The sequence below is a fragment of the Ranitomeya variabilis genome, chromosome 3 (genome assembly GCF_051348905.1).
Source record: "Ranitomeya variabilis isolate aRanVar5 chromosome 3, aRanVar5.hap1, whole genome shotgun sequence".
NCBI classification, from domain to species: Eukaryota; Metazoa; Chordata; class Amphibia; order Anura; family Dendrobatidae; genus Ranitomeya; species Ranitomeya variabilis.
In genome coordinates this window covers 662,691,067-662,807,989 of record NC_135234.1, presented here as the reverse complement: position 1 = coordinate 662,807,989, position 116,923 = coordinate 662,691,067, and the positions used below count along the sequence as shown (strand labels likewise).

General features: G+C 45.1%; 1 protein-coding gene across 3 annotated transcripts; it reads left to right on the top strand.

Annotated features, from left to right (window-relative positions):
• Positions 1–48,243: 48,243 nt before the first annotated feature.
• On the top strand, positions 48,244–113,710 carry LARP4 (La ribonucleoprotein 4). 3 transcript variants are annotated; one of them, XM_077297864.1, is made up of 16 exons: positions 48,244–48,357; positions 59,912–60,056; positions 63,137–63,298; positions 70,376–70,460; positions 70,641–70,777; positions 70,976–71,079; positions 74,647–74,757; positions 79,643–79,696; positions 80,883–81,095; positions 82,516–82,616; positions 90,056–90,283; positions 98,307–98,355; positions 98,974–99,132; positions 99,982–100,112; positions 103,061–103,223; positions 112,781–113,455. In XM_077297864.1, exons 3-16 carry the CDS (start codon positions 63,181–63,183, stop codon positions 113,105–113,107), a joined length of 1,980 nt encoding a protein of 659 aa, XP_077153979.1. In that variant the 5' UTR covers positions 48,244–48,357; positions 59,912–60,056; positions 63,137–63,180; the 3' UTR covers positions 113,108–113,455. The 3 variants fall into 3 exon arrangements, with proteins under 3 accessions (XP_077153979.1, XP_077153978.1, XP_077153980.1); XM_077297863.1 differs by lacking the exon at positions 48,244–48,357 and adding an exon at positions 48,408–48,597 and having other exon boundaries at positions 112,781–113,710; XM_077297865.1 differs by lacking the exon at positions 48,244–48,357 and adding an exon at positions 48,430–48,694.
• The last annotated feature ends 3,213 nt before the right edge of the window (positions 113,711–116,923 follow it).

The window sequence follows — 116,923 nt, the reverse complement described above, 5'->3', positions numbered from 1 at the left end:
AAATCTGCAGGTAAAAGGCACTACGTTTTACCTGCGGATTTTGTGTGGCTTCCACCTGCGGTTTTACAACTGCGGATTCCTATAGAGGAGCAGGTGTAAACCGCTGCGGAATCCGCACAAAGAATTGACATGCTGCGGAATGTAAACCACAGCATTTCCGCAGCATGGGCACAGCGGTTTCTGTTTTCCATAGGTTTACATGGTACTGTAAACTCATGGAAAACTGCTGTGGACCCGCAGCTGCAGATCCGCTGCGGATCCGCAGCAAAATCTGCAACGTGTGCACATAGCCCAAATAGACTACATTTTTTGATACAGCTAAAAATTTGACTGCAGTGAAAAGGAACATGTTTTAGGATATTTTTGTCATCATATAAATGAATGCATCCCGTTCTAGACTCTTATTTAAATTTTTAGGAATCCCAAGACATATTCAAAAAGTACAGTGACCATTTAAATCCCTTGAAGCCCATTAAAAATATTTTTTCTGAAAAATCATGACTGCAAAAAAATTGTTTTAGACTAAACCAGCATGAGGTTCTCAGCCTCACTTGAGCCATGGAAACCAAATGCACGAAGCTTCACATAGCAGTCTTGTAACAGTCTTGCTACTATTGGTTCCAAAAGTCTTTTGGACATGGTAGTGAGGATTGCAACACGGGTAGCAACTTACGGTATATGCAGCAAGAATCTAATATATATATATATATATATGTGTATCATGTATCCAATGTGAATGATGTGTGCACAGCATTTATTATCATTATAGCACCATTTATTGCATGGCACGTTACATGTGAGGAGGGGTATACATAATAAAAACAAGTACAGTAATCTTAAACAACACAAGTCACAATGGTACAGGGGGAGAGAGGACCCTGCCCGTGAGGGCTCACCATCTACAAGTGCTGGGTGAGGATACAATAGGCGATGGCAGAGCTGGTCGTGCAGTAGATCGGTGGTTACTTCAGGTTGTAGGCTGGTCGGAAGAGGTAGGTCTTCAGGTTCTTTTTGAAGGTTTCCAAGGTAGGCGAGAGTCTGATGTTGTGGTAGAGAGTTCCAGAGTAGTGGGGATGCGCGGGAGAATTCTTGTATGTGATTGTGGGTACAGGAGATAAGAGGGGAGTAGAGAAGAAGATCTTGGGAGGATCGGAGGTTGCATGCAGTTAAGTACCAGAAGACGAGGTCAGAGATGTATGGAGGACACAGGTTGTGGATGACTTGTATGCCATGGTTAGGGTTTTGAACTGGAGTCTTTGGGTAATGGGGAACCAGTGCAGGGATTGACAGAGGGGCAAGGCCGGGAAATAGCGGGGGGACAGGTGGATTAGTCAGGCAGGAGAGTTTAGAATAGATTGGAGGAGTGTGAGAGTGTTAAAGGGGAGGCCACCGAGCAGGAGGTTGCAGTAGTCAAGACGGGAGATGATGAGGGCATGGACTAGGGTTTTTGCAGATTCTTGGTTGAGGAATGTACGGATCTGTGAAATTTTTTTGAGTTCAAGTCAGCAGCAAGTGGAAAGGGCTTGGATATGTGGTTTGAAGGAGATATCAGTGTCAAGGATTACCCCGAGACAGCGAGCTTGTGGGACAGGGGAGAGTGAGCAGCCATTTACCTTAATGGATAGGTCCGTTGGGGGGGTCGAGGGAGATGGGGGAAAGATGATGATCATATTAAGTTTTACAAATCTAGCAGAGAAGGATGAAATAGCAGACATTGTGGGATTCTGGTTAGTAGGGAGGTGATGTCTGGTCCAGAGAGGTAGATTTGTGCGTCATCAGCAAAGAGGTGATTCTGAAAGCCGTGAGATTCTATGAGCTGTCCCAGGCCAAAAGTGTAAATGTAGAAAAGCAGAGGCCCTAGGACTGAACCTTGCAGGACTCCAACAGATAGGCGGCTAGGTGAGGAGGTGGTGTGTGAGTGGGAGACGCTGATTGTCCAGTCAGTTAGGTATGACTAGATCCAGGATAGGGCCACGTCTGTGATGCCAAGGGATGAGAAGGTCCGCAGCAACAGGGAATGGTCCACTGTGTCAAAGGCAGAGGACAGGTCCAGGAGGAGGAGGACAGAGTAATGTCACTTGGCTTTGGCGGTTAATAGGTCATTGTTGAATTTAGTTAGGGCAGTTCCAGTGGAATGATGCGGCCGGAAGCCAGATTGTAAGCGGTCAAAGAGGGAACAAGAAGAGAGGTTGGAGGACAGTTCAAGATGAATGTGTTGTACCAGTAGTTTTGAGGCACAGGTAGAAATGATATGGGGCAATAGCTAGATAAAGAGGATTGGTCAAGAGAGGGCTTTTTGAGAATAGGTGTGAATGAGGCATGTTTAAAGCTTGAGGGGAATACACCAGTTGTGATAGGTTGAAGAGATGGGTTAGGGTTCGGATGAAGACTGGTGAAGTTTGGGATGAAGTGGGACGGGATCGGGTCAAGTGCACAGGTGGTGAGATGTGATCTTGAGAGTAGAGTGGAGAGTCGATCTTCTGTAATGGTGGAAAAGTTAGTTTTGGAGGAGAAGGGCTGAGCAGTTAGGAGGAAGGGCTCTGAGGGTTGTCGCCCAAAACTGTCTCTGATATCAATCTTCTGCTTGAAAAACGAGGCATGTATCCAATGTGAATGATGTATGTGCGGCATGTATCCAATGTAAATGATGTGGGCGCACCATGTATCTAATGTGAATCATGTGTATGCAGCATGTAGTCAATGCAAAAATAACATCTGTAGCATGTATCTAACATGTGAATGATGTCTATGTGACATGTCTACAATAGGTACAGATTGTGAAGTGTGATAGTAGAGCACTGAGTGATGTTAGGGTACTGTCACACAGTGGCACTTTTGTCGCTACGATGGTACGATCCGTGACGTTCCAGCGATATCCATACGATATCGCTGTGTCTGACACGCAGCAGCGATCAGGGACCCTGCTGAGAATCGTACGTCGTAGCAGATCGTTTGGAACTTTCTTTCGCCGCTGGATCTCCCGCTGTCATCGTTGGATCGGTGTGTGTGACACCGATCCAGCGATGTGTTCGCTTGTAACCAGGGTAAACATCGGGTTACTAAGCGCAGGGCCGCGCTTAGTAACCCGATGTTTACCCTGGTTACCATCATGAAAGTAAAAAAAAAAAAACAGTACATACTCACATTCCGGTGTCCGTCAGGTCCCTCGCAGTCTGCTTCCCGCTCTGACTGACTGCCGGCCGTAAAGTAAGAGCAGAGCACAGCGGTGACGTCACCGCTGTGCTGTGCTTTCACTTTACGGCGGCACTCAGTCAGTCCGGAAAGCAGACGGCAAGGGACCTGACGGACACCGGAATGTGAGTATGTACTGTTTTTTGTTTTTTTTACTTTTACGATGGTAACCAGGGTAAACATCGGGTTACTAAGCGCGGCCCTGCGCTTAGTAACCCGATGTTTACCCTGGTCACCCGGGGACTTCGGCATCATTGGTCGCTGGAGAGCTGTCTGTGTGACAGCTCCCCAGCGACCACACAACGACTTTCCAACGATCACGGCCAGGTCGTATCGCTGGTCGTGATCGTTGGAAAGTTGCAGAGTGTGACAGGTTGCTACTGCTCTCGTTGAGTGCGCCTTGATATTTCCCGGGACGGGTACGCCACTCGATGAGTAAGACAGGCTGATGGCCTCTGTGATCCATCTTGCCAGGGTGCCCTTAGATGCTTTCTTCCCCTTCCGGGGACCCTGAAAACATACAAAGAGAGAGGCATCCTCCCTACTCTCCCTAGTGGCTTCTATGTAATGCATCAGGCATCTCCTTACATCCAATGTATGTAATGACTCTTCCTCTGTTTTTAGGATTAGGACAGAAGGAGGGAAGAGATATTTCTTGTGTCCTATGAAAACGGGATGCCACTTTTGGGAGATATGCCGGGTCAGTTTTTAGGACAACCCTATCATCGAGGAATTGCGTGAAAGGGGGGTTAGCGGATAGGGCCTGGATGTCACTAACCCTACGTGCAGAGGTGAGAGCAACGAGCAAGGAAGTTTTAAGGGATAAGATTTAGATTGGAGCATCCGCTAAGGGTTCAAAGGGAGGTTTAGATAATGCTCTAAGGACTAAATTTAAATCCCACTGAGGGGTAATTTTCACAGGTAGAGGCCTTGATCTACCGGCTGCTTTGATGAATCTAGAAATCCATCGATTTCTTGCTAAATCACAGTTAAATAAAGCTCCCAAAGCCGCTACATGGACTTTCAAGGTGCTTGTGGCCAGCCCCATCTCTAACCCATTCTGCAGAAACTCAAGTATGGCAGTATGGCTTTAAGTGGGACGCCCTCCCCTATTTTGGCACCTGAAGATGAAAGGAATTTTTTCCATACTTTCCCATATTGTTTGGTTGTAACAGGTTTTCTACTTTGTAGCAGTGTAGATACCAGCCCCGGAGAAAACCCCCTGTTTTCTAGTAACTCCCTTTCAAATGCCAAGCTGTCAAGTGCAAACTTGCCACCTGAGGATGATGAACTGGGCCCTGGGAGAGGAGGTTTGGGAGATCCGGTAGTACCCATGGATCGGAGATGGACATCCTCATCATCCAGGAAAACCAAGGCCTCTTCGGCCAGAACGGGGCTATTAAGATTATGTGAGCCCCGTCCTCCCGAATCTTCCTCAGCACTGCCGGAATCGGAGCAATAGGGGGAAAGGCATAAGCTAGTTGATGGTGCCAGGGTATCAGGAACGCATCTAGAGAAACAGGGCTCCCTAATGGCGTCATTGAGCAAAAGGTGTCCACTTTTTTGTTTAGATGGTTTGCGAAAAAGTCTATGTTTGGTGTGCCCCATTTTACTGAGATCTGAGTGAACACTGATTGATTTAGTTCCCATTCTCCCTGTTTCAAGCGAGAGCGACTTAGGTAATCTGCAACCAGGCACAACATACCACCGATGTGGTTACACACGGTTTTTTTCCCATGTGCCTCCTGAAGAACCATATCATGGGGGGGAAACGCGTAGAGGCGAGATCTGGGCACAGATAAGTGCAACAGATTTTTTATGGTTATTTTTGATTTATGGTTATCATTGATGTTTTCACCATGTATATACTCTGAAATAACAAATGATATTAGTATATATATACATATGTGTTCCTAGTATATAGACAGGGTTGCATCCTTATGGTTATCATTGATGTTTTCACCATGTATATACTCTGAAATAACAAATGATATTAGTATATATATACATATGTGTTCCTAGTATATAGACAAGGTTGCATCCTTGCTTGCCGTATGTGATAAATTCAATAATAGAGCCGAATATGGTACGTTCTGACTCACTGTGCGTGTCCTGCCGACATCATGATTTAATGCGTATATCATAGTCCACCAGCATAGCCCCATAGGCACTTTTCCTCAGCGGATCTAATTACTTGTAGGGACCTGTTTAGGGTATCCTAGGGACAGCCGCCGAGGAGCGGGGGCGCCACTTTGCGGACAAGAGGGTGCCAACCTCCGCTGTAAGGCAGGTAAACGTTGGTAGGGACACATAAGGGTGCGATAGCCAGTGAAGGAGGCTTAGAACAGACGGCCAAGCGTGCCATTTGATTTACTATTAATGTTTGAGCCTTGAGAGGCAGTGATTGTATCTATCATTGTGTTAATTGGTGGAAATATCATATCTGGTATATATTTTTAATGTTTGGGCCCTAGGAGTGGGCAGGTGTGAGGTGTCCACGACGCAGTGTGTACTAGGGACCCATAGGGCATCGAGGGTCAGCCGTCGAGGAGCGGGGGCGCCATATTGCGTTCAAGAGGGTGCCAACCTCCGCAGTTAGGTAGGGGGCACCATAGGGACGTGTAGGTACAGACCTTTGTGAGGTACCCCACCCCTCTGCCCGTATACATATAGACCAGATAATCAACCCTGTCTTATATCAGAAGGGTGTTTTAGGCTACGTTCACACGATCAGGATTTCCATCCTTTTTTTTTCCTGCCCGTTTTTGGAAAACGGCAGCTAAATTCCGCAGTGAATTTGAGCTGCGTTTTCTGATCCTTTTTCTTCAGCGTTTTCCACTGCGGGTTTCCAATAGCAGTTTCCTATTGGAGCTGCTGGAAAACCGGTGCGGAATCCGCTGAAAGAATTGACATGCTACTTCTTTTTTCCGCTGGAAAATCCGCGCGGATTTTCCAGCGGAAAAACGGATCGTTAGCACAGCGGTTTTGGTTTTCCATTGGGTTACATTGTACTGTAACCAACATGGAAAACTGATCCGGATCCGCAGCTGAAAATCCGCTACGGATCCGGATCAAAATCCGGATCGTGTGAACGTAGCCTTAAGGGGGTTGTGTTGATATGTTTATCCTAAAAATGTTGAAATAAAGATATTGTTTAAAATTAGTTCTTGGTCGATTTTCTATTTAATACTAATTTGGGGTTATCATTGAATTGAATTCTATTCGACTTAGGTAATCTCCTCTTTAGTTGTCCACCCCCTTTATATGAAGGCCCGATAAGGATTGAAGGTTGGTTTCGGCTATGTGGAAGATTGATTTGGTTATCTCCATCAGACTCCGAGAACGGGTACCCCCCTGGTGATTTAGGTACGCTATCACCACTTTGTTGTCCGACATAAAGGTACCGTCACATTAAGCGACGCTGCAGCGATATCGACAACTATGCCGATCGCTGCAGCGTCGCTGTGTGGTCGCTGGAGAGCTGTCACACAGACAGCTCTCCAGCGACCAACGATGCCGAAGTCCCCGGGTAACCAGGGTAAACATCGGGTTACTAAGCGCAGGGCCGCGCTTAGTAACCCGATGTTTACCCTGGTTACCATTGTAAATGTAAAAAAAAATAGTACATACTCACCTTCTGATGTCCGTCAGGTCCCTGGCCGTCTGCTTCCCGCACTGACTGTGCACAGTCACTGCGGGAAGCAGACGGCCAGGGACCTGACGGACATCAGAAGGTGAGTATGTACTGTTTTTTTACATTTACAATGGTAACCAGGGTAAATATCGGGTTACTAAGCGCGGCCCTGCGCTTAGTAACCCGATATTTACCCTGGTTACCATTGTAAAACATTGCTGGCATCGTTGCTTTTGCTGTCAAACACGACGATACACGCCGATCTGACGACCAAATAAAGTTCTGGACTTTCAGCAACGACCAGCGATATCACAGCAGGATCCAGATCGCTGCTGCGTGTCAAACACAACGATATCGCTATCCGGGACGCTGCAACGTCACGGATCGCTATCGTTATCGTTGCAAAGTCGTTTAGTGTGAAGGTACCTTAACTCTGACATGGTGAGACCGAAGGGGACCCAGGAACTCTAATAGTGCAAACTTGACTGCCAGCAGTTCCTTCATATTGGAGGACACCTTTTTCAGATGTAGTGGCCAAGCCCCCTGAGCTAACAGGTCGTTCAGGTGTGCCCCCCACCCGCTGGGACTCGCATCTGTTGTTACTATCCATGAGACTGGAGTTACCCACGGGATTCCTTGAGAAAGATTGTCCTGCGATGTCCACCAACTTAGTGACTAAATTGTGTTTGGAGATAAATTGAGACGACTTTCTAAATTCCCTTTTAGAGAGACTTCTTCTGACAAGATTTGCCATTGAAGCTCCCTTGAGTGTAACTGAGCCCATTGGACTGCAGGGATGCAGGCCGTCATGGATCCCAAGAGGGACATTGCGTGGCGGAGGGTTATGGAGTGGGTGTCTCGCCCTTTGGATACTAGTCTTATGATGTTTTGAATTTTTTCCTCTGGAAGACGGCATTCTTGTTTTATAGAGTCCAGAGTAAGACCCATGTACTCCTGGATTTGGCATGGTAACAACCTGGATTTTTTTAAGTTCACTAACCAGCCCAGATTTTCTAGTGAATGTCTGATTGTCTTCAGCTGCTCCTCGCAGTGTTGCGGAGAGGAACCGATTATCAAAAAGTCGTCGAGGTATGGCACTATCAGAGTATCTTGTTCCCTCAGGTGAGCCATCACCTCTGCAACTAATTTTGTGAAGACCCGTGGGGCTATAGCCAGCCCGAAGGGAAGGGCTAAGAACTGAAAATGTTGTAACACCCCCCTGATGTAGACTGCTATTCTGAGGAATTTTTGGTGATCTTTGTGGATAGGGACGTGATAGTAGGCGTCCTTTAGATCCAGGACTACCATGAAACACAGTGGAAACAACATTTTTATTGAGGTTTTTATTGTTTCCATTTTGAATGACTGAATTTCCAGGAATTTGTTTAGACTCCTCAGATTTATAATCGTCCTGAAAGAACCATCTGGTTTCTTTCTCAGGAACAGAGGAGAGTAATATCCTTGCCCTTTTTCTTGTAGGGGAACTTCCATGAGAACCCCTTTGCTTACTAGTCCCATGACTTCTTTTTCCAATGCTAGCTGTTCTTCCTCCGAAGACCTTAGCGATGTCGTCATAAAGAAGGGGCGAGGGGATTTTTGGAATTTCAGCTTCAGTCCTGATTTTATTATATTCAAAACCCAAGGACTGCTGGTAATTTTCTCCCAGGCCGAGAGGAAGAGGGACAACCTTCTCCCCACCTGGGGCAAGCCTTCATTGGGCAGGTTTTTTGTTGTCGTTAGGGTTTCTATTGAATATGAACCCCTTGTTTTTGTTTCGCTTATCTTCCCACTTTTCTTGATTTTTTCCCGGTTTCCTTCGAAAGAACCTCTTGCTCCGAAAGGGCCTCTTGAACAAAGGGAAACCAAGGGAGGGAAAAGATTTCTTTTTATCACCAGCTTTCTCTAAGATATCATCTAGAGTGGGCCCGAATAGGAATTCTTCACAGGGGATGGTACACAATTTAGCCTTTGTCTGGAGATCTCCCGGCCAACATTTAAGCCAAAGGGCTCGCCTAGCGGCATTGGAAAAAAACGCCGCCCTAGCGGATAATTTGATTGAATCGGCTGAAGCGTCTGCTAAGAAGGCAGCAGCTCCACGCATAACTGGTAAAGTATTTAAAATTGAGTCGCGAGATGATTTATTTTTGAGCTGGCTTTCTAATTGGTCTAACCATATCATTAGGGAGCGGGATGTACATGCAGCTGCGACTGCCAGTTTAAGGCCTCCACCAGCTGCCTCCCACGACCCTTTGAGGAAGGCATCTGCCTTCTTGTCCATTGGGTCTTTTAAGACCCCCATGTCCTCGAATGGAAGGGCATATTTTTTGGATGCCTTAGCGATGGCAACATCTAACTTAGGCGCCTTATCCCAGAAGGAGCAAGATTGGTCATCAAATGGATATTTCCTTTTTGGCGTAAGTAGTGTCTTTCTTATAGGTTTCTTCCATTCTTTCTTAATTAAAGCCTGGATTTTTTCATTAAGGGGAAAGGCCCTTCTCTTTTTTTGGTCGAGCCCCCCGAACATCATGTCCTGAACTGATCTTTTGGGGTGAGGGTTTGTCAACCCCTTAGTGCTCCTGACAGCCTTAACCAAACTGTCCGTTTCTTCTAAAGGAAAGCAACTATGCCCTCCAGAGGAAGACGAGGATGATGATGAAGATGAGGAGGAGGAAGAAGTAGAGGTATCTGAATCCATATCTTCCCCTGAATCACCGGACTCAGGAGACGGAGATCTGTGCTTGGTCTTCCTCTGCTTTTTCCCCCCTTTAAGAGATTTAAAGGTCTCTTCTACCTGGACTTTGATCAGGTTTTTAAGGTCCGCTGCGAACCCGGGGAGGCCCTCTGACACTGTCTGTTGGATACAAATACTGCAAAGTCTCTTTTCCCACGAAGATGGAAGATCCTCTCTACACAGGGCACATATCTTATGTTTAGACTTGCCTGTGCTTTTCTTCCCCTATAGTAAGGAAACACAAAGATAGGCCCTCACTATCACTAACTTTCACGTAGATCACTTACCACCTTATGGACCCATAAATACCGGTTGGGGATGATCCATGTGTTATCGGTTTATCCCTAGAGCCGGAAGTTATACTGGACTCCTTGCTGTGCAGTGATCCAGAACGCCCTTTGCCGGTATCCTGGTGTCCCTTCTGGGGTCGTCGCTTCTGCTGCTGCTGTGGCGGCGGCGGCGGTGGAGATGCCCTAGACAGGGGAGATGCCTGTTCTGCGTCGCTCATGACTGGTGAGCGCTGGCCGGTCTCCATTGGAAGCGTCTGCCCCAGATGTGCCTTCAATAAATAGCGGTGGATGGCGCCATTTTTTTTTCTCTTGCGCATGCGCAGCTGCAGCGCGACATCGCGCACGAAATCCTGCGCCTGCGCAGTCTGCCGCACGCGCCGAAGCGAGACCCCGACGCGCGAGCGCGGCCTCACAGCCAGCCGCGTGTGCGAAATCCCACGCCTGCGCAGTCCGCCTAATGGTCCGTGCACGAGCGGTACCGCAGAGCCGCACGTGCGCAGAGACCCCGTGCTGCTTAAATTCCGAGGAATCTTGCGCGTGCGCAGACGGGATCAAGATGGCGCCGCGCAACACCGCATGTCTTTGCTGGATTCCCGGGGCTCCCGGGAACTACAGCCCACAGACTTACGCAGGAGGAGCAAGATGTTGGCTCCTATCCACAGAGGGACCCCCCTGGATACTGCTGCTGCCGGTGAGTCTTACCTAGAGAGGTGGCCATGATACAGCCACCTCTCTCCGCACACCCTAGAGTGTTGTGAAATTGGATTTTGGGCTCCCCCGGTGGCCACTGGTGGAATTGAACTGGTGTGCATCATCCTCTCTGTTCACCTGTTTCCATCAGGATGTGGGAGTCGCTATTTAGCCTTGCTCCTCTGTCACTTCCATGCCGGTCAACATTGTAATCAGAAGCCTTTCTGTGCATGTTCCTGCTGCTAGACAACTCCCAGCTAAGTTGGACTTTAGTCCTTGTTTGTTTTTGCATTTTGTTCCAGTTCACAGCTGTAGTTTCGTTACTGTGTCTGGAAAGCTCTTGTGATCTGAAATTGCCACTCTGATGTTATGAGTTAATACTAGAGTCTTAAAGTAATTTCAGGATGGTGTTTTGATAGGGTTTTCAGCTGACCATGAAAGTGTCCTTTCTGTCTTCCTGCTATCTAGTAAGCGGACCTCAATTTTGCTAAACCTATTTTCATACTACGTTTGTCATTTCATCTAAAATCACCGCCAATATTTGTGGGGGCCTCTGTCTGCCTTTCGGGGAAATTTCTCTAGAGGTGAGCCAGGACTATATTTTCCTCTGCCAGGATTAGTTAGTCCTCCGGCCGGCGCTGGGCGTCTAGGGATAAAACGCAGGCTACGCTACCCGGCTACTGTTAGTTGTGCGGCAGGTTTAGTTCATGGTCAGTTTAGTTTCCATCTTTCCAAGAGCTAGTTCTTATGTTTGCTGGGCTATGTTCTCTTGCCATTGAGAACCATAACAGTTTGACCGGCCACAAAGGGTTAAATTAATTGACAGAGAAAGGAGAGAAAAGAGAAGTCTGCTGAAGTTTTTCTTTTTTTTTTTTTTTCCTTCAGTTCTGAGTGTGCTTGTAATTGAATCCTTGCAAGTCTGCCTATATTGCAGCCTTTCTCTCTCTCTCCTTCTAATCCTGGAATGGCTCTGTGTTCACCTGTTTAAAATGGATATTCAGAGTTTAGCTGCAGGTTTGAATAATCTCACCACGAAAGTTCAAAATTTACAAGATTTTGTTGTTCATGTTCCTATATCTGAACCTAGAATTCCTTTGCCTGAATTTTTCTCGGGGAATAGATCTTGCTTTCAAAATTTCAAAAATAATTGCAAGTTGTTTTTGTCCCTGAAATCTCGCTCTGCTGGAGATCCTGCTCAGCAGGTCAGGATTGTGATTTCCTTGCTCCGGGGCGACCCTCAGGATTGGGCTTTTGCATTGGCTCCAGGGGATCCTGCGTTGCTCAATGTGGATGCGTTTTTTCTGGCCTTGGGGTTGCTTTATGAGGAACCTCAGTTAGAACTTCAGGCGGAAAAGGCCTTGATGTCCCTATCTCAGGGGCAAGACGAAGCTGAAATATACTGCCAGAAATTCCGTAAATGGGCTGTGCTTACTCAGTGGAATGAGTGCGCCCTGGCGGCGAATTTCAGAGAGGGTCTCTCTGATGCCATTAAGGATGTTATGGTGGGGTTCCCTGTGCCTGCGGGTCTGAATGAGTCTATGACAATGGCTATCCAGATCGATAGGCGTCTGCGGGAGCGCAAACCTGTGCACCATTTGGCGGTGTCTACTGAGAAGACGCCAGAGAATATGCAATGTGATAGAATTCTGTCCAGAAGTGAACGGCAGAATTTTAGACGAAAAAATGGGTTGTGCTTCTATTGCGGTGATTCAACTCATGTTATATCAGCATGCTCTAAGCGTACTAAGAAGCTTGATAAGTCTGTTTCAATTGGCACTTTACAGTCTAAGTTTATTCTATCTGTGACCCTGATTTGTTCTTTATCATCTATTACCGCGGATGCCTATGTCGACTCTGGCGCCGCTTTGAGTCTTATGGATTGGTCCTTTGCCAAACGCTGTGGGTATGATTTGGAGCCTCTTGAAACTCCTATACCCCTGAAGGGGATTGACTCCACCCCATTGGCTAGCAATAAACCACAATACTGGACACAAGTAACTATGCGGATTAATCCGGATCACCAGAAGATTATTCGCTTTCTTGTGCTGTATAACCTACATGATGTGTTGGTGCTTGGATTGCCATGGCTGCAATCTCATAACCCAGTCCTTGACTGGAAAGCTATGTCTGTGTTAAGCTGGGGATGTAAGGGGACGCATGGGGACGTACCTGTGGTTTCCATTTCATCATCTATTCCCTCTGAGATTCCTGAATTTTTGACTGAATATCGTGACGTTTTTGAAGAACCTAAGCTTGGTTCATTACCTCCGCACCGGGAGTGTGATTGTGCCATAGATTTGATTCCGGGTAGTAAATACCCTAAGGGTCGTTTATTTAATCTGTCGGTGCCTGAACATGCGGCTATGCGAGAATATATAAAGGAGTCCTTGGAAAAGGGACAGATTCGTCCTTCGTCATCTCCCTTAGGAGCCGGTTTTTTCTTTGTGGCTAAGAAAGATGGCTCTTTGAGGCCGTGCATTGATTATCGGCTTTTGAATAAAATCACGGTTAAATATCAATATCCGTTGCCACTGCTGACTGATTTGTTTGCTCGCATAAAGGGGGCCAAGTGGTTCTCTAAGATAGATCTCCGTGGGGCGTATAATTTGGTGCGAATTAAGCAGGGGGATGAGTGGAAAACCGCATTTAATACGCCCGAGGGCCACTTTGAGTATTTGGTGATGCCTTTTGGTCTTTCAAATGCCCCTTCAGTCTTTCAGTCCTTTATGCATGACATTTTCCGTGATTATTTGGATAAATTTATGATTGTGTATCTGGATGATATTTTGATTTTTTCGGATGACTGGGACTCTCATGTCCAGCAGGTCAGGAGGGTTTTTCAGGTTTTGCGGTCTAATTCCTTGTGTGTGAAGGGTTCTAAGTGCGTTTTTGGGGTTCAAAAGATTTCCTTTTTGGGATATATTTTTTCCCCCTCTTCCATCGAGATGGATCCTGTCAAGGTTCAGGCTATTTGTGATTGGACGCAACCCTCTTCTCTTAAGAGTCTTCAGAAATTTTTGGGCTTTGCTAACTTTTATCGTCGATTTATTGCTGGTTTTTCTGATGTTGTTAAACCATTGACTGATTTGACTAAGAAGGGTGCTGATGTTGCTGATTGGTCCCCTGCTGCTGTGGAGGCCTTTCGGGAGCTTAAGCGTCGCTTTTCTTCCGCCCCTGTGTTGCGTCAGCCTGATGTTGCTCTTCCTTTTCAGGTTGAGGTCGACGCTTCTGAAATCGGAGATGGGGCGGTTTTGTCGCAGAGAAGTTCCGATTGCTCCGTGATGAGACCTTGTGCTTTTTTCTCGCGTAAATTTTCGCCCGCCGAGCGGAATTATGATGTTGGGAATCGGGAGCTTTTGGCCATGAAGTGGGCTTTTGAGGAGTGGCGTCATTGGCTTGAGGGGGCTAGACATCAGGTGGTGGTATTGACTGACCACAAAAATCTAATTTATCTTGAGTCCGCCAGACGCCTGAATCCTAGACAGGCGCGCTGGTCGTTGTTTTTCTCTCGGTTTAATTTTGTGGTGTCCTACCTGCCGGGTTCTAAGAATGTTAAGGCGGATGCCCTTTCTAGGAGTTTTGAGCCTGACTCCCCTGGTAATTCTGAACCTACAGGTATCCTTAAGGATGGAGTGATATTGTCTGCCGTTTCTCCAGACCTGCGGCGGGCCTTGCAGGAGTTTCAGGCGGATAGACCTGATCGTTGCCCACCTGGTAGACTGTTTGTTCCTGATGATTGGACCAGTAAAGTCATTTCTGAGGTTCATTCTTCTGCGTTGGCAGGTCATCCTGGAATCTTTGGTACCAGGGATTTGGTGGCAAGGTCCTTCTGGTGGCCTTCCCTGTCTCGAGATGTGCGAGGCTTCGTGCAGTCTTGTGACGTTTGTGCTCGGGCCAAGCCTTGTTGTTCTCGGGCTAGTGGATTGTTGTTGCCCTTGCCTATCCCGAAGAGGCCCTGGACGCACATCTCGATGGATTTTATTTCGGATCTTCCTGTTTCTCAGAAGATGTCTGTCATCTGGGTGGTGTGTGATCGTTTCTCTAAGATGGTCCATTTGGTTCCCCTGCCTAAGTTGCCTTCTTCTTCCGAGTTGGTTCCTCTGTTTTTTCAAAATGTGGTCCGTTTGCATGGTATTCCGGAGAATATCGTTTCTGACAGAGGTACCCAATTCGTGTCTAGATTTTGGCGAGCATTCTGTGCTAGGATGGGCATAGATTTGTCTTTCTCGTCTGCTTTCCATCCTCAGACTAATGGCCAGACCGAGCGGACGAATCAGACCTTGGAGACATATTTGAGGTGTTTTGTGTCTGCAGATCAGGATGATTGGGTTGCTTTTTTGCCTTTAGCGGAGTTTGCCCTCAATAATCGGGCCAGCTCTGCCACCTTGGTGTCTCCCTTTTTCTGTAATTCGGGGTTTCATCCTCGATTTTCTTCTGGTCAGGTGGAATCTTCGGATTGTCCTGGAGTGGATGCTGTGGTGGAGAGGTTGCATCAGATTTGGGGGCAGGTAGTGGACAATTTGAAGCTGTCCCAGGAGAAGACTCAGCTTTTTGCCAACCGCCGGCGTCGGGTTGGTCCTCGGCTTTGTGTTGGGGACTTGGTGTGGTTGTCTTCTCGTTTTGTCCCTATGAGGGTTTCTTCTCCCAAGTTTAAGCCTCGGTTCATCGGCCCGTACAAGATATTGGAGATTCTTAACCCTGTGTCCTTCCGTTTGGACCTCCCTGCATCTTTTTCTATTCATAATGTTTTTCATCGGTCATTATTGCGCAGGTATGAGGTACCGGTTGTGCCTTCCGTTGAGCCTCCTGCTCCGGTGTTGGTTGAGGGCGAGTTGGAGTACGTTGTGGAAAAAATCTTGGACTCCCGTGTTTCCAGACGGAAACTCCAGTATCTGGTCAAATGGAAGGGATACGGTCAGGAGGATAATTCTTGGGTGACTGCCTCTGATGTTCATGCCTCTGATTTGGTCCGTGCCTTTCATAGGGCTCATCCTGATCGCCCTGGTGGTTCTGGTGAGGGTTCGGTGCCCCCTCCTTGAGGGGGGGGGTACTGTTGTGAAATTGGATTTTGGGCTCCCCCGGTGGCCACTGGTGGAATTGAACTGGTGTGCATCATCCTCTCTGTTCACCTGTTTCCATCAGGATGTGGGAGTCGCTATTTAGCCTTGCTCCTCTGTCACTTCCATGCCGGTCAACATTGTAATCAGAAGCCTTTCTGTGCATGTTCCTGCTGCTAGACAACTCCCAGCTAAGTTGGACTTTAGTCCTTGTTTGTTTTTGCATTTTGTTCCAGTTCACAGCTGTAGTTTCGTTACTGTGTCTGGAAAGCTCTTGTGATCTGAAATTGCCACTCTGATGTTATGAGTTAATACTAGAGTCTTAAAGTAATTTCAGGATGGTGTTTTGATAGGGTTTTCAGCTGACCATGAAAGTGTCCTTTCTGTCTTCCTGCTATCTAGTAAGCGGACCTCAATTTTGCTAAACCTATTTTCATACTACGTTTGTCATTTCATCTAAAATCACCGCCAATATTTGTGGGGGCCTCTGTCTGCCTTTCGGGGAAATTTCTCTAGAGGTGAGCCAGGACTATATTTTCCTCTGCCAGGATTAGTTAGTCCTCCGGCCGGCGCTGGGCGTCTAGGGATAAAACGCAGGCTACGCTACCCGGCTACTGTTAGTTGTGCGGCAGGTTTAGTTCATGGTCAGTTTAGTTTCCATCTTTCCAAGAGCTAGTTCTTATGTTTGCTGGGCTATGTTCTCTTGCCATTGAGAACCATAACACTAGAGGCCCACTAGCCCCAGCGGTGGCGCTTCGGGTCACCACACCAGCTGAGGCAGGGGGGCCCCCGCTGCCTGAATCGAGCTGATTGGCCCTGGAATCCCACGACGAATCTTCTTCTTAATAACGGCACCACGAAGGTGAATCTGTAGGTCTCCCATCAAGGACAGGAAACCAACTGATGCAGGAGAGAGGTACCGCCTTTTTATCTGTAGGTTTCCTGTCCTTGGTGGGCGGATCCCCTCTCTCCGTGGTGCCGTCATGGGCGTCAGAGAAAAATAATTTATACAAACAAAAATTTAATTTTATATTAAAAAATTGGAAATGTCAGTGTAATTTATGAAGGAAGTAAGAACTGCTAAAGAATTGATGGAAGGACTAATATACAACCTGTATTAGATATAAAGGTCCTCATACACATTCTGTTCCAATTGTCATGTAGTGGTACTCCTAGACTCAGAAAGGCTATGCATTAAGTGCAAAGCCTGCCAAAAAATTACAAGCAGTGTCATCAATACACGATTGAAGGCACCAACTGGAGTGCCTCATTCAAATATTAAGAAAGTGTAGTTGTGCTTCTCCAACACTCATAAAGGCTCTGCACACAGTGTAAAGCTAGAAAAAAATATAAGGAGTGTCATCCATGCACCCTTGAAGGAACCAAATGGAGTGCCTCATATAAAAAAAATTAAGTGTAGTTGTGGCACTTCTATACTCAAAGCCTTTGCACAAAGATTTATAAGGAGTGTCATCCATAGACCACCTAGAAAGGCAACAACTGGCAGGACTCAAATTCAAATATTTGGAAAGTGTAGTTGCTGTACTCCTACACTCATAAAGACTTTGCAAAAAGTGCAAAGCCAGGAAAAAACATAAGGAGGGTAATACAGTAATTTTCTTCAGGTGTCCCCTTCTCCCTTGGGAGGCTGGGGGCGACTGCCCCCATCTGCTTCCTGGAGCCCAATTCCCTGGACTGTAAGTGACCCAGCTTGAGGTAGTCTTGGAGCTCCTGACATGTAGAAATGGGCGACAGCCCCATGTCATCTGTACCATCGCCTGCTCCCGCATAGGAGGTGGGTAACCTCCACGGACAGTACGATCTCTATGGGGTGGCAGCCCCGACTCGAGCCACCTTGAGGTCCCTCTCCCAGGCACATTCATTTTGCAAGAAGGGTTCATCCTGCTCCCTTCCTTTTTGGATCACACCCACCGCATACCAACGATGTCGCCTCTCCATTTTGAGGAATGTGACCCTGGTTTCAGACATCAACTCTTGCAGCCTTTGAGGCAAGTGTTTTCCGTCTCTACTGCCCACTGGTTGAACAAGTTGTGAAGATGGGTCCCAAACTCATGTATGGACATCCATCTCCGCTGAAGGCTGCACGTAAAGACCTCGCCTTGGGATGCTAACTGTCAGTACCTTGTAAGTAGCGGGCCTGCTAGCATGTCTCCAGACCTGGCTCGCCTCCTCTCTTTCGACCAGCCTAGTTGTACCAGCTTGTTCTGGCTCTGATATTCCTCCTCCGAGACCGTATTTCCCAACACAAATCCACCATTAGGTGTAAAAGATTAATGCTGCCCATACCAGCCCACTTCATCTCTCATAATCATAACATATCACAGCTAAGATATCAAGTTACTGATAGTATACCTCCAGCACGAAGAGGAGGAAATCGGATCTCCAAATTAAAAGAAAAAGAGGCTTATTGGATATACACTCTTCAGACCTTGGAACCTAATGGCTTGAATAGGGAATATGAGGTGTTTTATTAGTAATGGATAAACTAGTGGGTCTCAAGTATATAGTACACTGAACTTAGTATTTTTGCTTTCCATAATTGTGAGAGATCTCCCATATTTTTACTTATTCTTCTATGTAAAATTTGTCCTCTTTCTCTTTTTTTCAGACATAGTCCAGTGGTCTTTCACTTATTGGGTGTCCGGTTCTTTAACAGGTTTGTGGGTTTCTCCTTTATGTTTGTTCCCCTCTTGTATTTCTCTTATCTGTCACCATGAATTCTTATAATATTACCTCTGGTATATTATTCACGTCCTACACACATATGTCACTTACCAAGATCCAGCACATATCTTAGAGCGCGAGTACATACTGATAGCATATTATATTATAGTACAACGTTACCATTTATCTTCATTATCTTTATTATCGGCATTTACTCCCCCCTTTTCCCTCCTCCTCTTTTTCTCCTCATTATGCAAGCGTACTGTCATGCACCCGCGCCTGCGCAGTCTCATAACATCGACTTTTCCTTCTTCTGGATTTCATTGCCCCACTTCCATCCTTTTCTTTTCATTGCGCAAACGCGCTATCTTATTTTGCGCATGCGCCGTGACACATTAGCAGCGCTTCCTCATTTCCGGCGTCCCGGATTTCTAACGTCATAAATAGGCGCTGTACTAGCGTCTCAGTACACCACGCTCCTTGCCGGTTGTATCTGGATTTCCCGCACACGCTCAGGTATGTTTAGTTGTTTCTTCTTTTTTTCACCTTTCTGATTGAGCACCTATCTATTGATCGGTCTACTTATTATTACTCACCTTACTATTTCAGCATTATTACCTATACCGACATACAGGTAATTATTTATTTCACTTCTCACCTTTTCCTTTTAGACCCACTGGACTGACTCTGATATACCAGGATTATATGTCTATCTTGTTGGGACTCTATAGCACTGCTTGGTGTTAGGATTTGCCTTTATTTTCTACTTTTCCTTTCTTTTGTATATATGAATATTAGGATCATCAAGTGGATATATCACTTTGGATGGAAACTTCTGTTTTGTTACTTCGACCATGAGGAACTTAAATGATATTGATTTATATGTGACATGCAATTTATTTTGTTTATTGTGATTTAATTTTGTTTCCTGGAATGTATTTCTAGATAAATTGCCGTGCAAAAGGCCAGATTTGGCCGAAACGTTGGCGTATTATTGTATGTCTGGTCGAAGATAAATAAAAGATATATTCTGCATATCTTATTTTTGCCCTCAGATTGATCTTTTTCTGATATTCCTCCAGTCGCTCCCTCAGTTTTGCGGGATTCTGCCATCATTGTCACCTTGCCGCCCACTAAGCACGTTACACTATGGATTACTAATTGAATCTAGAAAAAAATTGTAACTTTTTGGGAGTGTTCTGTACCACCAAAATGTAACCCAAAGCATGTAATACTCTATGAAGGACTAATTTAATCCAGAAAAAAAAATACTATATGGCCTGTCAATCATCTACAAAAAAAAACCAACTTAATCAGCTGTTTTGGCTGGGGCTAGACCATCTGATCATTGATATGAAAGAGGTTGTTTCTGATCAGGCCTCACTAAAACACCCAAAGTTGTTGAAGAGATTCATATCAGGGCCCTATGTCAACTGCTTCCACAACCAAAAATGTCTTAACGCTTTTTTTTGAGTGTTATATATCACCGAAATGTAACACAAAGCACATAATACTCTATGGATGACTAATTGAATCCAGGTATTTTTCTACAAGCTGGGAACGGTGCCTACACAACAGCGCATGAGCCTGTCCTAATGACTCCAGGCAGCTTATGTATTCCTGTAGTCTGGCTGAGGTCGTACCTTTAGATTTGTTGAGTCCAATGTCATCTTTGTGTTCAAGTGCTAAATATAGTATGTAGTCGCACTGGAATTACATGCTACAGCTACAAAGATTAAAAGGTCACGGACACAGTTTCAGTAGAGTAAGACCTCAAAACATGATGAAAAATTGGCCATTTACTACTATTTAAAGGAATCACCTGTCACTAAATGGTCACATTGTAAACAGACCCCAAATAAGATAATTTTCCGTAATCAGATCCGCCATGTTACATTTTTTTCATCTGGGGGTCATCTATTACTGATGAAGTGGTCAGTGTGCAAATAAGTTATTTGCGTGTTCTATTTTAAAACTGATTTGTCACCACATTGCATAATATCATCTGCATTCATTATTAAAACGATATCTTAGACTTGATGTGGCAGTTGTATTGGCTTTGAAAATTGATGATAGAATGGATAAAATTCAGCCCCGGCATTTGAAATCACACAGGCCCATGTTGTCCCCATCCCCACTGATTCTGTTAACAATGTAGCAGACAAGGCGGCCCACAACCTGACTGAAACTTGGATCAGGCTGCAAACTGCAGAACAGCGGGTCTGAAAATGACTGCAGAATGCAAACTGAAACTTAGAGCAAGTTTATTAACTGAAGGTTGAGGCTATGTGCACACGTTGCGGATTTTGCTGCAGATCCGCAGCAGATTGGACGCTGCGGATTCGCAGCTGTTTTCTATGCGTGTACAGTACAATGTAAACCTATGGAAAACAAAAACTGCTGTGCCCATGCTGCGGAAAAAAACGCGCTGAAACGCTGCGTTGTTTATTCCGCAGCATGTCAATTCTATGTGTGGATTCCGCAGCGGTTTACAACTGCTCCTCTATAGGAATCCGCAGTTGTAAAACCGCAGGTGGAATCCGCACAAAATCCGCAAAGAAAACGCGGTAATTCCGCAGGTAATCCGCAGTGCGGTTTACCTGCGGATTTACAAAAACAGGTGCGGAAAAATCTGCAGACATTCAATGTATGTTTGCACATACCCAAACACGTCTGTAAAATCATTTGTTCCTTGTGAAAAGTGTAAATAGGCTTTGTTATGCAAACGGAGTCTTCTAAGAGGATTTGAACTCTAGCGCCACCTATTGGAAGTAACAATCCTAAAAATCAATATCGACACTTTAACAAGCCTTGTCACATGACTTAGGATAAAAGCCAAGCCAGAATCTCTGTTTGCAGACACATGATTCAAGGACTAGAGTTCAAGTCCTCTTCTTCTCTGAAGAGATTTGCATATTTAATTTCCCATAGGAGCACTGTATGGCTTATAAGTCTCCTTACACTAGTATATCAAGCATGTCACTCTCAACAAGGAGAGATGTTACCCCTTAGACCCCAATAGGCTTCAACTAAAGCCATGTTTACACCTTCAGTCAGGAAAACTATAATAGAAACACATCATTATTTCTGTATTTATTACCCACTCCTGGTTTTGGCTTACAAATACTGATGTAAAATACTGACCAAATACTGTACGAGCGAACGTGGCCTAACTTTCAGGCTGAGCTCATATGTTGCAATCACAAAGCGTTAGTGTGCAGGTACCCAACAGTGGCAGAACTATGTGCGCTTTGCAGCAAGTACAGGTGAAGTCTATAAAAACCATGTTCCTCATTTGTACTTACCATTAATGTGCAATAAGGCTATGTGCACACTTTGCAAATTTACTGTGGATCCGCAGCATTTTTTCCGTGCAGAAACGCTGCAGAACCGCATGTGATTTACAGTACAATGTAAATCAATGGGAAAATAAAAATGCTGTGCTAATGGTGCGGAAAATTCCACACGGTATCCGCAGCGGATTAAAAAAAAGGCCATGTCAATTCTTTGTGCGTTTCTGCAGCGTTTCTGCACCCATTCCATTATAGGAAAACGAAGGGGTAAAAACGCATGAAATCCTTACAAAATCCGCAGGAAAAAACGCACAAAATCCACATAAAAAACGTGCAGATTTTGACCTGCGTTTTCTGCCAAGAGATGCAGAATCCGCACGGAAAATTCCAGAGGCAAATCCGCAACGTGTGCACATACCCTAAGCCAAGTGCAGGTTATGCCAAGTGGCACACTACTGCTGCCGCACTACTGCCACACTGCTGCCACAATACTGCCAGAACACTGCCACACTACTGCCACATCACTGCCACACAGCTGTCACACTACTGCCACAATACTGCCACACTGCTGCCACACTACTGCCACACTGCTGCCACAATAATGCCACACTGCTGCCACACTACTGCCACACTACTGCCACAATACTGCCACAATACTGCCACACTGCTGCCCCATTACTGCCACACTACTGCCACAATACTGCCACACTGCTGACACACTGCTGCCACACTACTGCCACAATACTGCCACACTGCTGCCACACTACTGTACTGCGACAATACTGCCACAATGCTGCACAATAATGCCACACTGCTGTCACACTATTGCCACAATACTACCACACTGCTGCCACATTACTGCCACACAGCGGCCACACTGCTGCCACAATAATGCCACACTACTGCCACACTGCTGTCACACTACTGCCACAATACTGCCACACTGCTGCCACATTACTGCCACACTGCTGCCACACTGCTGTCACACTACTGCCACACTACTGCCACAATACTGCCACAGTACTGCTACAATACTGCCACACTGCTGCCACACTACAGCGACAATACTGCCACACTGTTGCCACACTACTTCCACAATACTGCCACACTGCTTCCACAATACTGCCACACTGCTGCCACACTACTGCCACATTACTGCCACACTACTTCCACACTGCTGCCACACTGCTGCCAAGTGGCCACAACATATGAACACAGCTTTGTATTTGGATCTGCGCTACATGCAAATCTTATTCCAGTTCTAAAGGGAACCTGTCAGCTGATTCCGGCAGCATGAATTAGACCCAGAGAAAATATAATAGGAATCCACTGCCGTCCCAAGGTTTTTCCCAGCGCAGCTGCAGGTGATTGACAGATCTGGGAAAAAATCTGCATCTGTAAAGCATTGTACACTGCCCACGGTTTGGGTACCATAAATCTGACGAGAGGTTCCCTTTAAAGGGATTGTCCATTACTTTTACTTAATTAAAAATAGGTTGGGGGCTGTGATACCATAAAAACATACTCTACTAACTGACCCCTATTGCTGTACCGAACTGCAGCTGATGGCCTCCTCCGGACTCCTTGTTTCCTCTCCTTCTGAGGGTCATTGAGTGACCCTCACAAGTGGCCATTGATATGCTGCAGCCATGACATTCCATCCAAGTAGCATCTCCCAGCTGGCTGTTGGCTGCAGTGGTCACCCGATTCCGGTGTTAAAGAGGGAACGAGGAGACTGGTGGAGGACACTGGCAGCAGTATGGAGGGCGGTGGGAAGCCAGTAAGTATGTTTTTCTTGTAGTTATCACCACAGGCCCATTGTCAAACTAAGTTAAAGTTGTTTTTTTACCTCTTTTACGCCCTTAGATTTAATTTAATTGTAAAGGGTCAAATCCAGAAATAAACATCGGGCACAAATACTACACAAACAGCCAAAGAATCTGCAAAGATGTTTTTTTTTTCCTAGTGTTTAAATAGGTATTCTACAAGTTCATAGAATTATATGGTTTTCTGCTGCAGATTATTCAAAGTGTTAGCGATAGAAGGTACAGGCCATACATAACCTGCCATTACTGCCTGCGACACCAATACTACGTGCTACCAATACAAAGAACGGCATCTTTGTGTTGACCCTCTTCCTAAAATTACAGTGTCATGATGAATCCTGCAACTCCTAAATCTGCTGATTCACGGCAACATTAACTCTTTAGCCAACAGAGCGCTGCTGAATTCTTGCACCTATAGCTGCTGAGCCAGTTTTCTTACTTGCGTTGATCAATGAAATCTAGCATGAGACTTGCAAATATTTTTTCCCCTCCTAGAAAAACATATACTATGGTTTGCTCAGAGGAAACCTAATGTGGCTGCCATTATTGTTGATTCAGGGGTCATCTGTTGGAGACAGTCCCTGACAATGTACACAAAGCTAATATAGCCGTACATTAAAAAAAAAACCAGCAGAGACCCTGTACAGTGGCACATGGACAGACCCAGATCCAGGTTTAGGAGGGCCCTTGAGTTGAGTCCCAATAAGCCCCTTGCTTTCCATTTTTCCAGCCCCATCACCTTCCAAAAGCTACAAGTATATATATATATACTGTATGGAGCATTATATGAGGCCCATCATATACTGTATGGAGCATTATACACTGTGTTCCAAATTATTATGCACAAAGAGTTTGAGTGATAAGGTTAGAATTTTTTTGTTTGTCATTTAAACTCATTGATGGTGATGTGTGTCAGGGCTCTTTATATCACTGAAAGCAATTGCAGATACCTGTGCAAATTAGTTTGGCAGGTGTGTCCAAATAAAGGCAAGACTACTTAAGAAGGCTGTTCCACATTATTAAGCAGCCTACATTTTTTGCCAAAATGGAAAAGATAAAGGATGTGTTGGCTGCTGAGAAGCAATAAATTGTGGAGTATTTAGGTCAAGGCATGACTACAATCAACATTGCCAAAACACTTCATCGTGATCATCGCACAATCAAGAAGTATGTAGCTGATTCCCAGCACACACGTGTGCGTGCTGATAAGGAAAAATTGAGGACTCTTTCCAACAGGCAATTGGGTAAGGTTAAAAGAGCAGTTGCAAAAATGCCTTGTCATAGCAGCAGACAAGTTTTTGAAGCTGCTGGTGCCTCCATCGTCCCCAGAACAACAAGATGCAGGGTCCTTCAGAGGTTTGCAGCTGTGCGTAAGCCATCCTGTCGACCACATCTATCCACTGCACACAAGCAGAAACGGCTCCAGTGGGTCAAACGATACATGAAGACTGACTTCCAAACTGTCTTGTTCACCGATGAGTGCCGTGCAACGCTCGATGGTCCAGATGGATGGAGTGGAGGATGGCTGGTTGATGGACACCCCATGAAAACACAGCTAAGGTGCCAACAAGGAGGAGGTGGAGTAATGTTTTGGGCTGGAATCATGGGGAGAAAGATAGTCGGCCCCTTTATGATCCCTGAAGGGGTAAAGATGAACTCCATAATCTATGTGGAGTTTCTAAAACAACACTTCCTGCCATGGTTCAAGAGGAAGAACCGTGCTTTCCGCAGCAAGATCATTTTCATGCATGATAATGCACCGTCTCATGCTGCAAAAAACACATCTGCATCTCTGGCTGCTATGGGCATAAAAGAGGACAAACTTATGGTGTGGCCACCATCTTCCCCTGACCTCAACCCCATTGAGAACCTCTGGAACATCATCAAAAGGAGTGTCTATGATGGCGGGAGGCAGTTGACATCTAAGCAACAGCTCTGGGAGGAGATTCTGTCCACATGCAAAACAATGGAAGCAGAAACCATCCAAAAAGTGACAAATTCAATGGACGAGAGAGTTCAGAAGCTTCTTTCGAACAAGGGGTCCTATGTGCAAATGTAACATCACCTAGAATAAAGTTTTCACTTGAAAACTGTTTGATTTCATTTTGTAATAAGCTGATAATGCTTATAACTTCACAATTGACCATTTTTTTGTTCAAAATAAAAAAAAAAGGTTGAAAACTCTGCTATGCATAATAATTTGGAACATGCATTTTGAGTGTTTATTTTTTTTTTAAAGATACTGTTTTCATAGGCAGTTTGTTCCAAAACATTGCAATTATACTAGAATAGTAGATGACTGGAAAATAACAATGACTGCAATTCAGATAGGTAATGTAGAGAAAATATGAGGAAATATTATTTGCATAATAATTTGGAACACAGTGTATGGGACCATCATATACTGGAGAATTATATTGTGCTCGTCATATACTGTATGGAGCATTATACGGGGCCTATTCTGTATGGAGCAATATATGGGGCCCATCATATACTGTATGGAGCATTATATGGGGCTTATTATACTGTATGGAGCATTATATGGGGCTCATTATACTGTATGGAGCGCTATGTGGTGCCCATAATATGGAGGACTATACTGTCTGGTTTCTGAGCTATTGATATCACTTATGTACTGTAAAAAGTAAGGGAAATCTTTGGCATTTGGCATACCTTTATTTCTCTGCTGTATCTGTGCATCATGAATTGTGGTATGAGTTAAAGGGGCCCACAAAAACTTGGAACCGGACCTGCATAAGGGCTTGTTTTCTGCAGTTTAGAGCAGAGGTTTTTTATAATTCCCATTCTAGGATACATATGTCTTTGTGATCTTCTTATTCAGTTTTTTGTGAGAGGTCCCCAAAACACAGCGGCTGTGTGCCATTTAAATATTATTTTCCATTTTGGCATTCTACACTGTGGAACATATATTCTAACATTATTAGTTTGGACACTTACAGCAATAACAAAGACATACTGATAGGGAATTTAGATTGTGAGCCCCATCGGGGACAGCGATGATAATGTGTGCAAAACTGTAAAGTGCTGCGGAGTGTGTTAGCGCTATATAAAAATAAAGATTATTATTATAACAAATATGTACATTTTGTATTTTATTAGTGTTCATGTTACGAAAAGGACAGTGATAGGAACTTTTATATTTTTCATGTATTTGTTTACATTTTCATTTGTCCCCCTAGGGCTTGGTTGCCTAATCTGTCACTCGGAAGCCACATGTGGCTCACGGTCCATTATGTGTGGCTCGTCGCTGTCTGCCAGCTGGCTATTTTAACACCAGATCTAGAAAACAGCTGTGAAGAGCAGGTCTCCAGATGACTTTTCTGAGTAGCCAGGCACAGAAGAGAAGCTCTTGATGGTCATATGGGGGGGATAAATATGGTGACTGGAGATAGAATACCAGCATGATACTGCCAGTTAGCTGCTTGAAGCCAGATGGAACAGTGTTAGGCTACTTTCACATTAGCGTCGTGTGACGCACGTCACAATGCGTCGTTTTGGAGAAAAAACGCATCCAGCAAAGTTGCCCGCAGGATGTGTTTTTTCTCCATAGACTTGCATTAGCGACGGATTGCCACATGTCGCATCCGTCGTGCGACGGATGCGTCGTATTTTGGCGGACCGTCGGCACAAAAAAAGTTCCATGTAACTTTTTTTGTGCGTCGTGTCCGCCATTTTTGACCGCGCATGCGCGGCCGAAACTCCGCTCCCTCCTCCCCGGAACTCACAATGGGCAGCGGATGCGTTGTAAAACTGCATCCGCTGCCCACATTGTGCTACATTAACACACTGTCCGTCGGTACGTTGGGCCGACGGTATGCGACGGCCCGTACCAACGGACTAGTGTGAAAGTAGCCTTAGTGTGCTTGATGTAAGAATACTGCATGGGGTAAAGTGGGCACTGCTGGATGTAAGTATCCTGCCAGGGCCGGACTGGGACTAAAATTTAGCCCTGGCATTTGAAGTTACACAGGCCCACTTGTCACATGGTGACTGTATAATATCTTTGTACATTTGTAGGCAGGGCCGGTTTTAGGCAAAGTTTAAAATGGGGCCCCAAATGCTAACATATTGCACATCACACAAAAGCATTTCGGCTCTATTTACAAGCGCTGAGTTCAGGCCGCTAAATGAGTTTGATCGACAATACTGAAGTTGTTCAATACTTGTTCCCCGGCCTCTTTCCACCAGCTGAGGAATAATGGGACAGAATGAACACTAACAGATCACCATAAAGTATCATGTTATCAGCAGCATATCTACAGTTTACACCGGCGATGTGCTGCTGAGAACAATGATTTTTGTTCCAGCAAAAACAATCTGAATATGCAGCATTTTACTTGTTTAGTAAAATACACCCCATAGTCCTCCATATATTATAATGTGCACCACAGTCCTCCATATAGTATAATACACTCCCTATAGTCCTCCATATAGTATAATACACTCCCTATAGTCCTCCATATAGTATAATACACTGCTCAGTCCTCCATATAGCATAATACACTCCTCATAGCCCTTCATATAGCATAATACACTCCTCATAGTGCTCCATATAGTATAATGCACCGCCATAGTCATCCATGTAGTACAATTCACTTCCCATAGTATAATGCACCCCATAGTTCTTCATATAGTATAACGTATTCCCCATAATCCTTGATACAGTATAATGCAGCCCACATATAGTATAATGCAGCCACCCCAGAATATAATGCAGCCACCTCATAGAATATAATACAGCCTACCTCCCCATAATATATAATGTAGCCCCCATAGAATATAATGCAGCCCCCCATAGTATAACACAGCCTCCCCCATAGAATATAATATACCCCCCATAGTATATAGCACAACCCGCATAGCAGATAACAGCCCACGTAGCAGTATACAGCACAGCCCATGTAGCAGTATACAGCACAGCCCACATAGTAGTATACAGCACTGCCCACATAGTAGTATACAGCACTGCCGAAATAGTAGTATACAGCAGAGCCCACATAGTAGTGTATAGCACAGCCCACATAGTAGTATACAACAGAGCCACACAGTAGTATATAGCACAGCCCACGTAGTAGTATACAGCAGAGCCCATGTAGTAGTATACAGCACTGCCCACATAGTAGTATACAGCACAGCCCACACAGTAGTATACAGCACTGCCCACATAGTAGTATACAGCACTGCCCACATAGTAGTATACAGAGTAGGCTGAGGTATGCAAAAGCACATTTGGACAAGCCAATTTCTTTTTGGAAGAAGGTCCTGTGGACTGATGAAGCCAAGATTGAGTTGTTTGGTCATACAAAAAGGCGTTATGCATGGCGGCAAAAAAACACAGCATTCCAAGAAAAACACTTGCTACCCACAGTAAAATTTGGTGGAGGTTCCATCATGCTTTGGGGCTGTGTGGCCAATGCCGGCACCGGGAATCTTGTTAAAGTTGAGGGACGTATGGATTCCTCTCAGTGTCAGCAGATTCTTGACAATAATGTTCATGAATCAGTGACAAAGTTGAAGTTACGCAGGGGATGGATCTTTCAGCAAGACAATGATCCAAAACACCGCTCCAAATCTACTCAGGCATTCATGCAGAGGAACAATTACACTGTTCTGGAATGGCCATCCTAGACCCCAGACCTGAATATCATTGAACATCTGTGGGATCATTTGAAGAGGGCTGTCCATGCTCGGCGACCATCAAACTTAACTGAACTGGAATTGTTTTGGTAAAGAGGAATGGTCAAAAATACCTTCATCCAGTATCCAGGAACTAATTAAAAGCTATAGGAAGCGACTAGAGGCTGTTATTTTTGCAAAAGGAGGATCTACTAAATATTAATGTCACTTTTCTGGTGAGGTGCCCATACTTATGCACCTGTCAAATTTTGTTTGAATGCAGATTGCACATTTTCTGTTAGTACAATAAACCTAATTTCAAGGCAGAAACATTACTGTGTTCAACAGTTATTAGATATATGAAACTGAAATAGCTGTTGCAAAAAAAACAATTTTTATAAAACATTAAGCTTAAGATTAAAAGGGGTGCCCAAACTTTTTCATATAACTGTATCCTCCATTTCCCAGGTCTGAAATCGGCAATTCCCTGCAGTGCACATTCACTGGTAAGATTCATAAGTCTGCAGTCACACAGCATCACTGTAGACTTATCGTTTTTGACGGGACAACCCCTTTAAGTGCATGGAGGGTGTGTGAACAGATACTATGAGGGACTAGATTTAGAGGAAAATTTAGGAAAGGCAAAAAAGGAATAGTTACATAAGTGAGGCGATAGGCCAGTCTATAAAAAAATTAGTTTTTAGGTCACACTTAAAGGGACACTGTCACCCTCTCCAGCCACCTTGTGCAGCAGTAATGCTGCATTCTAACAAGGTGGCTCTTTTAGTTTTTGTTGCTGTTATTCTCAAAATAATAACAGACTGCACCTGTGCCGTGCCTAAGAATCCCAGCCCCGCACTGTGCATAATGCATAACACACTGCGGGGCGGGGATTCAGTAGCAGGGTGGCCGCACTGCCCGCACAGGCGCAGTCCGGAACCCGGCATCTGAGCTATGACGGCCAATGCTCAATGCGCCTGCCCCAGGCAGAAGAGCACAGCGCAGGGGCCGGATTTCAGAGGAAAACATTGCTGAGGGGGCGGTGACCAGCGCCGCAGAAGAGATGACTGACGGCAGTTGGGCGCTTCAAAGACCTGCCTCCAGGTATAAAGATAGGTATTTGGGCAAAATTATAAAACGCTTTATTTTGAGAATAACAGCAACAAAAACTAAAAGAGCCACCTTGTTAGAATGCAGCATTACGGCTGCACAAGGTGGCTCTTTTAGTTTATAACGGCTGGAGGGGGTGACAGTGTCCCTTTAAAACAGTGGGTATTAGGAATTAGTCAACTTGTCCTGGGTAGTACATTCCAAAGAACTGTCGCAGCACGTGAGAAGTCTGGGAGATGGAAGTGGGAGGTTTGGATTATTAAGGATGTTAGTTTTAGGTCATTAGCAGAACAGAGGGCGTGGGTAGGGTGATAGACAAAGATCAGGGAGATGTACGGTGGTGCTGAACTGTGGGGAGCTTTGTGAGTGAGAGTGATAGGTTTACATTGTATTCTATAGGGATGGTTAACCACTGCAATGGCTGGCACAGGGTAGAGGCAATGGTGTAGCAGGAGAACAGGAATATGATCCAGGATGCTGCATTCAGGATGGATTGGAGAGGGGGAGTTTAGTAAGAAGGAGACTGATCACTGGTCTACAAAAAAAAAAAATTCTGCCATGGACTTTAAGAACAGTTTTAGACTAATTTGAGGGTGCTGAATTCAAATCTGATCTTATAATTTCTCTATCACAGGTATAGGTATATAGCCCATTTTCATGAATTCCATGATAAATATAAGTAGTGTATGAAAAGTTCCGGTTTATACGGTTCACCAAGGTAAATTTAGTTTTCATTTAGTCTCACAATATATGTGAGAATATCTTTGTTTTCTTTGAACATGCATAATTCGCATTAGTTATGATAACACCCTTGTTTTCTGTGCTACTGGGACAGTAGAGCTACAGCAGAGCATTGGGTGAAAACTGAATGGCCTCAGCGACAGAGTTTGGCATCTGGCGATAGGAATGTCATCCATGATCCTCTAGTGGATAGGAAGAATATTGTCTTTCCTCCCTTACACATAAAACTTGGATTGATGAAGCAGTTCGTCAAAGCTCTCAATCACAGTGGAGAATGCTTTAACTAAATATGTTCAACTTTTCCTGGTCTTAGTGAAGAGAAGAAAAAGGCTGCAAAATTTGATGGACCTCAAATAAGAACACGTATGACAGACCCAAATTTTATCACATCAATGAATGAGACAGAAGAAAGCTTGGAATGCATTTTGTAATGTGGTGCAGAATTTTCTAGGGAATAAGAAAGCAGACAACTATGAAGAGATTGTGGAAGAGCTACTAATGAGTCTGCGAAATCTTGGATGGAGAATAAGTATCAAGATTCACTATTTACACAGCCATTTGGACTTTTTTCCAGAGAACCTAGGGGATGTGAGCGATTTGACCATTTGTCATTCATCTGTGTGCCATATATATTGTAGGGGTTTCACTCACTCAGGTGCGACGGCTGACACTCAGGATGCAGGTTCCAACAAAAGTTCAAAGGTTTATTGTTCCATAAACCAGTTAGCATAAACAGAAAACAAATAGCCTTTAGCTCAGGCAAATGAAAAAACAAGTGTCCATTCCTTCAGGCTCAGTCCTGGAGTCTTAACATACCCTGGAGGCTAGCACCTCCACACACATATCCTGTGTTAAGCATTAGCCTGTCTTATATAGAGCTAACCATACCCAGTAACCCATCACATGATTAGCCATGTGGTCTGACATCACCACAGGTCCTGAAACACATATATATACATGGTTATATACAACAAATACTCCGGGCTACATTACAGCAACAAGGCACTTATGTGGCACATACCTCCCGTTGACTACACACCCTTTAGCCATGCTACATACCTCCCCCCTCTGCCTAAAGCCGTGGGGCTTGGCACTTTCCCCCACTAAACAAGGGATTCTTGATAGGGCATCCGCATTACCGTGCAGCTTTCCGGCCCTATGTTCCACATGGAAACTGAAGTCCTGCAGGGCTAAGAACCAACTGGTGACCCTAGCATTTCTACCCTTTGTTTCCCTCATCCATCTAAGTGGGGCATGGTCAGATATTAGTCTGAATTTACGACACAGCAGATAGTACCGTAACGTGTCCACCGCCCACTTTATGGCCAAACACTCTTTTTGCACGACTGAGTAGTTCTTCTCAGATGAGGACAGCTTTCTACTCAGATAGAGAACAGGATGCTCCTCCCCATGTAGCTCTTGGGAAAGGACTGCTCCTACCCCAACATCTGAGGCATCTGTCTGAAGAATAAATTCTTTCTTGAAATCTGGGGCCATCAGAACGGGCTGCTTACATAGAGTCAGCCTTCCAAGAGTTGAAAGGGGCTCTGTCTCTTCAGACCATTTAACCATCACCGATTTTGTCCCCTTTATCAGATCAGTCAGAGGCGCAGCCACTGTGGCGAAGTTCGGGATGAACCTCCTGTAATATCCCACGATTCCCAGAAAGGCTTTAACTTGCTTTTTGGAGAGTGGTTTCGGCCATGTTTGGATTGCCTCCACTTTCCTGATTTGGGGCTTTATTTCTCCACGACCCACTATATAGCCTAGGTATTTAGCTTCTTCCTTACCCAAGGCACACTTCTTCGGGTTTATTGTAAACCCCGCCTCTCTTAGAGCATCAAACACCGCTTGGACTTTCTCCAGATGACTCTCCCAGTCTGGGCTAAAGATGACGATATCATCTAGGTACGCAGCAGCGAAGGCCTTATGGGGTGCAAGGACTCTATCCATAGCCCTCTGGAAGGTCGCCGGAGCTCCCTGTAGGCCAAACGGCATCCGGACATACTGGAAGCATCCATCAGGTGTCGAAAAGGCCGTCTTCTCCTTGGCTTCCTGTGCCATGGGGATCTGCCAATACCCCTTTGTCAAATCCAAGGTGGATATATATCTGGCATGCCCAAGCCTTTCGATGAGCTCATCAACGCGGGGCATGGGATAAGCGTCAAACTTGGAGACCTCATTCAACTTCCGATAGTCGTTGCAAAACCTCCACTCTCCATCAGATATTGGAACCAGGACAATTGGGCTCGACCAACCGCTCTTGGATTCCTCAATGACTCCAAGCTTCAACATACGCTCCACTTCCTTGGAGATAACTTCTCGACGAGCCTCAGGAATACGATAGGGCTTCACGTTCACCCGCACATGTGGCTGTTAGGACCTCGTGCTCTATGACCTTCGTGTGTCCTGGCAACTCTGAAAACAGGTCCCTGTTTTTCTGGAGTAACTCCCGGCACTGCTGTTTCTGGGTCTTCGATAGCGTCTCCGCTATAGTAACCGCTTTAACCTCACCTTCTGGGTTGCTTAACAACGATGGAGTTACTGTCGGATCTCTATCTTGCCACGGCTTGATGAGGTTGACATGGTATACTTGGAATGGTTTCCGTCTTCCTGGTTGGTGAATTTTATAATTTACTTCACCAAGTTTCTCGACAACCTCATATGGCCCTTGCCATTTGGCCAAGAACTTGCTCTCCACCGTCGGAACTAACACAAGAACTCGGTCTCCCGGATTGAACTGCCTCACTCTTGCAGACCGGTTGTAGACTCTGGCCTGAGCTTCTTGTGCCTGGAGGAGGTATTCTTTCACAATAGGAATCACCTTTGCAATCCTCTGCTGCATCAGGGCCACATGCTCAATGACGCTTCTGTGGGGCGTGACTTCGGCTTCCCAGGTTTCCTTGGCTATATCCAGGAGTCCTCGCGGATGTCGGCCATATAGAAGCTCAAACGGTGAGAACCCTGTGGAGGCCTGTGGAACTTCACGAATGGAAAACATCAGATAGGGTAAGAGACAATCCCAGTCTCTACCGTCTTTCTCTATAGCTTTTCTCAGCATGCTCTTCAGTGTCTTGTTAAATCTCTCAACAAGGCCATCTGACTGGGGATGGTACACCGAGGTCCTCAACTGGGAGATTTTCAGGGCTTTGCATAACTCCCTCATCACTTTGCTCATGAAAGGTGTCCCCTGGTCAGTCAGAATCTCCTTCGGCAGACCTGTCCGGGAAAAGACATGGACCAACTCGCGGGCTATACTCTTCGAGGAAGAATTTCTCAGAGGAATTGCCTCAGGATAGCGTGTGGCATAGTCCAGGATGACTAATATATACTGATGGCCCCGGGCTGATTTAACTAGGGGACCGACCAAGTCCATGGCAATTCTCTCGAACGGCACCTCAATAATGGGCAGGGGCACAAGGGGGTTCCGGAAATGAGGAGTGGGAGCAGTTAGCTGACATGTAGGGCAGGACCTGCAGTAGTTCACTATTTCCCGGTGACACCCAGGCCAATAGAACCTCTGCACAACCCGTTCCTGCGTTGTTTCCACCCCTAGGTGTCCACCCAAGATGTGTGAATGGGCCATGTCCAACACCTTCCGTCTATATGGACCCGGCACTACCAACTGCTCTACCAACTCCTCCCTTATTTTCGTGACCCGGTACAACAACTCCCCACTCATCAGAAAATGGGGAAATCTTGTGTCTGCCCCCGGCTCCTGTACCACACCGTCAATAACTGTGACATTATTAAAGGCTTCCCTCAGAGTGGGGTCCCTATGTTGGGCAGTCCCAAAATTTTCACCGGTTACCTCTAACTCCAGAATGTCAGATGCAGGGGACACTTCCTCCTCATCCCCAACCAGAACACAAAAAGGAAACCTGTCTGACTCCGGGTGTGGCGACACCCTTCCAGGGTTCATTGGTTCCCTACTCTTGCTAGGGAGCTCAGAACCTTTTCCCCACAAATCCCAAAACAAACAGAAATCCCGGCCAATAATTATAGGGTGCAACAAGTCCTGCACGACGCCGACTATGTGGGACTCAGTGCCACATGCCGTTTCAATGTCCACACTGGCCAAAGGGTAGTCCTTTGCATCACCATGTATGCACCGCACTCCAACCTTCTTTCCCGGGAGCAGGTGGAGAGGAAAAGTGGCCCTCACCAGGGTCACTAGGCTCCCCGAGTCTAACAGTGCCGTTACTGCTCGACCGTTCACCTTTACGGGACACGCTTGAGGTCCCTCGTTGGGCGGAGAGTTCACACTGCAGGCTGGATACGCATAGTATGAACAACGGCGTCCCATGCTGCAGTCCATCTGCTCCGTGGTCTGGGAACAACGGGCAGTTATATGTCCTAGCCCGTGGCACCTCCAGCAAATAATATCACCCGTAGGGACCTTGGGCACCACCTTCCCCACCCATTGTGACCTTGGACGCACCACCCCTTTTTGGGACTCAGCACCTTTCTGGGACCCCCAGTACGGCATGGGCTGCCTCCCAAAGGAGCCTTCCATCCCTTGGTATCTCTCAACCAGTCCGATCAGCTCGTCGGCATTCTGGGGATCACCCTGGGCAACCCAAGTCTGTATGGACCTCGGGAGGGAATGCACAAACCGATCCATCATCACCCGTTCTACTATCTGTGCAGGCGTAGAGGACTCTGGCTGTAGCCATTTCTGGACCAGGTGCAACAGGTCAAACATTTGGGAGCGAGGCCGTTTGTCCCGGTGATAGGCCCAGCAGTGAACTCGCTGTGCCCTAACAGTTAGTGTCACCCCCAAACGTGCGAGAACCTCGGCTTTCAATTTATGATACTCCTTGGCATCCTGCAAGGTCAAATCATAGTATGCCTTCTGAGGTTCCCCCGTCAGGTAAGGCGCCAATACCTCTGCCCACTGCTCTGGCGGAAGTTTTTCCCTCTCAGCAACCCTCTCAAACACCGTCAGGAAGGCCTCGACATCATCCCCGGGAGTCATTTTCTGCAATGCGCGTCTTACCGTCTTCCAGACGTGGGTGTCATCAGCCAGACCTGGGGTTGGGGCACTCGTCTTGCCCTGGACGGCGGTTGCCAGAAGCTGCATCTGCTGCCGTTGCTCCTGCTGGCTCTGCTGTTGCTCCTGCTGGCTCTGTTGTATTTGCTGCATCAACAGCTTGTTGGTCTCTTGCTGGTTCTGTTGCAACTGCTGCATAAACAGCCTGTTAGCCTCTTGCTGCTGTGACTGCGACTGCCTGTTGGTCTCTTGCCGCTGTGACTGCAACTGGACCAAGTGTTTCAGCAGTTCCTCCATTTTCCCTGGCTGGCTTACAACAGACTTGACCCAGGACATTCAATAACAGACTTTTCGTCTCCGCTGGGAACGCTGCCCGCACGTCTACCACCAATTGTAGGGGTTTCACTCACTCAGGTGCGACGGCTGACACTCAGGATGCAGGTTCCAACAAAAGTTCAAAGGTTTATTGTTCCATAAACCAGTTAGCATAAACAGAAAACAAATAGCCTTTAGCTCAGGCAAATGAAAAAAACAAGTGTCCATTCCTTCAGGCTCAGTCCTGGAGTCTTAACATACCCTGGAGGCTAGCACCTCCACACACATATCCTGTGTTAAGCATTAGCCTGTCTTATATAGAGCTAACCACACCCAGTAACCCATCACATGATTAGCCATGTGGTCTGACATCACCACAGGTCCTGAAACACATATATATACATGGTTATATACAACAAAGAAATACTCCGGGCTACATTATAGCAACAAGGCACTTATGTGGCACATACCTCCCGTCGACTACACACCCTTTAGCCATGCTACAATATGTATTTTTATATTTTGTAATTTCATTCTGTAAGTATATTTGATTTGCTGTACATAGACTTTGTAATTTTTGTTATTCCTTGATTAAAAATATACAAAATGTAGTACTGAAAATCATGTGTTTTTATCATAAAACATTACATAGGAGTAATTTATCAAAAATTTAAAATTTCTCGAAATCCTGATGTGATAGCCAAAAACGGAGTTCATATTCGTAATCAGCAGCCAAAATTTACTTAAAATATGTTTTAAAACCTTTTGCGAGAAAAATTGCGTTGACCAGTGTTATTAAAGAGTTGAAGTGGTCCAAACCAGAATGAATAAGAGCAATAGTAAGAATCATAACTAGAGTTGAGCAAATTTTTAAAAATTGGCAGCGAATATTGTTTTTGCAATATTTGCCGAACACAGCCATACGTCGTTGGAGTCAATGGGAGTTGAAATTAACAAATATATTTGAAACCAATCATCAAACATAAATTCGACACGATTAGGGTACCAATATAGCACGAATATGGCAAATTCAGATTCGGCAACCGAATGAACATATTTGCTCAACTCAAGTCATAACACGACCAGTGTCTGGTTTGGGCAGCATGAATCTGCGGTCAGGTTCCCTTATACCGCATAGTAGTCAGCCGCACGACACGCCCAACATCTGAACCATAACCCCAGCGGGATCGCACACATAGCGACTGCAGCTGCCCCTCACATGACTGCACAAAGGAAACCTAGGCTGCTTTCACACATCAGTTTTTTGCCATCAGTAGCAATCCGTTGAATTGTGAAAAAAACGGATCCAGCGACTGATGCCGCTGGATCCGTTTTTTTTGCTCATAGACTTGTATTTGTGATGGATGGCCTCACGTTTCATCTGTCGTTCGCCGGATCCGTCAAAAATTGTCTGTCCGGCGGCTGAAGATAACGGACAAAGTAACTTTTTTTGTGTGTGTCAAAAAAACAGACAGCTACAGATCCGTTGCTTGCTAGAATGGAAGCCTATGGCCGACGGATTCCGTTTTTTTAACTGAGCATGTTTCGATTTATTTAGCATCCAATTAGCCGGATCAGCTAGTCGGATGCGGCGAAAAAACGGACCCATCGCATCAGTTTTTCACAATATGTGACGGATCCGTTTTTTTCAAAATTCGACGGATTGTGACTGATAGCAAAAAACTGATGTGTGAAAGCAGCCTGAGGCTGCCGTCACACTAGCAGTATTTGGTCAGTATTTTACATCAGTATGTGTAAGCCAAAACCAGGAGTGGTACAATTAGAGGAAAAGTATAATAGAAACATATGCACCACTTCTACATTTATCACCCACTTCTGGTTTTGGCTTACAAATACTGATGTAAAATACTGACCAAATACTGTTAGTGTGACGGCAGCCTTATACTGGCAGTATCAATAATAGGTCAAAAAGCCTCACAAACCAATGAGAGGAGGTGATGGAGGGATTTTATTGTTAAACAGGTGCTAATTTTGAGGGACAAGTTTTCATGCAATAAAATGTGACTTCTGAACATGTTACGCCCCTCCTGCCCAAATGTAGGGAGCAAAGGGGTGCAGATAAAATGTAAGCCTCAATTATTAATTGCAAATAATAAAAGCCACAATGGCTTCTCGGGGGAGGGCGGAAGAGGGCGGTCAGCTCAGCTCTGGCCGGACATGGATGTGCACAGCGAATGTCCTACCACACTATGATAAATCTGGTTGGAAATTGATAAATGTGAGAATGAGGAAAACCGTCTACAAATGTCGCTCCTGAGGAATCCCCCGCCATCCATGGTGGACGCACGGAGGCTATGCTGAGGTGACCGCGCGGTACCCAAGCGCCATGCGGGACATTTCTGATGCGAGGACACTGGGTTGGGCCATAGCCGCAGCAGAAATGGCGACTGAGAACACGTCTGTAATGTTATGGGCACTACTGTGTCTCATTATACAGGTCCTTCTCAAAAAATTAGCATATAGTGTTAAATTTCATTATTTACCATAATGTAATGATTACAATTAAACTTTCATATATTATAGATTCATTATCCACCAACTGAAATTTGTCAGGTCTTTTATTGTTTTAATACTGATGATTTTGGCATACAACTCCTGATAACCCAAAAAACCTGTCTCAATAAATTAGCATATTTCACCCGTCCAATCAAATAAAAGTGTTTTTTAATAACAAACAAAAAAACCATCAAATAATAATGTTCAGTTATGCACTCAATACTTGGTCGGGAATCCTTTGGCAGAAATGACTGCTTCAATGCGGCGTGGCATGGAGGCAATCAGCCTGTGACACTGCTGAGATGTTATGGAGGCCCAGGATGCTTCAATAGCGGCGTTAAGCTCATCCAGAGTGTTGGGTCTTGCGTCTCTCAACTTTCTCTTCACAATATCCCACAGATTCTCTATGGGGTTCAGGTCAGGAGAGTTGGCAGGCCAATTGAGCACAGTAATACCATGGTCAGTAAACCATTTACCAGTGGTTTTGGCACTGTGAGCAGGTGCCAGGTCGTGCTGAAAAATGAAATCTTCATCTCCATAAAGCATTTCAGCTGATGGAAGCATGAAGTGCTCCAAAATCTCCTGATAGCTAGCTGCATTGACCCTGCCCTTGATGAAACACAGTGGACCAACACCAGCAGCTGACATGGCACCCCACACCATCACTGACTGTGGGTACTTGACACTGGACTTCAGGCATTTTGGCATTTCCTTCTCCCCAGTCTTCCTCCAGACTCTGGCACCTTGATTTCCGAATGACATGCAAAATTTGCTTTCATCAGAAAAAAGTACTTGGGACCACTTAGCAACAGTCCAGTGCTGCTTCTCTGTAGCCCAAAAAGTGGCTTTACCTGGGGAATGCGGCACCTGTAGCCCATTTCCTGCACACGCCTGTGCACGGTGGCTCTGGATGTTTCCACACCAGACTCAGTCCACTGCTTCCTCAGGTTCCCCAAGGTCTGGAATCGGTCCTTCTCCACAATCTTCCTCAGGGTCCGGTCACCTCTTCTCGTTGTACAGCGTTTTCTGCCACATTGTTTCCTTCCAACAGACTTACCATTGAGGTGCCTTGATACAGCACTCTGGGAACAGCCTATTTGTTGAGAAATTTCTTTCTGGGTCTTACCCTCTTGCTTGAGGGTGTCAATGATGGCCTTCTTGACATCTGTCAGGTCGCTAGTCTTACCCATGATGGGGGTTTTGAGTAATGAACCAGGCAGGGAGTTTTTAAAAGCCTCAGGTATCTTTTGCATGTGTTTAGAGTTAATTAGTTGATTCAGAAGATTAGGGTAATAGGTCGTTTAGAGAACCATTTCTTGATATGCTAATTTATTGAGACAGGTTTTTTGGGTTATCAGGAGTTGTATGCCAAAATCATCAGTATTAAAACAATAAAAGACCTGACAAATTTCAGTTGGTGGATAATGAATCTATAATATATGAAAGTTTAATTGTAATCATTACATTATAGTAAATAATGAAATTTAACACTATATGCTAATTTTTTGAGAAGGACCTGTATGCATATATACTAGCTGTACTCCCCGGCTTCGCCTGGGTTAATAACTGCTGTTAGCAAAGTAGAATGTGTTAACAAAAATTTATTCTGCACACAAAAACCACAAAACAAATAGAAATGTAATTATTAAAAGGCAAAAACTAAGCTAATAGAAACATTTTACAACATATATTTCAACACCAGAGATATTCCACACAGATTTAACTAAATTACCAAGTAATGTGAAGTAATCTTTTACTACTTATTCGAGAGCCTTTTGATAAACGACATTCTTAGTTTTTCCTTCAGGTGCAAAGACAAACAGATTTTTGGCTGTTCCAACTCTGGAACAGGCCACATAAAGTTGACCATGAGAAAAGCATGGAGATTGTAAATCGATTCCAACTACTTTAAAGGACTGTCCCTGAGCCTTGTTGATGAACAAAGCAAATGCCAGTCGAACAGGAAACTGGAGGCGTTTAAAATCAAAAGGCAAATCAGATGGAATTAGAGGAATTGTTGAAATGAAAACATCTCCTGTGGCACATCCTGTCAAAATGGTTGCCTCAATTACATGTGGAAACAGGTTCTTAATCAAGAGTCTTGTTCCATTACACAGCTTTGGTGGATCCAAATTTCTCAATAGCAGAATAGGGGCTCCAGGTTTTAGAAAGAGGTTGTGAGGAGGAAGTCCTTGTGGCTCCAAGGAATTGAGGAACTCAGTTGGATAAAATAATGCTTGAGCAGGGTCTATTACTGTATCTACTGACTTGTGGTGTGCACACACCTGGAAGGAAATTTAGAATTTGAAGATTGATCTTGTTGACGCTGTCATTTTTGGGAGCTAGAATAGCCCTTTCACACAGCCAGCCAGAATTTTTGAAGTGGAGTTGAATGTTTGGAAAAACCTTTGCTTTCAACTCCTCAATGGATGTCACAATGCAACAAAAGTTGCTTGGGAAGGTGATCTGTCCAGTGGTTGAGTTTACTGGTGCCTTGCCATCTCCAATAGTCAACAGCTGGCTCGAAAACAGTCCAGCAGAAACATCGCCTGTCATGTAGACCCTCAGTTTGTGTTCAGTGACATTTAATTTACTTTTCTCCAAAGGTACGATGCTTTGAGACAGGCATTGAGTTCGTCTGCAGGGGTTGATCTTGGAATAACAGGTAGTGTTTGGTGGAAGTCACCTGCCAAAACAACAACTACTCCTCCCATTATATATTTGTTGCTACGCAGGTCTTGCAGCAGTCTGTCCACTGCATCCAGAGCCCTTTTGTGTGACATGGTGCATTCATCCCAAATGATGGCACTGCATTTTTGAAGCAATTTGGCCAGTCCTGATCCCTTGGCAAAATTACACATGGGGCTGTCACTATGAGACAGGTTAAGTGGTAGTTTGAATGTCAAATGTGCTGTCCTGCCACCTTTTAAAAGTGTAGCTGCAATTCCAGAAGATGCCACTGCAAGTGCAATCTTTTTTTGTTGTCGAAATTTTGCCAGGAGCAAGTTGATTACAAATGCATCAAGGAAGACAATCCCACCTTTGTTGGTTTCACAGAAACTTAAAATGTAGTTATAGGCGTCCCTTTGATCTGGTACCAATATTGGCTCGTTCTGAGACACAAATGCTGTCAGTTCATCAATACTGTAGTTTGTTTCTATGAAAATCTCCCTACACATTTGGATGCCTTCAGGATTTCTTATTGGAGCAGGCAAACCAAGCAACTGTAAGGCTTTTCCTGACATTGCTATGCACTGATCTTCAAGGAGCATTAAAGTTTCATTGAACATTTCCTCAGTGAAGTTGATGAGGATTTTCCCTTCTAATCTGCATGAGGATGTCCTCACTGAGATCAGTTTTGTACTTTGTCCAAAGCTCAAGAGGATTTGAAATGCTACAGGTTGTTAGAGTAATAGCAAAGAGGTGTCTTAGTCGCTTTGGGGTTTGTGTGGCTGCTGCTTCACTGAGGGTCATGTCCCAGTGTCCATCATTTTCCAGAAGTCCTTTTCTTTGGCAAGCTTCCCTGAATGTTTCACACACATGGCCTCCGACGGTCTTCAGGTCAGAAAATGATGTAGGGCCTTTGACAACATGAAGTAACATGCGCAGGTAGAAGCACTCTGCATTTGACGGATGAACAGACGCGACCAAGCGTATCAGTTGCTTTCACCCCTGGATAGACTTCAATATCAAACCCCCGTTTCCTCCGTTCCAGTGTTTTTCTGGAGGCATTCCAAGTGTAATACTTGTGTAAATCACAGTAGAGAATTGTTTTTGCAAAAGGGTCTTGTTGACACAGCTCAAGAAATGCCAAGAGGGTGGTCTTAGGAGCTGCTGCTGCAAGTTTGCTGGGTTAAAATAAATTCTCTGTCCATTTTCCAAGTGCACAGTCAGATGCACAACTGGTGGGTAGCGCTCATGAATGGAGAATCCTAGTATTCTCCAAACAGCTTCATTGCTGCTTATGTACCTGCCCATCTGGAATGCCTCTACTTCATCAATAATAGGTCCATTTTTCTGGAGTTCAAAAACTGCTTGATCACTTCCTTTGTGGACATATTTGCAGATATACTTGATTGAGTTCACAGAGTGGCAAGATTCGACATTTATGTGGGCCTGGAAGATTTTTGAGAGCAAAGGGTTGTAAGGCACTACCCACCTGTTGTCAATTTCTATCTCTTGGAGTGATGATCCAACACGAATTTTGAGCTTTGCTGTGAAACCACCATCCCCTAGCTTTCTTCTTCGGTAGACTGGATATCCATCTTGTCCTGTTTGGGTTTCTTGGCCCAGGGATCGTGGGTAATGCTTTGAACACCTGCCATCAATCATACAGGGAGAATTTTTGTTGAGACTCCCAAACGGACCATGGATCATGTTTTTTGTGATGGTGGCAAACAGCAATGGGTCAATCTGAAGGTCTGGCAATTCGGCACTGATGATATTGTCAATTTCGGTAGGCTGTATTTTTTGCTTCAGCCAGATCAAGATGTGGGCGTGAGGAAGGCCTCTTTTTTGCCATTCAACTGAATACATCCAGCACTGCGTCTCATCATAAATATGTGATTTTGTGATGAGATTAGTCATTTTTGAAAGTTTGTTTGAAAACCCAAGCAATAAGGTCATGGCGATTCACTGTTTTTTGGCCTGGCAACAGGTGCCCTCCAATTTCCTCCCAGGCAGGATTGCAAGTAAAGGTGATGAAAAGATCTGGACGGCCATACTTTCTCACATAAGTCATTGCATCCTGTGTGTATTCATGCATGTGTCGTGGGCTTCCAGTGACAGTTGATGGAAGAATAACCATTTTCCCCAACTCTTTCGGATCAGCATCATTTGCAACAGCATCTCTAAGGTGAATATATTCCTCTGCCCTGAGCTTCTTTTGATTTAGTCGGATATATAAAAGACGTTCACTCTCAATCTTTGCATACATGTTAACAATAAATTGGTGGAAGAGGTGTTTGCAATTCAAGATGTGCTTTTCCTCTGCAAATCTTGTCATGATCCTATATGCATAGAAGTCCATGGCAGACACTTTTTTTCCTGAAGGGTTGCCTGTTGTAGGATCTGTCTGAGGTATTCCAAAGTGATAGCCATCCTGTCCCTGCCAAAAGATGATTGGATATTGCAGTGCATCATAGGACCTGTGAGTTTCTGCTACTCGTTGCAAACTATTGTTCCTTTTCTGAAGCACAATGTCACGGCTTTGAAAATCATTACCTACAATCAAGATGGCTACCTCATCAAATGTGGGAGCATTGAAACGTCGCTGATGCTCACCTTGTGGTGTTTTGTCAGCTCGAATGACAACCTTGTAATCGTCAATTGGCATGCATTCAAGTGCAGTCTTGAAAAGTTGAACATATGGATTGTTGGAGTGAAGTAACTGCTGCAAAATAGTGACAATATCAAGGCGAGTGTTAGGAATTAAAGAGCATCTCCGCTGAGCCTCTGCTTCTGCATTTCCCATGAAGAAGAGTTGAAGAAATTGAGGTTCTTCTCCTTGTAATGGAAGCAGTGAGCCAATTGAGTGGTAAACCTGTCCTTGAACTTTAAATGTCGGCATAAATCCTGTTGTAAACATTTATTTTGTTGCACCAAATTATGTCATTTGGAAGCAGGAGTTGTACTTCCTGATGTTGTCCAAGAAATGCTTTGATATTGTACTGGTACCTGTCATCAGAGACTTTATCAGAGACTTTAGGGGATCTGCTGGTGACAGGAGAGGTGGAAGTTTTATCTTGCCATTTGCACAGCATAAACCTGGCGGTTCATCTTTCCATTTTAGGGCACTGCAGTACATGCAGACCACATCCATTTTTCCTATCTGAACTTTAGGATTATCCTGATAGTTTATGTCTGACTGGTAACAAAAGGCAGCATGTTTTAAATCTCCAACCATTTCCTGTGCCCTGGTGGAAGAAATAGAAATTCTCTTAGCGGCAAGTCGGCCTCTCTGCTGAGATGACTCATTGGGCCTTGAGGAAGCAGCTCTTCTTCTCTTATCTGCAAGCTTTGCTTCCCTCTCCTCAGAAAGTTCATTGGCTCTTGAGGAAGCAGCTCTTGTTTTCATGTCTGCAAGCCTCGCTTCCCTCTCCTCAGAAAATTCATTGGCTCTTGAGGAAGCAGTTCTTGTTCTCTTGCCTGCAAGCCTTGCTTCCCTCTGCTCAGAAAGTTCATTGGCTCTTGAGGAAGCAGCTCTTATTCTCTTGTCTGCAAGCCTCTCTTCCCTCTGTTCAGTTCATTGGCTCTTGAGAAAGCAGCTGCTGTTCTCATGTGCGTCAGCCTTGTTTCTCGGTCTTCACATTTTTCATTGGCCCATAATGCAGCTTTTCTTTTCGCATCAGCTGACATTCGTGCCATGGAATTCCTTTTCTTATGAGGCATTATTGTGGTAAAAATAGTCTGTAACTGGCAGTTTCTATATCCTCTCACATAGAGGTAATGTGACTGACATCAGCCTTTCCACCAACACACCCTAACAACATGCTATTACCTCACACAAGCTTTGTTATACTGAGAATGTCCTGCCTATATTAACCAATCAGAGCTCAGATTAATTAAAGCGCCACTGTCACCCCCTCCAGCCGTTATAAACTAAAAGAGCCACCTTGTGCAGCAGTAATGCTGCATTCTAACAAGGTGGCTCTTTTAGTTTTAGGTTCAAGTACACCCAAAATAAAGCGTTTTGATACTTAGCCACAATACCGGTCTCTAGCCAGGGAGGCGGGTCCTCACTCCCCAGCTTGAACCGCTACTCTGCCGTCACTCCAATCTTCCTGCGCTTTCGGCGCCACCCCCTCAGCGCTGTTTACGTTTCAAAACCGGCGCCTGCGCTGTGTACTACTGTGCTGCGCAGGCGCAGTGAGCTCTGGCCATCTGACGTCACAGCCAGGCTTGCAGACTGCGCCTGTGCGGCCGCCCTGCTTGTGAATCCCAGCCCCGCACTCTGCATAATGCATAACACAGTGCGGGGCTGGGATTCCAAAGGTGGGTGGCCGCAGTGCCTGCAGTGATGTCATATCATCGCGCACCTGCTGTGTCCCGGGCAGACTGCAGCTGCTGAGACAGGAGCAGGAACCAGGAAGCAACGCTGGGCACGAGGAGAGGTGAGGAGAGTTTTTTTTTTTTATGGACTGTGGGGCCATTCTCGGAGGAGGGGAGGGGAGGAAGAGAAGAGATGTGGGCTGTATATAGTTCTCTGTGGGCTGTGCTCTGTGCTGTATACTGCTGTGGGCTGTATATAGTTCTCTGTGGGCTGTGCTCTGTGCTGTATACTACTGTGGGCTGTATATAGCGCTCTGTGGGCTGTGCTCTGTGCTGTATACTACTGTGTGCTCTGTGCTATATATAGTACTCTGTGGGCTGTGCTCTGTGCTGTATACTACCGTGGGCTGTGTGCTGTATATAGTTCTCTGTGGGCTGTGCTCTGTGCTGTATACTACTGTGTGCTGTATATAGTTCTCTGTGGGCTGTGCTGTATATAGTACTCTGTGGGCTGTGCTGTATATAGTACTCTGTGGGCTGTGCTGTATATAGTACTCTGTGGGCTGTGCTGTATATAGTACTCTGTGGGCTGTGCTGTGTATAGTACTCTGTGGGCTGTGCTGTATATAGTACTCTGTGGGCTGTGCTGTATATAGTACTCTCTGGGCTGTGCTGTATATAGTACTCTGTGGGCTGTGCTGTATATAGTACTCTGTGGGCTGTGCTGTATATAATACTCTGTGGGCTGTGCTGTATATAGTACTCTGTGGGCTGTGCTGTGTATAGTACTCTGTGGGCTGTGCTGTATATAGTACTCTGTGGGCTGTGCTGTATATAGTACTCTCTGGGCTGTGCTGTATATAGTACTATGTGGGCTGTGCTGTATATAGTACTCTGTGGGCTGTGCTGTATATAGTACTCTGTGGGCTGTGCTGTATATAGTACTCTGTGGGCTGTGCTGTATATAGTACTCTCTGGGCTGTGCTGTATATAGTACTCTCTGGGCTGTGCTTTATATAGTACTCTGGGCTGTGCTGTATATAGTACTCTGGGCTGTGCTTTATATAGTTCTCTGTGGGCTGTGCTGTATATAGTTCTCTGTGGGCTGTGCTGTATATATTACTTTGTGGGCTGTGCTGTATATATTACTTTGTGGGCTGTGCTGTATATATTACTCTGTGGGCTGTGCTGTATACTACTGTGTGGACTGTGCTGTATACTTCTACGTGGGCTGTGCTGTATACTACTGTGTGGTCTGTGCTGTATACTACTGTGTGGTCTGTGCTGAATACTGCTGTGTGGGCTGTGTTATCTACTACGCGAGCTGTGCTATAGTATGCAGGCTGTGCTATAGTATGCAGGCTGTGCTGTATACTATGCGGTTTGTGCTATATAATATGCGGGCTTTGCTATATACTATGGGGAGTATATTATATTCTATGGGGGAGGCCATGTTATGTACTATGTGGCTGTGTTATATACTATTGTGGGGGTATATTATATTCTATGGGGGAGGCTGCGTTATATACTATGGGGGGCTGCATTATATTCTATGGGGGGCTACATTATATATTATGGGGAGGTGGGCTGTATTATATTCTATGGGGGTTACATACATACAAACAAAAACGCGGCAAAACGCACGCTAAAACGCTGCGTTTTGCGCCGCATGCGTCCTTTTTGGCCGAAAGTTGGACACAAAAAAAATGCAACTTGAAGCGTTTCTTGCGTCCAACGCTTGCGGCCATGCGGTGCAAAACGCAGCACAACGCATGTCCATGCGCCCCCATGTTAAATATAGGGGCGCATGACGCATGCGGCGACGCTGCGGCGCCCGACGCTGCGGCGCTGACCGCAAATGTGAACGTAGCCTAAACTGTAGATGTGCTGCTGAAAACATGATACTGTATGGTGATCTGTTAGTGATCTATTAGTGATCGTTCTGTCTCATCATTATTCCTCAGCTGGTGGAAAGAGGCCGGGAAACAAGCGTTGAACAACTTCAGTATTGTCGATCACACTCGTTTAGCGGCCTGAACTCAGCGCATGTAAATGCAACAGAAAGGCTTCTGTGTGATGTGCAATATGTTAGCATTTGGGGACCCATTTTAAACTTTGCCTAGGGCCCCACTTTGCCTAAAACCGGCCCTGCCTACAAGTGTACAAAGATATTATACAGTCACCATGTGACAAGTGGGCCTGTGTAACTTCAAATGCCAGGGCTGAATTTTAGTCCCAGTCCGGCCCTGATATATAGTCTCAAGGAAAACCCGTCCATAGCAAGCAATCAGCGTTCAGCTCTCATTTTTAAAACCGCTCTGGTTGAACAGAAGCCGCTCTGCCATTGGTCGCCAAGGGCAGTCCATTTTCACAAATTTGGCCTATCGTAAACGGAAAGCTGTCCGGTCACATACGGTGTAGCTAGTATAACCCCCGCTATCCACACCTCCGCCCGCCACCACGAGGCGCCTCACTATCCCCTCATGTCAGCGCGCGTCATCAGTTCACAAGGCCCCGCCTCTTCCTCCTCCCCTTTCCGCCTGTTGCCCTGCGGTAAAATGGCGGCTGCCGGCATGACCTGCCAGGGACGCAGCTCTGCAGCACGTGTTAGGATGGCGCCGGCCGCTGACCCCTGACTGTGGGAAGCAGTTTCTGTGTGAGCATGCGCCGTAGCGGCTAATGGGAGGGATGTCGGCGGAAGAGGCCGGGCTCCAGCGCCGCAGCTCGGGGAGGGTGTGGGGGCTTGGCCTGTGTGACAAGCAGTGCGGGCCCCGCCGCTGTCACTCACTCGTCCTTCCTTCCTCTCCCGCACTAATCCTCGTCGCTCTCCTGCCCCCCTCCCCCCGAGCGTCCGGGCCCCGCTCCCTGCCGTGATAGGATGCTCTTGTTCGTGGAGGTGAGCACCGGAAAATGAGGGTGAGGGGCCGGGAGCCGCCATGTGACTGAGGCCGGGCTGACACAGCAATCTTCCGCGGGCCGCGCTGCAATGAGCGGTGAGGGGTGCGGGGCCGCCATCACTGCCGGCTAATCCGGGGCAGCGAGGGGCTGAGGGGAGGGGACGGCCGGAGACGCCGCAGTGACCTTTGTCGGAGCTGCTGCTGGCGGCACAGTCAAGGTGACAGGGAGCAGAGCTGACACTGCCGCCATATGGACGGGCCGGCCTGCGCCATGTGCTCTGTCCGTGTGTATGTGCTGGCGTCACTCTGCTGCCCCCATCATCATCACATACTGCCCGGGGGTCACACTGCTGCCCCCATCATCATCACATACTGCCCGGGGGTCACACTGCTGCCCCCATCGTCATCACATACTGCCCGGGGGTCACACTGCTGCCCCCATCATCATCATCATCATCACATAATGCCCGGGGGTCACACTGCTGCCCCCATCATCATCACATACTGCCCGGGGGTCACACTGCTGCCCCCATCATCACATAATGCCCGGGGGTCTCACTGCTGCCCCCATCATCATCATCACATAATGCCCGGGGGTCACACTGCTGCCCCCATCGTCATCACATAATGCCCGGGGGTCACACTGCTGCCCCCATCGTCATCACATAATGCCCGGGGGTCACACTGCTGCCCCCATCGTCATCACATAATGCCCGGGGGTCACACTGCTGCCCCCATCGTCATCACATAATGCCCGGGGTTGACACTGCTGCCCCCATCGTCATCACATAATGCCCGGGGTTGACACTGCTGCCCCCATCGTCATCACATAATGCCCGGGGTTGACACTGCTGCCCCCATCGTCATCACATAATGCCCGGGGGTCACACTGCTGCCCCCATCGTCATCACATAATGCCCGGGGGTCACACTGCTGCCCCCATCATCACATAATGCCCGGGGGTCTCACTGCTGCCCCCATCATCATCATCACATAATGCCCGGGGGTCACACTGCTGCCCCCATCGTCATCACATAATGCCCGGGGGTCTCACTGCTGCCCCCATCGTCATCACATAATGCCCGGGGGTCTCACTGCTGCCCCCATCATCGTCATCACATAATGCCCGGGGGTCACACTGCTGCCCCCATCGTCATCACATAATGCCCGGGGTTGACACTGCTGCCCCCATCGTCATCACATAATGCCCGGGGTTGACACTGCTGCCCCCATCGTCATCACATAATGCCCGGGGTTGACACTGCTGCCCCCATCGTCATCACATAATGCCCGGGGGTCACACTGCTGCCCCCATCGTCATCACATAATGCCCGGGGGTCACACTGCTGCCCCCATCATCACATAATGCACGGGGGTCACATAATGCCCGGGGGTCACACTGCTGCCCCCATCGTCACATAATACACGGGGGTCACATAATGCCCGGGGGTCACACTGCTGCCCCCTCCATCACATAATGCGATGGTGTCACACTACTACCCCCATCATTACACCACTCCCTTGCCATGTACTGATCTATCTACTCCCATCATGTGGATTAGATCCCATCATTACACTACCACCCTCATCATGTGTAGGCCGTGCTCCAGGATTGCTTTGGGATGAATGCTATGTCTGTAGTGCAGTAGATAAGATGGTGGAGCGATCGCTGTGCCCGTCTGGTGCCATCACAGAGGAGAAGCCGCTGTGCTCCCCTGTCCCCTCCACCTCTGGGTAGTGGGCTGCTCTCCTGGGAGCACCGGTCAGTAGTCCGGAGGTTGGGTGATGTCAGGCGTCATTAAACGTGATATATGATTATATTATGAGCACATTGAGGTTTCCCATCCCCCACTCTGTGATCAGCAACAAGTCGGTGAGTGCTGAGCTTTACCACCCGTGCTGCCGCGCACCAAGGACGTTGCTGTTGGCTGCTTATCTTCCATTTTGTTTGGAAAGCCTTTTGTAGCTGACCTGCGGCACTTCTGTCACTGCTGTTAGTTTGGTTACAGGTTACTTTGGTCACTGCCCTCATTCAATAGAAAGTTTACTCTGAAGTCCCCGCACTGCTGACTGGGTGCACGATTATTATTTTATACAGCTTGCAGGGAAAACCGGGTGACTGCCTGTAATGGTGACACCACGGCCTTTCTACAAAGTTACAAAAGCCTCGAAGTGTCATCTGTGTTTGGACCAATGCATTTTTGGGGGAGGCGGTTATTGATTAGGTTACAGGGGTCTGGGAATACTGCCAGTATACGGTGTATGATGGCCGCCAGGTCTGTCCTCGCTCAGCTTTCCCAGAGGCTGAATAGACCATGTAGGAGCTCGAGGACTAATATTTATTTTTGTTCTCGTCACACTGGATCCTTTACCCTGTAGCTGGTCAGTTTACTACCATTCATATCATGTGTATGGGGGTCTGGGGGGAGCGCTGTAGGCTGGATGATCCTTCAGCAGACCGCTGTGTGATAGATGGTCAGCTTGTGGCAGCAGTTGTCAAAAAGGAAGACTGTGCCCATGAGATGTATGGAGTAGGTCTAATACACACTATGCAGCTAATTCTGAATGTGTGCCTGTACTTTCAGAAAACTTTTTATACCCTATGCTTGGCTGAAGTTTTGATCAGTGGGGTGCTGTGTGCTGAGACCCCCACTGATTGCTGTAGGATAAAGGTGCAGTAGTGTTCAGCTGTGTCTTCTTTCACAATAAATAAGTTTGGATACATATGGGGGGATACAGCTGAGCACTCCTGCCCTTTCTCTCAGTAGCCATCTCCCACCAATGATACCACCTGACATGTCCTATGCTTCTGAAAGTGCAGCTACGCTTTAACTGTGAAGTGCCCGCTGCCATCCACAACTGCACAGCTCGCGGTGTTCCTTGGCACAGCAGTAGCACCGCTGTGAGGCCTGTGCTCTGCTACCATCAGCTTTGTTGGTGGGGTCCTTAGGCCTCCAACCGTCGCTAATGGTGCACTCTGTCACTCTTCTACGGAGCAGCGGTAGTTTACAGAAAGCACACGGTTAATATGGTTGACAACGGCCACATGTCCTTGAAGGTATACCTGCTGTCCTAGGGTAAGTTCACACAGGGTGTTTTTGCTGCTTTTTTTTTCTGCGCAGCAAAACCTGATCTTGACAGGAAAGAAGCTGTGTTAAAAACACAGGTTTAGGTGCGTTTTTGGTGCTTTTTTTTTTTTTCTTTGTCCATGCTAATGTCCTTGGATTTTCAGCAGCAAATAATACCTGCCTTTCTTCAACAGCCATTCAAGTCAATGGGTGAAAAAATAGAGCATGTCACTTCTTTCAGCATTTTTGCTGCATGTCCAAAAAACGCTGCAAAGCACAAAATACTGATCAAACAAAAAACCAATGTGTGTGCATGAGATTTCTGAAATCTCATAGGCTTTGCTGGTACTGTAAAAAGAAGCTGAAAATTAGCATAAAAAAGCAGCAAAAAACGCTCTGTGTGAACTTACCCCTACCAGCAGAACCATGCACGGTGTGAATCCTGCTCACACCACTTGGCTCGTTTTGTTTTTTTTATGCTGCATGTGGCTCAGTACCCGAGGAGGGCACTTGGGTCATTATTTGTGTAGCTTGTGATTCTTGGGTGAACGCGCAGACCCACATATCACATTATTCCAGTTGATCACACTATTGAATAACACAAGGGACTTGTGACAAAATCACTTACACTTTTTTTTGCAAGGCAAATGCAGGTATGCTGTAAATGTAAAACCAGGGTGCAGAAGCCTCGCGTGCTTGTACTGACACAGCAGGTTCTCCCATGGACAGTAATGGCGGACCTGGGAGCTCCTGAGAAGCTGGATGTACGCACAAGGGCATTCCCGTTTGCCTGTCAGATGATACGTTTGTTGCATGTCCTATAGATAGCTATGAATGGGAAAGGAGGAATTTGCTGTTTCCACCAAACTAGGATTAAAGTACAAACATTAACCACAAGACTATTAAGCTGTGTGCACACGTTGCATATTTTTCATGGTTTTTTTTCGCTATAAAAACGCTTAAAACACGCATACATATGCATCTCATCATTTATAAGGCATTCTGCAATTTTTGTGCTTATGTTGCATTTTTTTTTCCGTGAAAAAATCGCATCGCTGAAAAAAAACGCAGCATGTTCATTAATTTTGCGGGCTTCCTACTTTATTACTGCATCCCAGAACCTCAGGAAAAAAACGTGAGAAATACGTGAAAAAAAACGCGAAATCCGCATGCAAATTTCTTGCAGAAAATGTCCGGTTTTGTTCAGGAAATTTCTGAAAAAAATCCTGACGTGTGCACATAGCCTTAAAGTGAACCTGTCAGCATGAAAGTGCAGTCCAATCTGCAAGCACCATATTAGGCCAGTCTCACAGGTCCAGATAATTCCGGTATCGGAGAAAACGCTACCGGAGTTATCTGTGTTCGTGTGCTCACGGAGGCCATCCGTGTGGGATCCGTGTGATGTCCGTGAGTACGTTTTTAGGGTCCGTGTGCTGTCCTTTTGCTGTACGTGTGTCCGTGTATTGCAAGAATTTTTACATTTTTAACCCTATGACAGGAAAAAAGCACACTGATGGCACACGGACAGCATCCGTGTGCGGTACGTGTTTACACGGACCCATTGACTTTAATGGGTCCGTGTGATACGTGCGCTCCCACGAACACTGACATCGTGTTTTGCAACCGGACACACGGTCTGTGAAAACACGCTGACATGTGCAGAGACACATTGATTTTAATGTGTCTACGTGAGTCAGTGTCTCCGGTACGTGAGGAAACTGTCACTACACGTACCGGAGCCACTGATGTGTGAAATCGGCCTTATAGAGCAGGGGGAGCGGAGTAGATTGAAATATAATTTCCTGAGAAGAGATTTGGAATAACCGGTGTCTTCATCATTTAATCCTCTGCTCTTTCTGGGGCTTTCAATCCTGTCAGTGACTGACAGCTCACTCTTGTGTTTACTTACACCAAGAAAGCTGTCAGTCACTGATGGGACCGCCCACTGGACTGAAAGCCCCAGAAAGAGCAGAACATTAAATTATGAAAACACAGGTTATTCTGAAACATTTCTCGCAGTACTATAATATTATTATTATTATTCTTTATTATTATTATAGCACCATTTATTCCATGGCGCTTTACATGTGAGGAGGGGTCTCCATAATAAAGACAAGTACAGTAATCTTAAACAATAAAAGTCACGACTGGTACAGTAGGAGAGAGGACCCTGCCCGCGAGGGCTCACAATCTACAAGACTATATATCAATCTTCTCATCTCCCCCTGCTCTGTAACATGGTGTTTGCAGATTGGGCTGCACTTTCATGCTGTCAGGTTCCCTTTAACTCTGATTTAAGCCGTGTTCAGACGGAAGTTCTTCAGTCCCTAAACAGATTGCTGTGCCTGGACTGACTTACATCCTTATGTGTGTGAGGCTGCAAGGTCAGGCCAGGCATTGGTGCCCATTTACAGCTGTAAAATGCGCCTGTCTGAACCGGCCTTACAAGTACCGTACATACTCAGTGCTGCCAAAATTAACATGGACTCCTCAAGTGGCCCAATCTGCTATGATTCATTGTGAACAAACCTTTAGGCTCCCGTGCTCAATTGTTAACATCCTTCAACTTGGTAACATTGATAATTTGCTCCTAGGACTCTTCCTTGTGCCTGTTAAAGGGTCCTCTTTTCTGGACAATCCTCTTGTGTGACTGTAACAAGGAACCCCTGATCTATGGCCCTCTATATATCATACAGCAGCCTATACAGCAGCATGATCGCTCTGTAGATACAGGTTATTGGCAGCAATGATCGTGGCTGCTGCATTATCTGTACGTCTGTGGGCAGCTGTGCCTTCTACCGAGCACTCGTCAAGGTTAATATGACACAACCCTGTTAACCAATGTGTACTGTGATCATTTGGACGGAGTCCAAATGTTATCATCGCTAGCAAAGAGCTGCAAGCCGGGGCTGTCACTGCAGGCCGCCATGCCTGATCTCCTGCTGCCAGAGTACACATAGGGGAAGCAGGAGTGACAGCCATGTGATGCCATTCACTGCACATCCCGACTGTAGGACTGGTGACCTTGAATAGACCGGTAATGTAATCTGGAGATATGGCTTTTTTGCTCAAGTAAAGCCTTTTTTTTTTTTTTGGTTTACTTATAAATAATTTTAGATTTTAATTACAATACAAATATATAATATCAGTTGTGTAAATTCTTTCTATTGTAGGAGACGGCAAATATTAATAGGCTGTGATAGAATTGATTACATCTACACTTGGAAAAGTCAACCCTCGGTGTCCATAATCACTTGCGCAATATTGCCATGGCTTTTCCCCAAGACACTTCCTTAACTATTTTCTCAGCATGTCAAGTTTGTTTAAAAAAAAAAGATGAAATTGTAGCTTTTTTGGCATGTTTGTTTTCTTCCTGGCGAGGATTGAGGCCTCCTTCGAGCAGCGGCGTTTACTTTCCATGTGCACAGCAGTCAATTGGTGTGAGTGCTATGTGCTAGGACACGCGAGCGATGATTCCCCTGCTCAGCCTTCATTACACTGGTCTCCTTTATGGACCTATATGGGGCATGTAATGGCAACCACTCGCGATGTGGATGGGTGTATGGAGCGGTGCCAGTCACATCCGCATCGTGGGAAGGGACTGCTCCATTTGTAGCTCTGTCCTGGTTTTTGGGTCCCTGGCAGATGTAAACCACAAACTGTAACGTGTCCAAGAACAGAACCACCAGGAAGCTTATAACCTCTGAACATTGGTTTTTAAAGCTTCTTTGACAAATGTTAATCCTGCCAGGTCTTGTGCTGACTAACTTACGTCCTTTAGGCTATGTTCACATTTTGCTTTTTTTTTTTTTCTTTTTACAGCATTATTTTTTTGTTTTTTATTGCAAGTTTTGAGCTGTTTGACAAAATTGGCAAAGTCTGAGATCTCAGAAATCTCGTGCACACTGTTTTTTTTTTTTTTCGTTTTTTTTCCCCTCCGTATTTTGTGAAAAACATTGGTTTTTGCTAAATGTAGCATGTCACTTATTTCAGCGTCTTTCACCCACTGAAAGCAATAGGTGGTGCAAAAAACGCTGAAAAAATGTAGGTATCTGTTTTCGCTGCATTTTTGGCACCAAAACCTGATTAAGTCAAATCACCTTTTTTTTTTTTTTTTTTATTCACTAAACTTTATCAGCGTTCACAAGTGACAAATGTACCCTGACAAACTACGCAATACCTGCTTTTTTTAAGCAAATTTCTTACTGCCAAGAGCGCAGGTTTTGTCTGAGAAAAACGCATAAAAACCGCAACGTGTGAACATAGCCTAATTATAGCACTTTTAGGCTATGTTCACACGTTGCAGAATTGCAGCAGAAATTTCCGTGGCAATTCCGCATGCGGAATTGGCATGCATATTCCTGCTAAACACTAGCGTTTTGCAAGCGTAATTAGTTTGCAGAATGCTAGCATTTTCCAAGCGATCTATAGCATCGCTTGGAAAACTGATGGACAGGTTGGTCACACTTGTCAAACATAGTGTTTGACAAGTGTGACCAACTTTTTACTATTGATGCTGCCTATGCAGCATCTATAGTAAAAAGATGTAATGTTAAAAATAATTTTAAAAAAATCGTGATCATCTCAACTTCCGGCGTCCCCCGCAGCATTCCCGATGCTCCCGTTCCCAGTAATGCATTGCGACAATGACCCGTGATGACGTAGCGGTCTTGCGAGACCTCTGTCATCACATGTCATTGCCGCAAGGCATTATTGGGAACGAGAGCATCACGAGGAGCGTGAAGACTGCCGGGGACGCCGGAAGGTGAGAATATCACGTTTTTTAAATTTTTTATTTTTTTAATTTTTTTTTTAAACAACTATGGTTCCCAGGGCCTGGAGGAGAGTCTCCTCCACCCTGGGTACCATCCACACATGATCCGCTTACTTTCCGCATGGTGGGCAGAGCCACATGCGGATATTAAGCGGATCAATGCATTCTTGTGTGCGGAATCAAAGAATGAACATGCTGTGTTTTTTTCCGGAATGCGATTCTGCCGCGGAAAAAAAACGCAGCATGTGCACAAAACTTGCGGAATACCTTCTAATAGGATGCTTAATGTATGCATTTTTTTCACTGTTTTATCATGGTTTTTATAGCGAAAAACCACAAAAAATCCTGAACGTGTGCACACAGCCTTACGGTCAATTAAACCAAGTGAGACATTCAGGATTATTCTTGAGCTATGTTGGATTAAAATAAATTTTCCTGCCTAGTAGGTCTTAGGATATGTGCACACGTCAGGATTTCTTGCAGAAATTTCCTGAAGAAAACCGGAAATTTTCTGCTAGAAATCCGCATTTTTTTTTTTGCGTTTTTTTCGCGTTGTGTTTTTTTTTAGCTTTTTGCAAGCGTAATTAGCTTGCAGAATGCTAAAGTTTTCCAAGCGATCTGTAGCATTGCTTGGAAAACTGATTGACAGGTTGGTCACACTTGTCAAACATAGTGTTTGACAAGTGTGACCAACTTTTTACTATAGATGCAGCCTATGCAGCATCAATAGTAAAAGAATGTTTAAAAATAATAAAAAAAAATGGTTATACTCACCTGCAGACAGCCGATCTCCTCAGCGGCTTCCGTTCCTATAGATGGTGTGTGTGTGTGTGCAGGACCTTCGATGACGTCGCGGTCACGTGACCGACATCATCGCAGGTCCTTCACACACACACCAGCTATAGGAACCGAAGCGGCAGCGTGCACCTGAGAGGCGGGAAGACTGCGGGGGCCATCGAAGGTGAGTATAGGACTATTTTTTATTTTAATTCTTTTATTTTTACCAATTATATGGTGCCCAGTCCGTGGAGGAGAGTCTCCTCTCCTCCACCCTGGGTACCAACCGCACATGATCTGCTTACTTCCCGCATGGTGGGCACAGCCCCATGCGGAAAGTAAGCAGATCAATGCATGCCTAGGTGTGCGGAATCCCCGCAATTCCGCAAATTTAATGAACATGTTGCTTTTTTTTCCTTGATGCGATTTTTTTCGTGGAAAAAAATGCAACATTGGCACAAGAAATGCGGAAAACACTGAAAATAATGGGAGGCATATGTAAGCGTTTTTTTTTTGCGTTTTTATCACGTTTTTATAGCGAAAAAACGTGAAAAATACTGAACGTGTGCACATGGCCTTACACTACTTCATTGTGAAGTCGGGCCGGCCTGGCTGGGGGCCGGCCTGGCTGGGGGCCGGCCTGGCTGGGGGCCGGCCTGGCTGGGGGCCGGCCTGGCTGGGGGCCGGCCTGGCTGGGGGCCGGCCTGGCTGGGGGCCGGCCTGGCTGGGGGCCGGCCTGGCTGGGGGCCGGCCTGGCTGGGGGCCGGCCTGGCTGGGGGCCGGCCTGGCTGCTGTAGTGTCAGTCCATAAGTCACCAGTATCTGATAGTGAAGCTTATTGGCAGCCATGGTGAGCTTTGTTACCGGCCATCTAACCAGGTCTTACCTGGGAAGATACAAAGGCCTTGCCTAGGAGGGCAGGTACACAGACCAGTTTTTACTTTCAGAAATATCCTACTCTGATTCTGCAGCAGACTACCCCCAGGTTTCTGCCACGGAATTGCAGTTTAGCTCTACTTGCAATGATGCTAATCCATGTGAGGCCACATAATGCATTTTTCCTGTCTAATCTGCGTTGAGAATCGTCATGAGGAATACATGTGGATTTTGGTGCAGGATAAAAAATCGCTATGTGAGCAAGCCCTTGTGTAGATGACTTGAAAATCTTGTTTGCCATAGGTTTGTGTTATCCCTTCCCTTTGCCCAACCTGTTTGTCCACATCCACTCGCTCCTACGCTTGTATTGAAATCTTACTGTCTGTTTGTCTTGTTCCTTGTGTGCTTGGTATTTACCATACAAGCAGCCATGTTTAGGAACGGCCAATGTTTGGCTACGTAACCTATGCTCCTGGAAACGGTGACATCACTGTGATGGGGGCATCTCGGGACTGGTGTTGGAGCATAGAAGGGTCTGTCTTCAGATGGATTTATTATTCCTGTCCCAACATAATGGAAAGGATTGCATTTATTTTTTTTTTAAGACCCTATGTGGTGTAGAGTTGCAGTGCATGGTCTTAATAGTGTTTTCCCATCTAAAAAGTGATGTCATGGGCTGAAAGTCTGTGAGTTTAACACTTTATCTTTCAAGAATGTTTAAAACCAAAGTATAACCCTTTCTACTCTGAGACCTATATTCATGCCATACGCGGGAGGATGTGGGCTGAATGCTTTCATTGCGCAGGTTCAGGAGCCATGTCCAACACGTATCTTCACTGTCAAAAGTAAAAGAGGCACCCAAAATAATACCATTATAAACTACGGTGCTCATTTATCCTTCTAGAAAAACCATATTCCTAGGATTTCTCTATTGACAGATTAACAATGTGTGGCTTTTAGAGTATGGTGACGCTCACTATTTAGGAAACTACAAGTAACACACAGATCTCGGCTTCTTATTGCCGCATTTTCAGGATGGCGATGTAACGTTATAAAGGGGTGAGAAGAGGAAAGTAACACAACCTCTGTTCCTCATCCCAAATGACCAGTCCACACTAGTGCAACAGTTCGCCAACATCTTGGTTATGGACTTTTTGCCTACAAAAGGGGGATGCCCCCCACACTAAAAAAAAAAAAAAAACTTCAAAGAGGCATGGATTGAGTAAAAAAACAATGTGACGTTCGCCGGTGTGTATCCAGGGCTGGCAGCTCTCACGGGCTGGAAGACATGACATTACTGGACTTCGGTCACCAGTCGCCTGCGATTGGCTGAAGTGGGAACAGCTGGTCATCAGGGAAATATCCGATGATGCAGTGCTCCAGTCACCTGACCGCTGCTGTCAATCGCAGGTCTCGCTGGTCTGAACATCATGGCTTCTGGTCCTGTCGCAGTTTTTGGGAATGGAATAATCATATCGATTCTTTAGGATGTGTTCAGAGAGAAAATCAAGCTACATGCACCCATTGAGTCAATTATAATCCGTAAACCTCATACACACAAAGCATGGCAAGAAAGTCATTTTTTTTTTTTCCCTTTATTAATGCAGTTTCTATGTCAGAAAACTTCACATGTTAAAACACTTTTATAAAATTTAAGGATAGTAAATGTTGATGAGCTAACTATATAGTGGACCTTGGAAGTATGAACTTTGAATAATGTCTGTGTATTGGCATTCAAAGTTATAACCTTACATTTGTATAATTGTATTCATTTTTTTTTTTTTTTTTTTTTTCCCCCCCCCCCCCCCTCTCTACCTAGGTGGCGTCTAAAGGAGCTGGTTTGAATCCTCATGCGAAAGTATGGCAGGAAATCCCACAAGGAAGCACTGAAGGTTCTGAGACTGTCAATGGCACAGAAGAGTCTTGGGACGAGGCAGTGGCCACAACAGAAACGCACATTGAAGGTTGGTTTATTTGCCATGTCTGCAAAAAAAAAAAAGTTCTGACTTACCAATGTTTTCCTTTCTGTAAATGTACAACTTCCTCGGAGGTCTGCAAACATCACTTGGATGTGGCAGTAAGAAATATATGTAGAGGAGACGAGAAAGATGCGATAACGATGAATCGTATAAAAATATCAACTGTTTGGGCTAATACACCACACAGTCTTCCATGAGTGATGTGATATTTATTGCTATGATATGATGTATTTCTTATGGCTTAGGCTACGTTCACATTTGCGTTGTGCGCCGCCGCGTCGGCGCCACAACGCAAACAAAAACGCAGCAAAATGCATGCACAACGCTGCGTTTTGCGCCGCATGCGTCCTTTTTTTGATTGATTTTGGACGCAGCAAAAATGCAACTTGCTGCGTCCTCTGCGCCCGGACGCGGGCGCCCCAGGGACGCATGCGGCGCAAAACGCAAGTGCGACGCATGTCCATGCTCCCCCATGTTAAATATAGGGGCGCATGACGCATGCGGCGACGCTGCGGCGCCCGACGCTGCGGCGCAGACCGCAAATGTGAACGTAGACTTACATTGTTTGCTGTGTAATTATACTTGAACCTTGATACTAATCCATGTTGCTTCCCCTCTGTACAAGCTTCTTTGTGAGTTTACCTATGCTATTCTAAAACTTGGTATTGAGGTATATATTCTATTTGTGGACAAGCTGTATTGCACATGGCACTTTACAGTCTATTGTGTTTCTGGGTTCTACATTGTCATACAGAGCATACATTGGTTTCCAGACTCCCGTCTGGCTCTCATATAACGCACTCTGAGGAGGGATACTTACTATTCAATAGAAGCCTACTCCTGTTTATCCAAACTTTGGTCATATTATGTGGTATATTGATATCTATTCATTAGGTTTGTGTGTTTCATGTTTTAATTGGATTTTAGGATACTTTTTTGTTTAATAACGTGTTATATTTTTACACGATTCATGACTCGAGGTGTGCACATTGTTATTGCACCCTTATCCTCTCCCCTACATATGATTCTTGATGCATGATGATGCACCCTAACATATTATATACTAGCTGTGCATCCTTTAATTTCTTGTAGCAAGAAATATAGGACATAGCAGCCCAGTGTATGCCATCCTCCCTTGCTGTGTAAATAGAAGCCTAACGTATGAGTGACCCTCAGCTTTGTTCCCTTGTGAAATATTGAAAATCATTTCAAACCATGACTTTTTTTTTTTTTTTCTCTTGCCTTTATCAGGTGACAGTGCTCATCTCTTAGATCAGCAGTCAGCAATATACTTGGTTTCTGTCCAAGAAATGTTGGCCTTTTCTACCAGGTTACACTCCTGTAGGAAGTGAGCAAATCAATTTTGGCTTGGCGCCCGATTTTGATTGGTAAAATAACTTTTATGGTTAATGGCTTATGGAGCCATCCGCTGCTGATGGGCACAGAGGGGCTTCATTACACGCCTGGTGGGAGAGTTACCAGGGCTCCGAGTATGGGGCGCACTCAGTAATGGGATGTGTGTACAGTTTCATCGCTCCACGGCTGTCAGATTGGACTGGAGAGTATGCCCTCGTGCATCCCATTTATTGATTTCAAATGTTCTAAACTCACAAGTGGACAAATAGAGAAAAAAATTTAAGATCTGCATTGTAATCGTCACAGGCAACATATAACTATCAACATTTTAAATTTTTTTTATCATGTTGCAATCTGCTAAAAAAAAAAAATTCTTGCAGTTTACACCTACCACTGAGGCTTTTTGACTTTAAAGGGAACCTGACAGGTCCCTCATGCCCCCAAATCACCAGCATTTGTATCTTCCTGTATAAAATCTGCTGAACAGTCCCTTTACTACGTTTAACATATATAATTCTTTAGACAAAGTATTTCTGAAGTCAGTTTATCATATGCCAATCTCATTTTGACCAGCACAGGGGTGAGAACATGGTGAGTGGGACAACTAGTCTGGGGAAACAAACACCCCACTGAATAGTTAAGAGGTGATCAGCAAATGAGAAAAAGACTTTAGAAATATTTATTCTAAAGATCTTTGTATTAAATGTAGTAAAGGGACTGTGCGGCAGGAATTTTATACAGGAAGCTACAAATCCTGGGGGAATCGGGACCTGTCAAAATTCCCTTTAAACTTTCTATTGTTTTCAGGAAACCACAAATCTAAATAGCCACAAGGGGTCGGAGGTCTGACCAATCTCTTGTATTGGAAGTGTCAAATGAACTTGTGCAAAGGCCATTGTGAAGGGAGGGAGATCTGTGACCTATTGTGTTATCAGCTGTGTACTGAGGTGTTACATGTCTTGATGATATGGAACCTGCTGAAAACTCATCCTGAAAGAACGGGATGTATGAGTCTAAAAGAAGGAAAAAAAAAAAACCCAGTGGCCTACGTGACAACTGCAGTAATAACATTTTTTTTTTTTTTTTTTTTTAAAGATCATAGTATGAAAAAAAAAAATGCAAAAAAAAGTTATAAATACACATGGGAAAACAAACCATCATTAGGTAATTCTGTGATGCTGTCTTAAAACATACCAGAAAACTGGAAGCAGTATTATAGCTAGAGCTGCACCTCTAAATCATGCAAAATATATGGAGAGAGCAAAACGTTTCCAAGGTAAATTATATACTATATCAAGTGATTGCAACTCCTAAGTCCAACCACATAAGCTGGGAGAAGCTTTTCAGTATGTTATAATATAACCAAGCATCTCTGCTGTATTGGGATATGTCTCATAGAAAGACGATCCAACGCTGAATCCAAGATAAGCAGTGTTAACCCCTTCACGTATCAGAAAATCACAGCCTAATACGAATAGCCATGGGTAATATAAATAATGAAAGACCACTGGTAATGACAAATGGCCAAAAAGAAGAAAACCCAATTATAAAATGGAGAACCTGAAAATGTAAAAGTTTTGCACCCCAGGAGAAGAGCCTGAAACCCCACGTGTATCGCCGTACCGCACTACGGTTTCCTCAGGGGAAATAACAAGTTGGGGTTTTTTTTGTTTTTAATTCTTTAATAAAATCTTTCTATTTTTGTGCAGGCAATCTAGAAGGTTTGAGTGAAACGTGTAAACCCTTTGAAGTAATGTATTCCCCCCCTTGTGAAGTGAATAGGGATGGTCTTCAGTTAGAGGAAGCTGCAGCAAATGGAATGGACTTATTAGTACAAGACGAACTTGGATACCAAATGTTTGAGGTTTCAGGTAACTCATTATTCCTGTGTCCCATGTAGTTTTATTGGTATTCTGTTTGTAAGCCACGGTTTGCATTGTGGAGTCCAAGGTTTTTTGCACCCCCTGGGGATTGGCTTTGTGCACACTGTCTTTTAAATGTTATTTTATCTGCTGAGTTTGCCCAGGCGAAACAGTTTTAGGAAAACACCAGCAGTTGTTCCGCAAGCAGCTTCACTGGCGGGTTTGCTGCCTCCGTATTTTACTTTTACACTTTAACTATAGAGAGCAGACAGCTTCCCAGCGGAAGCCATCTGAAGAATGAGCATAATTTTTATGGGGCACTTTTGCATGTGCTTTTTCAGGTGGTGTCCTGGCAGAATCTGTCTTTGAGGGTATGTTCACACTGTATATTATTTTAAAGGTGAAAATCTCAAGATTGCATTTCAAGAGGACAGTACTCCTCCACCTTCCTGCTTGCCTGGAAGGGGAAGCTGCACCACGGAATGAACAGTCTGGCTGCTTTTGCTCTTCAGCATCGTAGAACTTCAGGGGCGCTCGGGCTGGCTGAATCCAGCGATCCATCCAGCTTCAGTGCCGCACTAGTTGCAAGATGTATATACATGATGGCTGTCATACACTTGCCTTACACTGAATTGGTTATTAAGACAAATGATCATCGATGTAATACCATGTTGGCTCGTGTCTGCCAGAACTAGGGGCTTTCTATTCTAAATTGTAAAAGGGAGAGGGGGGTCCTCCTAGTGATCTGTCCATCTGGGATCATTAGCTCTATTCTGCATATGGATAAGGATGTCATTAGATGACAGCCTCTCTAAGAGATTTGTATTTTCAGCATTGTAAAAATTCTGAACTTCCTTGTTTTGAGATAAAGCTCCATTGTTTTCTGCTAGTTGAGATAACCTATATATCCTTCTGTCCACAAGGAATAGGTCTTATTTTTTTCCCTTTTCCTTTTCTGAAAAGGTTGCCTCTCTCCCCACCTCGTTCTGTTGCCTTGATAGAAATATTCTACTGTTATACAAAGGGGCAACTTTACTGCAAAATAATCTTGAGCGAGTAATAAAAAAAAATGCTCATTTCACGATCTTGCCATGTAATCAGGCTGCTTATCACCTGGTGAATGAGCAAAACACTCGTTCATCGGGTGAAATGATGTTTGTGTACCATAAAAATCGTTGTTTCCGGCGGTGCTTCATCCCATGTAAACAGGACTCGTGCTTTAGAGTTATGGCAGCTTATGTGCACAGTGATTTGGTGTAGATTGCTCAGTGTGCATCGTTGACTTTGGCCTGCCTGTGTAAACAGGTGTTCAAATGACCGCCGATCGGTAAGTTTATTGATCGGCGATCATATTGTGCTGCCAGTCTGTCTATGTAAGTGAAGCTGTTTTCACTTTCTGCTCATCTTTGGGTTCTTGCTGCCTCTTGTTCTTCTTTGATATGGCTTATTGCCCATAGCTGCGTGACCATGGCGGCCATCATTAGCTACATCGTTGAAGTATTGTTAGCCTTGATAGCACAGACAGCTGCTGGTAGGTTGGTAAGTCATCTTGATGTTGGGTTGTAAAGCTCTGTAGGACCCAAGTATGAGTACAAATTTTAGGAAAGTTGAGATATTATGTTTTGAGCCACTTGAATGCGCTTTCGTGACCATAACTACTACTTGTCTGCCTATATGTATCCATAACGACCCCTTTAACCCCTTCCCGACCCATGACGCCTATGCGGCGTCATGGAATGATCGCGTCCCTGCAGATCGGGTGAAGGGGTTAACTCCTATTTTACCCGATCTGCAGGGAGAGGGGGAGTGGTACTTCAGCCCAGGGGGGGTGGCTTCACCCCCCCCCCCCCCCCTACCCCGTGGCTACGATCGCTCTGATTGGCTGTTGAAAGTGAAACTGCCAATCAGAGCGATTTGTAATATTTCACCTAAAAAACTGGTGAAATATTACAATCCAGCCATGGCCGATGCTGCAATACCATCGGCCATGGCTGGAAAACCTGAAGTGACTGCGGATTGGCCGCGGATCCGCAGCGGATTGGCCGCTGCGAATTCGAAGCAGTTTTCCATCAGGTTTACAGTACCATGTACACCTAAGGAAAACCAAATCCGCTGTGCCCATGGTGCGGAAAATTCCGTGCAGAAACGCTGCATTGTATTTTCCGCAGCATGTCAATTCTTTGTGCGGATTCCGCAGCGCTTTACACCTGTTCCTCAATAGGAATCCGCAGGTGAAATCCGCACAAAAAAACACTGGAAATCTGCTGTAAATCCGCAGGTAAAACGCAGTGCCTTTTACCTGCAGATTTTTCAAAAATCGTGCGGAAAGATCTCACACGAATCCGCAACGTGGGCACATAGCCTTAGGGTTAGGGTTGGAATTAGAGTTAGGGTTGGAATTAGGGCTAGGGTTTGAAATAGGGTTAAGATTAGGCTTGTGGTTAGGGTTACGGATAGGGTTAGGGGTGTGTTGGGGTTACAGTTGTGGTTAGGGTTACGGTTGGGATTAGGGTTAGGATTAGGGTTGGAATTAGGGTTACGGTTGTGTTGCGGTTAGGGTTGTGGTTAGGGGTGTGTTGGGGTTAGGGTTGTGATTAGGGTTATGGCTACAGTTGGGATTAGGATTAGGGGTGTGTTGGGGTTAGTGTTGAAGTTAGAATTGAGGGGTTTCCACTGTTTAGGCACATCAGGGGTCTCCAAACGCAACATGGCGCCACCATTGATTCCAGCCAATCTTGCGTTCAAAAAGTCAAATGGTGCTCCCGCCCTTCCAAGCCCCGACGTGCGCCCAAACAGTGGTTTACCCCCACATTTGGGGTACCAGCGTACTCAGGACAAACTGGGCAACAACTGTTGGGGTCCAATTTCTCCTGTTACCCTTGCAAAAATAAAAAATTACTTGCTAAAACATAATTTTTGAGGAAAGAACAATTATTTTTTATTTTCACGGCTCTGCGTTATAAACTTCTGTGAAGCACTTGGGGGTTGAAAGTGCTCACCACACATCTAGATAAGTTCCTTGGGGGGTCTAGTTTCCAAAATGGGGTCACTTGTGGGGGGTTTCTACTGTTTAGGCATATCAGGGGCTCTGCAAACGTAACATGATGCCCGCAGACCATTCCATCAAAGTCTGCATTCCAAAACGTCACTACTTCCCTTCCGAGCCCCGGCATGTGCCCAAACAGTGGTTTACCCCCACATATGGGGTATCAGCGTACTCAGGAGAAACTGGACAACAACTTTTGGGGTCCAATTTCTCCTGTTACCCTTGGGAAAATAAAAAATTGTGGGCTAAAAAATCATTTTTGAGGAAAGAAAAATAATTTTTTATTTTCATGGCTCTGCGTTATAAACTTCTGTGAAGCACTTGGGGGTTCAAAGTGCTCACCACACATCTAGATTAGTTCCTTGGGAGGTCTAGTTTCCAAAATGGGGTCACGTGTGCGGGAGCTCCAATGTTTAGGCACACAGGGGCTCTCCAAACGCGACATGGTGTCCGCTAATGATTGGAGCTAATTTTCCATTCAAAAAGCCAAATGGCGTGCCTTCCCTTCCGAGCCCTGCCGTGCGCCCAAACAGTGGTTTACCACCACATATGAGGTATCAGCATACTCAGGAGAAATTGCCCAACAAAATTTAGGATCCATTTTATCCTGTTGCCCATGTGAAAATGAAAAAATTGAGGCTAAAATAATTTTTTTGTGAAAAAAAAGTACTTTTTCATTTTTACGGATCAATTTGTGAAGCACCTGGGGGTTTAAAGTGCTCACTATGCTTCTAGATAAGTTCCTTGGGGGGTCTAGTTTCCAAAATGGGGTCACCTGTGGGGGAGCTCCAATGTTTAGGCACACGGGGGCTCTCCAAACGCGACATGGTGTCCGCTAAAGATTGGAGCCAATTTTTCATTGAAAAAGTCAAATGGCGCTCCTTCCCTTCCGAGCCCTGCCGTGCGCCCAAACAGTGGTTTACCCCCACATATGAGGTATAAGCGTACTCAGGACAAATTGGACAACAACGTCCGTGGTCCAGTTTCTCCTTTTACCCTTGGGAAAATAAAAAAATTGTTGCTAAAAGATCATTTTTGTGACTAAAAAGTTAAATGTTCATTTTTTACTTCCATGTTTCTTCTGCTGCTGTGAAACACCTGAAGGGTTAATAAACTTCTTGAATGTGGTTTTGAGCACCTTGAGGGGTGCAGTTTTTAGAATGGTGTCACTTTTGGGTATTTTCAGCCATATAGAACCCTCAAACTGACTTCAAATGTGAGGTGGTCCCTAAAAAAAAATGGTTTTGTAAATTTTGTTGTAAAAATGAGAAATCACTGGTCAAATTTTAACCCTTATAACTTCCTAGCAAAAAAAAAATTTGTTTCCAAAATTGTGCTGATGTAAAGTAGACATGTGGGAAATGTTATTTATTAACTATTTTGTGTCACATAACTCTCTGGTTTAACAGAATAAAAATTCAAAATGTGAAAATTGCGAAATTTTCAAAATTTTTGCCAAATTTCCACTTTTTTCACAAATAAACTCAGAAATTATCGACCTAAATTTACCACTAACATGAAGCCCAATATGTCACGAAAAAACAATCTCAGAATCGTTAGGATCCGTTGAAGCGTTCCTGAGTTATTACCTCATAAAGGGACACTGGTCAGAATTGCAAAAAACGGCAAGGTCATGAAGGGGTTAATCAGTTTACTATTCAAGGAGTCACAACCCTTAAAGCGGTTGTACACTACTAGGGCGACCTCTTCTTGATCTAGATATTTGGCCTGATCAATTAAAGCCTATACTCACACCCCCCCCATTGTCGGTAATCGTGGTCCTGGTGCACTCATTTGTATGACACGTGGTTTCTGGCATCACGGTCTCCCCCCGCTTTCCACTTCGTACAAATTGAACATGAACAGGAAGTCAGAGCGCAGCCACAGCCCAGACTTCCTTTTTCATGTTCAAAGGTGGGGACGGAAGCTGTCGGGTACCACTTGTCATAATGTCACGAGAGCCCCGGGATCCTGAGTGCCGACACTGCTGGAACTGCGCCAGCACAGGAGGGGAGTTTAGACTTATCTAATTTATCAGGGCCAAACACCGTCATCAAGAAGGGGTTGTCTCAGATGTGGACAATCACTATTCCAGGAAATGGGTAATCAGAAAATGACCTGTTGCTTAACCCCTTCACCCCCGGAGCTGTTTTCGTTTTTCGCTCCCCTCCTTCCCAGAGCCATAACTTTTTTTAATTTTTCCGTCAATATGGCCATGTGAGGGCTTATTTTTTTGCGGGACGAGATGTACTTTTGAACGATACCATTGGTTTTACCATGCCGTGTAACGGAAAACGGGAAAAAAATTCCAAGTGTGATGAAATTGCAAAAAAAAGTGCAATCTCACACTTGATTTTTGCTTGGCTTTTTTGCTAGGTTCACTAAATGCTAAAACTGACCTGCCATTATGATTCTCCAGGTCATTACGAGTTCATAGACACCTAACATGCCTAGGTTATTTTTTATCTAAGTAGTGAAAAAAAAATTCCAAAGTTTGCTAAAAAAAATAAATAAAATAAATAAAAAAATTGCGCGATTTTCCGATACCCGTAGCGTCTCCAATTTTCGTGATCTGGGGTCAGGTGAGGGCTTATTTTTTGCGTGCCAAGCTGGCGTTTTTAATGATACCATTTTGGTGTAGATACGTTCTTTTGATCACCCGTTATTGCATTTTAATGCAATGTCGTGGCGACCAAACAATGTAATTTTGGCGTTTTGATTTTTTTTCTCGCTACGCCATTTAGCGGTCAGGTTAATCCTTTGTTTTTATTGATCGGGCGATTCTGAACGCGGCGATACCAAATATGTGTTGTTTTTTTTTAATTGTTTTATTTTGATTGGGGCGAAAGGGGGGTGATTTGAACTTTTATATATTTTTTTATTTTTTTTTTTATATTTTTAAACACTTTTTTTTTTTTTTTTTTAAATTTTGGCATGCTTCAATAGCCTCCATAGGAGGCTAGAAGCATGCACAACTCGATCGGCTCTGCTACATAGAGGTGAAGTACAGATCACCTCTATGTAGCAGAAATCCAGGTGTACTTTGAGCGCCGACCACAGGGTGGCGCTCAAAGCAATCGGCCATCAACAACCATAGAGGTCTCAAGGAGACCTCTGGTTGTTATGGCAATGCACCGATGATCCCCGATCATGTGACGGGGGTCAGCGGTGCGAGCATCCCCGGCCGCGCGGCCGGGAGCGCTAGTTAAATGCCGCTGTCAGCGCTTGACGGCGGCATTTAACTAGTTAATGGGCGTGGGCGGATCGCGATTCCGCTCGCGGTCATTGCGCGCACATGTCAGCTGTACAAAACAGCTGACATGTCGCAGCTTTGAGGTGGGTTCACCGCCGAAGCCCACCTCAAAGCGGGGGATCTGCCAGCTGACGTACTATTCCGTCAGCTGGCAGAAAGGGGTTAAACCAAATCTTAATGTGCAATGTTTTTTTTTGTTTTTTATTTTATTTTACTCTAGTAATGCTTGCTTTTCATTTTATCTGTATTAAAAAAAAAAAAATTAGGAGTCTTCCAATTTTTACACTGCTTCTTCATAAAACGTGTAAAAATAAAAAAAAATAAAAAAAATCATAATCTCCTTTCTCCCTCACTGGTGCGTTAATATGGCAGCATCTTTGCTACGGTGACCAAGACCCGGCGTTAATATAATAGCCGGGTCGTATAGAAGTATTGATGGTGCTGATGCTTCTGTTCATTGCATAGCGCTTACTGTTCACTATGTACCCTGCAAAAGAAAATAGAAGTGGTAATAAACCGCATCTGTCTTCTCTCCAGGCTCCCCGGGTGTGTGACAGCTGGAGGCTGGACCTGCTTCAGCTAAATTTCAGGAGCTTAATCCCTACACTGTAAATTAAACTGCCAAAAAATTACAGAACTTGGTCAATCTTTGCTTAATCAATGGGTCATTTCCTTGTGATTGTACCCTTTTAAAGAGTTTTAATTTTGCAACCTGATATACTCCCTTTTGTGAGGCATCTGAATTTAGTAGCCCAAGTGACAACTTAATTTCTCTGTATTTATGAAGGTGAAGGCACGTCCTCTGTTCCACAAGCCATTTCTGAAGATCTGAAAGAATGTCTGAAAAAGCAACTAGAGTTCTGCTTTTCAAGGTATGAGTATAATTATACTTAGTCTAATTTCATGTCAAGTATTAATGGAAGATGCAATAAAAAAAAAAAGCTAGAGATGGTTCTGTTCATTAAGGCATGTGTATTTTTTTGTTGTTTGTTTGTTTTTAAACATGGCTTTCTATTTTTTATTATTTTTTTTATTTTATTTTTTTGCTGCAGAGAGAACCTATCTAAAGATTTATACTTGATATCCCAAATGGATGGTGATCAGTTTATACCTATATGGACAGTTGCAAGTATGGAAGGAATAAAAAAACTGACCACTGATATGAACCTTATTGTTGAAATCCTACGTTGTAAGTAGTCACATCTTGTGTTCCTTTTCTTTTATACACATCAGAAGGACCTCTGCTTGTGGGCACTGAGTGATTGGGATTTGTGTTGTGACCTAGTGTGGGCACCTGCAGATGGCGGTGGCACCTTCACTGTGAGGTTGTGATGGGATTAACACCCCCTTATCTTGTTTCCTGACCTCTATCAATTTTTTGTTGCAGCTACTCCTGTGGTACAAGTTGATGAGCTAGGAGAGAAAGTGAGACCAAACCACAAACGATGTATTCTAATTCTACGTGAAATCCCTGAAGCGACTCCTGTGGAGGTATGGATTCTTCCTGATGCCAGTTGGATCAATATCAAGGGTCTCTTTCATTGACAGCGTTTAGATTAGTATTTGTAAGCATAGACTAGAAGTCTATGTAAAATACAGAAGTTACAGATTTATTTTTCAATGCACCTATGTTTTGGAGCCATTCCTGGTTTTAGCATACAAATGTTGCCCAAAATACTGCCATGTAACATTGGCTGGTGTGTCAGCTGGACATCTTGTCCAGGAGATGTCTGGTATCTAGTTACCCTGAAAGTATCCCAGTCAGCTTGTCGTGTTACGCACAAATATTCCTGCCGTTGCCTCATTAAGTGGAGTTCATCTCTGAGCTATTCTGTCATACCCGCACTGCTCTACCCAGAACACTCCTATTTAAAGGGAACCTGTCACCCCTAAAATTGAAGGTGAGCTGAGCCCACCAGCATCGGGCTTATCTACAGCATTTTGTAATGCTGTAGATAAGCCCCCGATGTAACCTGAAAGATGAGAAAAAGAGGTTAGATTATACTCACCCAGGGGCGGTCCGATCCGATGGGCTTCGCGGTCTGGTCCGGGGCCTCCCATCTTTCATAGGTGTACTTTGTCTGCCCTGTTGAGGGCAGAGTAAAGTACTGCAGTGCGCAGGCACCTGTGCACTGCAGTATTTTGCTCTGCCCTAAACAGGGCAGACAAAGTACGCCTGCGCCGGAGCCGCGGCGTGAAGACAAGAAGAGGACGTCTTCCTATGAAGATGGGAGGCCCCAGACCGTGACGCCCATCAGACGGGACCGCCCCTGGGTGAGTATAATCTAACCTCTTTTTCTCATCTTACAGGTTTCATCGGGGGCTTATCTACAGCATTACATATTGCTGTAGATAAGTCCCTGATGCCGGTGGCCTTAGGTCACCTTCGATTTTGGGGGTGACAGGTTCCCTTTAACCCCTTCCTGACACATGATGTACCATTACATCGTATGTTGAGTGCCAATGAATGGATCTGGCTCAGGTTCTGAGCTCACGCTGAACCTGGGAGAAGCGTGCTGTGATACACAGCCAAAATAGTGCCATAATGCCTGGACTGGTCTCCAATCGTGGCAGAGTAGTCATTTAAATGCCACTGTCAGTCATAGACAATGGCATTTAAGTTGCGTGATTTCCTGGGTGCATGTGCATAGGCTCCCATTGGCACCTTGCGATTGCATCATGGGGGCTGAAGGTTTGTCACAGGAACTGGCTGAACGCCCCCCCCCCAATGGCTGTTACCTTTCTCCAATGAAGCTCAGCCTTTGACTGACCATTATAGGAGTATGTCGTTTTGTCTGCATATTGCAATACTGTTTATATTACAGTATATTGAATAAGGAAACAAACGATCATAGGTCAAAGTCCAAAAAGATGGTTAGTTTGTAATAATGCCCCCCCCCAAAGAAAAAAAAAATTAATAAGATAGGCATATGTTGAGCCACGTCTGAAAAAAAAAAACCAAAACACTTCAACACAGTAACCCGAACAGTGAACGCCATAGTGAGAAATTAAAGCAAATAGAAGAATTTGGGATTTTATTTTGTTTGCCACAGCTCCCTAAAACAGTGCAATAAATGGTGCTCAAAACAAGTGGAAAAAAAAACTTGCCATGTAGGGAACAGGTCGTAAAATTCCAAATTTTGTTTTTTTTTTTGATCACTTAATGGGAATCTGTTATAATCAACCCTCCTAAACCATCTTTATTTGCATGCAGGTCATAAAACACTGAAAATATTACCTTGATATCCGTGATCTGGTGTCTTATTCCAGAAAGACACGTGTTTTTTTTTTTTTTCTTATCTGTAAATGAGTTGTTAAAAAACTGTATGGGCCTGACGCTGAGCTCCCTGACAATCTGCCTCCAGAGCTGGTTATAGATGAAGAGGTGATACCAGTGAGAGACATGTAATGGGATGATTTAGTGAATCCCGCTTTGAGCAGGGGGTTGGACCAGATGACCCTGGAGGTCCCTTCCAACTCTACCATTCTGATTCTATAATGACTGACAGTCTGCTCTCCTGATCTCGCTGCAGAACTGTGATTATAACGAATAGCACTATAATCAGAAAGCTCATTTATGCTGCACTAACACAACTGCAGTTGCAGCTCTAAGTCCTGTCAGCTCCACTGCAGAGTTGTTTCAGATTACAATAACACAGTACAGCAGAGCTGTGTTTTGTTTAAATGTAAACTCATTTGCAGTGGTTTTCTCAGTCCTATCAGCTCTGCTGTAGAGCTGTGCCTGATTTTAATAATGCTTCTTAAGGGTATGTGCACACGTATCTGTGAGGACTGCGGATTTTTCTGCAGCGGATTTGATAAATCCGCAGGGCAAAACGGCTGCGGTTTTTCCTGCGGATTTATCGCGGATTCCGCTGCGGGTTTACACCAGCAGTTTTCTATTGGAGCAGGTGTAAACCCGCAGCGGAATCCGCACAAAGAATTGACATGCTGCGGAATGTAAACCGCTGCGTTTCCGCGCGTTTTTTTTCCGCAGCATGTGCACTGCGGGTTTCGTTTCCCATAGGTTTACATTATACTGTAAACGCATGGGAAACTGCTGCGGATCCGCAGCAAAATCCGCGGCGTGTGCACATACCCTAAATCTCCATCTCGCAGGCGTGCTGCCCGCTTTACTGTGCTGCCCGCTTTACTGTGCTGCCCGCTTTACTGTGCTGCCCGCTTTACTGTGCTGCCCCTCTCCCACACCTGAAAACTGAAGTGTTAATTGTAGGCAGGCGCAGCTCTGCGGCTGAGTTGGCAGAAAGATAAGAGATACATTTGTGTTTGTAGTTAAGCAAAGCTCAGCTCTGCTGTACTGTTATAATCACACCCAGCTTTGAAGCGAGATCACAGTGTAATTCAGTTTCCTGTGACATTCATGCCCATATAGACAGCTTAAAAAAGCTCATCCTACAGATACCCTTGAAATTGAAAAAAAACTGTGTTTGATATTGCTTAAATACTACTGGTATGGAGAACCATACTGTCAGGTAAAATAAAACTTCACCTTTTTATTAGGAATTTTCTCATAAAAACTAATGGACCGGCATACCATACCTACTAATGAATAAGATGTTTTAGTCTAAACAAGTCGGCTTATTCATGAAAATTCCTAATAAAGGTGAAGTCTTATCTTTGTCAACGCTGGAGACCATTTTTCCTTCTGTTTGGCTTGAATAAAGATACAAGCATTATAAAATGTGAGGTAATGAGCCCGTATGTCACCACTGACAGATTAGACCTCAACTATCGTGGAGAAACGTTCAACATAAAGAATTCTATTAATCGTCCTAGAGATCTGTCCATGTATGTCAATTCTACCCATAAGGTGCTTATTGTGTTTTAAGGGATAGTGGGTTCTGGAGCGATTTAATGTTTTGTTTTTTTCTCATAAAGTTGCTAAAAATTACTAAAATAAAAAACACAAATCTGGAATGATCCTGCCCGTCTCAATTACATTAGGTTTTCAAAGGAATTATGGATTAAATTCCGTGTTCTAAACCATTCTGCTCTAAATTTCATGTCTGATAACTTTTTTTTTTTTTTGTCTTACAGGAGGTGAAGGCACTATTCGATAACGAAAATTGTCCAAAAGTGATAAGTTGTGAGTTTGCTCACAACAATAACTGGTATGTTACATTCCAGTCTGACACTGATGCACAACAGGTAAGATGGGACCTTGCTCCCTTTATCATTTTTATTTATTTTATTTTTTTGGTTCTTTCTTACTGTTAAATGAAAAGTCACAAATGGTGCTGTGCAACAAATTTATTCCTAAAAACAGAACCAAATTTCACCAAATTGTACAAACTGTATACTTTTTAAATCCGTGTCTGATTGGCAGTGATATCTTGACAGTAAAATGCGAATTGAGTCTTGCCAGAGAGTATAAATTCTCTGCACTCCGAGCCTGACTGACAGCTGTAGCTTTGTACGGAGCGCTATGAGGTCTCCGCAGCAGAAGGGACACTGAGGAGCCGTCAATCGGGCAAGGTTAAAAAAAAAAAAAAACCCACAGCTATTCTGACATTAATTTTCAGTGTAAGTACACCAGCCTCTGTGTTTAAAAGATGTCTTTGTTTTGAAATCTGGTGACAGATCTGCTGTTAGGTTTATTTAACTCCTTCACGACATGTCGTGTCTCCCCCTTTGATGTGGGCTCCGGCGCTGAGCCCACATCAGTTGCGACATGTCAGCTGTTTTGTACCACCCACCGCTATTAACTAGTTAAATGCCGCTGTCAGTGTTTAACTACCACTTCCGGCCATCGGGTCGGAAATGCGCTCATTGTCGACCCCCCCCCCGTCATGTGATCGGGGGTCAGCGATGCGTCGGCATAACAACCAGAGGTCTCCTTGAGACCTCTATGGTTGTTGATGCCGGCTTGCTGTGAGCGCCACCCTGTGGTCAGCGCTCATAGCAATGCAGGGATTTGGCTGCATAGGAGCGATCTGAGCATCGCTTCTATGTAGCAGAGCCGATCAGGCTATGCCAGCTTCTAACCTCCCATGGAGGCTATTGAAGCATGGCAAAAAAGTTTTAAAAAATCTGAAAAATATATATAAAAGTTTAAATCGCCCACCTTTCGCACCATATAAAAATATAAAACAAAAAAAAATCAAACACACACATATATGGTATCGCCACATTCAGAATCGCCTGATCTATCAATAAAAAAGATTAACCTGATCGCTAAACGGCGTAGCGAAGAAAAAAATTAAAAACGCCAGAATTACGTTTTTTGGTCACCCCGACATTGCATTAAAATGCAATAACGGGCGATCAAAAGAACGTATCTGCACCGAAATGGTATCATTAAAAACGTCCGCTCAGCATGCAAAAAATAAGCCCTCATCTAACCCGAGATCCCGAATAATGGAAACGCTACGGGTATGGGAAAATTGCGGTGTTTTTTGTTTTGTTTTTTAGCAAAGTTTGGAATTTTTTTTTCACCACTTAGATAAACAAAAAAAAAAAAAACCTAGACATGTTTGGTGTCTATGAACTCGTAATGACCTGGAGAATCATCATAGCAGGTTTTAGCATTTAGTGAACCTAGCAAAAAAGCCAAACAAAAAACAAGTGTGGGATTGCATTTATTTTGCAATTTCACCACACTTGGCATTTTTTTTCCCATTTTCTAGTACACGCCATGGTAAAACCAATGGTGTCGTTCAAAAGTAGAACTCGTCCCGCAAAAAATAAGGCCTCACATGGCTATATTAACGGAAAAATAAAGTTATGGCGCTGGGAAGGAGGGGAGCGAAAAACGAAAAAGGGCTGCGTCTTGAAGGGTTTAAATGTATGGCTGAAAATGGCACTAAATTTGCACATCCTTGCCTGCTAAAAGCTGGCGTAATTAGATTTTCTGCCCTTGAACCAAAATAGAGAAAATTAATGAACTCGTGTTCATACATTTCCTTATGGGCTTATGACAAATCACTTATCTCTCACCTATTTTACATACTGCATAGAATGTTATTATTTTTTGATAATGTTACTGATTCATATAATATTGTTGGATTGTCAATAGATGCTACTGCGCTACGCTTCTGCTGGTGTTATCTTGCTGGATGTAATTTTTTTTTTTTCTAAGCATCACAATAGCCAACAATATTATATGAATTATCAACTATATTATAAACACTATTATATGCATTATGTAAAATAGGGGGCAGGTCAGTGAAGGATCAGTGACCTGTCATAAGCCATACAGATGAATATGTAAGCAGAGCATCACACAAAGCCCACCCACAGGCCGCCCCGGAGCACCAGAAACAAAGTGGAAACTGCTAATAAAGATTAAATAACCAAAGGATGGATTTCATCACCCAAGGTATCATTGTAATTAGTATAACGGTGCCGACATGACAGTCTGTAGGCTACTGTGCACAATCCTGCCGATGGACAAGTTTCCTTTTTAAAGCAATGACTTGCGCTCTAGTAAGTTTTTATACATTTCATCCCAATCGGCTAACCCCTATCCGTACAGTGACACCTGGTATTGGATGGTCTGCCATGGGTAACATAACTAGTTTTCCTATATTAGACCCGTTGCAATGTTCAGCTTTGATATCTCAGAAGCCTTGTCCACGAGTCATGGAATGCTCACTGTTCCAGAGCGAGTTGTATATTTTTTCTTAATAGTTTTTTTTTTTTACTACTTTTTTTGGAGCGTTTTTTACCATTTACTTACGCACTTGCGTACATGTGTGTAGGGGAAGGCAGCCTAATGGCTGCACGCGTAGCTGGAGGAACTTTCCAACCACTCAGACATCTCACACATACCAGGACATTCCCATAGTCAGAGGCCTGAACACCACCAAAGGCAAACTGGCTTAACTGGGTATCTGATGGCAGCACTTTATTATATCGTGCCATTTATTAAATGCCTGTTTGAAACACTGGAACAGGAAATGGGACGATATTTGGAAAGTCCACCACCATATTCTCCACCAACCAGAACGGGCCAATATTTGGAAAATCCACCAATATTTCCTCCATTAACAAAAATGGGCCAATTTGAAAGACTGAAAATACTGCTACAACGATCTGCAGAAAACATCAGTGCAGAGTAAGTGGTTATCAGGAAACACCAGAATCTCACCAAAACATTAGGTGAGGCACAGACAACAGTCAAGTCACTCAAAAACCTATTCACCTGGAAGAAGCTAACTTCCTCTCAAACACCTAAAGTCCCACCGCGTATTAAGGTGACTGCTACACAAGCCTACAATCCTATGCCAGTCACCTATCCTGCTAGAAAGGACATGCAAGTAATGCTGATGAGCCCGGAGGGAGTATGCCGGACCTATGAGATGAGGGCTACCTTCCAAGTACCAGGAATGTCATTCTCCCGAGGAGAGAATTCTGTGGCACTATCATTTAGCCGGAGGAAAATATAGTGGCAAGTGGCTTGCAGCATGCCCATAACATCTGCTTCTCAGACAGATTTTTATGGTTTGTTCAATGGATCACGTTTTTGCACTTAGAGCTGCCCTGACTTCTGCTTGTTTCCGACTGTTTTTGCGCTGCTCCTGCCCTGACTTCTGCTTGTTTCTGGCTATATTTTTGCACTGCCGCAGTGCTGCCTGACCTGACCTCTGCTTGTTTCCGACTACTCATTTGCCTGATGATTTTGTACTTTGTGAACAATAGCGCCAGTTCTTCGCCAATCAGTATGGAAAACACCGAACATAAGAGCATCACACAGCCTCAACAGCAAACCCTAAAAAGCTATAATACGTATGAGGCAATAAACCATGTGGAGCACAAATCTGGAATTTGACCCAACCAGCATTTCTGCAGAAGGTGTTTTTCTGACATTTCCTTTAAAAGCTACACCATTCTAATGCACCCTATCTGACCGCTTAAGGCACCCACCAGTCACCAATACAGGGGTCTTGAGTCTGCCACATAACTGCTTCAGGATGAGTTTAGCGGGTTCTGGCTTCATACACGTCACTCCTGTCAAGATCTATGAAAGTAACCGAACACAAGGGCGAGTGCTCGGATATTTTCGGAACTTGCACAAAAGTGCAGGTACCGCCTCTAGAATATGCGCCTATCAGACATTTATGGCATATTCTATAATTTAAATGTGACTATTTACAAGAGAAGTTTACCCATAAATATATAGGATAACTCCTCTTGTAAATAATCCCCTTCAAATTACTTTAACTGTTTGCAGTGGTACTTAGGCTTGTATAGGGGAAGGATTCCTGAGAGGGGATGTCCACATATTAAGTCCATATTCTGCTGACATCTGCTCTAATAAAGCTTATGGCCAGGGAGTGCTCTGATGAGACAGACCCTTTAATGACATGTTCTGTCCCAAAACCTATGTAGTGCACGCCGCTGGATATCTATAGATCTTAATTTCTTAACACATTTGTTACATTTTACAAAAGATTTTTTTTTTTTTTCCTGGACTGGTGACTTGGAGAAAATTAACTGCAAAGAAAATGGACAAACTGACTCAAGATAAAGCCTAGAAAGGAATATTTCCTTACAGCTTCTGAGAAATGGGTATAACCCGTCTTTAATACCAGTGGTCCCCAACTTGTGCTTCTCCAGTTGTGAGATTGTACCAAATTATCACTTAACCACTGGTAGAGGATAACTGATTATGGGTGTTCCTCTGCCAGGGCCCCCACCTATCCTAAAAACAGGGTGTAAGAAAGAAACGGTCATTGGGCATGAGCACCACCGCTTCATTCATTGTCTGTGGGGGAATGATGGGGCTGATGTTCTCCATGTATATGTATGTATGTATGTGTGTGTGTGTGTGTGTGTATGTGTATATATATATATATATATATATATATATATATATATATATATATATATATATATATATATATATATATATACACACATACATACACACACCTCACTTTTTTTGTGTTGGTGCAACCCACTCTAATCTTACCTAATAAAAGAGCAGATGTAGTGAATAAGTGTGTGTATAGCACATTACCCTTCATATTGTGGCTGTACGTTTTTATGATGGCCGTGTGTACTAATCCACCGACACTACTCTCTCATGCAGGCTTTTAAATATTTAAGGGAAGAAGTTAAAACATTTCAGGACAAGCCAATAATGGTAAGATGATTTCTATTTGCAGACTTATTTCCTGCTCCTTATTTTGTACTTGTTCTCTTTCAACTTTGAGAGAGATTGGTCTGATTTCATTTGCCAAAATGCGCATTTATTTTATTTTTCATGCTTTACCTGGAATAAAAGCTGCTGGTCTCCTGAATCTGGTGATGTACTCCGTTTCTTGCCTCCGGCCCCCTCTTCCTTGTGTGTACATCTAGTCTTGTTAGCCAAGTGGGAGTGATCGAGGATGCCCGTAGAGATTTGATGTCCTTTCCCACTTTTGTGACTAGATTTACATAATGGATAGAGGGGGCATATCTGAGGAACGGAAATGCGCAGGAACAGAATTTCGGGAGAACGGCAGCATTTAGAACTAGGTAAAACATTTATGGTATATATCGATGTGAAGTGACTGTTTCTCCTTAAGCCGAAGCAATTTTACCTCTGTGGATGTTTATGAAAGTCACTTTAAACATTTTTGCCATTCTTGCTGTTTTCTTTTTTGTTTGCTTGTTTGTTTTTTTACTGTTCAAGAATAGTTGTGCAACAATCAGGTACAGACCAGTTGTACTCATGTTTGTGGCTGTGTGACTCGTCTCACAAGTAGCTGTTAAGCTTCAGCCATGTAAACCTTTGTCACAAAAAACAGGCTGGTTGCTTGGTGCCTAGTTTCTGACTAGCATGGTAGTTAAGTTGTAGATCCTTGTGGGCCAGCAGCTGGGACCCCCTGTGATCTCGACAACAAGACTATGGGGTGCCTCGTTTGACTGAAGCTGTGTGGTCCAAACACGGTCCCATAGCAATAGATGGAGGCATGACTGACGGTTCTGCACTTGTACCGTGAGCAGACTGGTGATGCGCAGGACATTCCCTCACAGGCAGAGGACTACGCTCCCAATTTTAATGTTTTCTAGTGAGCAGATTGTCGGTCATGCCTGTACTGCAGGTCAAAAGCATAGTCTGCTAGGTAAAAAAAAATAAAAATTAAAATTTGCATTTAAAGGTTTTTGTTAGTCAGTGGAAGTGGCTGATGTGTTAGACATACACTGGAGACTAACTTTTGAAATCTACTTCAGGAAATGTTCCCAACTTATATTTGCAAGATTTTTTGAACGTTAAATGATGGATATTTGCTTGTTAAAACTTAGTTTGTGAATGTTACATGATTATAGGTATTTTTTCCCTGCAGGCAAGGATAAAAGCCATCAACACATTCTTTGCAAAGAACAGCTTTCGATCGATGGACTCTAATGTGTACAGTCAGCCTGTTCAGACACAAGCACAGTTTCATTCTCCGCTCTTTATGCAGCCTGTATATAGTCCCCATCAACAGTATTCACTCTACAACCTTGTGCCTCCAACATGGTCTGCAAACCCTGCACCTTACTTTGAAACTCCACTGGTAAGTAACAGCCATAGATGTCTGTAAGCGGACTCCAGTGTTTGTCATGCTTGGCCCAGTGATGAAAACATGCGCCTTGAGAGAAGAAGGTCCTCGTTCTATTACATGAGCTCAACAGTACGCTAATGGAAATGTTAGCTTCTCAGACACCAGGAATGGCTCCCATTTCTGATCCCTGATATTCAAGATTTCTTTTTTTATTCTCATGTAATGAATGCTGGGCCATCTCTGTGATTGCAAGATTATGAGATCTGAGGGCCTAAATTCCTATGTTCATAGTCTGTGTGTGCTGCAATGTAGCAGCCATTATTATAATGTAGCTATGCTGGTAACATATTGTCACCACAACACAAGGTCTGCTACATCTGTATATCAACTATACCTTTACTATTAGGATGTGTTCACATGCTGGGGTAACTGTTCAAAATCTAAAACTAAAGAGCCACACACCTTTTTCCGGGTCCAATGGGCTACCATGGCAGCCAGTTGGTTTTCTGATGGGCCCCCTTACCTGCTATATTCGCCCTCCTATGAAGCTGGGCCACAGACTGTGCATCATGAGCGCATTGCAATACTGTTACATATTAGTGTATGATGTAGGTGTTCAAAGCCCCTGGGGGACTGAAAAGTGTTTTAAAAATTGAAAGTTTAACACCCCCTGCCCCTCTTAAAGATTAATTTAAAATATTTAAACCTTTATCAAGTTATTAGTTTTCATTCATTCCTTTTTAAAAAAATAAATAAATTACCTGTCCGGTAAAGACCCAGAAGTAACAAATATATAAATAAATAAAAGACAAAGCTGCTGGTTTCCAGTAATGGTACTCTCCTCAGCCCCAAAATCTGATATCCAGGTCATTTCTTACCGCACAATGAATGCCATAAAAATGACCCCCACCCCTCCCCTCAAAAATCTTCAATTGCTTTAAATAGTTTTCTAGTACATTGTACGGTAAAATGAACAGTGTCATTCAGAAGGGCAAATCGTCCAGCAAAAACGAGCCTATACATCTATAGAAAAATGAAAGTAATCGGTCTTGAAAGAACAAGAGTTAAAGGGAATCTGTCACCTCATAACAGTAATAATCTAACTTGTTTTTCTTATTTTTCAGGTTACATCGGGGGCTTATCTACAGCATTACAGAATGCATTACAGAATGTTATAGATAAGCCCCTGATGGCGGTGACCCCAGTTTATATACGAAATGAGGTGACAGATTCCCTTCAAAAAAAAGTGCGAAACCTAAAAGTTCCTGTGTCCGTGAAAGGTTAAACTACTGTCAGGTTCTGCAGTGTGAACAGTGAAATTGTGTACTTGGTGGGGGGCGAATAGTGAATGGCCTCCAGTTCGTAATGCCTGATATATTTATTGTTTCCTCCATAGAGATTCCCCTGATTTAATGCTATCTATCTTCTGCAGGCTCCGTTTCCTAATGGTGGCTATGTCAATGGTTTTAATTCTTCAGGATCGTACAAAACAAGTGCTGCTTTAAGTATAGGTCGACCTTTCCATAGAAACCGGTAGGTACAAGCTGTGTGCCCCGTTCATTACTAGGAGGTTCTGGATACTGTGCCATAACCTCTCCCATTCAGGTTTTATCCTACTTGTTACTAAGTGTGAACTTTGTACTTAAATCCATTTTTATGGGAATTATTTATAAAAGGTCGGTCCAAGCTTTACTGACAAGGGCCAGTTATACTGCTCTAACAAAAGGATCGTGTTTTAGCGATGCGTTCTGTTGTGTAACACTGCTGAAAGTCTTCTGGAATGGGTCCGCTAGTTTCTAGTGAGTTGTAAGGTCATTTAAGGCCACGAATGGTTAAAATGTAACAGTCGGGTCATTCGGCAGACACCGTGCACGGTTTTCCAGTGTCTGCAGTAATTTTTGCTTGTGTGGGTAGAATCTTTTTCTAATACCATTGACCAATTGTATACCTGCTCTGCCCTAGTTTTTTTCCCTCCCTTTATCTAAGGTTTATCGTTCAGATGTTTCAATAGCGCTTATACACCAAATAGACACTGTTCACAATGGTGGGATTCTACAAAACTCTTACCTATTTTTAGTTTCAAAGGATCTGCGTGCCCATTCCTGTTACACGTAGTTCTTGCTGCAGATTACACTCTGCAAGGACAAGAAATCTTTGACATGCTGCAAATTTTACAATCTGCTGTACGTTGTAAAAAATTGTCTTGCATATAAGGCCTCATTCACACTTCCGTTTTTAGCCGTACATCGCAATCCGTCGTTTTGGCAAAAAACAGATCCTGCAAATGTGCCCGCAGGACCCATTTTTTTGCCATACACTTTTATTAACGACGGATTGCGACGAATGGGCACACGTCGCATCCGTCGTGATTTGGTGGCCCGTCGTGATGAAAAAACGTTCAATGTATCGTTTTTTCGTCCGTCGAAACCGCCATTTCCGACGGCACATGCGTGGCTGGAACTCCGCCCCCTCCTCCCCGGAACTCACAATGGGCAGTGGATGTGTCTGAAAACTGAATCCGCTGCCCACGTTGTGCACAAATGTGCACAACGTCCATCGGGCCGACTGTTTGCGACGACCCCGTACCGACGGAAATGTGAAAGAGGCTTACGTGCACACAGTGGATTTTGTCACTTTGGTTAATCTGCATATTTCAAAGGGAGTAATCCGCGGTGACCAGCGCGGATCGATTTTATTTTTTTATTTTTTTAGCTGCCTCTTTCCCTACTTATCAAAAAAAAGGATAGAGGGCACCACTCCATAAACTGAGTTCTCCCTAGCTCAGAGCATACTAAAAACAGTGCAAAGCATACAAGAGTAAAGACGTATGGCAAAAAATGGGTCACCAACAGTTAATGTATTTTTAATGCTATGGAAAGACAAGAATACAAACCAAAACAATTAAAACCGTCAATAGGCTATATTTACTTAACTAGGTGCGCCCACAATCGAGCAAACTCCTATCCTTATCTGCCAAAGTAACAGCAATGAACAGGATATTTGGAATACTACATTAAAACATCAATGTTAACGGGAATCTGCCCCCCTTCCTGGGACGTACATGACCTATTAATATGGGCATACAGGTAATAGAAATGTTACATTAGTCCTACCTGTATGCCTCATAATGGTCTTGTTGAGAAATCTTATTTTCTTTCTTTATGCTAATGATTTCTTCTAGGCTCCTGGGTGTGCGGTGCCTGGAAGAAATCTCTGCATCTTGTCGTAATAATAATACCACCTCCCATTCATGTCAGTTGTGGCTCCAGAATCCTGTACTGCTTCCACAGCCAGTACCTTTTCCTCCCTTCTATGGACGCTGCTTTCAGAGATCTTCTGCGCAGGCACCTTCCACTCTAGTGACCTCCGGAGTGCATGACGATAAGGTGCTCTCCCCACTTCCTTCCTGCATAGTCAACGCTATGTACACATGGTTCCTAGCGATGGCTTTGCAGGGAGGAAGTGGGGAGAGCACCTTATCGTCGTGAACTACAGAGGTCACACTGACTCTCCAGTGAAGAAAGTCCCTGAATACACCTTGCCCACAGAAGGGAGTAGAAGGTACAGATTGTGCAGGGCGCAAGCGCGGGTTTTGGTGCCAGAACTGACGTGCATAGGAGGAGGGCCTTATTATAATAAAGACAGAAGGCAGGGATTTCTTCCAGGCTCCGTATGCCCCAGATCCTGGAAGAAATCATTAACCCCTTCCCGACCCATGACGCCACGTAGGCGTCATGAAAGTCTGTGCCAATCCGACCTGTGACGCCTATGTGGCGTCATGGAATGATCGCGTCCCTGCAGATCGGGTGAAAGGGTTAACTCCAATTTCACCCGATCTGCAGGGACAGGGGGAGTGGTACTGCAGCCCAGGGGGGGTGGCATCACCCCCCGTGGCTACGATCGCTCTGATTGGCTGTTTCACTTTCAACAGCCAATCAGAGCAATCTGTAATATTTCACCTAAAAAACTGGTGAAATATTACAATCCAGCCATGGCCGATGCTGCAATATCATCGGCCATGGCTGGAAACACTTATGTACCCCCCCACCACCACCGATCTCCTCCCAGGTCCTCCGTCCGGTGCTCCGCTCCACTCCGTTGTCCTGTCTGCTCCCCTGTCCTCCTGCCCGCTCCCCCCGTGCTCCGATGCCACCCCCCTGTCCTCCGATCCACCCCTCATGCTCAGATCCCCCCCCTATACTTACCGGGCCTCCCGGTGTCCGTCCATCTTCTCCATGGGCGCCGCCATCTTCCAAAATGGCGGGCGCATGCGCAGTGCGCCCGCCGAATCTGCCGGCCGACAGATTCGTTCCAGGTATATTTTGATCACTGTGATAGGTTATATCACAGTGATCAAAATAAAAAAAATAGTAAATGACACCCCCCCCCCCCCCCCCCCCTTATCACCCCCATAGGGAGGGGCAATAATAAAAAAAGAAAATAATTTTTTTTCTTTTTCCACTAGGGTTAGAACTAGGGGTAGGGTCAGGGCATGTGCACACGGTGCGGATTTGGCTGCGGATCCGCAGCGGATTGGCCGCGGATCCGCAGCGGATTGGCCGCTGCAAATTCGTAGCAGTTTTCCATCAGGTTTACAGTAACATGTACACCTATGGAAAACCAAATCCGCTGTGCCCCTGGTGTGGAAAATACCGTGCGGAAACGCTGCGTTGTATTTTCCGCAGCATGTCAATTCTTTGTGCGGATTCCGCAGCGTTTTACACCTGTTCCTCAATAGGAATCCGCAGGTGAAATCCGCACAAAAAAACACTAGAAATCCGCAGGTAAAACGCAGTGCCTTTTACCTGCGGATTTTTCAAAAATCGTGCGGAAAAATCTCACACGAATCCGCAACGTGGGCACATAGCCTTAGGGTTAGGGTTGGAATTAGGGCTAGGGTTGGAAATAGGGTTAATATTAGGCTTGTGGTTAGGGTTAAGGATAGGGTTAGGGGTGTGTTGAGGTTACAGTTGTGGTTAGGGTTGGGATTAGGGTTAGGGTTGGGACTAGGGTTAGGATTAGGGTTACGGGTGTGTTGGGGTTAGTGTTGAAGTTAGAACTGAGGGGTTTCCACTGTTTAGGCACATCAGGGGTCTCCAAACGCAACATGGCGCCAGCATTGATTCCAGCCAATCTTGCGTTCAAAAAGTCAAATGGTGCTCCCTCCCTTCCAAGCCCCGACATGCGCCCAAACAGTGGTTTACCCCCACATATGGGGTACCAGCGTACTCAGGACAAACTGGGCAACAACTATTGGGGTCCAATTTCTCCTGTTACCCTTGCGAAAATAAAAAATTACTTGCTAAAACATAATTTTTGAGGAAAGAACAATTATTTATTTTCACGGCTCTGCGTTGTAAACTTCTGTGAAGCACTTGGGGGTTGAACGTGCTCACCACATATCTAGATAAGTTCCTTGGGGGGTCTAGTTTCCAAAATGTGGTCACTTATGGGGTGTTTCTACTGTTTAGGCACATCAGGGGCTCTGCAAACGCAACGTGACGCCCGCAGACCATTCCATCAAAGTCTGCATTTCAAAAGTCACTACTTCCCTTCCAAGCCCTGACGTGCGCCCAAACAGTGGTTTACCCCCACATATGGGGTATCAGCGTACTCATAACAAACTGGGCAACAATATTGGGGTCCAATTTCTCCTGTTACCCTTGTGAAAATAAAAAATTACAGGCTAAAAAATAATTTTTGAGGAAAGAAAAATGATTTTTTATTTTCACGGCTCTGCGTTGTAAACTTCTGTGAAGCACTTGGGGGTTTAAAGTGGTCACAGCACATCTAGATTAGTTCCATGGGAGGTCTAGTTTCCAAAATGGGGTCACTTGTGGGGGAGCTCCAATGTTTAGGCACACGGGGGCTCTCCAAATGCAACATGGTGTCCGCTAAAGATTGGAGCCAATTTATCATTGAAAAAGTCAAATGGCGCTCCTTCCCTTCAGAGCCCTGTCGTGCACCCAAACATTGGTTCCCCCCCCCACATATGAGATATCGGCGTACTCAGGACAAATTGTACAATAACTTTTGGGGTCCAGTTTCTCTTTTTACCCTTGGGAAAATAAAAAAAATTGTTGCTAAAATATCATTTTTGTGACTAAAAAGTTAAATGTTCATTTTTTCCTTCCATGTTGCTTCTGCTGCTGTGAAACACCTGAAGGGTTAATAAACTTCTTGAATGTGGTTTTGAGCACCTTGAGGGGTGCAGTTTTTAGAATGGTGTCACTTTTGGGTATTTTCAGCCATATAGACCCCTCACACTGACTTCAAATGTGAGGTGGTCCCTAAAAAAAAATGGTTTTGTAAATTTTGTTGTAAAAAGGAGAAATCGCTGGTCAAATTTTAACCCTTATAACTTCCTAGCAAAAAGGAAATTTGTTTCCAAAATTGTGCTGATGTAAAGTAGACATGTGGGTAATGTTATTTATTAACTATTTTGTGTCACATAACTCTCTGGTTTAACAGATTAAAAATTCAAAATTTGAAAATTGCAAAATTTTCTAAATTTTTGCCAAATTTCCATTTTTTTCACAAATAAACGCAAAAATTATTGACCTAAATTTACCACTAACATGAAGCCCAATATGTTACGAAAAAACAGTCTCAGAACTGCTAGGATCCGTTGAAGCGTTCCGGAGTTACCTCATAAAGGGACACTGGTCAGAATTGCAAAAAACGGCCAGGTCATTAAGGTCAAAATAGGCTGGGTCATGAAGGGGTTAACATAAGGAAAGAATATAAGATTTCTCCACAAGATCGCTGATATGAGGCATACAGGTAGGAGTAGTGTAACATTTCTAATAGGAAGTAGAGACAACGCTTCACAAGTTGGTGAATATCACATCTCCTTTATTCTGCCTTCTGTGGCGATGTTTGTCTACACGATCTTTTTCAAACTTGATATTCACCAACTCGTGAAGCGCTGTCTCTTTTCTGTTTGATGTTTGGACGTTTTCCAGGAAAAACTCCCTGGACTTTGATGTGCGCTTCTACTACAGGTAAGTGTTGCTATGAGGTGCTGTGGATCATCATTTATTTGATAGTGTAACTTTTCTATCACCTGTATACCCATATTAACAGGTCGTATACGTCCCAGGGGGTGACAGATTCCCTTTAAAGGGAACCTGTCACCCCCAAAATGGCTGGTGAGGTAAGCTCACCGGCATCAGGGGCTTATTTACAGCATTCTGTAATGCTGTAGATAAGCCCCCGATGTTACCTGAAAGAGGAGAAAAAGATGTTAGATTATACTCACCCAGGGGTGGTCCCGGTGCGGTCTGGTCAAATGGGTGTCTCCGGTCCGCTCCGGCGCCTCCCATCTTCATTCCATGACGTCCTCTTCGGGTCTTTACGCCGCTGCTCCGGCGCAGGCGTACTTTGTCTGCCCTGTTGAGGGCAGAGCAAAGTACTGCAGTGCGCAGGCGCCGGGCCTCTCTGACCTTTCCGGCGCCTGCGCACTGCAGTACTTTGCTCTGCCCTCAACAGGGCAGACAAAGTACGCCTGCGCCGGAGCCGCGGCGTAAAGACCCGAAGAGGACGTCATGGAATGAAGATGGGAGGCGCCGGAGCGGACCGGAGACACCCATCCGACCTGACCTGACCGCAGCGGGACCGCCCCTGGGTGAGTATAATCTAACGTCTTTTTCTCCTCTTTCAGGTAACATCGGGGGCTTATCTACAGCATTACAGAATGCTGTAGATAAGCCCCTGATGCCGGTGAGCTTACCTCACCAGCCATTTTGGGGGTGACAGGTTCCCTTTAAAAGGAGCTGGGGAAAAGGGCAGAAAAAAAGTGAAACTGGTGAGAAGCCAGAGGGGGAAGCTGCTAAAATTTGTGTAAGAGGCGAATCAAACAATGGCTACATAGTGTTACTCCTCCTGTGCACACAAGAATTAATTCTAGTGTAGCTTTTTGGTAAGCTGTAGTACACAGGGGAAAATCTGTTGTATACGAGCTCTGTGTACTCGAAGGCTAAGCTCTCATGTTGAGTATTTGGCGCATCGGACGCTGCAGAGTACATGTGGTGTTTTTTTGTTTGTTTGTTTTTTTACCTTTGGATTTTTCTAATCTTATTCAAGTTTATAGAGAAAATTTGCAAATAAATGACATGTTGAGGATTTATAAAATGCACCACAGGTAGGTCAGTTTATGAAGAAGAAGAAAAAAAAAAAAAGCGCAGTGGGCATATGATTTGTATAAAACCCGTCCATTTTGTTGGAACTGTAATTCACTGCGGTTTTTTTCGAATCATTAAATTCACCAAATGCAAAACATGGCTGAAGAAGCCACAAATCCATCTTTTCCCTTTTGAGTATTTTGATTGTGTAATTTATGTAAACACGTGACAGCTGGTAAATATGGGCGTTTTTGACACTCCTAAGCTAGTTAACATTAATTGAAGAAGCCCAGTGTTGGTGAAACGCGCTTCGCGTTGCCAGTTTTCTACAGGCACACGGTCTCAATCTATATATTCTACTGCTGCGTTTAGTTTGTGTTTAAACCATAAGTGGGTCCTCTATTATTTTGGGAGACATTTAGGCTTGTATAGTTATGGGATTTGCGTTTGCTATATGTTTTGGTTAATATTAGAGACCTTTTATGCATTCATATTGACCATACTACTGGGTATCTAGTCTAATTTTTGTTTCCTTATTTCTCGCCAGTGTTACACCATAATTGGTTTATTTGTATGTTTTTTTTTTTACGATTCATATTTATATGGGGGCTATGTCACGTGATGCCACAACCTAGATTTGCTTCCACCTGTTTTGACTATTGTAGCCAGACTTGCACTTCTGAGGAGGCAAAGTGATCAATCCTTAATTTTTAATGCAGATGAATCAAAACATTTACTTTTTTTTCATAAATATTAACAGCTCATTAAAAAAAATTCACTGAAAAATGTTAATGCATTTACAAATGTATTAGGTTTATTTTCACATCTGTTACATTTTCTGTCTTTTAGTGTGAAGCCTCCATTTCGATCGTCTCCGAACTCTTTGGAAAGATCTGCTGAGGCTGGCACTACAACTCTTTTACCTTTAGCCGATATCCATGCAAATAGATCTAACTCGCGTCCCTTCCCCTCCGATCGGCACGTTTCATCTCTAACTGGACATCAGGATGTTTTTTCCAAGGACTCCCAATCTTTACATATAGAACAGAATGGTACAGATGGAGCAGCTCGGGGAAGGTAAGCAGCAGCGTCTTTCTTCTAAAACCTTTGGAGAATAGGGCCCAAATACTTTTGAACTGAATTCTGGTGTAAAAGCTATAAATAGTTGAAAAATGTAGGCACAACTTGGAGTTGCACCTAAATTGTGCAGATGTTGGTGTCTTCATGCCAGTCTCTCCCAGATCCACTGAAAATTAATGACTAGCATCGGTGTTTGCTATGCCACAGATATTACCCCAGCAGGGGCTTGAGTAAGATTAGTGGAAAGGCGTACACATGGATGTACTCTACTCATCCAACGCTCCTGATTTATGAAGAGGCGTACCCCTCTTCATGTATTGGGAGTGTCTGACCCCAGTGTGCCACCTCACCTTATCAAGATGTGCATGAACAGGGCAGATCTTGATGAATCACGCCCTTATGTTGGTTTTATGGCAGAAAGCACTATTGTTAATGTTTTTGCTTGTCAGGCCCTTCGTCGAGGTCTGTTCTGTTTTCTCACTTGTGGAATCCCAGTGCATATTGTATATGTGAAATTGTCGAAAGTGGTTTACTCTGTCGCCTCATTGGGGGACACAGGACCATCGGTGTTATGCTGCTGTCCACTAGGAGGCGACACTATGCATAATCTGAAAAAGATTAACTGTGGCTCCTCCTCTGCCGTATACACCCCTGGACGGCATCAGCCTTCTCTAGTTTTTGCTTAGTGTCGCATAGGAGGCACACCTAAAAGATTTTTACTCTGTTTTTTCCGACGGTATTACAGATGAAGAAAAGAGGGTCTCCTGTGAGACTCCCGGCATGGCTCCTTCCTCGGCCCCCTATTATGGGGTGCCCAGTTGAAGTAGAGATGGCTATTCCCCATGTTGCTCCTTCCCCAGTCCCTCGGGTGCTGGTTCGAAGTCGAGACCCCCCCCTCCTTCCCCAATTCCTTTTGGTTTCTGGGTTGAGGTCGAGGCGAGGATAAAGGCTAAGCACCCTCCCTAATCCCCCTCTGCGGTGCTTTAGGTTGAGACACCTCTGGTAGGGCCTGTACAGGCAGCATTCTACAGCTCCCAGCAATGGGCCAGCACACTGCACCTGCATCCAGGGACCCCAGCCCAGCTGCGGGCTCCTGTTGGGGCCGGGGGAGAGTGCAGGCAGGCATGGCACATACAGACACAGTGCTCCCTGCGCCCCTGTCTCTGCGGCAGCACCAGCTCTATACTGCCTCAGGGAGACCCCAACTGGGCTTCCCCTTCCACTTATAGCCCCACCGCCATCCTGCCTTTAAATCCGGAGGGGTCCGATTCAGATACGACCCCCTCCCGGACTTTCGCGCTGGCCTGGAGCCCTTCTGGGCCTCAGGCATCTAATTTAGGCCCCGGCTTCGGCCTAGCTGAAGCCGCCGCCTCCTCTCCGCCCCACCGGCCCGCCCCCCGGATGACAAATGCACTCTGCAGTGTCATAAAGGGGGTGGATCGAGACAGAAAGGGTGCGTTTTTACACAGCCTTGCCGCCTTTTTCCAGCTCTCCGCCCCCTTCTCTTCCTCCCTCTTTCTCAGCAGCCATTTTCGGCTGCAGATTAACCCTGCATCTCCCGGTCTGCAGGACCAGGCAGCCAGTCTCCGGGGGGCACAGGACTGTGGATCTTCGGCGCTGGACCTAGGGGCACACTGGTGGGGTAAGATCACAGCTGGGTTTTTTACTCAGCTGTGAATCCATATTACCTATAAGGCTCCCCTATAGGTTTCTCTACCCCTGTAAGGTCCTCTGCCGGCATCTAGAGCACTATGCTGGGCTCAAGGTCCAAGAGAACCAGGCAGAACTGCTATTATGCATTCTGCACAGCCTGCGGGACCGCTCTCCCCAGTAGCAGCACGTACCCGCATTGTCAGAACTGTATACAAACTAATGTGTCAGAGCCCCAAGAAGCCCCTGCCAATGCCTCGGTGTCTAATGCCACGCCGGAATGGGCTACTCAGATATCGCAATCTATGACGCAGTCTATAGATAACCTAACCTCCACATTGCTTCAGGCTCTGCAGGGTCATGCCCCGGCTATGACCGTTACCCAGCAAAGGGAGAGCTTGACTCGGGAACAAGATGACCCTGGCACATCCATGTCTAGGTCAGGACGCAAGCGGGCCCATAGATCAAGTCCATCTGCGTCATCCCATAGCACACGGTCATCCCCCTCTAGGGAGAGACACCATAGCTCCAGGTCATCTAGACCGTCCCATTCCAGGTACAGACAATGCAGATCTCCGCAATCCCCGACCAGAGAAGGCCTCCTCCCCGGCCCACTCAGCAGGGGACTCCTCAGTGATACACAGGATTTGGAAGGCATCTGCAACTCTGACTCAGACAGAGAAACAGAGGGGTCCCTGATCCCAATCCCTCCTAGTAATACAGTGCTAGTTGAGGACATAATTTCTTCAATTCATCGGGTGCTGGACATTTCTGAGGCCCACCAGAGGCCCCAGAACAAGATTTCCTTTGAAGGACCTCTGAAACCGCCTAAGGTTTTCTCTAACCACCCAGAGTTTAAGGCGATCCTTAAAAAGCAGCTCTCACAGCCTGAGAAAAAATTCGTTAATCGCAAATATCTGGAGGCGAGGTACCCCTTCCCACAGAAGGACACCAAGGAATGGACAGATCCACCTGAAGTGGACCCCCCAGTCTCTAGGCTAGCAGCACAGACCCTCCTTTCACTGCCAGATAGCTCAACCCTCAGGGACGCAGCAGACCGGCAGGTAGAACACATGGCTCGTTCAATTTTCGAGGCAGCAGGGGCATCCCTGGCTCCCGCGTTCTCAAATAGCAGTTGTAGCAGATTACATGCTCCATGCAGCTCTGGATTCAGCAAGGGGAGTAGCGGGGATAGCATCAAACGCCATCACGATTCGGCGTATACTCTGGCTGCGGGAGTGGAAAGCGGACGCAGCCTCAAAGAAGTCCCTCACGCACCTCCCCTACCTCAGTGGGAGACTTTTCGGTGAACAGTTGGACACTATGATATCCAACGCCACCGGGGGTAAGTACTTCTCTTCCCCAACTGAAACCTAAACGCACTTACAAGAAGCGTAACCAAACTCTATTCCGATCCTTTCGTAGTTCCTCCGGCTGGTCCGTCTCGCGTCCAGCACAAAATCGTAACCGTTCCCCACACAGGGACAACTCACGATTGACGCAAAGGTCGGACAAGACCTGGCAGTCAAAAGCAGGCCAGCCTAAGCCCCGAGGAGGAAAATCTCAGACTTTCTCCTCATCATGACTCACGGACTCCGGAAGACACCACACCAGTAGGCGGCCGACTTTTGCTCTTTCATCAAGTCTGGCTGCCTATTACAGAAGACAGGTGGGTCAGGGAACTAGTGTCTTCCGGATACAAAATAGACTTCACCTCCAACCCACCGGACCGATTCTTCCTCTGTCCCCCCAAAACCGCCAGCCAAGGCTCGTGCCTACCACCAAGCGGTCTCCTCGCTTTTTTAAGCAGGAGTCATAGTACCGGTCCCCACGACCGACCGCTTCCGAGGGTTCTACTCCAATCTGTTCGTAGTTCCCAAGAAAGGAGGCAGCGTACGGCCCATACTAGACCTAAAACAGCTCAACAAATATGTATGGGTCCGTCACTTCCGCATGGAGTCCCTTCGGTTCATCTTGCATCCATGGAGAAGGGAGAATATCTCGCCTCCATAGACATACAAGACGCATACCTGCATAAACCCATTGCATCTGCCCATCAGAGGTTTCTCAGGTTCGCAATAGGCCAGGACCACTACCAATTCGTGGCGCTCCCTTTCGGACTCGCCACGGCTCCCAGAGTGTTCACCAAAGTCATGGCAGCCACCATGGACGTCCTGCACTCCAGAGGCATAGTAGTCGTTCCATACCTGGACGATCTACTCATCAAGGCTTTCACCTTCAAGGACTGCGAGCTCAGCGTCTCAATCACAACCGACACTCTGAGTCGCATGGGCTGGTTAATCAACTTACAAAAGTCATCACCAACCCCGAGTCAGTCCCTGATCTTCCTGGGAATGTTATTCAACACCTCCAGGGGTTTAGTGCTCCTTCCCAAGGACAAGGCACTGGCTCTCCGACTAGCAGTTAGCACCCTCCTCCGCAAACCCCCTCGATCTCTCCGGTTTGCCATGAGTCCTCGGCAAGATGGCAGCAGCAATAGAAGCGGTCCCATTTGCCCAGTTTCATCTCAGACCTCTCCAACTAGCCATTCTCAAGTCCTGGGACAGGAATCCCTTTTCTCTCGACAGGGAGTTCCAGCTAACGTCGTCAACCAGGAGGTCTCTGCACTGGTGGCTCAAGCCAACCTCGCTAGCAAAGGGGAAATCCTTTCTCACAGGTCAATGGAAGGTTCTGACCACCGACGCGAGCCTGACGGGTTGGGGTGCAGTGCACCTACACCACAGGGCACAGGGCAAGTGGTCCCCAGTGGAAGCGACCATGCCCATGAACATCCTGGAAATTCGTGCCATCCTTCTGGCATTGAGGTCCTTCCATCACTTACTGGCAGCCTCTCACATCAGAATACAGTCGGACAATGCCACGTCTGTGGCATATGTGAATCACCAAGGGGGGACCCGCAGTACCCAGGCGATGCGAGAAGTGTCACACATCCTCCGCTGGGCGGAGGACACAGGGTCGGTTCTTTCGGCGGTCCATATTCCGGGTGTGGACAACTGGGAAGCAGACTTCCTCAGCCGACAAGGAATAGACTCGGGAGAGTGGTCTCTCCACCCCGAAATTTTTCAACAGATCTGTCTCCGCTGGGGGACCCCGGATGTGGACCTAATGGCATCCCACTTCAATGCCAAGGTCTCCAACTTCATGGCCAGAACACACGACCCGCGGTCGCTCGGAGCAGACGCTCTGGTTCAGGATTGGACCCAGTTCCAGCTTCTGTATATTTTTCCACCTCTCCTCCTGATATCCAGAGTGGTGAGGAAGATCAAACAAGAGGGAGTTCCAACCATCCTAATTGCACCGGACTGGCCCAGACGCACATGGTACGCCGACATCGTACAACTCACAGCAGGCGCCCCCTGGCGTCTCCCCGACCGCCACGATCTATCACAAGGCCCGTTCTACCACCAGAACTCAGGAGCTCTCAATTTGACGGCGTGGCCCTTGAGACCTGGGTTCTAACCCAGGCAGGGCTCTCGACGGACGTCATTGGAACCATGATCAGGGCACGGAAGCCAGCCTCTGCCAAGATTTATTACCGTACCTGGAAAGCTTTCTTTACCTGGTGCGAATCTCGTGGCCAGATCCCACTCCCTTATTTCCTACCCAAAGTACTTGGTTTTCTCCAATCGGGTCTGGAGGCCAGGCTGTCATTGGGCTCGCTTAAGAGCCAGGTGTCAGCCCTCTCGGTGCTTTTTCAAAGGCGCATTGCTACCAAGCCGCAAGTAAGGACTTTCCTTCAGGGGGTTTCCCGATTGGTTCCCCCTACAGACGACCACTAGAAACGTGGGACCTCAACCTGGTCCTGACAGCATTGCAGGAACCACCCTTCGAACCCCTTAAGGAGGTCCCGCTCCGCCTTCTCTCCCAGAAGGTGGTTTTCCTGGTGGCAATCACCTCGCTACGCAGGGTGTCTGAACTGACAGCACTCTCCTGCAGACGGCCCTTCCTGGCTTTTCACCAGGACAAGGTAGTTCTTCGTACGGTCCCATCCTTCCTTCCGAAGGTTGTGTCCAACTTCCACCTCAATGAGGAAATTTCACTACCATCCCTTTGTCTGGTTCCGGTTCATAGAGTGGAGAAGGCTCTGCATACGCTTGACCTTGTCAGGGCATTGCGTATATACGCGTCTAGGACTGCGTCCTTCCGGAGGTCTGATTCCCTTTTCCTCCTTCCGGAAGGCGGCCGCAAGGGTCTGCCAGCTTCCAAAGCTACCCTTGCCAGGTGGATCAAATCCACCATACAAGAGGCCTACCGCCTTAAGAATTCTCCTCTTCCAGCCGGTATTACGGCACACTCTACACAGGCTGTAGGGGCCTCCTGGGCCATTCTGCACCAGGCTTCGGCACAACAAGTGTGTAAGGCGGCCACTTGGACTAGCTTACACACGTTTACTAAACACTACAGGGTTCATACCCAGTCCTCAGCAGACGCGAGCCTGGGTAGATGTGTCCTGCAGGCGGCGGTGCCCTAAGTATAGGGGCCTGTCTGCACAATATTCGTCCATTGCTTCCCACCCAGGGACTGCTTTAGGACGTCCCATGGTCCTGTGTCCTCCAATGAGGCGACAGAGTAAAGGAGATTTTTGTGTACTCACCGTAAAATCTTTCTCTTAGCCTCTAATTGGGGGACACCGCTCCCACCCTGTTGCTCCTTCCGGGCCGTTATAACTGAGTTCTCATATTGTTTTCTTGAGCTCGTACATAGTTGCCTTCTTACAGGCATAATTATGTTATTCATGTTACGTTCCTCCTACTGCTTTTGCACAAAACTGGAGAAGGCTGATGCCGTCCAGGGGTGTATACTGCAGAGGAGGAGCCACAGTTAATCTTTTTCAGATTATGCATAGTGTTGCCTGCTAGTGGACAGCAGCATAACACCCATGGTCCTGTGTCCCCCAATTAGAGGCTAAAGGTACCTTCACACTAAACGATATCGCTAGCGATCCGTGACGTTGCAGCGTCCTGGATAGCGATATCGTTTAGTTTGACACGCAGCAGCGATCAGGATCCTGCTGGGATATCGCTGGTCGTTGAACCAAGTTCAGAACTTTATTTGGTCGTCAGACCGGCGTGTATCGTCGTGTTTGACACCAAAAGCAACGATACCAGCGATGTTTTACACTGGTAACCAGGGTAAACATCGGGTTACTAAGCGCAGGGCCGCGCTTAGTAACCCGATGTTTACCCTGGTTACCAGTGTAAAATGTAAAAAAAACAAACAGTACATACTCACCTTCGCATCCCCCGGCGTCCGCTTCCCACACTGACTGAGCGCCGTAAAGTGAAAGTACAGCACAGCGGTGACGTCACCGCTCTGCTGTTAGGGCCGGCGCTCAGTCAATGCAGGAAGCGGACGCCGGGGGACGCGAATGTAAGTATGTACTGTTTGGTTTTTTTACGTTTTACGCTGGTAACCAGGGTAAACATCGGGTTACTAAGCGCGGCCCTGCGCTTAGCAACCCGATGTTTACCCTGGTTACCCGGGAGCCTCGGCATTGTTGGTCGCTGGAGAGAGCGGTCTGTGTGACAGCTCTCCAGCGATCAAACAGCATCGTTGTCGCTATCGCTGCATCGTCGCTTAATGTGAAGGTACCTTAAGAGAGAGATTTTACGGTGAGTACACAAAAATCTCCTTTTTTTGATCGGTCAGTAATCTATTTAGACTTGTAAACTGCTAAATTAAATGGCCTAAGTTGGTCTTTCAAAAAATGTACTTTTATCTCCTTATTTTTTTTTTATTTATTTATTTTTTTTAAATCATTTAATATACACTCCTACCACAGAGACCCCCACGAGCACTAATGTGGTCCGACTGAAGAGCTTTAAAAGGGGTTAGCCAGGATTTTGGTTATTTTTTTTTTTTCCCATGAAGTACTTACAGGCAGGTAGTTGCTAACGATTTGCCAGTTCTACCTGGCGACTATTTCTGCTGGCTTATAGTGGTTATAGACCGCTACTGCCAGCGATTCTCCTCCTTCCATTGACCTTAGCAACTACTTGCCTCCTTAACCCCGTAGGATAAGTTAACTAACCTCTTAAAATCCAGCAATTTTGCTCTGCCCTCCACTCACACAGAAACAATCAAGAACCAAGTCCTTCTCGAGAGCCATTCCATTCAGTTTTGCATTTAGCATAAATATTGAACTATTGGGGTCCCCAGTAATCGTGTATTTTGTGGATAATTGATGGTGATTTTCCAAACATGGACATTTATTGAGAAGTGCACATCTCTCCCATCAAGCCTACAGTCTGACTGCTGGGGTCGGCGCTTCTGATTGATCTCAGACCAGCTGCTTCATTGTGCCGCTAAACTTTGTGTATAAAAAGGTTTATTTTTTGTTTTTTCAAAGGAGAAATGTCTTTAGAGGTAGACGAAGAAGAGATGACGAGCGACCTTCTGTAAGTTTTGTTTTTTGTTTTTTTTAATTTTAAGTCAGAAAATCTTAATTCAGGTTAGCTGTACAGAGCCAATTATGCTTCTGGACAAATTACATATTTGCCAGGTATCTTGCCATGTATAATCTGTGTGCATTTTGTAGTTTTTCTATAATTCGTGGGATGTCTTTGAGGATTCAGGTCTTGGGGTGTTTTAAATGTTGAAAGAAATTTTGCTCACAAGCATGATCGGCATTGTAACCGTGCACACGGAAATGTTGCAGCTCGTCAACCATATTACTTTTATAAAAAAAAATGTTACCTATACATTAGAATAACAATAGATCTGGTGAGTTTATATGGCCCAGTGATGATCAAGTATCGCGCTTAGAGGGAACAGGGCTGGCATTCAGAAGTCTGAGCTTCCTTATTTCACCTTTTTCATTCATTCTTTCCTTATTTCTACTTTTCTACTTTTCTATCTGACCTCTTTCTGATCTGTCCTCTTTGCTCAGACTCCGTCTGTTTGGCCTTCTCAATGATCGCAAGATTATGAGATCTGAGGGCTGATGGTCTGATTCATCTGATCGTGTGTGGACAGAACCTGTGCAGTGTTGATATTTTTTATTTTTTCTTCTTCAGCGGCCCCTGACTGCAATGGAAGAAATGGCACCAACACCAAAGTTTGACTTGCTAGCATCTAATTTCCCTCCATTGCCTGGAAGCATAGTGAGCACGCCGGGGGAGCCTGTACTTGAAAGCAGGATGGCTGATGTTGTTAAAGGACTCTGCAAGGAGAAGGTAGGTCTCAGAACTTAATGAGGAAATGCTTTGTTTAAGATTTATTTATTTTTTTCTCACTTTTCATTACTGTATTCTCAGGTTCCTTCCTTCAAAGCTTTTACGCCAGATTTCTGAAGTTAAAAGCTTTATAAAGTCAAATTTTTGTTGCAATGCTAAAAATATGCCTACTTCTGGCATTCTCATGATGTTTCCCCAGCTCTGGCAAAGCAGGAGGTGCTAAGACATGGGTGTGACAAATTCATGACGAGTGGTGGTGTACCCTGTACCACAGAACTTACTCTAGTCTCTGACTGGAATAAGATTTCTGGAAAGGTGCACGCCGCATCACTGGCAAGGTGCACGCCTCTTCACACATACCAAAGTCATTAAGAGGCTTGCGCCTTTTAATAAATTAAGAATGTATACGTCCAGCACGTCCCCTCAGAGTCCAGCGAGAAAAAACACCAGTCTTTATGAATTGGGGCCAGTTTTAGGAAAGTGTGCTCCGAACTTTACCTGTCATGTAAAATAACAATCAGATGGTACTCGCACTCCCCGGACCTATGCCAGCTGTCCGCCACTATTAGTCTGTTTTGATTGCACCGGTGAGGTGACGTTAATGGCTCACATCACCACAGCATCCAATCACTGAGCTCAATGGTTCGTGCCGTCTACCTTAGCCAAGATGCTGAGCTCAGCGATGCTGTGACCGGTTGTCATGAGGTTACTGCTGCAGCCAAGATACTAAGGCCGGTACAGCAGTGGTGGGCGAGTACTGTGTTTTTATTTTATATGATGGGCAGTATTTTGATGTCCATTTTTTTCTGAAAGTAGAAAACCTCTTTAATGTATTCTGATATGTTCCAGGAGAATAAGGAATTCCCTCCAAGCTTGACGAATCCTGCTCAGGAAGAACCTGCAAAAACTCCAGTGCAGCACACCATTACAAGCTCAACGCAGCATCCTACACGAGCCGTTACACCGCCTCCCCAACCAAGGTACGCAGATGTTGGTTAGGCTTGGATAAATTGGTGTCTTGTGTTATTCAAAATATCTGGGCAAAGTAAAAAATTTAACCTGTGAGTAGTGTTGAGCATTCCGATTACCGCAAGTATCGGGTATCGGCCGATACTTGCGGGTATCGGAATTCCGATACCGAGATCCGATACTTTTGTGGTATCGGGTATCGGTATCGAAACAACATTAATGTGTAAAATAAAGAATTAAAATAAAAAATATTGCTATACTCACCTCTCCGACGCAGCCTGGACCTCACCGAGGGAACCGGCAGCGCTCTTTGCTTAAAATGCGTGCGTTTACTTCCTTCTGTGACGTCACGGCTTGTGATTGGTCGCGTGCCGCCCCTGTGGCCGCGACGCGACCAATCACAGCAAGCCGTGACGTAATTTTCAGGTCCTCAATGCCTAATTCTAGGCATTCAGGATTTTAAAATTACGATCCGGCTTGTGATTGGTTGCGTCGCGGTCACATGGGCGACGCGACCAATCACAAGCCGTGACGTCACGGGAGGCAGGAAACGCACGCATTTTAAAATTACGTCACGGCTTGTGATTGGTTGTGTGCCGCCCATGTGACCGCGACGCGACCAGTCACAGCAAGCCGTGACGTAATTTCAGGTCCTGTATGCCTAATTCTGCATTCGGGACCTGAAATTACGTCACGGCTTGCTGTGATTGGTCGCGTCGCGGTCACATGGGCGGCACGCAACCAATCACAAGCCGTGTCATAATTTTAAAATGCGCGCGTTTCCTGCCTCCCGTGACGTCACGGCTTGTGATTGGTCGCGTCGCCCATGTGACCGCGACGCGACCAATCACAAGCCGGATCGTAATTTTAAAATCCTGAATGCCTAGAATTAGGCATTGAGGACCTGAAAATTACGTCACGGCTTGCTGTGATTGGTCGCGTCGCGGCCACATGGGCGGCACGCGACCAATCACAAGCCGTGACGTCGCGGAAGGAAGTAAACGCGCGCATTTTAAGCAAAGAACGCTCCCGGTTCCCTCGGTGAGGTCCAGGCTGCGTCAGAGAGGTGAGTATAGCAATATTTTTTATTTTAATTCTATATTTTACACGGTAATATGGTTCCCAGGGCCTGAAGGAGAGTTTCCTCTCCTTCAGACCCTGGGAACCATCAGGGATACCGTCCGATACTTGAGTCCCATTGACTTGTATTGGTATCGGGTATCGGTATCGGATTAGATCCGATACTTTGCCGGTATCGGCCGATACTTTCCGATACCGATACTTTCAAGTATCGGACGGTATCGCTCAACACTACCTGTGAGTTTAAAAAACAAACAAAAAACCTAAAGAATACTTCCCTGGATCCCTAGTCAGCATTTACAATGAAACTCTCCATTCCTGCAGATGATCGTTATATCTCGCGGAACAGAACTATATTTGTAGTTTTTACATTGCACCATTTTGGGATGCATACAACTTTTGAATCTAACAAAAACCACAATTCACTGCATAATTTTTCATATTATTCTTTTCTTTATAAAAAATAATGTATGTTAATTTTTATAGTAGATTGTTATGAATGTGGTGAACTAATCCTATGATTAGGTAATACACTGCACTACTTAGGCTTAGGTAATGCATTGCACTAAATGTTAGCATTTGACTGACAAGTAGCCTAATGGCTCTGCCTCCGGGATATGGTCAGCTGAGGTATATGGCAGGTACATAAGCCATTGTTGGGCCTTGGGTTGCCATAGAAACACATGGACAACTTAGAATCGTGCTGTAGAGGTATTGTTCGGTTGACAGAGGGAGCGAGATCTCCCTCTGCGATTTTCTTCACAGGATGCTTTTAATACTAATAGGGGCATCTGAGAGGTTAATGGTTTGGCATCGTAGCTAGATCTGGTCTCAGCACATACAGCAACTCCTGTGTCCGTGCCATCCCCAAGACCTAACTATACATCTAATTCTGGTAAATTACCTACAGTACGGATGAACAGTAACTTCCATTAACAGGAAGGAGATAATTATAATAACTAGATGAGCAAAATGCTTTTGTGCGCCATGGCTGCTGAACCAAAGCATTTCACTCTTCCTTCACCGGGCCTCGAATTCCGGCATCTTTACGCACCTCTTATGATTACTAGGCCCCTGTGATCTCATGACGTCACTGTGGTCTAGAAATCACAAGATGTGGCACCTGAGGAAATTCTTATGGTCCGGCTGTCACAGAATGCCAAAGTGGATGCCGAACTGGGGTCCTGCAGATAATTTTATACAACTCAGTATATTACTGACATTCTAGACTTTTAATCATGTCTTCGATATACAATGAAAAAAATTATATTGTGCTACCGTGTTAGCCAGAAAAATCTATGTAAATACTTTTATGCCCAAAAATAACAAGTGTTCTAGGAGTGATTCCTTTATTGGGCTAACTCTGTGCTCTCAAAGCTTGCCAATATAATTTTTCTTGTTGGACGATAAGATATTACTCATAGAATACTTGTAATTTTTTAGCATAAATGTTTTTACAAGTGTCTTTTTTAATCTTATTTGGGAACCTCAGGATTTAGGATATCTTGGTATATGCCATCATGTGTCTGTTTGCCTGCTATTTACGTTTGTAATTAAAGTTCTGTTCATGCATTCCTCAACCTTCATTGTATTCTTCCAGCCCTGTGATGATTAAGTATCGCGCTTAGAGGGTAAAAGACTTGCAGATGATTTGTGCTCTATCATTTTTCTTTCTTCACAACTTACTACCCTTTTCCTTTCTTATTCTTTTTATTCTTTCTCCACTTCTCTTGATTTTTCTGGCCAGAATTTCTCTGCATTGTTCTTCCAATGACTGCAAGATTATGAGATCTGAGGGCTTTGCGATAACTGAGACTACTAAAGACACAAATGTGCAATGCGTCATTTAATTTCTCACTGTTTTATTGTTCTTTCATAGCAACTCCATGCCCGAGAAAAAACCTGCAGAAAATTCTTGTCACAAAGATGTTGCCAGCCAGACCTCAACAGTGCTCCCTGTATGTACTTCTGCCTCCGCAAAACCAACTAATCCTGCTGCCACTGCACCTGTGGGGAATACGTCCCCTGCTCCGAGTACACAGGTACTAGTCATATTTTCCCCCTCCTCAGATCTCGAGCAGTCAGATTACTGAGCTGTTTCAGAATGTGATCAGTGGGAGCAGTTAGTAAATTTTGCAGTGTGCTCAGACGTCTGATTTTAAGTAGGCTGCACATGAGTTTACAACAGCTTGTAGTCTGCTTGGCCTCTTCCAGGCTTTTACTCTGTTCGAGTCCTCTGGTGATTTCCAGTTTTACTCCTAAGCTTCTGTATTCAGCTCTCCTTCACCAATTGTAAGAGTAGTGCTCACTCCAATCATGCAGGGGACTTTGGGAACCTCATTCTCAGAATTTATGGTGATCTTCTTCTCTTTTAATCCCCAAGAAATAGTACTATTTGTTTTGTGCATAAGTAGTAAATGTACCGTATTTTTCGGACTATATATTGCACTTTTTTTCCTCCCAAAATGTGGAGGAAACTGGGGGGTGCGTCTTATAGTCCTGATTTATTGGCTTTGGCTGTGGTGGGTAGGTGAGGGAACAGTATCGGAGGAGCAGCGAGTCACAAGAGGCAGGAGCCAGCGGCTCTGACTAACTCCAGTGCCTGCTGCTAAAGAGAAATGAATATGCACTGCATTCCACACCCATGGGCGTGGAGAGCAATGAATAGTCATTTCTTCCTGGTATGATTGATTGGCCCCATCCCCTTGCTGGTATGATTGTCCCCAACCCAGCACGGGTATCCATGGTCTCATTAGAAAAGATTTAAAAAACCAAACCTTTACTCTTCCTCCTCTTCCTCGCAGTCGCAGCGTCCTGCTCCGGTGCCAGCAGCTGCTTTAATGCTTGTAAATGAAATGCTTAGTTTCTCTTTAAAGGGCCACTGTCACCCCCTCCAGCCGTTATAAACTAAAAGAGCCACCTTGTGCAGCAGTAATGCTGCAGTCTAACAAGGTGGCTCTTTTAATTTTTGATTCCGTTATTCCCTCAATAAAGCGTTTTAAAATTTGCCCTAACTACCTGTCTGCAGACCTGGAGGCGGTCCGAAGCCTCCTCTGTGAATCTCCCAACGGCCGTCACTCTTCTCTTCTGGGGATGTGGTCGCTGCCCCCATCGTGCTGTTTCTTCTTAAATCCGGCGCCTGCGCTGCGCGTGCCTGCCTGTGACAGGCGCAGTCTTCATTGTCCGTCATAGGTCAGATGCAGGGTGCCTGACTGCGCCTGTGCGGGCAGTGCGGCCACCCTGTTGCTGAATCCCCGCCCCGCACTGTTATTCATTATGCACAGTGCGGGGCTGGGGTTCCTGGGCATGCGCACTGCGCTGTTTAGACGCTCCCCTGCCTTCCAGCGTTATTTGCGGCTGCTTCATTCCAAACTCTGGCAAGGAAACCTGTATATTACGGCAACGCTGGAAGGCAGGGGACCGGGGGAGCGTCTGAACAGTGCAGTGCGCATGCCCAGGAACCCCAGCCCCGCACTGTGCATAATGAATAACAGTGTGGGGCGGGGATTCAGCAACAGGGTGGCCGCACTGCCCGCACAGGCGCAGTCAGGCACCCTGCATCTGACCTATGACGGACAATGAAGACTGCGCCTGTCACAGGCAGGCACGCACATCGCAGGCGCCGGATTTAAGAAGAAACAGCACGAAGGGGGCGGCGACCACATCCCCAGAAGAGAAGAGTGACGGCCGTTGGGAGATTCACAGAGGAGGCTTCGGACCGCCTCCAGGTCTGCAGACAGGTAGTTAGGGCAAATTTTAAAACTCTTTATTGAGGGAATAACGGAATCAAAAACTAAAAGAGCCACCTTGTTAGACTGCAGCATTACTGCTGCACAAGGTGGCTTTTAGTTTATAACGGCTGGAGGGGGTGACAGTGGCCCTTTAAGTATCGGCACACGTGACCACCGGCAGCAGACAGTGCGCGCTACTGAAGAGGAATGGATACTCACCGCGATCTCTGATGAACACCCGGTGAGTATTCCGGCAGCTGTGCTCCGCTTGTGTGCAGCGCATGATGTCCCTGCCATGCGCTGCTTACAAGCATTAAGCAGCTGCTGGCACCGGAGCAGGACGCTGCAACTGCGAGGGAGCAGAGGAAGGTAAGAGTAAAGGTTTGTTTGTTTTTTTGTTTTTTTCTGATTGGCCCCATCCCAGTCCTGGTATCATGGACCCTTCATACCAGCAAGGGGATGGGGCCAATCAATAATACCAGGAACTGGATGGGGCCAATCAATCATATCAGAATAAGAATGGGACCATGCATACCAGGATGGGGATGAGTGGACCATATTTACCAGGAAGGGTGATCTTAAGTACAGAATTGATGACATTTTTTGCGCTTTTTTTTTTTTATTAATTTCCTCCTCTAAAACCTAGGTGCGTCTTATGGTCCTGTGCGTCATATAGTCTGAAAAATACGGTATATAGGAAAACATCAGAACAGTATTAATAAACTACTCGGTCTGCAAAAAAGCAGTTACGTGACTAATTGGACAAAAAAAACAGTTGAACTAAAACATAACTCAGTAACAAATTAGTAGTGTTGTGTTGTTTTTTTTGTTTTTTTTCTCTATTTGTGCTTAACCTTATTTTATGGGTATCATGTGGCCATACTGCTTGGGTAGACAAAATTCAAAAAAAAAGTGAGAGTTGTCATTTTACCTCTTATGATTAGTCCGTGTCATTCCGCGGACAAAGTTCATGCACCAGAAAAGAATTTCTGATAAAAGCCCAGTTGTACTTGACATAAGTTACTCTGTATAATGCTGACCAATCACAAGCAGCAGCAACACAAAAAGGAAAGAACTTCTCCCAACATCGCTTGAGCAGATTTCTGTGTGAAAGATGGACTGAAAACCCTGATCTCCTAGTCTAACCTCCTTCCTAAATCAGTGTCTGTTCAGCTGAGTTTCTGTCACATTACAATGCCTTATATTTGCTCTCACGATTGCTAAAGGTGTCAGTAATCACACTCTGCTGTGCTAAAAGGGACTCTGTCAGCACAGAATGACTGTTCAAACCAAGGGCAGGCCCTTGGAGGATTATGGCGTGGTCAAACATTCAAGTTTACCTTCCCACCAGCTTGTTTTCCATTTATATCCAACACCCCCTCTTTGACAGCTCTGTCTTAATAGAGCTGGAGATGGATAAAAACGAAGCAGGTGGGGTTGTGTTAAACGTTTGGCCACGAGAAGAGCGCAACTAACGCCTGTACTTGGTTTGAACACTCGTTCTGTGTAGATAGTCCCTTAAAGCACAGCAGACGTTGGTGTGATTATAGACACTCAGTAATCAGCAGAGCTGGTAGAAAAGTTTGTAATGTGACATGGCTAATCTCAGCTGCACTGACTAAAGAGAAAATTGTACTTGCTCTGAGTTCAGGGCTGTCATTCCAGCTTGCTCATGAGTAACCTGTCTGTTTTGGGCTACTTCTGTGTGAGATGTAATGTTGTTCTGTTCACTGCAGAGTGATATTGAGCTTTCCCCTGCGGGGAGGTGCAGTACAGTACATCTAACAGTGTTATGAGAGGAGGGCGCTGATGGAAGGGATTGCAATGTGACACAGCTAAGCTCAGCAGCACTGCCCCTTCTCTCACGTGACTCGTGGAAGGTTACCCAAGAGATCTGGGCTGTCTAACAATATACATGTTGCACACTGAGAAATCTGCTGTGCGCTATGGTGGTGGGGGGGGTTCTTTCCTTTTAGCGTTGTTGCCTGCTTATAATTGGTCAGTATCATATAAGTAGAAGTACAGGTTCCCAGTGAAAACTGTAAACACCCACTTGGACTTCAACTCATTAGCTGTCAAATTAGGTAAAAATGAAACAAACTTATTCTGCTTTGTATCCACAACTGCATCTTTTGATCTTTTGTCCAGTTCTACATGAAAAAATTGGTGAAGGGTCCTATTTTAAGTGCGATTTTTTTTTTTTTTTTTTTTTTTTTTTTATTTTATTTTCTCCTCCGCCTCATTGGGGGACACAGACCGTGAGGGTGTATGCTGCTGCCACTAGGAGGCTGACACTAAGTGATACAAAGAAAGTGATCTCCTCCCCTGCAGTATATCCCCTCCTGCTGGCTCTCAGCTAACCAGTTCTTGCTTAGTGTCCGTAGGAGGCACACGGACTGGTCTGCTATTCAGACCCCAATGAACTCTTTTTACATTTACCTTTTACAACGGACGAAGGGGGCGACGGATTCTTTCATGTTCCGATCTCCCCCGAACCAACAACAGGCGAGCATGGGAGTTTTACCTCTCCGTATCCTCTCCTGCTACGTGGGAAGCCACTGCCTGAGCTGATTCTAGGGGCGATGGGCCCCTTCAAGGGCACCGATCTCCCCCTCCCTTATCAGACGAGCACCGGAGTGTCACCTTCAGTATCCTCTTCTGCAGCCAGGCCTATTGCCGGACATTCAGCTCTGCCCACCAGGTTTTACCCTCGGCTGTTCAGAGGCACTCTACAGTGTGGCGTCTGAGCAGCCCCCACTGCACCACCACTATTAAGAGCGGATGGTACAAGGAGGCGGACGGTTCCTCTCCACCTCCCTGCTAAAGGGACGATGGATTGAGGTTTTTTCTTTTTTTTCTTATCCCTGCACCGTCCAAACAGCAGCAACAGCACAGGATCTTTTTCTACCTTCTGACCTGCTGAACAGAGCTGCATACTGGGGTAAGTGCCGGGATTCGAACGGTTGGAGGGCTCTGCGATTTTCCCCCGTTCGGCGCCGGCTGGCTTAAAAAATTTAGCCCCCGGCTTCGGGTTTGTGTAGGCCGCAACCTGGAACTCCAGCCCATGCTAGGCCGCACTTCAAGCTCCGCCCCCCTATTCAGGCGCCTCTCATTCAGGACGAGAACTCTATTCTCGGTGGCCATCTTCATCCTCCTGCCATTTCCGGACACGAGCTCATCCGGAAGTGGCTGCTGCATCGCACCGGCGGTACTCAGACAGCGCTATTCCAGACGGGGGACTCAGAATCTCGGTAAGGAGAATCCTCCCTCCGCTCCCCTCCCCCGCACGCACCCCGGCATCATAAAGGGACTAGCGTTCCCTATTTTTGAATACTTAAGACCTGTAATCTCTGGTTGTTCAGCAAGCTCCGGTCTTAAAGGCACGGGTCTTAAAGGTACATGACCGCATTCCCTGGTCTTAAAGACGCATGCCCAGTAGTCGCTGGGCTTATAGGTGCATGTCCAGCTTTCCCTGGCTTTGTAAAAACACATGACCAGCATCCCTGGTCTTAAAAGTTCCCTAGTTTAAAAGGAGCACATTACCAGCATTCTCTGCTCTTTAAGTCATGACCAGCCAGAAGCCGGTCACCTCTTCCCAGAGTTCTTAGTTCAAGCGAGCTCAGGAGCCCTCCGCCGCTGCCGATCCCGGCTCTTCCCAGAGTACCTAGTTCCCCTCAAGGGGCTTCACCTCTGGCGTAATCCTTGAAAAATGCCCCAGTCTTAAAGGCACATGACCAGCATGCCCTGGTCTTAAAGGCACGTGACCAGTATGCCCTGGTCTTGCGCACATGGCCAGTATGCCCTGGTCTTAAAGGCACGTGACCAGCATGCCCTGGTCTTAAAGGCACGTGACCAGTATGCCCTGGTCTTAAAGGCACGTGACCAGTATGCCCTGGTCTTAAAGGCACGCGACCAGTATGCCCTGGTTCTTAAAGGCACATGACCATTTAAAGGCACATGAACGGTATGCCCCCCTAAAGGCACAAGACCAGTATTTACTGGTCTTAAGGTCACATGTTCAATCCGAAGCTGGTCACCCTAACTGAGCTCTGGAGCCCTCCGCCGCTGATCCCAGTTTATCTCAGAATACCTAGTCCCCCTCAGTGGACTTTGTCACTAACCGCAACCCATGGTTTCTCTGACCAAGAGATCGCATCCCTCTGTGAACCCTCTGTGGCTCGGAGTGCTCGCAGGACCGATATACATGGTCCCTCTCCTATAATGGGAGCCGTCGGCTAGCAGGCAAGTATTCTAGAAAAATGTACAGGCGTCTAGAAAATGGAAGTTTTCATTTCCTGATCTCCCCTCTATGATTTGTTGAGAACAACGCTCTGAATATGGATCAGATATTGCCTTGGATTGCCAGAGCTTCAGAAAAAGAGGGACTCTCCTATCTATATCAACAAATTGACGAGCGGTTCCCTGTTCAGAAGCCTCTACGTGGGATGCCATACCTGGTCTGATTTTTAAGGGCGACGGGTCCTTTAAAGGGCACAGATTTCCTCACCCCCCCCCCCCCACACACACACACACACACACCATCAACAGACGAGCACATGCAGTGTCGCCTCCATGTATCCTCTTCGGCATCCAAGCCTATCGCCAGACAACCTGCCCTGGCGTCCGACCACCCCTCTTTGTATCACCACTATTTAGCGGCTGATGCAAGAAAGCGGACGATTCCTCCCTGTTAAGAGGATGGTGGATCGAGGGTTCCTAATTTTCTACTCTGCACGACGATGGCAAGGCACTGTATTTTCCTGACCTGCTGGATGCAGACCCGCATTCTGCCACTTGGCAGACTAACCGGGTAGAATTTCTTATAGTATACCTACCAGTGTCCCTGCCCGATGTATCATCAATTAATATACCACAGACGGTCGGATAGCAAATCTGGTTCGTTCCGTCTTGTGGCTTCGGGTTCAGCGCTCTACCCTTCCTTAGTCGTCTCATGGGTTGCTGGACCAATAGTCTCCTGGTCAGAGGCCTTAACTACTTCGATTCACACAAGTAACCTTTCCCCGAAGACAGTACAGCTGGCCAACCAAATCTTCTGAGCGGGAGACTAACAAGGGATCTTATCTTTTCTACAGACCCAACCAGCAGTGGAAGCGTTGTCCAGGACAGTCTAGATCTAAGGGATCTTGGTTCCAAAAAGGGGGAATGAAAAGTAAGACCGATCCTGGACCTCAAACTTCTAACAACCTTTGACAAGGTCCTCCTTTTTCAAATGGAGTTCCTCCGCTCAGCCATTACTTCAACAGAAAAATGTGGAGTTTCTGGCATCCATCGACATTCGGCATTTTTACCCTCACATTCCTAGTTTTCCCGTCTACAATAATCCCTTCGCCTTCCATTCGCGAACAGCATTTTCGAGTCACGACCTTGCCCTTCGGCCTGGCTACCGCACCAGAGTGGTCGCAAAGGTCATGGCGGTTGTCATGTGCCTCTTGCACCCTAGAAGCATGGTCGTCCTGCCCCATTTGGTCGACTTTCTAGCCGCTCTTCCAGGACTACGCTGAGTCGTCTATATCACTTGCAATACCTTCTCACTTGGGCTAGCAGCTAAACTTAGACGAGTTTTTCCTCATTCACAGCCCAGCAGATCCTTTTTGACGATGATCCTGCACAAGAAGGATGGTAATCCTCTCTCAAGTCAAGGTCGTGGCCTTTCAACAGGGAGCTCGTGCACTTGGTCACTCATTCCCTCGGTTCATTCAACTCGCTAGGAGGGCTCTGGGGAAAAAGACGACAATGGAAGCAGTTTCTTTCGCTCCGCTCGTTTTCAGCAAGTCAATCAGGCTTTCAAAGGGCAGTCTATAAGCTCCTTCCTCATCTAGAGCCTTCTCCTGGTCCAATGGTTATTAGGGAATACCAATGCCAGTCTTCTTCTCCCGATCATTGCACTGGGGATCCGAACGGTACGGCTAATCCTACAGCAGGTCCACTGCCTTCAGGCGGGTCAACCATCCGTCTTCAATTGGATAATGTCACGGCTGCGCCATACGTCAACCATCTAGCAGGTACCCACAGTCAAGCGCCGTGGCACCTCGCACTCTCTGATGGGCCGAGATCTATCACTCGGTGATCTCAGCAGTACATATCCCTGGAGTAGAACACTGGGCAGCAGACATATTCAGCCGTCAGGGTTTTCTCCTCAAGTGAGTGGGAACTTCACTCGGAAGTCTTCCATCAGATCTGCCTTCACTGGAGTTCTCCAGATGTATGTCGGATGGCGTCCAAATTGAACACCAATGTACTCCAGTTCATGGTTTGACCTCAAGATCCAAGACCATCGCAGTGCATGCTCGGTTCTTCCATGGTACCAATTTCCATAACCCCTCTTCCACTACTTCTGAGATCTTTTTGGAAGCAGAAAGGGCCCCAGGTTCCCGGGAGACCCACACTGACAATGTCAGGTTCTCTCGCTTGCCGTACTAGTATTTTTTCCGTCTTATTGCGACAAAACTGCAAATATGGAATTTCTAGCGGGGAGTCTTCACCTGTAGTTTTTTCTCTACCGCGTACCGTTAGTTCTGGGGGACCTTAATGGTCCTGGGGATCTTACAATAGACTCCTTTTTTGATCCGGACAGACTTTACTATCAGGGATGGTCGCTCCCCTTGTTTCTCTGCGTTCCTGTCATCCTGATGAGTCTTCAGAGCTCGCCACTCTGTTCTTTCAGACTTTTTCCTTATTACCATCAACGCAAGGTCGCCCTCAGGCCATCTCCTTCCCTCGTTACCAAGGTGGTATTGTATTCCCACTGTCGCAGGGGCATCGTCCTTCTCTTATCTTTCGGCTCCAGTCCACAAAACGGAATGGGTTCTCCATAATCTGGAAGAAGTGAGTGCTCCGAGTGGGTACGTATCGAGGACGGCGTCCTTCCGAAGGTTCGACACTTTACTTGGGCTTCTCGATGGTAAGAAGGCTTCCTGATGGTCACAGGAAGAGTTTAGCCATTTCATCAGCCATGTTAGCCTGGTGGATTCTTTTCACCATCCAGGAGTCCTTCCGTGCTAGATGTCAGCCTATCTCCCTGTCTGAGGGCTCTAGACACCAGACGTCGGCAAGCACGGCCGCAAGCTTGCGAATTCCTTTAGTCCGCATGCATTCTTGAAGCACTATAATTCCCACACTTCCACAGATGTGAGTCTGGGCAGGCGGACTCTGCAGGCCGCGGTGACGCACTTTGTAAGTAGCGGTTACACCGGCCTGATCTGATGATGTCCCCACCCAGGGACTGCTTTGGGACGTCCCACAGTCTGTGTCCCCCAATGAGGCGAAGGAGAAATAGGGATTTTTGTGTACTCACCGTAAAATCCTTTTCTCCGAGCCATTCATTGGGGGACACAGCTCCCTCCCTATTATTAGTTTGTGCTTGTTTTTATAATTTGACATGCTATACTCTCATTTGTAATGTGACATGCTATACGCTCATATGATGTTATTGATCTCCTACTGCTTTTGCACCGAACTGGTTAGCTGAGAGCCAGCAGGAGGGTGTATACTGCAGGGGAGGAGCTAACTTTCTTTGTATCACTTAGTGTCAGCCTCCTAGTGGCAGCAGCATACACCCTCACGGTCTGTGTCCCCCAATGAATGGCTCGGAAAAAAGGATTTTACGGTGAGTACACAAAAATCCCTATTTTTTTTTTTTTTTTTTTTTTTTTTAACTGCTTTGGAGTTTGGATAATGGAATAAAATGACCTTAATGCCTCACCATTTGTTGTAGATTTTTACTTTTGGAATTGTGCAAGTTGCTTTTACAATAAGCTGTGCTCAATGTACTTGCATTATTGTGTTTTTCTCATAATTTGCTGTAGTGTTATGCCATGTGTTCACATCCGCCATCTTTTTGTTTCAAGGAACCACGAAAACTAAGTTATGCTGAAGTGTGTCAAAGGCCTCCAGCACCAGCTCCAGTCCAGCCTCTTCGTGAGCTTCGTACAAATATAGCACCGCCTGCCAAAAATGAAGAAACCTCTGTTCCAGAAAAAGGTTCAGAAAAGACGCATGAAAAGGTTGAAGGAAAAGTAAAAGAAACTCCTGGGCACAGAAGTAATGGAGCACCCCGAGGTGGTGCTGGGAAAATCAGGGAACAGAGGCGCCAGTTTGGACGCAGATCTTCACCTCAGGGAGCAACACGGCGTAATGGCAAGGAGCAATATGTGCCACCAAGATCACCAAAGTAAAAAACTTCTCGTCTCTTAACTATCTAATCAGACTGACATCAAAGAAATAGACTTGTATGGAGAAAGTCATTGTTTTGTACAAAGCGGGCATAGTGGAACCCAATGGTCATCTCAGATTTTTATTTGAGGTGGTAGCGTGTTCCAGATGTGATTAAAACATGAAATGTAGGAAAAAAAAATTTTTTTTTGTGGGGTGGGTATGATTGTGGGTTTTTGTTTTTTTTTCTGTTTTGTTGCAGAAGTTACCTGCTATATATCATTTTCAGGGTTTTGGCATAAACCTAAAAGACCCTCAGTCGAGGTTAAAAGAAAATATTTTTGAGAAATAGATCTGTTAAGAAAAAATTGTAAAAAAAAGAAAAAAATATAGAAATTTAAAATTTAATTTTTTTAATCTATTTAAGGCTTTGCTGGTAGTATACGTATGCCATTTTGGCCTTGAAGTGGAAATAAAAAGATGCAGTGTGTGGTCAGTGTGTATCGTACCTGTGGCCAGATGCTGTATTGTCAGATTATAAAACTGAATGTACAGCTGTTCTGTCATGTCTATTAGCTTGAAATTTAGTTTGTCTTTTGACCTTACTAAAATTTCTTTTGAAGCTGTTTATCGATCAAGAACTTTTTTTTTTGCAAGATAACAAGAGCTTAGCTTATAGCAAAGACATGCGTGTCTGTAATCCAGGCTTTCTCATATGTACCATATATTTTTTGTTCGTTTCTCCGTCTCGAGCATGGTTCTCACATTAGCGATGTTAATCTCTGAATCCATGCGGTGTGTATATGTGTGTCATCTTTTAAGAAAGGGCTATGCATAAGTGGTCAGATATCACCGTTCTCGCTGGAATCATTCACATTGATCTGTCACCATCCTGTGCGGCTTTTCATAGATCTCTAGTAATGATGCAATCTCTCACTGACATGCTTACATCTACGTGTTTTTGAGAGTTTTTTTTTTCTTTCTCACAATTTTAGCCTTTCGAAAATGGTGGCTCTGTTGCCGCACACTCATTGTTATCGAAAGCCTCACCATTGAACTAATTTCCTATCCATTATTCAAAAATTGTACAAATCAGTTCAACATTTGCCCTGTCCACTGTTCCATACTTATTATATTACTTGTATAAATTAATTCGACAGGTTTGTGTTTTTGTTTTTTTTTTTTCTGTTAATCATTTCTTTTTCCAGACATTAAGTCCTATCTCAGCGGCACCATTCACTGCTCTTTTTGTATAGCGGGCCTCTCTGTATCCGAGGTCCGCACATTGACATGTTGCATGTCTACTGAAATTGACTTGCGAGCACCCGTGTATCGTGCTAGTTACAAAGGAACGATGGGGCCTGTTTTCTCATTAATCACTGGAACAGGTTCCATCTTCAATCTTTTTATCTCGTTCTAGTCCAAATCTGGAAATGTGAATGCAGTGCATTTAATCCTATTCTTCTAGAAATAGGACTTTTTGAGTATTTCTTAATTGTACTATATATAATTTTTTTTTTTTTTTTCTAGATGTAAAATAAATTATAATTGATTGTGACTTGCAGAAATCTTATTATGTAAGTTGATTTAAGATGTGAAATTGAAAGAATGCTCTGCGTTGTGCATAGCATTTTTTTTTTCCATCAGGCTTACAGCTCATGTACAGAAATGCCGATAAAATGTTCGGAAGTGTTGGCATCTTTTTTTCTCCCCCCCCATAAAGGTATTTATTTGAATTTTCCGTGCAGACTATTTCGCTGCCCCTTGATAATTTTTTTTCCCTCTCCCCTTTGTGTTGACTGGGACATCAGAATGTAGTAAAGGCTGTGAAAATATCGAATTCTAAACTATATATGCGGTATGTTGCATGACAAGCACATGGCCTTCTAGGCTGGCTGCTAACTCAAGCATATTCTCATGTTCTCAGATTACGATACGGACTTTTGACATCCTGTAAATTCAATACTTTTTTTTTTTTTTTTAATCAAGATCAGATATACCAGCTTTATAGCTTTTTTTTTTTTTTTTTCACGGCAAACAATGTTGTGAACTCTTCCCATTAATGAGCATGTTCAAAAATATATATATATATATATTGATTTACAGGGTGATTTTCTTTGCATTGAGTTGTGTATTATTTTTTTTTTTGTACATATAATTTGTCTTATTTTCTATCAGCTTCTAGTCAGATGATTGATCCTACCACTATTAACACATTATATTACTCTGCAAAATGTAGCGCATATAGGCAACATCTAAAACGGTGTGGTATAACATTCCTCCTTCGATAACTAGATACGCTGGTAAAGTAGTTTGTGATTAGAGTCTGCTTAAAGTGAAATGACATAAACTGTATTGCTTCAAAGAAATAATGATTTTTACCCAGTAACACCTCTTTGGCGAGTGTGATAAATACACGTGAAATATTTGAGCTGTCTGTGGAAACTGCACTAGGGTAGAGTAATTTTGCTTTTTGATTTTATTCATTTTATTTGTTATACATTTTTATTTTTTTTCCTCCCCAGGTTCATTTGAGTTTTATTCTAGACTATTTACACAAGTGTGATACTTCAGTAATGCAACTTTATTTTGTGTTCTGTATATTGTGTTGTCAGGGCTTCCTTTACTGTGGTACCATAGTTTTCAGCTTTGTGTTCGACGATCAAGAAACACTTCTTGAATCTGGAATATTATTTTAAATCAGTTATTTTTTTCTCTTGTCCCCAAAAAACTCAAGAACATCTGGCACTTATAAATCTGATTGTGTTAAACTAAATTGTACCCAAAAAACCACACTTTTTTTTTTTTTAGGCTGAACTGTGAAAAAAAAAAATGTATCTACATCCTTTTACCTGGTGATTATAACTTGCCTTGGCAGTTATGTGGCTTTTTAGTCAAAATAAAACATGCATTTTTTTCCCCCATTGTTCCAGCTTCTCGTCCTATTTGAAAATTGTAAAGTAGGGTTCATGCTTTAAATGTATATGTGTGTTTGTATTCTATTCTGGACATTGCCAAGGTGCTATGAAATATTGAAAAACCAGATTTAGAAGAATAAAGCTGATTCAAAGGGTTTAGTCTGTGGTTTTGTTTTCTTCATCATGTACATTCGCTTTAGCTACATGTGATACAACTGGACATCCTGACTGTTGTGTCTGAAAGCTGGCACGTGTATGTCTGCTCTATAGCAATAGCAGCAGCTTTAAAGCCATGCAATCCAATTACACAAGCCTGTGTTCCAAGCCCGGGACCACTCACCATACATACATGCATGCATACATACATACATACATACATACATACATACATACATACATACATACATACATACATTTATTACATACATACATACATTTATTACATACATACATACATACATTTATTACATACATACATGCATACATTTATTACATACATACATACATACATTTATTACATACATACATACATACATTTATTACATACATACATACATACATTTATTACATACATACATTTATTACATACATACATACATACATACATACATACATACATACATACATTTATTACATACATTTATTACAAGGATGTCACCATATTTATGTAGTAGGGGTTTTTTTTTTTGCTTTTTTTTGTCCTAAAGATTTAACTTGCTTAAAAGTATGGCCCCGTTAGTTTATTTTGCATTAGAAGTTTTGATGCAATGGCCACCTCTTGGCGGGACTGTGGGTAGGGTCTTCAGCTTTGCTGTGGCCACTCCGCATTTGTTTGAGCCTCCCTTTTTTTTTTTTTCTTAATTTGTGCCAGCACTGCCCTCCTGTGGGTGGCGCTTGAGCATATGCATGTCCTAGCATTCT

Bases quoted from the DNA above. Each gene is read 5' to 3' on its own strand.
- LARP4 (XM_077297863.1), top strand. The intron at 70,461-70,640 runs GTATGAGTATAA...TTTTTGCTGCAG, and splicing joins CTAGAGTTCTGCTTTTCAAG to AGAGAACCTATCTAAAGATT. The intron at 103,224-112,780 runs GTACTAGTCATA...TTTTGTTTCAAG, and splicing joins CCCCTGCTCCGAGTACACAG to GAACCACGAAAACTAAGTTA.